Genomic DNA, 109,343 nt, shown 5'->3' with positions numbered 1-109,343 from the left:
GCACTGAATATTATGAATTTTATATTTAACAGAGCACAAATTAGACAAGACCCCACGGTCCCTCCGTCTCACTCCCCACCCCTGGGAGACCTCTTCACTGGGAGGAGACAAAGGGCCAGCTCCTAGCTCTCGAGCAGCAGTCTGCTCTCCTCCCGGCTGTGGCGGTGGGGAGCAGGGACCCAGTGCTGCCGCTGGCCACGAGCCCACATTTTCTGTAACCAGTGTAACACATGGATGTATAAAGGGCACTGAATGCAGCGTAGGAGGCAGGGCCCCATTCATTACTATGAAAGACTTCAGAGTATTAAATGACACGGCTCTTCCGGCGATCTTCCACATCCATGGGGCCCATGAAGCAAGGGTTTCCTTTAACCACGCCTTCAAGGCCTCGGTCCAGCCTCGTTCTCGGTCTCTTTCACTTCAATGGAGCAAGTCAAATAAATCTGGATTGGTCTATTTGTGCATTTTACAATTGTTAGAACCTAATGATTATGATAAAGTTTATTCAAGTGTTGGTTCAGGGAAGTTGATTAAACTTCCACGGACTCAGGGCCCCTCATCTTCTGCCTCGACTGCTCCGCGGACTCAGGGCCCCTCATCTTCTGCCTCGACTGCTCCGTGGACTCAGGGCCCCTCATCTTCTGCCTCTATTGCGCCACGGACTCAGGGCCCCTCATCTTCTGCCTCTATTGCGCCACGGACTCAGGGCCCCTCATCTTCTGCCTCTATTGCGCCACGGACTCAGGGCCCCTCATCTTCTGCCTCGACTGCTCCGCGGACTCAGGGCCCCTCATCATCTGCCTCGACTGCTCCGCGGACTCAGGGCCCCTCATCTTCTGCCTCTATTGCGCCACGGACTCAGGGCCCCTCATCTTCTGCCTCTATTGCGCCACGGACTCAGGGCCCCTCATCTTCTGCCTCTATTGCGCCACGGACTCAGGGCCCCTCATCTTCTGCCTCGACTGCTCCGTGGACTCAGGGCCCCTCATCTTCTGCCTCTATTGCGCCACGGACTCAGGGCCCCTCATCTTCTGCCTCGACTGCTCCGTGGACTCAGGGCCCCTCATCATCTGCCTCGACTACTCCACAGCCATAGAGACTGAAAAGGGAGGACTTTTGACAGGCATCCAGGAAGTTAAGGTACCGTTCATGATCTCATAGTGGATGTTAGGTTACCATGAAATGCTGTATCATGTGAACATTAAACTCTAAATCATCAGTTCTTAAGATGAACAACTGTGTTATAAAATATCTGGTTCTTTGCTAAAAAGTCAAAAGGTAAATGCCAGTGGACTGAAGAAGAGTAATTAACCGCAACATTAAGAAACATCCAATAACAAAATTTAAATTCTGCTGCATTCACAATGCAAGCAGAACAAGGTAATTTACCAATACGAAGCTGACAAGGTAAATGTGACGTCATCGCATTTCACACGAAAGAAGTGTGTTTTATATTAACGTTGTGAAATAAGAGATGTCAGTGTCCTTTTTTTTTTTTACTGGTTCAAACAGTCAGTATCATTTCCCTCACCAAAATAAATGTCACAACATTCTTAACAGTTATGTTAGGATTCACTTTTTGACCTCCCAGCACCAACAAGCAAACCAAGCAATACGGTTCAGCCAGCTGTAGTACATAAACAATGGATACAATTAAAGCTACATTCAGCAGAATTATTAGTGACCACATTTGTTTTGAAATAAAACATTTTGGAAAGACATTTTATACAATATAATTTTGTCTCCTAACAAAAGAACAATGGAAAACTAAAACCCACACGGATGTAGAATGCAAGGGACATCAGAAGAAAATCTCCTGACTAAACCAATCCCACTTGACTCAAGTCTGGAAAGATGAAGAAAACATCAATTCACAACCAGTCATGGTATTACTCTTCCAATAAAGGTGGAGGAGAGAGTTTAAGTTGGAAATGATCTGTTCCGGGTTGGGCTGGGAAAAGAAGGCCTGTCTTGTCACTGCTATGGCAGTGGGAGAGTTCTGACAGGATGGACAACTGGAGGAAAGAGAGAGAGAGAAAAAACTATTAGAAAATGTTATGCATCGCCTCTATTTGTCTCCCTCAGATGTGCACGCACGCACACACACTATAGATATATCTTCTATAGATAAAACTGATAAAAAAAAATGATAAAACCAAAAACTCGGGTGTTAATATTATCTGTCATCTATGTTGTTCATATTCCTGTGTAAATTTTGTTTTGTATGGTATGATAAAAAAACGTGCACACATGGTAAATAGACTTGTACTTGTACAGCGCTTTTCTAGTCTTCCGACCACTCAAGTGCTTTAACACTTTATGTCATCATTCACCCATTTATACCCAACGCTATACACATACACTGATGGCAGGGGCTACCATGCACAGTGCCACCTGCCCCATCAGGACTATCGAATCATTCATACCCATTGACACACCGCTGGCCCATGCACATGTCAATCCTCAGAGTCTCGCACACCTCTGTGACAGTGCTGTAATTTCCTAAAGGGTCAGAAATACCATTTCCCAGACGAATCAAAATGACCGGTTATACCGGGGGAAATTGAACGTTTGCTGAACCGGAGGACAATACAGCTTGAGAAGAAGATTCAACGCTGCATTAAATAGTCAGCAATTCATTGAAATGTCTGATTACACCAACCATGTTGAACTCGCGGAAGCTAATCATACAACTATCATTAAGGCTAACCGAAATCCGTCAAATAGCCTCAAAACTACTGCTCGGCTGAGGGCCAAAACATTGCGAACTCCATGCCTGATAAGCCAGATACTATTCTGATTGGGGACTTTATGGCCAAACATGTTCGAATGGCAAAGCACTGAAAATGTAATTTTGACTGACACATCTGTCAGGGAGCTGACAGGGCTGTTGTCAGCTGTCTTCTCCACCCATCCCAATGATATGAAGGTCATTATCCCCGCTGTTGATATTCTGCGAAGGAAAACTGTCCCTGAGATCCTGAAAGAAGACTTTGCCTGCTGCTGGAGAAACCGACTGACTGCAGATCTAATACGGTAACCTTATCCTTGTTTCCATGCTCATCTGCAACATTAGGTGTAATCTTTCATTCATAAAGTATATATTGATTACATTTCATATTTCACATACATTCATTCGTATTGTATTCATCACCACTCTTTGTGTGAATAATTACAAGTAGTAGTAGAAAGCGCTTTGAGTGGTCGGAAAGACTAGAAAAGCGCCATACAAGTACAGTCTATTTACCATTCCACATATTCCCTTCACACATGTGGGTCATGAGTCACTGGTATGGCAGTAAAAGTACAACTATCTCTTCAAATGTGACTGTGCTGTGTACCATCTACATCATATAAAAATTGTTAAAGATATCCGTTATGTGGATAATTATGCGTCAAGGTGGTCCCTACCCTGGATGGTCCTCGGTATAAACACCGTAGCTGATCCCAAGACTGCTCCTGCTGAAGGTCCAACGTTGCATCAACAAACACCTGGGTCACAGCAAAGAACCAGAATAATGTTGGCAAAGCATAAATATTAAGCTGTAATCTGTTACATGGCATAGAGAGTGCAAAACATTTTACCAATGCAGCATAAGTGTAGCAGAAATTCAAGTTCTATTACCAGATGGACATGCAAAAGGGTCTCCCTGTGCCTCAAGTTTGGTGGTTTTTAAGGGGTGGACAATATCAGTAATTCACTACAGTAGCACTGTGGTGAATATCAATTGATTGGGCTCATATTTGGTTCTAAGCAGTGGCGGGCCGTCAGGGCCTGCAAGGCCTTCTCTGCTAGCCTAAACAGAATCACAAAGCTATTTATATTCATAAAAAAATAAAAAAATAAATAAAAATAATTTATTTTATAATTTAATCATTTTTCTTCAATGCACTACATGTATTATAATTTATAAAAATATTTTTCCCATTATCTTAATTTCTCATTGCACAGCTACTGTCGTCCTCAGTTGCTCTCAGATATCACCTCTATGTGTGTCTATGCCAGATGCCTGCAGACTCGGCGCTGCCACCAGTGCAGATTAAAGTACACGGGGACGATATTGTTGATTGTCATAGTGTTCAACCAATCAGATCTTTAGTTTGACATGTTGGGCGTATTCTTTGACGTGTCAGCGTCGGCTAGCGGCCTATAATGACGTCAGCATTACGTACCGCTCATGTCCAGGTGCACACGCTGCAGTGTGCTGTGATTGGTCAGTGGGCGAGCACGTGACTAAAGTGAAACTTGTGTTTGCTAGCAGAACTGAGATTGTTAGCAGGCAGAGTTCAAGTGGAAAGGTATGGAAGAAATTATGGCATTTTTAGTTGTTGTTACTTAGCTTTGTTTTTTCAACATCAAATGGCAGAAGGACGAGAAGCTGATTTAGTGGCGGAGTTACTGGTAACGCCTTTCTCAAGAAGGCCATTAAGCTGCCTGAGCAAAGCCGCTACACGACACCAAAGTACGGCGGGACACTTGCAAGCTACGGTGCTCTTAAAAATGTTTGGAAGGACCCGAGTGGATCTCCAGATCAACGATCAAGTTCGCAGGGAAACGGAGCTCCACATTGAAAAAGGTAAGACGAATAGGGAAATACTGAAAAGGACCTCTTGTGTATGAAATTTGAGCAAAGAACTGTGTTTAGTAGATCTAATAAAAGTATTTAATAATTCATAATTAAGAATTCATAATTAGTCATAATCATAAGTGTATTGGGAATGCATAATTAAGATAAACATAAAGTGATGTAGGATTAGTAGCTAATAAGACATGAAGCTTCTGCCAAAGTTGCAGAAGTTTAACAGTTATACTGAAGGATTAGCATAGAAGGGATTAAGCAATAACTGACAGTCATTGAATGTGTTAGGAACTCAGGGAAAGAGAGTCATGGAGACAGGCGTTTACAGAAGTGCATAGAGAAGTTAGCCAATAGAAATTGAGATAGACGGAAGGGGAGGAGTTGCGAACGGATATGTGGGTGATATAGAAAGAGTTTTTCTCTTCTGTTAGATAGGATCCTGGGAAAGACGTGTCTCCTGGATCAGGGAAGAGTTTTTTCCAAAGTGGGTTAATAGTGTAATATTTCATGAGATTAATGTACACCATGCTGAAACTGTAATTGCATCAACAGGATTAAAATCCTTTTTGACGGTAAACCAGTTTCGGTAACGTTTTTAGCGCCGTGTGACTGTAAAGCTAACAGTCCACGTGTGCTGGCCTGCTCCACTCTCTTCGTGAGGAGATTTTCCCTCCACACTTGCTGGAACTGAAACACACGGATGTACTGCACAGCCGAGTTATTGAACTCTTTGTAAACAAAGAGGAGGATGGACTTTGTATTTAAATAGAACAGCATTTGGTAAGTGAAACTGCTTTTGTTTTCTTTATATCTGCAGTGTGTTAATTTTGCCTATCGTGTTGTTTATGGATATTAGATATGTATATTATATATTGTTCCCTGATGTAAATAATATTTGAATGGCCCTTGCTCTTTAGTGTGAGCGTTGCTGGATTGTTTTGTCATGCTTTGTTGTGAATATGTGTGACGGTTCTTGTGAGTTAGCTCTTGTCATTGTGTTAATTACATCGAGTTTGACCATATGCATTGTCCGTTAATGACGAAGCGTCCCGTCCTGTGTGGGGTTAGGGTCTGGATAATTGAATCAGTTTGGGCTGTTTTCTTTTACAAACAAGAATGATGGTCTGGAGAAATGGGGATTGTGTGGCGATTGCTTCGCCCTGTTTGAATCAGTAGGGAACAGCTAAACGCTGCGGGGAGAATGTAGCGTGAGTTTGTGCGTGTTGTTTTGCTTCCGGGGTCAGACGCTGACCCCGGAAGCAAAACAGACAGACAGACCGGTGTCCACCGAAAACGTTATATTTACCACAATTTAAGCTTCTGCATTTTCCAAATGCACCAGTATTATTGTTCGGTTTGTAAGCCTTGTACCGAACGGTTTAAAACGAATACGTGATGTTACACCCCTAGAAACAAATAACCGTAGCTGTGGCGCCATCATGAGGTTATTATAGGTATTATAGGTAAGACAGCAGTGAAGGCCCAGGTATAAAATGCATGGCCCGACACTGGTTCTAAGTAAATACTCTGCCTCTCCGTCCTTCCTTCCTTTCAGCCATAGACCCACCTCCCCCAGGCCCTTGCATTTTCAAGACTGCTCCAACCATCAACCAGATGCCCTTTGACCTACGCACCAGTCTCAGTCACCTGACTCCCACATCCACCTGCTCCTTATTTCTCAATTACCCCCACAGAATGTATACGAGCTCATTTCCACTTGCTTTTTGCCGCATTGTCATTGTTGCTTCGTCCCTTTGCTTTCCAGTCTTCTGAACCCTGCACCCTGGAGTCTGCTCCTGCCTGTACCTCTCACCTGCTCCATTGCTGGTCACCCAGGGAATTCTCAGTTACCATTACTCGCTATCCACGCCATGAAGCTTTTGTAGCTTCACTTTGTCAGCCCTGGATTGTTTGCATTTGGGTTCTTTCCCTTGACTTGTACTCACCCGCCTGACAATAACCAGATTAGAATGTTGCTATCAAACTCTATGTACTGTGGCTGGGCATGTTTTAAATGAATCTTAAAGGCAAATTCCACTTTATTACCACTTGGATCCTATTTTCATAGGACTTCATATTGCATTCTATGGTATAAATGTTGAACTGGTTTTTCCATTATTTCCACTTTCTGGAAATAAGGTTGTAATAAACAGTAGTTAACTTTTCAAGTTTTAAGACAGAAAGCCTGAATGAAAACAACAAAACATAACAATCTCCAGCAGGTCCAGGTTACTGTAGATGGTGTCATTTTTTGTTTGGTAGAAAGAAAAAATAGAGCTGCATTTGTTAACTGTGAAGGATCTGGAGTTGTTTTCACTGGGGTTAAGAATGTTGTGTATTGTGGAAGATGGCGAAGACGGACCAGCTGTCTTCACTGTGGTGTCATTTGTATACTTTGTGGGATAAAACCTTACCTTCTTCCTGTGAGCCTCTGCTCCTGCGTCATGAGACACTGTTGTTCCACGAGTCTAAGACCAAGAAAGGAGCACAGTGCTGTGTCAGGATTGTTAGCTAATGGAAGACTGTGCTTAGATTAAAAGCAAACACCAACAAACACCAACTGACATGAAACGAATCAGCTGACACACATGTTACAACAGGCATTTTACAGCTGATGTGGCCTGAGGTCCCTTCATGTAACGAACTTTCAAGCCACCTCATAGGAAAGCCTGCAAAATGGTTAACGATGTGACTAGGGGCTTATCTTCAATGGCACAATGATCACACGAGGTCCAAAGTCGTGTGAAAGAAAACTGCATGTGCATCTCCAGCTGCATGTAGCACTACATGCAATAGAGCTGGGAGAAGTGGATACAGATCAGAGGTGTGGTGATGCAGCCTTATCCTCTCGGCCCCCTACATCACTGCTCTCTTAGCTGTGAAACAACTGAAGGCTCATTTATAAACTACATTTTTAAATGTCTATGAACGATGAATTTATCTTCTTTCTACATCTGAGCCATTGTTTCAGAGTCTACCTTTTTTTTCCTGAATTGTGAGGCACATTGTAAAGTCTATTGCTATATACAGTAAGCTGTATAATCATTGATTCAGAATTATGACAGATATTGCACGACGGTTCATAGCTATGTAAGTGAACAAGAGTTGTGGGTGCTATAAATAGCCACAGCCATGGGTAATGGTTGTGTGTAATGACAGCTGTTCTGGTGCTGTTGGAGAACCTCGCCGTTGGAACACGATCTATGACAGACCGAGGGTAAAATAGAGGGATGCTGGAGTAACAACCTGAAAGAGCTGTGATTTGGACATTCCAAATATTAATATGCATTGCCCCAAATATGCTATCAATGGGCAGTTGATGTATATTATTGTAACGGCTACTGGAATATCAGTTGGTTAGAGTTGTGCAAATAATTAAGAAATTAATACATTCCTACGCTACATTTCTTCTCCTCCTCTGCAGATTTGAAAACACTCATTTATGTCTTTAAAGTCCAATAAACATAAACAAGTCTATACTGGCGACCTGTCCAGGGCGTACCCTACCTTCACCAATGTCAGCTGGGATCGGCTCCTACCTAAATCGACCCTAAATAGGATGAGCGGTTTGGATAATGGAATGGAAAGTCTATTTCCTAAATATCAGTCTAAATTTATAAATACAAATTATAATTATAAATAAACAGCCCTTGTATTTAAAAAAAAACTGATGTAAAATGGAGTTTTGAGATTTTGCTTGTTAGGCACAAGATCAGTTACCATTAAATCCAGTGTCTTAAGACTTCAATAATGAACTAGAAAATGCATTTCCTGCTGAAAATGCGTTGGAATGCTGAAAGCTGAAATGAATCTCAAAAACATTGCTGAAAATAGATATCCAATTTTTAAAAAATTGCAAAAAGCTGAATAATTCAAAAAGTTGAAAGATTACAAATATGAAGTTATGTCACCCCTCTCCTGAAAGAGCTGAACAATTTGATATTCGAACGGTTTCTGTAGCTTAAAAGAATTACAGCAGTAGTGATATTTGTTGTAGTAGTAGTAGAAGTATTATTCGCAGTATAAGTATGAGTAGCATTTGAATAAGTACTAGTTGTAGCAGTAGTGATATTTGTAGTAGCAGTAGAAGTTGTCGTCGAAGTATTTGTAATTAGAAGAAGTAGTAGTATCAGCAGTCGTACTAATAGCTGTAGTAGTATTAGTACTGGTTATTAGTACTGGTAGTAGCAGGAATAGCAGTATTAGCAGTTGTGGTATCAGTAATAATAGTAGTGGTAGTGGTAGTAATAGCAGTAGTGGTAGTAATAATATTTATGGTAGCAGTAATAGCAGTAGCAGTAATAGTAGCAACAGCAAAAGTTGTAGTCGTAGTGGTAATACTAGAAATATTAGCAGTAGTTGTCGCAGTATTAGTAAGAGCATTCATTATTTCAACAAAAAAGCCTCATTTTGAGCGAAACGTTTAAATACAGTTAATCCATGAGGCTTTTATTTTGAAAGGGTGGGACTGGGTGGGGGAGGGAGGGGGAGAGGAGACATAATCATCATGTTTGACACATAAACAGAGGTTATTAAATGACAGGCTTCATCACAAGCAGTTCAGTTAGAATTCACTCTCTGGGGCTTTTATTTTGAAATGGGGTGTGGGGTGTGGGGGAGAAGGGGAGAGGAGACAGAATCATAATGTTAGATAAACACAAACCGGTTATTAAATGACAGGCTCATCACAAGCATTTCAGTTAGGATTCATTCTGTGGGGCTTTTATTTTAAAATGGCGTGTGTGTGTATGTGTGTGTGTGGGGGGGGTGGAGGAGGGGGGAAAGACCTCTAAAGATCCCTAAGACCTGAATGACTGTATGAGAGAGACACAGAGAGAGAGAGGAGTGTATGTGCGCGTGTGTCTGTGAGTCTGTGTGTTTATCAACAGCACTAATTGGCTCAATCGCAAACACCTGTGTGCCTGAAGCCATTTCATGGAGATAAAACAGGAAAACACCTCTCAAACAAATCATCAAAACTCCCATAACCGTAGCTCCTATTGCTCCGATATTAATAATTGAGGGGAAGAATGAGTTGAAGAACAGATCCTGTAAAAATTGTGTCTGTAGCGTAAAAAAGCAGCTTAACTGGCGATCTAGAAATGGGGTACCGTGTTCTGTGGAAGATGTTTTTGAAGCAAAATTTAACATTGGTCTCTATGGAGCAGAAAGTTGGTTTTCCTCTCAATTAACGGCTTCTGTGTCAAATGTGGAAATCTGTGGGATTCCACAGTAATTTTTCTACGACAAGGACAATATTAGCTACTTCTACATCCAGAAATTATGCATGAAGAGTGAAGATTGTGGACACAGTGGCAAAATACAAATGTTTTTGTCACAAGAATCTCAAGCTGCTCTTCACTCTAGCGGTGACACCACGCACTCTAAGCTGCACAATACACACCCATTATAAAGTCAGAAAAGGGCTGAAAAATCATAAAAGTTAAATTGCTACAGTTCAAAAAGTTTAAAAGATATCAAAAAGTTGAATCATGTTGGCAATAGTTGAGGGTTTTCTCAACATTTGAAAGTTGAAATGGTGTCTGTCGCTGAAAGTATGAGGAAGTTGAAGGATTTGAAGGTTTTTGAAGTTTTTGAAGTTTTTGAAGGATTTGAAAATCTTCTCCATAGAAACCCATTCAAAAAAAAGTTGCAAAAAGCTTAATAATTCAAACAGTTTAAAGGTTAGAAATAGAAAAAGTCATAGCAGACATGAGCTGAAGGAGCTGAACATTTTGATAGTTGAACAGTTTCTGTAGCTTAAAAAAGGAAGAAGAAGAAGCGTTGCGACGAAACGGGGGACGGAAGAAATAGTGGAATAAAGAAACAGGATAACAATAGTTGGAATGCTTAACAGCATTCCAACAACTAGAAAATGCATTTCCTGCTGAAAATTCGTTGGAATGCTGAAAGCTGAAATTAAATGAAAAAAAATTAAATGAAAAAGAATTAAATGAAAAATGTTGAAGCCCGAAAGCATTTAAACTGCACTGCTGAAAAACCTTCTCGTTGAAATGTCTAACTATGGTGTCTATAGCTGAAAGTATGAGGAAGAAGAAGGCTTTGAAAGTTGAAGAAGTATAACAGGATTTGAAGATTTTCTCCATAGAGATCCCATTCAAAAGAAGATTGCAAAACGCTAAATTCAAAAAGTTTAAAGATTACAAATATGAAAAGTCAAAGCACCCCTCTCCTGAAAGAGTTGAACATTTTGATATTTGAACAATATCTGTAGCTTAAACAAATTTCAGAAGTAGTGATATTTGTAGTAATAGTCGTAGAAGTTGTAGTTGAAGTAGAAGTATTATTAGTCGTAGAAGTATTTGTAGCATTAGAATAAGTAGTAGTAGTAGCAGTAGTGATATTTGTAATAGTAGTAGTAGAAGTCGTAGTTGTAGTAGAAGTATCATTAGTAGTAGAAGTATTAGTATTTAGAAGAAGTATTAGTATTTAGAAGAAGTAGTAGCTTAGTATCAGTAGTGGTCGTAAAAGTAATGGCAGTATTTGAAGTAGCAGTAGTAGTAGTACTAGTAGCAGTCGTACTAATAGCTGTAGCTGTAGTAGTATTAGTACTGGTAGTTGCATGAATAGCAGTTGTAATATAAGTAATAGTAGTAGTGGTAGTAATAGCAGTAGTGGTAGTAATAATATTGATGGTAGCAGTAATAGCACCAGTAATAGTAGCAACAGCAAAAGTTGTAGTAGAAGTAGTAGCAGCAGTAGTAGTTGTCGCAGTATTTGTAAGAGCATTCATTATTTCAACAAAAAAGCCTAATTTTGAGCTTAATGTTTACATACAGTTAATCCTGCTTTTATTTTGAAAGGGTGGGGGTGGGTGGGGGAGAGGAGACATAATCATCATGTTTGACACACATAAACAGAGGTTATTAAATGCCTGGCTTCATCACAAGCATTTCAGTTAGAATTCACTCTCTGGGGCTTTTATTTTAAAATGGCGTGTGTGTGTATGTGTGTGTGTGTGGGGGGGGGGGTGGAGGAGGGGGGAAAGACCTCTAAAGATCCCTAAGACCTGAATGACTGTATGAGAGACACAGAGAGAGAGAGGGAGAGGAGTGTATGTGCGCGTGTGTCTGTGAGTCTGTGTGTTTATCAACATCACTAATTGGCTCAATCGCGAACACCTGTGTGCCTGAAGCCATTTGAAAATATTCTCCATAGAGATCCCATTGAAAATAAAAAGCTTAATCATTCAAAAAGTGTAAAGGTTAGAAATATGAAAAGTCATAGCACCCCTCTCCTGAAAGAGCTGAACATTTTAATAGTTGAACGGTTTCTGTAGCTTAAAATATGAAGGAGAAGAAGAGGTGCGACAGAAGAAATAGAAGTTGAATAAAGAAACAGGATAACAATAGACACCCATTAATTGTTGGAATGCTTAACAGCATTCCAACAATTAATGGGTGTCACCAAAGTGAGCAAGACTTTGGTGAGGTCCGAGTGAGGTCATCTGTCATCAAGTGAACATAATCCACTGAAAACATGGAGTGTTTTTGTCTTTGCAACCTGCATTATCAGTTGGTTTTTATTCATATGTATTATTTATTTCCCCTGGTTATTATGCACACCGACAATAGTCAGCTCCCTGTATGTTTCCCTTGACCGCACAGCAGCATCTCTGAGCCTATATTTAAGTACAGTTCAGGTCAGGTCTGCGATCAACAGCTGTGGTTGGGTCTAGAATTGATTGAGAGATAATTGCAGCGTACAGATGGATTTGTGTTGATATTGGCCTCATAAGTGTTTACTGAAAATTTTAATTAAAATGTAATTTTCCCGAGTGCTGGCTTTGTACCTGCAGGAAAACATGGCAAAAATGTTTGTGAATTGTTGGTTAAGCTTAACGTCTTCAGTAGGAACCAATGGGACAGACATGGTAGGGAAGTCAGAAAGTATTGTTGGTTTGGATCTTTTCACAGGATTTTATGACAGCAAATTAAACGTAAAATAACACAGACTTATCCTTTAATCTAATATGTATTCCCTCATGTCTATCCAAATCTTAAATTTCTTGCAAGCACAAACACACACCTGTGCCAGGGATGTACTGCGGCCTCTTTTTGGTTCGGTGGAAGGCCCGCCCCTCCCTCCTTGGCTTGAGGAACACTTGTAGCAGCTCCACCTCTGTTGCAGCTCTGAAGTAAAACCCCACCCAGAGTCCTTCTGCTGCAGGCACTGGTGGTGGTACAGGTGGCCACAGCTGAAAAGACAAACACCTTCACACCTTAGCAACTGTAAATATTCATTCCTTTCCACGATCCGTAACTGCTTATCTTGTTCAGGGGGCAGGAGCCAATCCCAGGGCTGACACAGAGACATACAGCCATTCACACCTACAGGTAATTTAGAGTCATCAATGAACCGAAGTTCTAAAATGCAACAAAGTTTATCCTCATTGTTTATCAGGTCAAGAGAACTGAACAGACTTTCATTCAAATCTTTGAGGACAGTCAGGTGGGCGATAAATAGCACCAACAATGGTCAGGTAGCTGATAAATAGCACCAACAATTCCACCAGAGAGCTCTAAAACAAACAAACAGATTCCACCTCATCCCTATCTGACTTCAAAGTAAGATCGCTAATTTTAAATTCATAGTCACCATGAATAAACAGAGATACTCCACCTCCAGATCTATTCTCTCTTACACAGTGAACTGTATTGTATTTTGGTATTTTAAAGATTTCTCTAGAGTCCTCAGTGAGCCATGTTTCTGATAAGGCAATAACTTAAAAATCATGATTGAGTAAAAATAAATAATGAATGAATTTGTCATAGTTGCTAGAAAGACTTCTTATATTCAGATGAAAAGTAGAGAATATATTAGGAGGCAAAGAAACACATAAGTCATTAAACTGTATTTCATCATAAAAACTACAGAGGTTAGAGACAACAAGCGATGAAAAAAATCTAAATGATAAGAGTCAATGGTAGAAGGATTAAAAAGCTTAAAGGTCTGGCCTTCAAAGTCACATTTGTTGTAGACATTAGTGCACGTAAAGAATAATGTATTGAGATGCACGGTTAAAAAAATAATAATCCAAAAGTACTTAACCCATTCCTGTAGGGGTGTAACGATACGCATATTCGTATTGAACCGTTCGATACGAGGCTCACGGTTCGGTACGCATGACGAACTGAATACGTTTGAATAAAAATAAATAAATAAAAAAATATTAAAAATTTAAAACCTTTATTTAAGCAGGTAGTCCCATTGAGATTAAAAATCTCTTTTGCAAGATGTAAGTAACAATACTACATAACATGAAGGAGCAGTTTTTGTTTTTGATGCTTATGTGTTGCTAAGAAGACACCCCAGAAGATGAGTCACTCAGGTATAGTTCCATCATTGTTCAAAGTCAAAGAATAACTTCATGATGTTAGTTGTAATGAATAAATATATTTTAAAATCAAGTACATTTCTCTGGCATTTATAGTTTTCTACTGTACCGAAACGTACCGAACCGTGGCTCCACTGTATCGTACCGAACCCAACCGTGAGTTTTGTGAACAGTTACACCCCTACATTCCTGATATTGAAGACTAAGGATCCAGACTCTTATCGTCAGCCTCTTTGTTGTTGGGGGTTTTGGGAAGGTGGGTGGACAATGTCACCTCTCTTTCCAGCTGCCTTACTTTTCCAGACTCTTTAATGCCATCTACAACAATATTATGGCGTGTGGACTGGCCCTCCGGATAGTCTGTCTTGTCTTTTGCATGACATATTATTTTGAGTCATTTCTAGACTCACCGTGAGATCATAGGCCTGCGTCGACAGATAATTAATCCTCCTGTATGAAGAATCAACTATGATCTGTTCACATTTGGAAGATTTTTTCCTGTTGTTCAAGCAAAGTTCTGTAGAAGTCTTTTTGCTGGTCCAACAATTCACGCACTTGAGCCATGGTGACATATTCCTCAGTGTTAGAAGCTTTGGTTGGCATGGTTTGGTCCTCAACCTTCGAGGCCTACTAGGCCCAAGGATCAGAAGGATGAAGCAAGAAACCTCCACAAGATACTAATAATCCAGCATTGGTTGAAGACTTCTTTGTTCAGTCAAATACTGGGATTTTTGTCTTGTTCCCAAGAACTTAAGGAGTTCTTTCAGGTCGAGGGTTATACAGTTGCATGCTTTTTGTCTTCCACCTCATGTGGAGAGAAACAGGGAGCTAAGTTACATGTGCTTTGCCCAGTTTGGCATGTTATGTTGACCATACAGCCCCCATCAGACACTGAACGGCGTGGTCGGTGCCTTGTCCCTTCTTACTGTTCTATTTCTCTTCTGGCGTGACACAGGACTGGTGAAAAGAGTGAGGTGTGTGTCGGTTGCGTTGCATCTGTACAATCTATGGCAATATAGTACATCTGTTCTGCCATAATTAGAAATAAGTCATATCATAACATAACGCAGTCCAGCGCAAACACTAACTGTAACCTCAATGCTGAAACCTAGAACTGAATGAACACCTCTGTGACATTGTGTAAACCGAACAAAAGTAGACTTTAAGACTGAACCATTGTATTGGATTGCATCGGTTGACAGGTGTACCTAATAAAGTGGCCACTAAGTGAACATGACATGAAATCAAAAAGACATCAGAATACAAACAGAAAGCCACATGTATGCAGACAGAGAGTCATGATCGGGGACAGAGCTTTCAGTGTGGCAGCCCCCACCCTCTGGAACTCTCTCCCTGCGGTGATCCGCAACATCTCCACTCTGGACGCCTTCAAAAGGGCCCTCAAGTCCCATCTGTTCGCCAAGGCTTTCGGCCCCTAGTTTACTTGTTCTGTTTTTCTGACTGTTTGTCTAAACTGTTTTGTCTAAACTGTTACTCTTGTAAAGCGGCCTTGGGTCCCCTGAAAGGCGCTATATAAATTAAAGTTATTATTATTATTATTATTATGATGATCAACTTGTGAGCTACGTTTTGTAAACTGTTGCCGAGGCATTACACCTCCAGGGTGTGTTACCTGAACACAATGATCTCCTCAGCTGAGTCCTGCCTCCTCTTGTACTGTTGGAGGCAGATGTTACAGTAGTCTTGTCGTGGGTGGAGTCCTCTTGTGACAGCAGCGCGCAGGTGAGCGAGGGACCAGTGGAGGTCATGGTTCAAAAGACTGGTGGTTGTTTCAAGTAAAGTCTTAAACAGAAAAGACAGCATTATTTAAGGCCAATCTGAATTACTTTCCATGTCAACCACAAATAGCGTCTGAAAATATTAATAGCTGAGATGGAGTTGTTGTTTAGGATTTGATTATTGAGAGAACATTTCAATCCGTGAGGGATTGGCACAGTTTACAGCCTCAATATTTTAATTGTGGTTCAGGTGCTGCTCTGTTGTTTATTTATTATTATTATTATTATTATTATTATTATTATATTTACGCAGCGCTTTACCTGTTCATAGTTAAAAGTGTCCAGCATGCCCAGAATGAGGCCTTGGATCTCTGCCAGCTTTCCTTTCCCATACACTGGGTCCTGTCAGGCACACAAATGCAAACAGCATCACATGCCATTAGTACACAATATACAGCATAAAAATACATATCATCCTTTAATTAAATCACAAATTACAACTCTTTGGTTTCTCTTCATAGTTAAGTAACACACACTCAACACTTATTCGGGTTCAAACCTAGAAACCTCTATCCTATCCTTCAAGTCTCAGGTGACAGGGTCAAATTGAATCTTTCAAATTTCAGGTTCATACGAGATTACATGTCAACAGACGCAGCTAAGATATACAGTACATGCTTTCTTTGGTTGTTTCGCAAATCACTTACTGTTCAACAACCTGGTCACAGGCTGGCACTACTACTCTAAAACCACTACAGTCATAACAAAAAAACAGTTCTTTCTCATCATTGCCCAATATTAAAAAAATATAACTTGTTTAGTTGGAAAAACTTGATTAAAAATGTGAATGTCTGATTCATGTACAAGATTATATGTGACTTAACCTCCGCTCAAACAGTTTGTTACCAAAAGAACAACTCACATTGGCTCACAAGAGGTGCAGCAAGAGAGGATTGCATTATCCCACTCAGGATAAGTGCTTTCAGTCAGTCTGCATTTTCTGTAATAGCTGCACTAGAATGGAGCTCCATCCCAGTGACCATTAGAGAACTGGACACATAGTTCATTTAAAGCTCATTTAAATAAATGGTTAATTAGTGCCCAGCTCTGTCAGCACTAGAACGTAACTGCACCTTACTGTCCTCAATCCCATTCTGAACTTCCCTCGGCCTGTCTGTCTGTCTTGAAATTGCCAGTTGATCCTAATCCACCTGCATGCATGTCTTTTATTGTTGATTTGCTGTGTCAGACTGACTTATATATTTGACATACTCTGCATGCTTTAGTTTTGTGCTTCTGACATGTATGTTTTAGTGTCTAACAATGCAACATAATCTTGTCTTTAGTCCATGTTTCTATTTAACATAATTATCCCTCATTTATTTGCTTTGTGTGTTGTTCTATGAGCCTCTGTGTTACCTGTCTTAATAGTACTTTGACAATGTAGTACAAGGGTGTCCTAAATTATGTTTCTACTTATATTATCTCTTCTTTTATTGTTTCTGCATGCTTTGTAAAGGGTAAATAATGCATAACTTTGTCATTTTAAATGTATGTTCTGTTTTTAGGGTGACTTCGTAACATCTGTCCAGGGACTACAGATGAAAAATAGCCTCTTGGCTAACTCTGGCACACTTACAGGAATGTTTTATTAATGTGCACTGTCCCTAACAAATAAACCAATAAAACTAATTTCAAAAAATAATCCCTTTTAAGTAGGGAAGACTAAGAAACGCCACACAAAACACACATACACACCTTCAGTATTCGTTGGATGATGGCAGGTAGAGAAATAAAGGTGCTCATGCAGTTGAGAACCTTCATTGTCAGCTCCTTCAGCACTGAGACATACACAAACCTGATTAGCATCATTATCAGCATCACTGTCAGACTGTTTTAGGTGCTCAATGGCTACACAAGCACAATGGTATCATATAAGATCATAAGGAAATAATTGTTTCCAGTAACTCATTTCTGTTTCACTTCTGTCAAACAAAGAAATCACCTGAATACAATACACATTGTAATATGTTTACTCTTTGTGTATGCATTTACTGTGTCGTACTTGATTATGATGAAAGGAAAACAATTTAGCTTTTTTGTATTTAATAACTGAATTAATTGTTTTCTCTGTTGTGATTTGATTTGAATGTGGCATTGAAAAACAAAGTGAGGTGTATTGCACGTCAGAGCTACTGTAAATGCAAAGCTCTGTCAGTAGTTTTAATGACACCAAAAACGGTGAAGGACTTAGGTCCAGATCAGAGCCAAAGAACTTGAGACATCCTTGTTCATGTGTGTGTGTTTACCCTCAAATGTGTGTTCATCATTGAGCCCCTTAACTAGTTTTTGAGAAGCCATCATGGTCTCCAGAAGTGGAAACCACAGAGCCTGTGAGAAAAAAAAGTAATAAATGAGACATTGTCAACACAAGCCCCCCCCCACACACACACACACACCTCAACCACCACATTCACTGACACTACTACCTCTCTTTGTTGCTGGTAAAGGCTGTCAGAGTTTCGATGACACAAGACAATGATGTCATTCAGCGAATCCTTCACTTCTGTCAGTTTTGATTCACTATCTCTCTCCTCTTCATATTGTCTTCCTTCTCCTCCATCAGCTCCTCTGTCACTCTCAGCAGTGAGGAGACTTAGTTTTTCCTTCAATGTCTGTCAATGACAGTGAAAGTGACAATAACATACATAAAACATCAGCGGAGTAAAGTAAGTACATGTACTTGCTGTGTTTACATATAGTTTGTGCTACTGGAACTGTACTCCAACTCCACAACAACATATGCACACTGATATATGTAGACATATAATAGTGACTACTACTTTAGAGTCCATGTATTCATGTGTCAAATTGGTAAATTAATAATTATTAGGTCATTAATTAATCAAGTAAATGATTACTCTGTGGGTGTTTTGTAGCTACCTCTAACAAGACAGTAAAAGCTCCATGAACGTCTCCTTTCTTCTCCAGCAGATAGGCTGTAGCCTCGTTGCGGTTGTACTTCTGTGTTATCTAGAGAGAAAGACACGGGCAGAAAGACAGAGAGAGACATATTCGTTCAGAATCACAGGTGTAGGTAAGCTGGTCCCATCTGGTAGTGTATAACCACAGTACACAGTACATAATAACATAATGACCTAATGCAGTATGATGCAGATGAGTGACAGCTGTGAGCTAGCCAGTGGGAAATGCTCATGTGCACTAACCTAAAATAATCGATATCCTCTATTTAGAATATTTTCACTGCTTTATCTTGCTGTCAGACAGCCCTTTCTGGTGGGGAACTTTTCTCTCTTTAAAGCCAAATTACTCCATTGACAAAAACAGAGAAGTTTCACTTTCAGTTCAGCTCCCATTTGGAAAATGTTCTAAATATAGTGTGTACTAGAACAGATTTTTTTTTTCAGATGAGCCGTTCTTTTAGGTGTCTAAAATACTATTTGCTGCTGCTTGTTGTTTGATGTCCACAGCACTGCATTGCTTTGCGCCTGTTACTCCAAACTGGGGGCGTGCTGAGAGTCATCGACACTGACTATGGAGAAGAACCTCTTTCAACCCCACTTCAATTAATCCACACTATCACGTTAAGGTTTCTTGGAATGAAAGAAACCTTAACGTGAAGTGAATGAAAGAATGTAAACAGATACCGTGGAGAATACAAGGTACAATACTTCCTGATCACTAATACATCCATCTAGTTTTGCGATGGTGAAAACCAATGCTGAACTTCAAATCAAAACAGCCAAGCCAGCAGCTCTGTGAGGCTGCTCACAGCTGTGTTTGAGCTAAATGCTAACATGCTTACAATGACGGTGCTAACGTGCTTATGTTTAGCAGGGGTAATGTTTGCCATGTTCACATCTTGGTTTAGTGTGATCACTGCATCATTCCTGTCACGTGGTAAACTACTCCTGCTGTTCCTACAACATGGGCTCATGGTTTTTAACTCTTGTACAAAAACACATGCAATGAACATAATCAAAGTATAGAAGATTCTACTTGTATGGCCTCCTCCAGTCTATAGTGCTGGGAGGTCTGGAGGAAGCTCAGGAGCTGATTGGGGCCAAAACGGCACAGTAAGTCCAGCAGAAGCTCATGGAGGTCCCGTTCCTGAGGTAGGATGGTCCCTGAATGATGGCCTTCCCTGAATAACGGAGTAGACAAGAAGTGAGAAGGAAGAAAAGGAGGAGAAAAGGAGGGAGGAGTGGAGGCAAATTTAGAAGAATTGAGGAGTGAAGTCGTAGAGTTATCACTGTACCGTGGCTCCAGGAGGCAGCTGAGGAACTGGAAAAGTAGCTGGTCATCCTAGAGAGCAAGAGAGACAGAGGCAGAGACAGAGAGACAGAGAGATCTGTGCTTATCTGTACTGTATATATATATATATATATTTGTATATGTCTTTATCACCTTGTTTGTAAGCAAAACTTTACTTATTTGTATTTATACATTAGAAGTTATACACATTTTGTCTTTATTTCACACTTGCTTTGGTAACATTAACATATGTTTTCCATACCAATAAAGCCCCTTTGAATTTAATTGAAATTAATTAAATTGATTCCAGAGAGAGAATTATTTCAGTGGGTAGCCCATATCACCAAGCTGTCGCAGTGTTTAGTTGGGACTATTACAGCCTACAAAGATGGGTGTGCAAATTCCCCTGCATTAATTGTAATGGTGTGCATATTTAGAACATTTTCTGAAGGGGAACTGAACTGAAAGGGAAACTCATCGACACTGCTTTACAGTACGAGTGGCTTTGAAGAGAGCAAAGATAAGTTTCACTTAAGTTCTCTGTCAGACAGCAAGATAAAGACGTGGAAATATTCTAAATATAGCGTACACATGAACCTATATTGATTCTTTTAGGTGTCTACAATACATTAGGCTGCTGCCCGGTCCGCAGTACATTGTTTAGCTCCAGTGCTGGTACTCCTGTCCGTTTCTCACAACTCCATCGAGTAATACACTGATGGAGAAGTCAATCTCTATCACTATCTCAAACATTTAAAGCTAGATGCTCTTTCCTCAGACAGCATCCAGCAAATTTCATTTCACACTTTTTGTACCGAAGAGCTTCCCTTTCCTATTTTGTCAAGGTTTATAGACCTTTGTGACAATCATGAAATTAAGTCCAGTTAAAGTAAAAAATCATTCAGCAATTTTAGAGCAGAAATGTGCCGTTTGTATTCCTGTACTAGTTTGTAGTTGGTAGCTACTTTTACCAGATATAATAATCATAAATTCATTTATTTGGACCTTACCTGAAGCTCAGAGATGATTTGTTGCACCTCTTTAATAAAGTGAAACACCACTAGGTCAGCTGACTTGCTGGGGTCAAGGGTCACCAGCTCCTGTGAACATATTTTGGAGGGTTCGTATGAGAATGCAAACACAATCACTTACAGACACATTGTCAGCCAGAGAATGTCCTACTTCATCTGTGTCCGCTTCAGATTTGTTTGCTTGCAAATCCATTTACCATTTGATGTTAAAGGGTTGGTTCACACAAATTATTTAAAAAAGTATTATCTTTTCTAGGTGCAGGCATCTGATCAGGGTGCCTCCTGGATCCTGGAACATGCTTGACTACATATCCCATCTATCCTCGGGGTTCCTCTGGATCCCTCAGGAAGAGCTGGAGGACACGACTGTGGAACAGGACCCTCTTCCTACTGTGCTTAGCCGGCTACCACAGTGACATGTCCAGAAATGAATGGATTCTGGTATTATCTATGCGAGTTTACTCTGACCTTTATGTGTTGAAGTACTTTGTCCCTGACCGTTTGTTTCTCCTCAGGGCTGTAGCCGGGCATGGACAGCAGGTTGTGGATGTAGCTGAAGATCTCCCCCTGAAACACACACACACACACACACGCATGCAAAGGCACAAACATTTTAAATGCTTTATTTGATTCCGCAATTGCATAAAATTAGTCAACAGGACTCAAATATTGACAAAGGTCTTCAATATTCCTCGACACTCAAAGGTAAAGAACAACAGTCAGCCCCACACAGCCAGGCAACCTATTACAGCTGAGATGGAATTAGTTTTCACCAGCAGTCCGCCTCTTTTTTTGGTAAGCCCGCCAATCATCACACACACACACACACACACACACACACACACACACACACACACACACACACACACACACACACACACACACACACACACACACACACACACACACACACACACACAGAAATCAACATACATGCGAATCTCTACAGTACAAACAGATATTGCATTCATATGCAGAATCTGTAGGCAATGGGACAAGATTTAAGTATCGGAAGCGTTCTGGTTTCTGTTTGAGTTTGAGTAGTATTGACCAATCACCTTTGAGCAGGCTTTGGTTGAATGCAGGCAAACAGTGCGTGTGGAGGGTAAAAGAGGCAGAAGGCATTGGCTGAAATGCAATCTGGGAATCCACCATCTATCATCTGACAGTGAGTTAGATTGTTATGGGTTTTCAATGAGCTTGTAAACTGGCTCCTTGTGAAACAACCTTGTCATACACATCGCCCCTGAACTCCAACTCCAGTCTCACATTTCAAGTTGTTAATCAGACTGTAAACAACCAGCGACGCAGAAAAGACTGATCGCCGATGGGTCCGTTGATTGTATACATGCAAAAAACGCACACATTGAAATTCAACAAATATCAACCAAATACATGTATAGTATAGATAAATCTGAAATATATTACTATTTTACCTTTCTGAGGGGGTCTCGCAGGTAGCAGTCAATGATCCTGTCATATAAATGTTTCTTCTCATAAAGAAATTCACAGATTTGGTAGCTGGAGGGCAAGACAGGGAGACACAAAGACATGTAGGCCACAAAATGTAATAATAATAACAATAATAATGATGATAATAGTGAATTATGACTAATAACTTACATATACATATAGTGATGTTCAAACTGCACTAATCATCAATATTTGATATGAACTATGGTTCAAAGAACGATGAGTAATGTAAAAGGTGTCTCTCATAGTGATAAACAGAGGACATTATGACCAACTCTGCACTTCACTTCATCTCCATGGAGCTTTTCAGCCCATTTTGGTTTTATGGCAAAACACATCCAAATGTGTGTTTCAGTCTCAGCACTCTCATCAACTCTGTCTCCAACATCAACAGACAGCTGTTTTCAACGAGAAAGTTCTGACAGACCTACTGTTCACTACCTGCATCAAACAGCAGGCAGACAGAGTTAGAGACTAGCTGGTAAAGAAATTGGAATGTAGAGACTAAAGACAGAGATATTTTTCTCAGGAGGTGTTTCCACTTTTGTGAAGCACCATCCAGGGAATGTGGGAGTTACAGTTTGCATAAGTTGGACCAAGTATGTAGATCACAACCCTCAAAATATTACACGATTAAAAAAATGCATGAAAACTATGCAAAGGTAGAAGATAGTCAGATACTCACAACTTGGCATTCTCTGCCAGAGCCAACAACCTTCCTTCATTAAACTGGACCACACCCCCGACCTGCAGTAGCTCCAGCAAAACCTACAAACAGGCCAGAAAAAAGACAAGTGACATGACATGATGACATCGTCTAAAATCACAAATAGACTGCGGACTTGAACGTAGAGGTGTGCTTGGCAGGCAGAGACAGACACAGAGTGCGAAAGAGAGAAGGGGAGAGAAAAAGAGAGAGAGACAGAGAGAAAAAGAAAGAGACACAGAGAGAGAGAAAGAGAGACTGAGACAGAGAGAGAAAGAGAGACAGAGAGAGAGACACGGCTAACCTGCTGCCTCTCAGTGTGTCTCGAGTCATCGTCTGGGCAACACAGGAACTCCAGAACCTGGGAAGACAAGAGCAAAGATGAAGATGAATGGTACCTGAGGTTGGCTGTTCTGATAAATACTTTCTGTTTTGAGTTGGTAACTTTGCGATAAGCATAAAGGTTTGTTTGAGAGACCCAAATATAAGATTTAATAGTCATGGTGAATACAATGAATTGCTATATTAAACAATATCAATGGAAATCCATTTTATATTGTATACTATGTAATAAAGGTTGTCTTAAAATAAGGATTATATAATTTAAACATTTGACAAAGAGAGAAAGGATACATTGATAAATTGACAAGTTTAAAGAGTTGTTGAAATCACCTCTGTATCTGTGCAGATGTGTTTGAACTAGTCTACATGTCATCGATTCACTTTTTGTTTGTTGTTACACAAGCTTCATATATAATGGGTTTATTTTGATGCATTACAATACAACACTGTGAAACAATAATCATTATTAATAATAATCATTGCAAAAAAATGCAACACTTCTGGTGCCCTGACTCCGTTTTGAACGAGCATTATTAGTAATGTCCACCTGAACCGGTGTGACCCAACTAGCCATGACAAGCCAATCATCATTCTCAGCAGAGAACGAAGAGAATCTTTAACCATGACAAATATGCCAGATTGTGTTTGATTTGCTTTATTAGTTAAGACACATTACTTAAAAAGATGTAAACCACTGAGACTGGAAAAAGAGCATTGAATTGCAAAGGGCCAATACTCAAAATCTGAATTAGAATATTTTTTTCAAAATGTAAAACATTTACATTTCTTGTAAATATGTTGCGTTCTTTCCCCCATCACATTGAAACGTAGGCAGACAGATTTCCACCCACATGTTTAGGCGTCTGTCTAAACTCTGAGGGTTGCAGTTATTAATCTCGAGGGGCCAGATCAGTTAGGAGGTGGTATTTAGCACAGAATGACAACTGACTGTCTCAGCATTTGGAGGCCATCTTGTTTAATTGATCTGATTTATTACAATACTGAGAAAAAATACAATTATACTGCATGGATTCAGCAGGTAGAGTTTGATCATAAAAAATGCCTACTGTGAATTATTATTACACTATGAACAATTGTTATTGCAGAGAACATAATGTGAGGCACGTTGTTGTAGTTATTTGATACTATTTGGAAAACTAATGAATAAATGATTGATTGATGCCAGCCAGTTGTGAAGGTGGGCGAACCGGGAGTGACCCTGCTAGTAGCTAACAATTTGACTGGCTACAGAGTTCTCCCAGCGCCTGTACCATCAAGCACCCCAGCTGCTGTGAAAAACGTTGTGATTGCAGAAAGGTCTCTGTGAGCCTCCACTAACTGTTCTCTCTGCTTGTTTGATTTGAACAGTAAGAAGACCCTTTGCCTCAACTATCTGAACATATCACGGCATTGTTTTTTGAATTAATTTTCATGTATTCATTTAATTATTTTCCTGTTACATGTGCACCCATACAGTCGATTTTCCTGCACTGTCTATACAAGCAGCCAGATCTGAGTGAAAGTATCACAATAATTTAATCTACAATGAAACACTGGAGGTATTCGGGGGATCTGATTGGTTACCTGATCAAAGAGCTTCCTGTTCACAAAAAGCGTGTTGTCTGGTTTGGCCAACTGGCGAGCCAAAAAGGTAAAGAGCCCGCCCACCTGGGATGGAGTAAAGTCTGGGTTGTCCACCATCACCTAGATAATCAGAAAGACATATCTATAATCAAAAACTATTACAGTAGTGAATGACATTAATAGCACGTATCTTAAACCATTCGTCATTTTTGTCTTCGATAACAGAGACAAGATCAGCTACTGGTTTGACATGGAGCCCTTCAATTGAGCTAAAAGCTGTCCTGTTGTTGGGTTTAAAAAAATACAGGAATTTTGTGTATTAAAAAGAAAAAAACAACTTTAATACTCAACCAAGGTTTGTGCTGTAAATGGTTTTGTTTCTGAAAAAGATTACCGAGCCACTCTTTATGCTCCATGCTGTCTTCACTATCAACAACCATGTGAAACAGTGGAATGATTTTACCTGAAGTAAGATGTCCACTATCCTCTGCTGGTACTCGAGGGCCTGCTTATCATTCTTAAAGTCTTCAAATGTCTAGAAGGAAGTAAGAACCAAATCTTAAATGACAGAAAGAAACCTACAAAAGCTAATCTCACCTTTCAAAGGCGACAGTTCAGTTTTCAAAGAAGAAAATACTGCAACCTGGACTGAGTGAAGTCCATTTTTAAATCGAACAATTCAAGATATGTGAATCCCAGAAATAAAGCCATGGGAGTCCCGCCTCTTTGGAGCTTAGGCCCACCAATCCCAGAGCGTCCAACACCGAAAGCTGATTGATTGACAACCTGGCAATTAATATTCAAGATTCTTTATCGTCAGTCCCAACCATGGAGCACACTAAGTATATACGGAAACCGAAAAAAAGTTTTCTACAACAACATGAGCAACAGATGAGACACACCATTAAAGGAAGTTCGTGAAGAAACAGCTAAAAGTTTTTTCACACTGATTGAACATGTAGCTTTTTGATTATATATGCCACCCACTTTGAAAACAAATCAAAACAACAATTCAGCTGCTGATTTGGAATCCTAGATCATGTCAAATCAATAAAAAAACTCCAGCTGAATGCAAAGCTTCTGGCATGCTGGGGAAAACTGAGAGTTTAAAGATTCACTATAAGATATTCATTAATATAGCAGCAAACAACTATTTGCAATGTAAATTAATAGTGTAGTAATGTCTACCGGAGCAGAGAATTAAGTTTCTCTATGCTTTGTATAAATAGCAGGGCCGGTTGCTTTAAATGCATGTTAGGACTGGGTATCGTTTAGAAACGATGCCAATACCAGTACGGCGTCCATATACAGCGGTTAGCACTGATAACGCTGTCCAAGAGTAGAGAAGAGTAACGCCCATTCTACGGTTCCCCCCAGGTTAAAACTGTTAGATATGTCAGCACCCTATTCAGCCTGTTAGCATGGTTAGCAGCTAGCCGCCGGCTCAGACATCTCAATGTTTAGAGCCATATGCAGGCAGGCTGTTTGGGTTGTAGCTTCTGTGGTAGTGGGCCAATCACATCAACATTAATTAGGAGTCATGCTTCTGAGATCTGAGATCAAATATTCACTCTCTTTTAGCTCTGTTTTTGGTCTCTACCAACTGCTAAATGAAGCGTTTTGTTCACCAGCTACTCACTAGCTGTGTCTACTGTTTGGTACTGAGCAGGTAGCGTACAGGTGCTTTAATTAAAAATTGTCGTTGGCCATGACCAGAAACAAAAGCAGCACAGACTACACCGCAGCCTATATACAAAGTTATTTCATTTAAAGTCATATTTTTTCTGCTTCAGTTGAATGGCATACTATAAGGTGTTCAAGATGCAGTCACCCAGTCTTCCAATATGCTACACAAACATTTATCAGAATGACAAGAGTTAAAATGATATGAAGAAATCTCACCATGGCGAGGACATTGAGGAACTCCCGGGTATCAAAGTGGAGGAGTGTACGAATAAATGGGAAAACCTCCTCCTCCTCCTCCTCCTCCTCCTCCAACAACAAGTCGGCTGAATGGAGACGGATAAGGAACTCAAACACCTGACACAAAAACCACACAGATGCACACACACACACACAGAGACACACTCACAGCATTAGCCCACTAGCATATAATAAACTCTGCCTTTTTTCGAATCAGAGCAGTGAGTGATGGGGGGGGGGGGCTGGCAGAGGCGAAAATACTCATTGACATACAGCACTGTTTTAACCATATTTAATCATTCATTAGGGCTAAGAAAGAATTAATAAAAAGCCTTAATCCTGTCGCACTTCCACACTGAACTCTGTAGAACAATTAACTTTTGTCTGTATATACCTGGTACTTGACTTGAACCACAAGATCTTCAGGGATATCTCCAAGTGGATATGCCCTTCCTGCAAGACAGCAGCTACACACAAACACACAAAATGATTTTAATGCAGGTGCACTTTTGAATATATAGAGCACCCATATACATGTATAAAGTATGAGAATGGGAAAAACTCAACTAAAAGTTTGAAATATAAGTTTACTTGATTTTTCGACAATCACCATTTTGGGCCAAGTTGGTGTATTTGTATCAAAATCAATGTTATTTTTCCCTTTTGTCCTCCCCCTTAACAAGTATCAAGTATGTTGTATGATAAACTATATGTATTGACAAGAAATTTATAACAATCTTGTCAGGTATATAAAGCCTGATCCAGTTCCAATCTTTTACGGTAAAATTGTACACGTTGACTACCTGTCACACCTCTCTTCTCCATAAAAACCATGAACAGCAGACACGACTTTCAACCACCTTCATTCGCAATATCAGGAAAGCTATAAGAGGAAAGCCATTTGTCCTGAGGTTTTGTGAAATTGTGCAGATGCACCAACTCTGCTGTTGGAAGTTGAGTAATTTGGCTACTCTGTGGCAGTGATCATGTAGTAGCAGCTCTAGGCAGAAATGAAACCGGGCACCTCTCATGGGCAGACCACTGCTTCCTATATACTAGGGATGGGTCCCTAGTATATGCAGAGAACAAATTTCTCCACTACAGGACTAATAAGGGATTGTTTAATCTTTAATGTACAGTATGCCACAGACTAATAAACTGAGGGATAGACTAATATCTGTGTGAACTTACCTTATGTACACCAGAAGTTTGTTTCCCATCACCACTTCCTCATCTGTCCCAGAAGAAAAAGAGCAGAGTTAAAGGATTTAATGTGCTTTTTTTAACTTAAAATACTATCGAGTTGCTTAAAATAGTTGGTGCTATGAACTCTAGGCTGTGTGGTTTCCTGCCTTACCTTTTAGGCTCCTCCCCGCTCTAAGTTGTGGGCCAATCACTGCAAAGAGTTTCTGAAATAAAAACATGGAGTGAACAATTATTATAAATATTGTTCTGGACCTGAAGTACAGTTCCTGTTAAACTGTTCCTGTTGACTAAAAACAGTGTGAATATTTTATATGAGCAATTGAAAAGCAGATAGGGAGCTGCTGACTGTACTCTTAATAAGACATTCACAGTGTGTTTGGCTACATTTACCAAAGTATTCTGTTTCAACACCATTTCAAGCTCAGTGACTCCTTGCACTAATAATACATCAGGCCTACAGATCAGTATATATTACAATTTGATGCGTAATAGCCGTTTAGGGTGGAGTTAAGTGCATCTGATGACCCCAACCACTGGACAACCTAAAGGATGCAAATGGTAAAGAGTCCAAAAGGGTCAAAGGTCAACCATGTTATTCATTGGATTTATCTGTTGTGAAGCTTTCTAGCGTGGAAAGTTGATTTGGGAACATTACGACTGAAATTTACAGTGATGTCATGAAACCTTTATTGAAGCAATGAAAGCATAATTTAAGAAAAAAATGTTTGTTAAGGCAAGACAAAAGTGGAAACAAGAATTAAACCCCATAGGCTTTCATCTCATTACATTTTTAAGTTTCTAGAAGCAACCTTTGCTTCTCAAATCTTTTTGTAGGAAATGAGGAAACCCAAACCTAAACTAAGAGCCCCAAACAGCTTGTCTCAGAGAGGGGAGGGTTACAAGTTCAGTGGTTTGTACTTTGGAAACATATTTCCATTTTAGTCCAACTGAAATTAAACTCATCAGTTGATTCAGACACTCAATTTAGCAAAAGATGTGCATCAACTCTAACATAAAGAAACAACCTTTCGGTGGAGCTCCTACCTCCATAGGTGTAATGTAGTCATTCATGCCGCTGTTGAAAACGTAGATCATTGCGTCATAGAGTTGGTTCTCCCAACACACTTGAACCACCTTCGAACAGACAGAAGACTTTTACTGATTATGAAACCAGTGGAAATGTGGAGAGCAATTACTCTGATATTTTAGCTCACTGATTTTGGCTGATAGCTGCTGATCGCCGTGGTTGGCATTATTTACACTCCATACAGTCCTTGCTGTACATCAACACACACACCTGCTGTATGTCCAGGCTGGTCACATCAAGATGGACAATGCATCTCTCCAGGCTGTCCATCATACCATTGCCATGGTAATGGGCCAGGAGGTCCCTCATGATGGGCGTGGTGAGGTGACCAAGACGGTCTGCAACAATGTACGACTCCAGTGACTCCAGGAAGACGCCCTTAGCAACCATGTTGTCCACCAGCTGAGCATACAGCTGGTTGAATATCAGGTCGCTGCACGCACGCACGCACACACGCATGCACGCACACGCGCACACGCACGCACACACACACAGGGAAAAAAGCCTTTTACTTCTGGTCTGTTATTTTCTTCACACTGACCATTCAAAAGGAAATGATTAGGATAATTAATAATCTAGTTTCACTCAGATTTCCTTGAGGAACTGCTTAAATGAGTACGCAGCTAAATAAGGGGAAAACCTTGCGCTCAAGTGCTGACACACACACACACACATAACAATGGTTACCAGATGATCTTGTACAAATATACAGATCACTTCCTTGACAGTTGATGATCAGCTAAAAAAGTGAACAGTGGTTTATTTTTTTGTTTGATGTTAAAATCACATAACTACTACTTTAGTGTTGTTATTCACACAACAATTGAACAGTATCAAAGCCCACTTGGAAGTGGACCAAGACTTGTTTAGGTTGATGTGAAACGGTCACAGCAAAATCTGGTGTGGTTAATTTGTGGTTGAGCCACACCGTCTGTCATTATTCATAAAATGAGGTTGAGTGGAAGTCTTTAATGCTTATAATCAGTTGCTTTTTGGTGAGCACTCTGTGACACCAAGAACGATACTTAAACACATCAGGTTCAGTATTCAAGTGCTGCATGACTTGATGTCAGGAAACATAATTTGATGGAACTCTGCGGGTCCATTTGGTGCTGACAATGCAGAATAACATCACACCTGTCCAATGAAGGAGTTACCCTACAGCCCTGTTTACCCCTCCTGGTCTGTTTGTAATAAGTGCGTACATGTAATTAACTAGTACTTCAAATTTAAAACAAATAAACCAAACTACAGCTTCAAAGAGAGCGTAAAGTTGTTGTAACAATTTTGCATCCATCCAAATTCATGTTTCCACCAACCTTTGTCAAACACACAGTAATTGTTTGAAATTTGAGCAAGATTCTTTCCAAAGTTTCAGGCTGAACATCTAGGATTTAATGTATAGAATAATGTATATATATGATACTGCCAGCCATTGTGGAACCGTTTTAATAGTCCAGGGGAATATTTAATATTTAATATTAATATTTAATATTTAAAAATAAAGACTTGAGGTTAATATATTAACCATAAACTATTCATACTAGGCTTCCACACATGTAGCAAATCAGCAGTATTCTTGGTTCTATTATATCTGCTATCAGCTACAATCAGCTTCTTCATGCCAGTCCATGACTCTTACCCTTATGGTCTGTCTTCACTTGTTGTGAATGTTTGCATTTATGTGCCTATGAATGCAAATATACTCACGCCCTCTTTAGCAGCAGGCAGTAATCCACCAGGACTGGAACCACATCCTGAACACAGAGAGAGAAAGAGAAAATTTGAGACGTTCAATGAATTAAGGAACATTTAATGTGACAAGTTCTACAAGTTCAACACTATATTGCTGACCAATATGTATCAACATGCCTCAACCTGAGAGACAGTGAAGGATATTAGGGAGGCCTGAAGGGACGGGCTCTCAGTGTTGTCGACTTGGTGACTTTCCCTTTAGTGCTGCTAGATACTTTCACTGAAAAACATTCTGCATCACTGGGCTGAGTATTGTTGTGGAATATTTCCATAACAAGTTCAGGAGTGAAGTTGGTTTTATCCAAAGTGTCTAACATAAAAAACAGAGTCTTGATGAATGATCAAAGTTTCAAAAAGTCAATTTAATGTTTGCAAACAGAGAACACAAAACACCACCACGTATTGCAGTGAGCTGTGAATATGCTCTAAATTACACAGAATCAAAACAAGATATTTATACCGGCCGGCAGAGAGGAACAGATAAAACACAGGAGACTAAGGCAGAAATGTTTAGTCTAACCAGAAGCAGCTGATATAGAGAAAGAACACATCGGCTGTTTGTCCCGACTAAGATAGAAAAGTGACCTTTGTCCTAGACCAAATAGGTCAATGTGTTCAGACATCCAGACGCCCATACAAATGAACTTTCTAAACAGCAATATGTCTCACAGAAAGTATCATGAGGAGGTTAAAACATTTTTTTACCATTACAGTATTTGTTTTTTTTTCTAGCCTCTTGCTGGTTTCTCCAGTCGCTGATCCATCTATCAATCATATACTTTTGTATTTTGATGCTTTGGCAACAGTGTGAGAGAGAGACTTCAAATGTTGTTCATTCATGTCAACAAAGAAAAGAAGACACACTCTGCCGTCAACATATACTGAGCAGTGCTTCCCAACCCTTTGTCTGATGTTCCCCCACAACCCTGTCAGATAAACTCAAGTACCCCTTCACCCAAGTACTCCAGTTGAAATTTGAGGTACGTAGTTATACTTTATCTGAGTATTTCCATTGTTATATATCTTACTCCAGGGATTCCCAGGGGTGCGCGAGCTGCCTCTAGGGGGTGCGCGAGAGGAAAAGTGTAATGGCGGTCTGATGGTGTAATAATATTAAATATAAAAAGAAAATGTAATTTTAATTTAAAAACTGTCAGGTGGGACATCTGAAGCTATCAGTCGTAAAAGAGGAGAGGGACAGAGAGAGAGAGAGGAATCGGAGGCGAGGGGAACGGAGAGGTGCGTTATTGGGGAGAGACCGGGAGAAGAAATCGAGCCAGAGTCAGAGGAAGATGAGACGGCGCAGACTGGGAAAAAAAGAGGAAATATGATGAAAAGTATGTGTGTCTGGGCTTCACTTGGATTGGCAACGCAGATTCCCCAAAGCCACAGTGCGTGGTGTGCAGTGAGGTTCTGGCTAACAGTCTGAAGCTCTTATTTACGTCGCCACCTGAACACCAAGCATGCCAGTGCAAGTCAAAAGCCCCTTACATTCTTTATATCCAAATTGGAGGAGTTACAAAACAGCCAAAAACAACTGGAGTCTCATTCATGTGTTGGGTCTATAAATGACGCACTACGGGCTTCATATCTGGTTACAGAATAGCGAGAAAGGGGCTACCGCACACAATCGCCGAAGACGTGAGCTTGCCAGCTGCCAGAGAGATGGTGGAATGTATGATTGGAGAGAAAGTAGGGCTGGGCGATATGGCCTAAAAATAAAATCTCCGATTTTTTTACAAAAAATCCGATTCACGATTTAAATCGATTTTTTCCCCCACAAATTTTTGCAGATGACAGAAGCTGTTGAAAACAATTTTTTATTTTATTTTGTGATGATTTTCCCTCGTAGGTTGATAAAAATAAAGTGCAAACAAAACCTGAACATTGTAGAAAGGTGCCTGTAGTATACAAAAAGTATTTGGTCACTCTTTTGTTTGCCTGAATCATTTAAATATAAAATTAAATTAAAGATAACATTAAATGGCATTAAATAGTAGCCTTCCATTGTAAACAACTGTGCAAATGTAACTTTTGACAGTAAGCTTTTCTAACTGAATACACTGATACAAACACAGCATGAAATAAAATGTATGTGACCCTTTAACATTCACATTTTCAAAAGTCCAACATCTGATCTAACATCAACATAACATATTGTGCACAGTAAATAAGTGCATGTAAACAAAATCAAGTGCATTCACAACATAACCAACAGTATTAAACAGTAGTGCATGTTTTTTCTAAATATTTTTTGCCAGGAAGACAGCGTCGCTTGTGCTCCCGCGGTCCTGCTCCCTCCTCAGGGCGCAACACTTCTCCCACTCGGCGGCATGCCTCTGTTTGAGGCTGTTTGTTCTGTGTCAGATGACACGAACCCGAACCATTTCCAGACCACGGAAGACACATTCTTCCCTCTCTTAAGAACGAGAGCTTCACTGCTGGCCGCCATTGTTTTCGTTTGTAAACAATGCGCGCGCACTCAACTACGGGAACCCAACGGGGGGAGGGGTGGGGGCGATTTTCTCGATTTTCAATAAAACACATCGCCTTAAAGCACACATTCGAATTAATCGATTAAATCGATTTATCGCCCAGCCCTAAGAGAAAGAAGCAAAAAAGTTGTGCATGATCCCGGTGTCCAACAACACTGTGTCGCCGCATCGATGCTTTGTCCGAAGACATCCTGGCTACATTAGTCGCTCATGAATTGTAAATTAAATGTGATAATCTGCCTCTGAGCCTGTGCGTGTGTGCTCGCATCCGTATTGCTCTTTAAAAGTGACGCCTTGTGTCACTGAAAGTTATTGAAACTTTGTTGCAGTGTTTCAGGGCGTTTTCACACCTTCAGTTCGTTTGCTTTGTTGCAGTTGCTCCTTTGTTCGGTTTGTGTTCACACTGCAACATTTAACAGCGGACTAAATCTTGTAAACAAATGCCACGCGCGAGCAAACTGTTCTCTCATTGGTCCGATTCTTATGCGGCTATGAAGGCTTAAAAGGCTCTGTTGCTTCTTTTTTTTTTTTTTTATTAAGGGGGGGGGGGGTGCGCGAACCCGGTCGGGATGTAGAAGGGGGTGCGCGGCCTAAAAAGTTTGGGAACCGCTGTCTTACTCCATTACATTTATGTAATCTAACGAATTAGTATTGTAAAATTACAATGTATTGTTATATATTAAACCACTGGTTTCCAAGCGGTTTGGTATGATCCCTTAGAATGCAGATTAAGGAACAATCTGCAATCGTTGTACTGTATTTGAATGGAAAGCGTACATGGGGCACAACAGAATTTGTATCAAATGTTCCTGATGTTAGCATGAAATCGTACAATATATCAAATACAGACTGGACCTTAAAGCACGATATATAAGTTGTTTATTACAACATGTCAAAATTACACATTTGTTATCAAAAAGTTGCCACCAAACTCTCGCAACCTACATTAAATGTAATAACATGCTTAATGAAAGGCTATTACATTATCTGCAGTTATTACATAATGAGTTTCTATAGGGGTGAACAAAACTTGTAGGAAGTATTTCAGCCACTGATCGCTACAATAAATCGATAGCACATGATTTCAGTTTGTATAAAGGTGACACTAATGAGATACAAAGTGTTAATTCATGAAAGAAAAAAAAAAGTATATTTCCCACAATGTTGATATATTCAACAACAAAGCTGGATTGTTTAAAGCATTGTCACCCATGATGTTTAAATGTAAGCTAATGCCGACACTGTATATTGGTTCAGCTGTTATTCTGTGACTGTGCTGACTCTGTGGCAGACTGGACAATGTAAGGTGTGTTCTTTAAGGCATGTTAGCTTACATGGAAATGCTGCTCCATCACTTGGATTTTGCCTTGATCTGGACACTTCTTCAAAGCATGCTCTGCAAACTGGAAAAGGATCTCTACCATCTGCACACACAGGAAGTGTTACACGTTCAATGTTGGAGTTCAATGTCCACCACAGCTTCAATACAGCAAGCAGCGGTTTTCTATTCTTACCTTGTCACCTACAACTCCCTTCCTTTTCAATGGATCTCCAAACAGGCCTGGAATAAACGCACGTCACACATTATTCTCATATCAGAACAACTGATTTTTACTTTCATCACTCTATATTCATAAATCATACATGTTGCATGCTGAAGTGCACTCATTGACATTCATGAGAAACATGTACTGACATTGTGTTGAATGTATTCAGTCCCAGTGACAGGGTTGATACACATTTTGACCAATGGATTTCCATGACTTTTCCATGACTTTAAACCAAATTTCCATGACCAAACATTTTGTGAAATCTCGGTGTATACATGAAAAAGTGAGAAAATGTAGTATTTGAACTAACAATGAGAATTCCAAAGCATACCGTATACCTTAAATGACACAAACGAATGAGAGACAATAGTTTGATTAAAAGAATAAACATTTATAAATATACTCTGGTTGACAGGCATTCATAACACTGACACATCAATAAGAGCTTTAGTAGGTAGTAGCATCCAGCTCGTGCACATGTTGCTTTCCCTTTTGTAGTGCAAGGTTTTCAATGAACCCTGTTACTGTACGGCTTCATATTAACTTCCACTGTTACTGCAAAGCTGTTGGAATTGTGGCCTATCTTCTATTTGCAATTAATATGCATTCAATCCAGTTAAATTATTGAAATGAAAATGATAATCTACTCTGGCTAAGGTAGTTTATCAAGAGTAAAATAATAGCTGTGATCTATACACACCTCTGCATTAGCAACCTTTAGCAGCAGAAAGTTATTCTGACCACGAAATCATCCTCATTCTACTTTGAGTTAAACCAAACAACCTGCAACCAGATGCGCCGGTGTTCCGGTTTAACGTTAACGAGTGACCGCGTGAACTGAACCGGAACACGGGGGGGGCTGCATGTTTCATTACGTTACGTTTTTTCCTTCTAAATCGCGATCATGACGAACGTCAACAGTTGACAAAGTTGGGCATGCAGTGGACGTTAACTTAACCCAGCAAGTCTGAACGGTAACGGACATAACGGAACTTAAACTTTAACGGAGGGAAAGATGCTGGAGACATCTGAATGCTGATTGGCCAAGACGCGACAAGTCAACGATGTTCTATTGCGAAGATCAGAACATCACATTTTCTCCTCGTCTCACTCCAATTTGAGAAGCGCTGGCTGGCAACTCAGCGCAAATGAACGACATGAAAATATGAATATAACAAATTTCCATGACTTTTCCAAAACTTTTGGGATTTTATTTTTTTCCATGACTTTTCCAGGCCTGGAAATAACCATTTTAAAATTCCATGACTTCTCCAGGTTTTCCATGACCATACGAACCCTGCAGTGACTTCTAGATAAGAAACTCAAAAAAATAATGAAGTAACCAATCAAACCGCCGATAACTGGACCCTATAAAATATCGACAAAATCTCTGTTACGTCACCCTGAGATTTCTGAGGAGCCGTTGTGCAGCTCAAAGTATGTGGCTCCAGCCGTCGCCATCTTGGCAGTGATGACAGAGCCTTACTTTTGGCTAATTAGAAAAATGGGCAAACGTCAAGGAGCTGAGGCGGCCCGGGTGACGCAGCAGAGAGGACATTTAGCAGCAAGCGACAATACGGCACCCACCTATCACTCAGAGCAACCAAGCTCTTAACCATGCATAACTTCAAGCCTTAATATTATTTAAACGGGTGAGTTGTATAAAAATCTGCATGGTGCATAATTCAGAACAAATCCTTTTACCACATTCCTTGACCAAAGGACCACAAACTCATCAGTAAATAGAAGAGGAAGCAGCAGTGATGAACAAACTGATATACAGGCTGCTGGATGTGTGACATGCGTTATACCCACCAACCACAGCTTTAGCAGTTCCCTCATGGAAGGACCAGGCCAGAGAGAGAGCCTCAACGAAATGCTCCTGCTTCAGCAGGCAGTCTATACGCTGGACACACGGACAGAGACAAAGACAGACATGGATCAAGTGCAAAGCAAGCAGTTGTTGGTCTACTGATGTAAACCAAATGTTATCCAGTTAATAAGTATGTGCCAGTTTCTGCCAATGTTACTGCAGTGGTGAGTTATTTGCAACATGAAATCGCTGCAGGTGACGGGGTGTATAGGAAATATGAATATTTGTCACCCCCAATTGTAATATGTAATTGAAAGTTACATTATTTAAAGACAGTTACAGACTCATACATACCTCTCTCCAATTTCTTAGAGCCATAATGTGAGCGGACTGCAAGACAAGAGAATATCGCATTTTACGGACGATTATGAAAACCCAACTGCAGACTCAAACAAGACACTTTTTATTTGAACACACAATCTTATCATGCGTGACAAAAACATGACATATTTCTAAGTAGACTTTATCAAATGCTATATAAATGCTTTTTGCATCTAGTGTAATAAGTGAGAGCATTATTGTTTTTTACATTATTAATTAAGTGGAAATGTTTTAATTTCAATTCTAAAAACTTGTCATAAGTTATAATTGGTATCAAATGACTACATTTTTCGATTACTACTACTAGGAGTGCCTTTGTAAAATTCTGATATATTCTCATTCTGAGACATAGTTCAATTCACAGGTGATTTAAAACCTTTGATGATATAACCATTATATCCTTTTGATAAACTTTATGCAGTATTGTGGTTTAACTTGTGTCTTCATAGTCGTCATCAGTGCTGGACTGTTATCATATAATGATTTACTACATGAGAAGGGTGAACCCCACGGATCTATTTCAGGGCCTTAACTTTCCTCTCTCTGTATTAATGAACACATCTGAAACACATCGTCATTCTTAAAATGTAGCTTCTAATGATATTTTTTGATTTGTTTTAAGGCTTCATCGCATTCATCATGGTTTCATGTATGATCCACTTAACTTGTTACCACTTTCACTCTTTTTTCACTGGTTGTTCTTTGTTTTCAAATGTATTTACTTAACTTGTCCTTTATACTTAAAACAGCTTTTAGTTCCATTTCGATCAACACACTCACACTCAACACCCCTTTTTCCATTGTGCCAAGAATCTTTAAAGACATTGGGAGACGGGCGTTTAAGTTCAAAGCACCATCAGATTGGAATAGTCTCCCTAACTCGATCGATTACTTGCTTGTTCACCTCAAATGTTCTTGTGATTATTTTTCTAACAGTAACATATTTCATGGATGAATGCTGGATACAAATGTATACTGTGAATGACATTGTATGGCCCAGATAGGCCCTTATTTACTACTGCCCCGTTTCATCATTTTGATTTAGTCGGTGGAATTCTGAAAGTGATGGTACTGCATATATTAGAGTCAAGTCAAGTTACAATTACTTCGATTAAACCAGATATTGACAGTCTGTGACAAATGCAAGCAAGAACCAGCCATAATACTACATATATTTGGCTTTGCTCGGTTTTCTATCTCTGAATCGATCATTCATTCTCTCACTACAGCATTTGGCTCAGTGATTAGCGCTTGTACATTTATTGCTACCTTTTAACAAACAACACAAAACTCATGTCCTTCTCCACTTAGCCAGATGTTTGATGTGTGATTTAATGAACAACTTTCATCAAAGAAAAGATTAATATTTGAGGGCTGACTAGGCAGACACATGCCTATTTGTTTAGGAACCATGCACTGTATGTCTCACCTCCCTTCTCTGAGACATCAGTCTGTTATTTTTGTTATTGTTATCATAATTACTTGTATTTTGTATACTTTATCATACTACCAGAGTTGTTTTTTGTTGTTATTTGGTCTATGTCGTGATTTTTGTGCATGTTTTGCTGTTGATTTGCTTTGAGACTTTGAGCTAAGGCAGGATCTTGTCAGACTCTGGCTAAGATGTTAGAATGGTGTCTTTTTACTATTTACAACAAGCCATAGCTGTTACACACATACAACACAGTACCTTGGTACCCAAATAGACAATCTGTCCTGCGTAGCTCGAGACTGACTGGTAGCAGGCCTTTTCTCCAACCAAAGCCTAAAAAACAGACACACTGTTAGACACACACAGAAATGCAGTCCAGAAGACCAGAACATCAAAATGTCAGTATCCTATGAAGAGAGAAATGGATGGATCCCGACTTTGTTGCTAATTTGAGAGTCGACTGAGAGGAGAATTTTGCACAAGTCTGTTTTCAGCTTTTGGAGGGTACTACTGCATATGTGAAAAAGGTTCTACAGAGCCTTGTGCCTTCAGGGTTAGGGTTACTCTTATTTCAATTTCTCTTAGACCATCAAACTTGAGAACAGATATGGATGGATTTCACCTTGAGGCTCAGGTTCTGCCCAGAATCATTTACAAATGAAGAACCCTTTTTTGAAGAAAGGGGGGGGGGGGGTTCAAGGGTTCTTTGTAAGACAACGGGATTTTATTACAAATCCTTTTCATTTTTTTAAAAGAAAAAGTACTGGTTGGAATCATTACACCACAGAAATGTTGTCTGTAGGTCCTCTCATAAGGGGTTTTGGGTGGAAGCTTTCACAGATGGTTCTAGGTATAAGTCTTTATGTTGGGTTCCTGTTAGAACCCTCTGAATGGGTTCCACCTGGAACCCATTTGAGACTTTGTAATAAACAAGCCAAAGAACCCGATATGGTTCTAGTTAGCACCTTTGTTTCTAAGAGTGTATAAAAACGGCAACGTAGTCAGAACTTTTATTCCGATACTGTGCTCATGTGCTCGTACTCATAAAACTACTCCGATACAACTGCAACCAGTACCACTACGGCAACATGACGCCAGCTGCAGTGTATGTGCAGGCACCACATTGGGCAGTAAGTCCCCAGTAACTCTCCATCACATCAATCAGTTCAGCTGTGAGGTTGTCTGCCTGTCACTCTGTCATGGTTTCCACCAGTGTATTGCAAGCCTGGCGCTACGTTAGCAAGTGCCTGGTCGAGAGAGAGAGGGTGTGTGAGACAATGAGTATGAAGTCAGCAGTAAAGTTACAATTGGGAGTGTAGCAGTGTGTAGATTTTTTTTTATTTGTCTAATGTTACAATGCCAACAACAGCTTCATGTTGTACATTATATTTGTTACAGTCAGAAAGTGAGGAATGTCTAAGAAAAATAAAACATGTTCTGTTTATTGTTAGAACTGTAATGGTACTATTAAGTACTGATATCACTACGTTGTAGTGGCAAGTACCCAAATGTTGGTACTTGATGTGAAAAAAGTGCTATCGGTACATACCTATTTTGAACTTTATTCATGATCAATTACTTCTTACCTTTCAAATCCAATTCATTAACACTATCGTTATAAAATGAAGACTGTTATAGAACCTTCATTGTAAATTGACCTCTGACCCTGACCCGATAAATGTGAAGTTGGACCTCTGATCCTGTTGCCCACCATCTAACCCCTCACCAAAGCCTGGGAGACATTCCCTCCAGTCGCCAGCGATTTGAAATGTCGGCTGTTATAGACCAGTTGCACCTGCTCCAAGTCCAGAGTCTCCAAAACTTCCTGACTGGGCCGGTCCACGACCTGCAGCTTTTCATGGCTGTCTACTAGGACCAGTGTACGACTGTTGATCCACTGCAGAGACATGGAGACAGGAGGAGAACAAGTCATTTACTTACAGTAAATAAACATATTTGCCTTTATTGATGTGCCTTAATGCCTTTATCCAGGCATCAAGGTGGAAAAAAAAGAAATCTGAAAACTCTACTCGATTGTTGGACTTGAAGTTAGGTACTTACACTTAGGCTAATGATGTCACAGCTTAGGTGGAGTTGTTTCTGTTTGATGACATGGATGGTCCCCGTCTCCTCCTTCTTCACCTGAACAAACAACCATAGCACAGTGGAGAACATTCAAACACGAAAAACCTATCACTAAAAACAGACTATTACTCTTAGAAAACACTGTTGAAGCAGTTTAGGGTGTAGACATCTGGGAAACATTACATTACATATTCTACTCAAATCTTACAAACAGACCTATCAGTCTCTTATTTGGGCCTTCAAGTCAGTTAGTACAAGTTAATGTTTAGTTAATCTGAGCACATCTCTCTCCCTGACAAGCTAACAGGCTTTTGTCCATGAAAACATGCAGATGCTGCATATTTGTATTGTACCACTAATATAATGCAACTGTCGTCTTATTCTAATAGACAAACTGTCTATGGTTTTAGGATCTTAAATATAAAAGCAGGTGTGTTGAGTAGTAGAAGTAAAAGATCGCCCCTAATTTACAGAAACATTTCTAATAAAAAGCTAAACTTCTTTTGTGTATATTGTGTATTTTGCTACTTTGAAGTTAACAGGAAGTTGAGCAGATACCAGGAGGAAGTGGACTGTATCTCCTTTACAAAAAGCCAGGATCGGGTTGACCATCTTCTGAACAGGAACAAACTGCCAGGCCAGCTGAGGAACACTGGCCGGATCAGACTGGTGAGAGACAACGCATCACATCACATCAGTGATTATTTCTAAATTAGTGTTATAAATTAATGTTCCAAATGCTCATTGTAAATAAGGCTGAATATTTTACACTGTGCGAGACACATAGATTTTTACCCATCATTCATTTTAGCATTTACACCTGTGCTTTTCCTACTGTGACATGATGTCTTTAGTGAAAAAGGTCTATTAAAGGTTTCATGGTGGAGGACAAAACTGCAGAAGAAGAGACCATTGTTGTGGTGAAACTCAGAGCCCTTGGTGGCTGAGAAGTTACATCAAATGGCACTTAACCGCAAGGTAGGTGATCGTGGCGCATGGGGGAGAGAGGGTCGTCCACTAACCGCAAGGTGGGCGGTTCGATCCTTGGCTACCACGTGTCCTGTGGCGAAATGTCCCTGAGCAAGACACTGAACCCCTAACTGCTCCCCGGGCTTTTCTCAGCAGCCCACTGCTCCCTGTATACTAGGGATGGGTGCAGAGAATACCCGACTGCGGGACTAATTATTATTAATTACAGCCAGCAACCCTTGTTGCATGTTGTACACCCCTCTCTCCTCCTCGTTTCCTGTCGACTTCTTATCTGCCAAACTGTCCAATCAGGAAAATATTCTTTAAAAAAATAGTTTGAGACACAAATCATGGTTAATTACTGCTACAACACTGAAAATATTCATAATGAGAACTAGCAGGTTTCACAGAAGCTCACAGAAAGTAATTGAAATAAGAAAGACGCTTGAATGTGTGAACACTTCTTAATTGTGCTGTGTTCCAGTGATATCAGACAGTAAGAAAATACCAAAACAACTTCAATTTCCATTCCTGCACAAAATATATAAATTCAAGCACTTTCAACTTCCAATGTCTATTTATGTCAATTGTTTTTGAAATGGTCTTGATTATTTCCTCAAATTCACAAACTTACAAATCTTAAGGAATTCAATGGTGAGATGAATCTTTTAATCCACGGCCCTTACTTACTGTGCATTCAATAATTTACGCTAACTGATAACCTCAGGACGGAAAAAGGTGTTAAGATAGAATTGAGCGTTTATTTTTTCGTGTGATTCATTGGTAGTTCAATTTACTATTTCTGTAAAATCCATCCCAACCTTTTATTGAAAAACTGCTACAACTGTTGCAAATTCACATTGCTGCTGGTATCTCAAAATACTCTTTATGCAAAATATTCACAGGCAGATATTTTGCAATTCTGTGTCATTTATTTGTCTCGCCCCTGGTGTGTAAAGGTATCTAAATATGACATTGTATCAATGAATCTGGGCCAACATGCACACATTAACAAGATCAACATGCAGACAAATATACAGACCTTGCTGTAGGGAAAAGTCATCCAGACTTTCAGCGAAGGCTTTAGTCCAATGACCAGAATCTGGTGATGGAAAATCAAAAGGCAGAAACATCGCAGACTTTACACACACTTGAGTGGATAGGCAGATGATGGTGGATGTGAGGATTATGTAGCGGCACACCCCTGCTTGTTTAGACACTTGCCTCCTAATAAAAGACATGGGGTAAGTGACTCACAGGCCCCGTTCACGTGTGATCCGATACAAAGTGGACAGTATGTCAGTTCACACCTGGCATTAGAATGCATCTCCACGTCTTGAATGATTTCATTCTAGCAGTTAGCTAGCTATAGACTGAGAAAAAACTAATAAATTCACTGTGCCACTCAAAGTCTAAAGGCATCTACCGGCAACTTTTACAGCATGCATGTTACTCAATATATGAGTTGATGTCATGACTCAATCGACACACCTTACATGTCAATATGTCAACTTTGTCTATTCTATTTGTTCTTACAAACATGATAAAAATGAACCTCTCTCATTTCATTCATTGGATTCTGATATTCAGTTATATGCCATTTATTATCTAATGTATTACATTATAAATGTAATTTACATTTATTGCCAAAGTTGTTGTCAGTGAATATTTCTTCAGAGCAGAAACTAAAGGTCAATGTATTATCAGAATGTTTAAGGTTCTTTCATTTTGTATTTAATAATCTCCTCAACTGAGGTGGTCCCCCAAATTTAACTAGTGCAAGATTTTATTTTTAAAAGTAGTAATTACTGCTTGTGTTTGCATACCTTAGTGAGAGAGGCCATAGCCAGCAGAGAGTAGTGTGTGATGGGATGGTCTCTGAAGTCTGGAGGAGCACGCAGCGGTTCAATACAGCAGACCTCCCCTTTAGAACCACTGAAGAGACATCGAGAGTCACAGGACCGCATCCCCATCACCCTCCTGAGAGTAAAGAGTCGGAAATGGACTGCAATCATGATCTGTGCACGGGACTGTGTACATGGTCCTCCCACAAGGGCCAAGCTCTTTTTGCAGTCTGCTCGGAAACATGTGACATTTTTGGACGTGTGTGTGTGTGTGTGTGTGTGTGTGTGTGTTTGAGAGACAGGGAACGTGTGTGATCTTCTCAGAAGCTGCTGTGTTGTGTCCTGTTATGCATTTATGTCATTCTGTTGATTGTTTGGATAATCAACATGTGATGCAAGACACATTTTAATGCGAAGAGAGAAAAAAAACTTCTTCTCTTAAAATCGTATGTTTCATCTTAGCTTAGATACCATTAAAGGTACAAGATATGAGATTGGGAGCATTGATTGCCTCTCAACGGTTCTCAACATGGCGACGCCTGAGCTGACAGCTCGTAGCTAACGCTGCTAACAGCGTTAACAGTACAAACTCCCCGGGCGCCTGTCATTGGCAGCCCACTGCTCCCTATATACAGGGATGGGTCAAATGCAGAGAAAAATTTCCCCCTTAACGGGATAAAGATAGTATAAATTCTATTCTATTCTATTCTAACCATGCCGAATGTGCTGACAGCGCTAAGAGGGGGAACCGGGACGTGGGTGCTACGCTTCCGTGGCGACGCTGTCGATCAGGACGGCGTTATCAGCTGTAACCGCCGTATGAGAGCAGTGCAGAGCAGCAATCGTGAGCTAACCAGTGGAGCACGCTAACATGCACGAACATGCACTAAAAACACACATGTCTGACAAGTGGGACAGACAATGTCAACAAAGCATGGAGGAACTTGGATTACAAAACACACAGATGGAGAGCGACTTCATTCTCTGCTCAGGTAGACATTATTACACGATATCATTACATAGCTAATAGTTGTTTGATGCTATGTTAATGCTCTGAACTGCTTGTAGTTCAATGCCATTTATCCCATGATACACAAATCATCTGAAGTAGTGCGACCAGATAGGAGCTATTGTCAAACAGTGGCCATCCATCACGATGCCGGCAAGTTAGTTTCACTTACACACTCATATTTATATTGCAAATTTATCCCATTTGAGGCCGGTGACTATTGCATTTAGATATCAATTGACTGTGTGTTTACGTTCTTCACTGGACAAGAGAAAAATGAAAAAACAAAGCTCAGCTTTGGGAAGGGAAGAGATATGGGACAAGATGAGGAGACTGAGAGCAAAAGTAGAGAAGGTGATGGAGATGAGGAGCAGTTACTGCCCACTGAACCCAGAACAGGAGTAGCATTATGCTGTTCAACAGAACATATATATTGTTTGGTTTATACAGCTGACTCTATGGGCTCAATTTAACAACACAATTAATAGCATAATTATAGTATTATTGTAAAACCATATCATTATCATTATGTTTGTGTGCTGTTTGAGACACATCTCTATAATTCAAATCCAAACTGGCTTGTGTGTGTGTCAAACTTTGCAAACTCAAACAAAAGATGATATCAAGAAAGGTGAGTATAATGTTTTGTGAATTGTTACTAATACACATTGGCAAAACAGAGACAAGTGAGGATTCACAGAGAAAGGGACAGGCAGTGAATACAGAGGGTGAGAGACAACAGTGGTGTGGATTTGCTTTTACCTGAACACATAGGTCAAACATAGCCTCTCCTATATTTTCAGATTGTAGTTTGGATCTTTCAGTGCAACATTTAACCGTTTAACATTCTCATGTATGACTGCTTGAGCCATTGACATGGTTTTAAAAATATTGTTATCCAATTTCTGCTCTCCTTACATCTTAAAGTGCACATATTTAGATCAGGGAAATCCACACTATCATGGGGGCAAGCTTTGGACCTCAGTAAAAGGCGTGAGAGTAAAAGGCCGCAGGCAAAGCTAATGACTGGGCCTGAGACTCTGATTGTTGGTGACTATGCTGTAAAAGATGTCAGAAAACTGTGCAGCAAGAACACCAAAATACTCTGCTTTCCGAAAGATATGGTCTCTGACATGAGAGACAAAATCCTGGACATCGTGGCTGACTATCCCACAGCGAAAAACATCATCGTGCATACAGGAAGCTGTGATATTGTGAAACAACAGTCTGAAGTTCTGAAGCGAGACTTTATTGATCTGTTAAACACAGTCAGCTCTGTCAAGGCTGAGGTGTTTATCAGTGGCCCTCTTCCACCAGTCAGAGGAGGAGATGAAGGATTCAGCAGGCTGTTTGCACTGAACAAATGGCTGTCAACTGCATGTACTGACCATTCAGTGCATTTTATCAACAATTTCTACCTTTTCTGGGAGCGTAGACATCTTTTTACAGCGCATGGAGTTTGCCTGAACAAGTCAGGGGTAAAACTGTTTACCTCTAACCTATTTTTCTCCCTGCGTCACCCGTCTGTCCCTACTGCCAAGGACAAGACACAAGAGGAGTCTAAACATGAGATAACCACACAGCATCGCCATGGAGACCTTACAGGAAGGATGCCCCGCCTAACGACAGCCAAAAGGAGGAGTCTCCAACCTCATCATCAGGGACCGCCTCCGATCTCCCACTTTCCCCACCCTTCCTAGCCCTTTCCTCTCTCACACTCTCCCCATCCTCCCCCCACCTGGAGTTCACTGACCGCATGAAAGAGCTGGTCATTGTTGGAACCAAACACACTCCTCGACGGTTCCACAACCATCCTCTGTCTCCCCTACCTGACAAAGGAAATAATTGATATCTTCTGGGTCCAGGCTACAAGGCTAATGACACCAATGACTCTCTCCAGGAAAAGTCGGGGCCCTGTATGCAGCTAGCCGTTTCAATTCCTGTCCTGCAAGTTTATAGAAAAAGAAAGGTGAGGCTGCGAAGAAACAATAGTAAACATGCTAACTTATCAAGCTTAGCATACATTCCTCGTCAGCCTGTCCAAATAAATTGGGCAAAGAAAGTTTTAACCACATTAAACTTAGCTTTGTTAAATGTCAGGTCTCTGTCAGGAAAAACATTTTTAATCAATGATTTTATTGTTAGGCACAAACTGGACATTTTGTTTTTAACTGAAACTTGGTTAAATCAAGATAACAGTGCAGCTGTTCTTATTGAATCAACACCTCCCAACTTCAGTTTCATGAGTAAAACAAGAGCGCTTAAGAAAGGAGGTGGAGTTGCTGTTTTATTTAATGATTCTCTTCAATGCAAGCAGATGTCCTTTGGTCATTTTAGTTCTTTTGAATATGTGGCTCTGAATTCCACTCAAGCTTTATTCCTAAACATTTACAGACCGCCTAAATGCTGTGCAACCTTTTTTGATGAGTTTACTGAACTGCTGTCTGTAATCTGTATTGATTTTGACTGTGTTGTTATTGTTGGTGACTTTAATATCCATGTTGATAATCCCCAGGACAGAGTCCATAGAACTATGTGGTGTCCTTGATAACTATGATCTGACTCAGCATGTGACAGGACCCACCCACAACAGGGGGTACACTCTGGACCTAATCATCACCAAAGGTGTAAACATTTCCAAGGTTGCTGTGACTGATGTTGCACTCTCTGATCATTTCTGTGTTTTCTTTGAGAGTGCAATCTCCTTGCACACAAATGTCCAAACCAAGGTTGTGACAAAGCGTTACATCTCTGAAAACACCAGTGAACTATTTATTCAGAAGTTCTCCTCCACACCAGCCCTCTCTTGCCTCTCAGTCAATGAGCTTGTAGATGGCTTCAATTTTAAAGTTTAAAATATTATTGATGCCATTGCACCCACTAAAGTGAAGGTTGTCTCGGGTAAGCAAAGACCTCCTTGGAGAAATGCTATGCTGGTCAAAATAGAGAAACGAGAGTGTCGGAAAGCTGAGCACAGGTGGCGAAAAACTAATCTCCAGGTTCACTGTGACATCTATAAAGAGAGACTTCGCAATTATAATTTGGAACTTAGAAATGCAAGGCAGTCATTCTTCAATGACATCATAACCAAAAACAAGAACAATACACGCGCCATATTTGCTACCGTCGACAGGCTAACAAACCCTCCAGTGTCGGTAGCTGCTGAGCTCCAATCCACCTGGGCATGCAATCAATTTGCCTCCTTTTTTACTGACAAAATTCAGAAAATTAGACAAGCAGTCAGTGCCTCCACACCAACCACAGGATATGTGTTGTCCCGATCTCTGAATAACATCCATTCAAATATCATGACACAATTTCATTCAATGGACCGAAGAAGCCTAGAAGACATTATACTACATCTGAAGTCATCCTCCTGCTGCTTGGATATTCTACCAACACACTTTTTCAAAAATATTTCAAACTGCATGACCACTGATCTCTTACAAATTGTAAACACATCCCTTCTCTCAGGTGTCTTCCCACAAGCCCTAAAAACTGCAGTTATTAAACCGCTCCTAAAGAAGGCTAGTTTAGACTCCGCAACGATGAAAAATTATAGGCCAATATCAAACCTCCCATTTTTAAGTAAAATAATTGAAAAAGCAGTTTTCCAACAGCTGACCAACTTCTTGGCCGTAAATAACTGCTTTGATGTTTTTCAGTCAGGCTTTCGACAGCACCGCAGCACTGAAACTGCTCTTGTTAAGGTTTTCAACGACATCCACTTAAACATAGACAATGGCAGAAGTTCAGTCTTAGTGTTACTGGATCTCAGTGCTGCATTCGACACGGTCGACCATGCCATACTCCTAGAAAGACTAAACATCTGGGTGGGACTCTCTGGCACAGCACTTAACTGGTTTGAATCCTACTTGAAGGACCGAGAATACTTTGTGTCTGTAGCTGATTACACATCAGAGCTGACTAAAATGACATGTGGTGTTCCCCAAGGTTCAATACTGGGGCCTCTTCTGTTCAACATCTACATGCTTCCACTAGCTCAGATTATGGAAAACAACAAAGTGTGTTATCATAATTATGCAGACGACACACAAATCTACATAACTATGTCACCAGGGGACTATAATCCCATACAAGGGCTGGGTAACTGCATTGAACAAATCAACAACTGGATGTGCCAGAATTTTCTTCAATTAAACAAAGATAAAACAGAAGTAATTGTTTTTGGTACCAATGACAAACAATTGAAAATCACCGCTCAGCTTCAATCACTGATGTTAAAACTCACAAACCAAGCCAGAAATCTAGGTGTAGTTATGGATTCAGACCTCAACCTGAACAGCCATATCAAGACAATTACAAAATCAGCCTACTATCACCTGAAAAATATATCAAGGATTAGAGGACTTATGTCTCAACAGGATTTGGAAAAACTTGTCCACGCATTTATCTTCAGCAGACTGGACTACTGTAATGGTGTGTTTACAGGTCTCTGTAAAAAGTCTGTCAGAAAGCTGCAGCTGATTCAGAACGCTGCAGCTCGAGTCCTCACTAAGACCAGGAGGGTGGATCACATCACCCCAGTTCTGATGTCTTTGCACTGGCTTCCTGTCCAACAAAGAATTGACTTTAAAATCCTGCTGTTGGTTTACAAAGCACTGAATGGTTTAGGGCCAAAATACATCTCTGATCTGCTGCTACCTTATGAACCATCCCGACCCCTTAGGTCGTCTGGGACCGGTCTACTTTCTGTTCCCAGAGTCAGAACTAAACATGGAGAAGCAGCGTTCAGTTTTTCTGCTCCACATATCTGGAACAAAGTCCCAGAAAGCTGCAGGTCTGCTGAGACCCTCAGCTCATTTAAATCAAGATTGAAGACTTTTCTGTTTGCTGCTGCCTTTAATTGAACCACATTCAATTAATATATTCATAAATTTCCTGCATTTCTGCATTTTACTACTGCATTTTATTTCTTACACTGTTCTTAATTGCTGTTAAATCTCCTTTCTTTTGCCTTATGTTTTGATGCTTTTAAAAGGACTGCACAATATATCGCCATTTCCTCCGGGACCGAGTTCGTGCAAGGCGTACACTATAAAACGCAGATTGGCAGAGATCTTTTCCAGACGTGGTTTGTGTGCGAGTAATTGCAGAATTGCGGCAGTGTATGGTTGATTGCGTGCAGCGTAATGTCTCAGGGAGACATCGATTATTGTTTCAATGTATGTTTTAAATCTCCTTTACTTTTGCCTTTATGCTTTTAATGGTTTCATGTGAAGCACTTTGAATTACCTTGTTGTTGAAATGTGCTATACAAATAAACTTGCCTTGCCTTGCCTCAGTAACAGTCAATGAGTCAGACTACAGCAAATAACTAACAGAAATCAGTTCACAGGCTGTTGCAGGCAACCAAGAAAGTTATGGAAGTCCTTAGTTATTAAGTTGTGTTACAATCCCAGTATCCCACATTGGCAACACAAAAGGATTAATACATGTAAATTGTTATACATAGTACCTTGAAAGTCATTTACCTGAAAGCCAGCTCGAAAACTGATCCTCCACTGTCATTGCACACTGCAAGAGTTGGGTCATCTGTGAACTAAAGACACAAAAACGAGGAATTAAGAGTATCAGGGATCCAACTCATGTAAGACCAATTTCTGAGTGTGTGTGACAAGCACATTTGGACATTTGGCTCATTGTTTTGTTTGTGTATGGGGAAAGACTGTAGGCACTGCACCATACAGCCATGCTTCCCTAAAGAGAGGTGGTTGAATGGATGATAGTGTGTGTGTGTGTGTGTGTGTGTGTGTGTGTGTGTGTGTGTGTATGTATATATATATATATATATATATATATATATATATATATGTATGTGTGTGTGTGTGGGTGTACCTTCACATGCAGTATAGCTGTCCCTGGAGGGTGGGCATCAGTGATTGTTCTCAGGAGCTTCCCACTGGCTAGATCCCACATTGTGATCTAATCATTCAGACAGATAGACGGACAGACAGATTGTTAAGGACTTAAAACAAAAGGGTTAGTTTTAAGACAATTCTCTATACTGTCAATTACAATGGCTGAAATAAATACTGCTGTTCATTTTGTAACTTTGATCCAATGCAGTGCTGAAATGGTGAGTCATTTAATTGACAAATTGTTTTATTGAATTGGCATTGATCATTTCTAATATACTATTCCTGTCATTTCATTTAGTTCATGATATTTGGCATAAGCTACATTAACAGAAATATGTCAACGCTCCAAATACAGTGTGAAAAGTATGAGTCTGTTTAATCGGGAAAAACTCTACCAATATTGTAACACATTTGCTAATGTGTAAACAACTTCAGCTGTAACACTCCCTCTACCAGCTCAGAGTACGAAGACGCTTTCAGAGCCCTAACTGGTAATAGTTAGAGGAAATCAAACCAAGTGACGGAGCCAGCTATAGAAAAATATTTGTGATTACAGCTAGATTATTTTCATAATCAAGCAACCTACCCATTGTTTTTGTAATGCATTTCTCTTCTTTTCATTCTTCCTGCTTTTGTCTCTTTTTTCCACATGGAAAACCTTGTATGATTTATTACAGTTTCATGGAATTGTGGAACTCCATGAATATTGTTGCATCCCTACCAGACAGGGCATCATATTTGCACATAATGCGCATGAAGGACGGCATCATTTTACTGATGTTCTCATTCGCTTTGACCCTATCTTGAAAAACAAACAGTTAGTACAGATCTCTTCACAATTACTTTGCTGTTCACAAAATATTTGAATTGCCCATTCCTTCAATCAAATTGTACGTGTTTGGCACAAAATATGAAGTACGATTTGCACATGCCATTATTTGAGGAATCACATGCATGATGATAAATTGGTAATTGTACTTTTATAACGCCTTTCTAGTCTTCTGACCACTAAAAGCTACCATGAAAGGTGCCACCTGCCCATCGGGACTAACTAACCATTCACTTCACACCCACTGCACAGCCTTCAGAAGCAATTTGGGGTTAAGGGTCTTGTCCAAAGACACATCGACATGGACTCAACAGCATTCAGCTCGACGAAACTGACATGCTTGTATAGTACAGTAAGCTGACAGTGTCAACAAAAAACTCGAGCGGTTGACTGCAATGGTGAAAAAACATTGGAACATTTTGACAAGTAGGGGTAACACAAAAACAAAACAACTATTTATTTTGTAAATGGGAATTAACTGTTGTTGGGAACTAAAGGAGCGTGTTTGGGTCATCAGCATTTAAGAAACTGAATTCTTGACATCAATAGAATTATTAATGTATGTAACAATTATTAATGATTATTAATAACAACGGGGCACCACCCTGTGAACAGGGACCAATAACCAAACGATAAAACTAAGTCTCATAATTAGTAGTCACTCATAATGTCAATAGTCTGCGTATGACTACACATTCAGTGACAGTGAAGGGTTAAGTTCGAGCACAGGCTACTACATACAGTCTTATCAAATACATATGCACAAGTAATCACAGACGACTGCTCCTTAAAGTATAACAGAGTTTATTAAATCAAAATAATAAATGATCAAATCAATTAATATTGCAACCAACAAATGTTATCATACAATTTTATATGCCTAAACTAAAGAATGAATAAAATGGATGAGGGTGTATGTCTGTGTGTGTGTGTGGGTGTGTGTGAAAAGGAAGGAGAGTCTTACAGCTATTGCTAAAGACTACAAAGATGGCGGCGCCGAGTGACGCGGGCCAAAAGGGGAGGGGCCTTAAGATACTACAGCTAAACTACCACCAGATGGCGGAGTCGAGTGACTCGGACAAAATGGCGGTGAGACTGCTGTATGTAATCACGTGTGCCGATGCACACGTGTTGTGAGGCGATCGTTTGAACGGGGTTTCCCCAGGGGCAGAGATAGGAGCTGTGTGTTACGTGAGAGGAGGAAGAAAGGGAAAAAGGAGCGAGAACTCGACGTGCATCACACTTCGGCGTGCGATGTTGTAGGGAGCCTGAGTTGCTGGTTCTATCATGCATAAGTATACCGCTGTCGTCTTTGAACTGCCGGTAACATATGCCGTGATAAGCCAAGCACCTCAGCTCACTCACAGAGTCGAGTTAATGAAAAGAGAACTCCCACACGGAGTGGAAGACAATGAATGAAAATAATCCCAAATAAACAGTCATAGCAGTTAATACACTAATACAGCGGAGCTTCTCTGCTCCGTAATGATTGCGCAATATCTCAATATCACGCGACAGTAACTTAAACACACAAAAACACGGGAATATCAACATATAAATGAATGGCCTGAATTAAACTTAAGTTCATTTAAGCTAAGCTATGCCCAGATACCAAGAATCTTACTTGCCGATGCCTCGTTGCAACGTTGAAGTGTTCGTGGCAAAGTGGTCCTTTTTCCTCAGCAGGAAGGGGGGGGGGCAGGCTGCTTGCAGCGCGGCCGTGCAGCGGGCACTGTGCCGTCGTGGCGTGAGCTCGCTCTAGAGCGAAACGCAGACGTGATCTATCCTCGCTGCAGGGAGGACAGTTTAACTTCGGCTGAGACGACGTGGTCCGTACGTCTCCCGGTAATCATCGGTCAGGAGAGGATTAGACGTCTTCCTGCCGGAGTGTGCACAAAAAGAAAAAGAAGCAAAAAGCGGAGAACGGATCGCGGATGCGGATTCGTCTCGGCTGGGTAAAGGAGCCTTACTCAAAGTGGAACACTGTCGTTTCGTCCAGCGAAATGGCGTTGTGACCTGACAGGGTTTGATGAGGGTTTGAGGGGCCGTTGCTTCCTCGTGGCCAGCGTCGTGCTGGAGGGGGGAGGAGAGGCCGATGTGTCTTCATGTGTCCAGGACGAAGGTCCGGGCGAAGAGAGCGTTGTGTGCTCCCTGTTCGACGGAGGTCGAAGGGAAAAAGCATGGAGGTGTGATCTGCAGGCAGTTTTGTAGAACAGTGGTTGAACCACAGGGGTCCTGGGGTCTCTTGGCCATCGGCCAATGAGATTGCAGCGGTGCATTCAGGTGACTTCAGGAACCATAGTTTTTTTGGGGGGGGGGGGGGGGAATTCACACCCGAGTGTGAAATTCCTTTGCTCTTATCAAACTACAAATTAGGATGAAACCTTTGCTTGAAACAGTGAAGGCCTGATTCTCTTTGTCCACAGCACATGTTGAAGCCATATGGTCAGACCCCAACACTGTTATTGTCACACATTGTACATATCAATGCACACAGTGAAACAGTGACAGCCTCTTCATTTAACTCATTCTAGTATTATGAGCAGTGGGCAGCTACTACACAGTGCCGAGTAAGCACTTTGGGGGTTTAGTGCCTTGCTCAAGGGCACCTAGGCAGTGCCCAGGAGAACTGGCATCTATCCAGGTACCAGTACACACTTAAGCAGACGGTTCCTCCCGTTCCCAAGTCAAGTTCATATGGACTGAGATACCACTGACACAATAACTAGGTACATGAAGCATGAACAAAATGTTTTTGGTCAGTTATTATCTTTTTGCAGATATGCAATAGAGTTGTGATGTCCTATGAAACAATTGTGACAATTGCACTTACAGCCTACAAGACTGTTTCAAAAAATGAGCCAAAGCAACTGAGAAAACTGTAAAAGAGAAAAGAAACTGGCCCGAAGAACTATTTGTTCCAACTATACCGGATCAGATGTAGCCTTTTAAACCATAAGTGAATAGGTAGGTTATGTTATAGTAATAACAAATGCATTCGGTGTTGTTTGCATGTGACATAATTTGCCATGGAAAACCATGTCCACACTAGCCAAAGAGCTGCACGCAGTATTTTGATGCACAATTCCAAGCCAAACATTTCCTTCTCCTGTAAGAGGAGCCCATTGTCGTAGTAAATAAAACAAGAGCCTGAGATTGTCAGTCACAACCATTAACTCTCTCAGAGCACAACTCACCCTCATCAGGACCAATTGCCTCAGAACAAACAGGTACTGTACTCAAACCATCAGTAAAAACCCTGTTGAACTTTAACAGTGTCATGTGTCCACCCTTTTTTGAACGCTAATGAACGCCCAGTCAACAAGATTGTATGTGATTGTATATAATGTGTGTCTGAGTATATACCTGTCCTTTGGCGAACCCGCAGAGAAGTCGGGAGCAATCATGGTTGACGCTGAGGGCAGAGACAGCGCCAAACTCTGCCCCGGTTGCCTTGGTACCCAGACAGAGCCGCAGAGCCTGATTAGTATCTGGAGAGGAAGATGAAGGGCATGTTTAACTGTTGAAGCATGGGACAGACTTAGAAAAGGTGTGGATGGTAAAAGTAATGTTAAAAAAAAGACAAATTCAAAGTTTTTACATGTCAACACAAAAACACAACACATTGGCACCAAATGAAAAACTGGAAATGCAAGAAAAACTGCCAATCGCAAATAACCAAATCAAACAACAAAGCATGCACTAAAGTAGCTCTGCCAAACCAAAATGGACATGAGCGGTGATCTCTCAGAGCCAGTCAGGTTTAATACAGAATGAACATTAAGTATGACAGGGCCAACTGACAGGGTGTCCATACCTTTTCCTGCCCAGGCATCATGTAAGCAATGTAAAGAGACATGGGTCAGCCCTGCTGAGACCGCAGCCCCGATCAAACCCCAGCAAAAACCCAAACATCACAGCATGAAATTAAGACACATTCATTTTGTATCTGTGAACAGCTCTTTGCATATTTTGACAATTTCCCATGAAAGTTAACAATCCTATAAAGATATAAAAACTGCCATACATATGCTCACTTCTAGCTAACTTCTGCTTTCAACTTAACCAGGTAAGGAGCAGTTTTTTTGTTGGTCATACCAGACTTCTTCACACTCCTGCTACTGCAGCTCAACAACACTCCTCATGATGAGAGAGAGAGAACCATTCATAACCATCGACAGTAGTGACGCACGGGTCGACCCACAGGTCGGATGGGTTCAGGTGAGCTTACTAGAAAGTGTCATGAGTTCGAGTGGGCAGGTCAAAAAATGACAAAGCAGTATTCCGAGTAAGTTATCAATAACTTACAGAAATATTGCTTGCAGTAGTTCATATTGTCTTCCCCTTTCTGTGTCTCTCTCTCAAACACTGTCTGTCTCTGTTCTTGTATCAGACCTCCGTCTTGACAAATGTTCAACTATAATGCATTAAGTTGGCAGGTTAGGGTCGGGTGGTTGATAGAAGTACTTTATTAATCCAAAATAATGTGCAAAAAGCTGTTTAATATTTATCGACAATAGCTGAAATAAATGAGAGGATTTTAATGTACATGCAGTATATACGTGTAATGTTGTGAAGTGGACAAAGCGCAAGTAGTGCAAAATCAAATGCAACATGTACTGTAAAATTAAAGTGTAGTTCTTGTTCAGCTAATTTGAATAAGATGTATGAGGCCCGCCCTCCGTCCTTACACAGAGAGGATTGGTTGTACGGGGAGATGGCAGCTGTACTTGTCCTTGTCAAAGCGAAGCTGGATCAGTCTCGTACTGAAAGTGCTCCGCTGTTTGACCAGCAGGTAGTTAAGAGGATGGGAGGTGTTTCCCATGATGCACAACAGTCTTCTCCACCACCTCCATCGGCTCCCAGAACAGAGCTAGCCTTTCTGATCACTTTGTTTTGGTCGCTGGCTGTGATGCCACTGGCCCATCGAATAAGATTGTACTTACAACTACAGGCTGGTAAAAAATCTGGCTCTGTGTGTTTGTTTGTTCTCGTCTGTATGAACAATGTGCTTGAGATGTGCTTATTGTGTAGTCTGTCCTCTTTCTATGTTACACGGTAGAGGTCATGTGGCTCAGTCTCCATCTGTTTGGTGACACCTGGAAGCTGCTTGACATTGTCTATGTTATTAATATTATTATTATGTTGTTTATTTTGTGCACACAACATCTACTGCATATCTGTCTGTCCTGGGAGAGGGATCCCTCCTCTTTTGCTGAGGTTTCTTCCATATTTCCCCATTAAAAGGGTTTTTGTAGGGGGAGATTTTCCTTCAAAAAGTAACTTTAACCTTAATTCAATCATCACATACCTACAGGTACCTACATGAAAGTTCACATTTCACATTTGGAGCCTGGGATCGAACTGCCAACCTTGTGATTAAAGGACAACCCGCTTAACACTGAGCCACAGCCGCCCTAATATATATATAATATAGATAAATTGGACCTGATTGGCCACCAAGTCCCTGTACTCCCACTGCTGTCCATTATTAATACACCCAATAACTGGAGAGTCATCCGATGAGTCAGAGTTCAGAAAACAAGTGAAATCAAGCACGGAGAAATACTTCTCTGCGGCCCAACGCTCTGACTGAAACTGAGCCAGGAGAAATACCTGGGCCATGTATAGAATATTTGTGTGTGAATTAATCATTCTGATCACTGACTTTTATCAGTGGAGCGAGGTCTAAAGATCCTATCCAAGCGTGTCTTTATTATGGAGAAGTTTCCGTTGTAACACAGCTTGTGGCTGTGTGGAGCGGCCGGGGTTTAAAGAAGTTGTTGGTGACCATAATTGGAAAACTAACGCATGGTGTTAGATGCACTTTTACCATCAATATTCACAGTCGTTCACTGAGTCCTGATTAAAGACCACAACACAACACTACAATCAGGGATCAGGGACAGTTACTTAACCATGATGGGTCAGCTGATATAACAGCAGATTCATGTCTTTGTTATACTGACTGCATCGTCTCTACATTGAAAGACATAGAAATGCTTTAAGTTAAGTTAAGTATGATTTGGCTGACTATGAAAGAGATTACTTTGACATTAAAATATGGCTTTGGATTATTTAGTTTAGACTATTAGTATTTCTGATTACAGATATTGGGCATCAGTACTTGTGCCCTGAAAAAAAAACATGCATACTGAAACTGCTACATGTAGACAGGCTGCTGGAGCTCTGACGCATTCTCCATTTCAATTCACTGATTACCGCTACTGCAAATACTACTCATATAACTGATATGACTCTTTTAACAAGACTAATTATTTTATTGATAGAACTGCTGCAAACTCCTTCCATCATCATGGCTGAAGTATTTTTAAAGAAATCAAATCACAAGTCCTTCTACTAAGGAACTATATTATGTCTTTTTGGTTTTCTTGGTTCTTGCTATCCAAAAGGGTGTTATCTTATGGCAACTACTGTTCACTAAGCAGTCTCATTTCATGGTCAGTCAATTCATTAGCGTATTGCTCCTCCTCATTTTGTAGTGTTACCCAGTGAGCATGGCAGGCCACTCAGTCCTTACCCTCCTGGGGACGCCCTGTACAAACAATGGATACCCTTTTTTAAAAGGTTCAAACAAAAGAAGGTCCAAATAAAAGCTAACGTTGATGTAATCACTACGATCCAATCATTTCATGGTGATAAGGTGTTGGCGAGGTCCGAGAACAGAGAGGGGGGAGCTGATACTGGACAGGAGATAAGGAGGGAGTCAACTGGTGCCTGAAGGTCCCGATTACCTGAGTCAATAAAACCTGGTGTGTGAGCAGCTCGTGTAATATGACTTGACCACCACATCCTGCCTTACACCTGGACCAACTCTGTCAGCTCCAACAACTGGTTTTAGCTTCTTCTTTTTTAACTTTGCAGATCATAAAAAGGTAAGTACTCCTGTGACTTTTAGATAGAAGAAGTTATTCTAGCTCAGCGTGTGGGCTCATGAGGTCTCGTTCCGCATGGACATCATTTGTTTCATTTCAAGTTGTGTCCACTTCTTACCAGTATGTTGTGTTGTGCTGATTTTAAAGCCCTCTGAGGCAAATTTGTGGGCTATGCAAAAAAAATGAAATGAGAAAATGTAAGCAGTCTATTGGTATGTCATTCATTAATTGAATTTGTTTATTTTAGTGGATCCCCATCAGCTTCTGCCAAAGCAGTAGCTGATCTTACTGAGGTGGCGAACATTATAAGTGTCCACATAAAGCGTGCTCTCAAAGACCTGAAAAAGATTTTGATATATTTTAACATGGGAATGTAATCTGGCTTCAACTGAGAGCCCCGACAGTTTTGTGCGCACATGTACACACAATCAACTAAAGAGCATATAGTCTGACTAACTGGATGTAGACTGTAGTATAAGTCAGCTATTTCAGCAGCCATTGTCCTGCTTATCTGCAAGTTTTTTTGGGGCACAGTCACTGCATCCTGTGCTTAGCGCCGCCCAAGACAATTGAGATTCTTATTCTGATTCTAAACCAGAATGATATCTGTAGCCAGACCTTTCTTTGGCACTAAAACATCGTGTGGCGTGACTATGCAAGAGGAAAGTGCATGTAAACTCTCAGTTGGCTCTGAGAGCGCAACACACTGCAAATTAAGAGAACACAGAAGTTTATTATGCAGCCTTATTTGTCATTTTAAGAGCACACGGTTTGTAAATTATGCCTTTGACTTTAGACTTTCAGCAAATCACACCAAAGCTCCCTACAACGACAAAATGTCGCTCTGAAATGATGTTGTCTTGTCTCTAGGTCACAGCCAGCCTCCTCCCGGCCGCCACTCCACACCACTTCATCACAATGCCTCATCGCATTTGCTCCGTTGAGATTAACAACAACTCTGGCTGCTACACTCTCTCCAACCCAAGGTTATGCATTGCTTTTGCTCATGTCTATTGCATAAGGTATTGAGAGTACATATACACCTGACATTAGCAGTTTCCTGCTGTATATTGTAAGAGCAGTACCAAACACTGGCCACACACAAATGCAAAAAATGCAGCAAGCAAATAAAACGTTTTTCAAAAAACACGTTAAACAGCTTGAAAAAAAACATACACAGCGCAAAAAGATGTGCAGCAAATCCTGCACTGCAAAGTCCTACAAAACCAGGGAAGTAGCAAGGGGACACTAAAAACTGATTAACACGCCTGGACGTCTGATTTACTAAAGTCATCCACTCATCAATAGTGTTGCCAACCTTCACTTGTCACTGATGTGTTCGTCAGTTTTTGGTTTTAGAGCTGAATTGCTATCTTAGAGTCAAGTTGTGTCAATTTAATCTATGCAGTCCAAAAGGTTAGCCTTAAAAAGGCTTTACAATCTATACAGCATACGACTCCCTCTATCCCTCCACCAGGACAGACAGACGTGTAATCAATGTTGTTTGAACAGTATAGACAGAGACAGGACAATACCAGATCGATAGATGGAGTTGATTCACTTGCAGGTGCCACCACCTCAAGCTACATTGTTCCCATTAGTAAAACTGACCTGACTTGAGTGACTTTATCAGGTACTTTTATTGGGTCGAGGTTCTAAGCAAGCTGAGGCGATACTAGAAGGTGGAGTTACAACACTGCAGATCAGACCACTGATTGGTCAGAGTGAATAGTCACATGGACACAATCACGCCACTTTCAAGAAGCCAAACTAGTATCAATTGTGGCCAATAGTTCCAATGCACGGACATTTTTTCTACATATTGTAGACAATAGCGTGCTTCCAGATTTGGATTTGAGCTTTTCTGTTTCAACATTACAATGATCTCCTGCCCAAAGCCAGGTCCATAAAAACATGGTTTTCCCACTTTAGTGTCGAAGAACTTGTCAGAGCTCTGACCCCAAACGCATCCAACACCTTTGGGATGGAACGCAGAGTGCAATGGCTGACCTCACTTTGGGTTATTGTAGCTGGATGGAATGACATGTGATCACACCACTAAATCTATGGAATGATTTGGAGAAGGTTTGTGAAAGACCCTGTCCCAAATGTTTTGTCACTCTGTGTTCAGGGTGTTCACTGAGAGCGGCTGCTGTGAGGTCCCTCTGCCACCCATGGTGGGTCCCTACTCAAATGGCAGTGCATTGTTCAACAAGACCACTGGCAGTGCGACCGGTGCCGTCGGCGTCTTCACCTACGACCTTTTCAACGCCGACCTGAACTACCACAGTCACTCCATGGCTGTCATGTTCTCCGTGCCCTACGATCGAAACTTCTACGCCAACTGGTTTGCTGTTGGGATCTTTGACAGAGGAAACAACTGCGACTACGATCTTTATGATGTCATGTACAATGGAAGTGAAAATAATTTTGTAAGAGCAAAGGCTGATGGCTCCTGCATTTCTTATGAGGGCAACTATGATGTTATTGTCAGTGCCTCCATGTCAGACTCAGGTGAAGCAGTCCTTAGGGTGGATATCAGTGATACTGGCATGTATTAAGGTAAAGGAAGCCAGATCCTATCCTAACCAGATGATCACAGTAATTGTAATAAAATATTTCAATATAAGTAAAGTTCAATCAACTGGTCACTAGCTGTAGAGGTGCTTTTTAACCCCTCAATATAGTTAACATATGAGTTATACATGATTGTAGTCTAAAAAATGTTGATTTTTAGTGTGATTAAAAAAAAGAAAGAAGTTGATGCCAAAATAAAAAATACTTTTTGTGTCCTTCAGATCACGTCTTCATGAAAATGGTCATAAATGTATTGTGTTCTCTCTGACACGATGTAAATGAAGCCAATATGATGAATTTATTTTGTACCCTTACATAGCCAATCCGCTCTTTGATCTGGCAACAGCCAGACGTTTCCCATGGTGATCGTTTACCACGTGTGCATGTTGTCAGAGCAAGTCGGGATCAAGTCGGACACAAACCTAACCAGCATGCATTGTGCACCGATCGCCGGTGATCACTTCTGATCAGGACTGGCTCATCTCCAACGAGCCTACAGTTAGTAAGTTCAAAACACATAAACAGCGGGACATTTGTGTGATTTTAACAGCTGTCTATGCAGATGATGTTTCACTTAAAGCAGCATGCGTCTCTCAGATTCAGTGTGGATTGATACATTTAATATGTTGGAAGCGTATTTGTTTTGTAAAATCCCCAACTGATGGACATCAAAAACCATTCTCAAAACATTTTCAGTGGAGTGTTTAAGCTGAATGAGGAAAAATTCAACCGTAATGATGGCAGAGATCAGAGAGAGAGACACCGTGTCTTAACAGCAATCATGCAAGCAAACTACACACCTATCAGGTGTGCGCTCCAGATCAGACTGGAAACATAACCACTTAAGAGATGGTGTGTGTCGTAACGTTACATGCTATATTCTGTACTTTTTAAAGAGAAAATATGATTAATATTGTAATATTTACTGTAAATGACTTACAATATATATATATTTCTTCTGAGTACAGAATTCAGATGAAATTATCCAGATCTTACGGGGATCCTTGGCATCAATGGGGCCCATAGAGCAAGCACACTAGCGTTTGCTTTAGCCCCACCTCCCAGCCCTCAGTCTAGCCTCGTTCTCATTCACAGGAACAGAGGAAGGAAAATAACTGTCAGTGCATTTTACAACTTTTAGGACTTAATGATTTAAATAAGGGTTATTCACGTATTTGTATTGAGAGGTTGAATCACCTCAAAAAAAATCCCCACTGATTTGCAGATGTCTTTTTCAAAATGAATGTTTTTTGAGCCCCATGGAGTCACGTGACGGACCATAAATGTAATTCCTCCGTTTGGCCACTATCTAAAATTTGCTTGGCACTCTTCCTGGGGTCTTATGTACAGGAGTTGTATTTCTCCACCTGGATATAAACGCTCTGCCATTTCTCCTCTACCCTTCCAGCTGTAACATACGTCACTCAGTGCTGACCATCAGATTCCCCCGCAAACACACAAAGATCTGCATTTATTTTGACAGACTGTTGAGTTACAAAGAATATCGCACATTCATTTTTGTTGAGCTTCAGATGACCTGACGACAGCAATTCCCATAACCATAGTAACAGACTCATGCCTAAGCACAACGAGACAGCAGATGGCGAGACGCTGTGCTGCTGTCAGAGTTGACTCTGAGCAGCGAGTCGTTAAAAAGTCCAACGCCGTTCATAAAATATTTGGGAATGTAGCCTCGGACGCTCTATGTATAACGGATTATGTCTGCTCTATGTATTCTGTCTGAAGGGCCTGTCTTTTTTTGGCCCATAATTTCTCCGCGCCTTTCTTGCTGTCTTATCCAATATGCCACTCTAGTTTTTTATACGCTCTGTTTAATGAAGGCACTGAGCTCAGATTGGGAGGGGTTTAAAGATGTGATTGGGCCAGCCCAGTGTCAATTAAGAATCTAATAGGCTGATCTAGCCTAATCATGTCATCCCAAAAGACAGGTCAGCCCACCAGGGAAGTGCCCGGTCATCAGATGGCCAGTCCCGCCCTGATTTCAATAGAATTATGCTGTGAAGAGGGTGCTCAGTGAAAGGCACACTGCTAAGTGTGAGGCTTTGAGACCACAAGCTTTTGAGGATCTACAACTAGTAAAACACTTTAACACCCCCTAGAGGTAGTATCTAAAATGACCCTGATGCAGACAGTAAGGCACACCACTGCTTTGGCTATGCATGATTGTGATAACAAGAAGTAACTGGGAACTGAACTTAATCAATGTTGTCTACACTTTTTCTGTGACGTTTGCATTGTAAAAATGTGAAAACATAATTTACACCACTGTGTGTATAAAAGGAGCATAATCAAGTTTGGACTCACCGAAGACCAGAGCCAGACCATGAGACGTTCCTACAGCAATCACACCCGACACGGTCTGAACAAAAAGAATAGACATAATCAGCAATACATAGAGCAGACATAATCAGCAATACATAGAACAGACATGATCAGCAATACATAGAGCAGACATGATCAGCAATACATAGAGCAGACATAATCAGCAATACATAGAACAGACATGATCAGCAATACATAGAGCAGACATGATCAGCAATACATAGAGCAGACATAATCAGCAATACATAGAGCAGACATAATCAGCAATACATAGAGCAGACATAATCAGCAATACATAGAGCAGACATAATCAGCAATACATAGAGCAGACATGATCAGCAATACATAGAGCAGACATGATCAGCAATACATAGAGCAGACATAATCAGCAATACAGAGAGCAGACATAATCAGCAATACATAGAGCAGACATAATCAGCAATACATAGAGCAGACATAATCAGCAATACATAGAGCAGACATGATCAGCAATACATAGAGCAGACATAATCAGCAATACAGAGAGCAGACATGATCAGCAATACATAGAGCAGACATAATCAGCAATACAGAGAGCAGACATGATCAGCAATACATAGAGCAGACATAATCCGCTATACATAGAGCAGACATGATCAGCAATACATAGAGCAGACATAATCAGCAATACATAGAACAGACATGATCAGCAATACATAGAGCAGACATGATCAGCAATACATAGAGCAGACATAATCAGCAATACATAGAGCAGACATAATCAGCAATACATAGAGCAGACATAATCAGCAATACATAGAGCAGACATAATCAGCAATACATAGAGCAGACATGATCAGCAATACATAGAGCAGACATGATCAGCAATACATAGAGCAGACATAATCAGCAATACAGAGAGCAGACATAATCAGCAATACATAGAGCAGACATAATCAGCAATACATAGAGCAGACATAATCAGCAATACATAGAGCAGACATGATCAGCAATACATAGAGCAGACATAATCAGCAATACAGAGAGCAGACATGATCAGCAATACATAGAGCAGACATAATCAGCAATACAGAGAGCAGACATGATCAGCAATACATAGAGCAGACATAATCCGCTATACATAGAGCAGACATGATCAGCAATACATAGAGCAGACATAATCAGCAATACATAGAGCAGACATAATCAGCAATACATAGAGCAGACATAATACGCAATACATAGAGCAGACATAATCAGCAATACATAGAGCAGACATAATACGCAATACATAGAGCAGACATAATCAGCAATACATAGAGCAGACATAATCAGCAATACAGAGAGCAGACATGATCAGCAATACATAGAGCAGACATAATCCGCTATACATAGAGCAGACATGATCAGCAATACATAGAGCAGACATAATCAGCAATACATAGAGCAGACATAATCAGCAATACATAGAGCAGACATAATCAGCAATACATAGAGCAGACATGATCAGCAATACATAGAGCAGACATGATCAGCAATACATAGAGCAGACATAATCAGCAATACATAGAGCAGACATAATCAGCAATACAGAGAGCAGACATAATCAGCAATACATAGAGCAGACATAATCAGCAATACATAGAGCAGACATAATCAGCAATACATAGAGCAGACATGATCAGCAATACATAGAGCAGACATAATCAGCAATACAGAGAGCAGACATGATCAGCAATACATAGAGCAGACATAATCAGCAATACAGAGAGCAGACATGATCAGCAATACATAGAGCAGACATAATCCGCTATACATAGAGCAGACATGATCAGCAATACATAGAGCAGACATAATCAGCAATACATAGAGCAGACATAATCAGCAATACATAGAGCAGACATAATACGCAATACATAGAGCAGACATAATCAGCAATACATAGAGCAGACATAATCCGCAATACATAGAGCAGACATAATCCGCTATACAGAGAGCAGACATAATCAGCAATACATAGAGCAGACATAATCAGCAATACATAGAGCAGACATAATCAGCAATACATAGAGCAGACATAATCAGCAATACATAGAGCAGACATGATCAGCAATACATAGAGCAGACATAATCCGCACTACAGAGAGCAGACATGATCAGCAATACATAGAGCAGACATGATCAGCAATACATAGAGCAAACATAATCAGCAATACATAGAGCAGACATAATCAGCAATACAGAGAGCAGACATAATCCGCTATACAGAGAGCAGACATGTTCAGCAATACATAGAGCAGACATAATCCGCTATACAGAGAGCAGACATGTTCAGCAATACATAGAGCAGACATAATCAGCAATACATAGAGCAAACATAATCAGCAATACATAGAGCAGACATAATCCGCTATACAGAGAGCAGACATGTTCAGCAATACATAGAGCAGACATAATCCGCTATACAGAGAGCAGACATAATCAGCAATACAGAGAGCAGACATAATCCGCTATACAGAGAGCAGACATGTTCAGCAATACATAGAGCAGACATAATCCGCTATACAGAGAGCAAACATAATCAGCAATACATAGAGCAGACATGATCAGCAATACATAGAGCAAACATAATCAGCAATACATAGAGCAGACATAATCAGCAATACAGAGAGCAGACATAATCCGCTATACAGAGAGCAGACATGTTCAGCAATACATAGAGCAGACATAATCCGCTATACAGAGAGCAGACATAATCAGCAATACAGAGAGCAGACATAATCCGCTATACAGAGAGCAGACATGTTCAGCAATACATAGAGCAGACATAATCAGCAATACATAGAGCAGACATAATCATCTTGACATAGAGCAGAAAATCATCTTGACATAGTACGTTACCAAATGTTTCTCTGCACTAATACCACCTCTCTTTGTTCAGTTAAGTTCATTGTTGGAAAACAAAATACTCACTATAGCAGTTGGCAGTCCAGCATCCACTTTGTCCTGAAGAAAATATGCAAGTGTTTTTATTATACTTGAATACATAAATGCATTAGTCTACTGCAACAAATGTACAGCTCGTAGTAAAATACAGAATTCAGTTTAAAAAAAATCAGCCAAATAGAATGACTTTCAGCAGCAAAACCTACAAAAAAACGAGAGCAGGAATACAGATGATAATCTTTACAAACAAAAACAGAACCCTGTCACTGACAGGTGTTTCGATCAAGTGACCGATACAGTGCAGATGCTCAAGCCCAGAGATTAGCGTTAACTTCAGTGAGCCAGCTAGGACTTTAAGAACATTGTTTTAATGTTGTGCAGCTGTTTGGCAAAACAAGGAAAAAGATCATCAAAGACAAACATGAATTGTGAATGCATTCATGATCTTGGGATGTTTTATCATTTAATTTTGTTAACATCTTCACATCTAAACAATGTACTGAAGCTGTACTCTAATCAACTAGAAATAATGCCTCAGTCATCTTATAGTTTACATCCATGTCTGTCCAAAATGTCATCACTTAATTTCATCCTATTTGACATATTTGTGAAATTGTCATAATTATGAATCCCTGATTTGAGGCCAAAAATGTTTTGTGAGATCACAGTGACCACCAACTTCTTCTCAGTTCATCCTAAATCAAAATGGACATTTGTGGCAAATTCCCTTCAAAGGTTCCTGAGATACATCATGACAACCGGGCGGACAGACAATACAAAAACATAACGCCTCTGGTGTCGGCATGGGGGCATTAAAACACTTAAATTAAGGCAGTCCTTTTTTGTCAAAGACTGAGTCCTTTCTCTCTCTATGTATATATATGTGTGTGTGATTGTGTATGTGTGTGTATGTATTTGCTGTTCCTTACAGCAGCAGAAACGATCTGCGCAGAGATGCCCTTCAGCAGGCTGTGTCGAAGAACAGATCCATGAACGGTCGCATTCAGATCCACTGTCCTCCTCTTCCTTCACACGTGTACATGTCCACACACAGACGCACGCAAACACATGTACACAGATCAAACACACACACGCGCACACACACACACACACACACCGAAGACAGTTTTCATGTTGTACTTGTACATACTACAAGAAGCAATGCACCAAAAGTAATGTAGGTGTGTGTGTGTGTGTGTGTGTGTGTGTGTGTGTGTGTGTGTGTGTGTGTGTGTGTGTGTGTGTGTGTGTGTGTGTGTGTGTGTGTGTGTGTGTGTGTGTGTGTGTGTGTGTGTGTGTGTGTGTGTGTGTGTGTGTGTGCGTGTGTGTGTGTGTGTGTGTTCATGCCTTTTGAGGTGTGCTGGGTCTCCACTGTCAGAGCTGGCCAGAGAGGAGGTGTCACATGAGTGAGCATCCATGTTGTCTGTGTTTAGCATGCAAGTATCCTCCAACACAAATGGTTCCTCTTCATCCTCCAGCTGCACACAGGACAATAGTAAAAAATAAACACTTGTCAGCTCGGCAAAGGACAACAAAACAAACACACCTCAGCGAGAAGGTTCTCCTACATCCACAGTGGAGGGGAAAAAGATGCTGTTTTTAATCAGAGTATGACATGTTGGAGTCATATAGTACTTACCTCATTAAGGATGCTCTCCAGTGTGGGAGGTGTGTCTACTTGGGGAATGTCGAACTCCTTATCATCGATCTGAGAACAAAAATATTACAAAAACATGCAAGGTTAGAAAGCATTATTTGTTTCTTTGTGGTTTCTTTATCAAAAACATTCCCGTAGATGATCCCATGCAGACCCCTTACAGAGAAGCCGAAACAGAGTCCAAATCTTGGCAGAGCCCTGTGAATAGCTGTGTTTCCATAGAATAGAATAGGTTTGACAGCTGGAAAAAAATATTGCATGCTGGTATGTGATGCAAAACATACAACATAATTGACAAGCCAATATTGATGAAGTCAATCGACTACAAACATAGCAGTAGGCTTATTCATAAAAAATGATGTCATCCAAAGCAACAGGGTCCACCTGACCAACCTCAGCCGCTCTGTGAACAGGTGAGAGAAAAGCCCTAGTTAGAAACCTTCAGGGACATTTAGCAGTAGTCCTGGTGGTAAGATGACATCATGTGTGAATACTCTCCCAGATCAGAGAACAGAGGTGAAAGCACCTGTGGTGGTGATCCATGATGCACAGAGGCTTATAGGAAATGCTGCCAACCTATTAGTTTAACTCAGACTGTCACAGTCTTACTGGTACAATTACAGATAGCATGTATACACCCGGAATTATCATATGTTGTGAATCACTTCTCATTAATATGAAACAATATGCTTGAAATCACTTGGAAACAACCGTTTTAGTAAGTTTATTTCTGTTTTTGGGCGTGTAAAAACACAACGGGAAGTGACGGCGCGTGAACGCACCACTGACGGGCCAGTTGCGCAATTAAAACTACCAAACTTGTGAAAATAAGTGGAAGAAAAGGCTTTATTCATTCACTGTCTGAAGCAAAGCTTGTGCCAACATTTCTGGTTTGAATAAATGTTTCGCTACGTCTTGACATGAGCTGCGCTGCAAACCATGTGCCAAAACAATAACGTTGCATGACCACGTGATACATTCAGACTTTAGGCCGTTGTAATAGACTAACGTCAGTCTGTTCATAAATGTGTTTATATCGTCACAAAAGTGTAAGTCAACCTTGGGATAGTAACAATAGTCACACATTTCAGCTGAAGCCGGTCTATACGCTATTTCGCTTTACGTTAGTACAGTTAAATAACACGACAGCATAGAAATTCCACCATACTATTCTACGGCATAATCCAACATGCGTAGCTGGGCTTCATTTGGAATGTCACGAGCTAGTGTTGGGTTTATTATTAGCAAAATCGTGTTTTCCCCCATTTGACAGAGGAAATAATCTTGCTAACCATCTTGATAGACGATGATTGACGATAGTCAAACTGACTGCTGCGGAGGATTTGAGTGAGTTCATTCTCGCTCAAGTCTTCGCCATGACACCAGGATATGTATAAAGCCTCTCACCGCGTCCATCTCCATCAGATTGAGCTGGGAGGAAGCAGAGAGTAAGCTGCGGGCGTCCGGAGACTCCGACATCGCTGTGTTTACATGCACAGGAGACCTCGCCTTGTCTTTCCCTGCGGCTGATCTTCCTTCTTCTTCTTCTTCTTCTTCTACTACTGCTACTACTACCATCACAACCACTTCTTCTTTGGTTTTATGGCGGATAGCAACCCGCGTTAATGTGCATTACCGCCACCCAGTATGTTGGAGGGTGGAACAGAGTTATCTATTCCCTTTTCCAAACAAACATGGAAAACAAACCGGAAAAAAACACTGGCCACTAAATTATCTTGAGCAGCTCAGTTTCAGACATTAAAATAGACTCCCTAACCTGATGTCAGATATTTCTTTCTCAGTTCATCCACTCCAAGCTTTCTGAAATCTTTCTGAAGAATGTTTCTCGTTCTCTACTCCCCTGATCCTTCTACTTGACAGTGTTCACATAATCCTGAGGGATGTTTACTCAATAAATGCAGTGTTTCATTAAGCTTCTACTTCTATAAAGCTCCTACTCTCAGCCTTGTTAAGATGTATTCCTCTTTAGCGCTCCTTTTAGCTGTCCTCACTTTGCCCACTTCTCGCTGCTCTGCATGAAGGTGCCGCCCTATGTGTCCTGTATCGCAGCTGCACTGCCACTCTTTAACGATGTTGCTTTTGATAATTCAATTTGCTTCAGATTTGCTGTGTTTCAGGGCCTATTTTGCTAAAGCCTCCACAATTTCATTGACCTTAACCCTTCTGTGAGCTGGTATCACAGAAATGTTGTCAAAATATTCATATTTTTAAATATGTTTCATATATCTCATTAACAATATCCTACCTACTGTGAAATGTAAATGATTGCAATGACATTAATGCAGAATACGAATCTGTACAAAGAATTACCTTTTGAATTTGTTTATCTATCTACTGTAATGCTGTTGAAATTGCCATCATCTCAACCGTGTATACAGATAAATAAATGTTCTTATTTTAACAGAAGTTGCAAGGCTGGTATACTGAACGCAAACCCTGTATTCCCTGTATTAGGATATTTTTGTGGAATAAGTTTTATATATTCTGTTTGTCTATATATCAACCAAGACTGCATCATTTTACCTGCAATTTATCCAGAATATATAATGGTTTGACACTGAGGGAAACTGTGGTTATTCTGGTAGGAACTACACTAATAAGACATTCTTGTTAAATTTTTCAGAATAAAATTTCTAAACTACAGAATTCACAAACTGTCTGAAAATATACTGCTATTTTTGCAAAATTATGAAATAATATCAGTGTAACATGTAGGCTGTGATGATACTCAGGATCATGGCAGTCCCTAAACAGCGGCAACACTGTAAAATGGTCAAATATAGAGGGCACATAAAAGTGATCCGAGTCATTTTGAAACATGCATTAATGAGCATTGTTGTTCATTACCACAACAACTATAATCTTTTTTTAGAAATCTTATGATGGAGCCTCTAATTAATTACGAGGAGGAGTTTGAAGGTATTTCCCATAGGCTTGACACACAATTTTTAGTTATATGTTACTTTATGTTTATAATCCTGTGTTCTCTTTTCCGACGGGGTTGCACATTTCAATTTGGCAAATTCTCAGGATACAGACTTAACCTTAATGAAAGTGAGTTGCTACCAGTTAATCACCTGAGTGAGGATTTCCTATACGCATCCCTTCTCTTCAGATGGGCAGATGATGGGTTTAAATACCTCTGAACTTTTAACACTTTATATTATTCACTCATTCCAGTTTCTCAATTATGAGATTTTCTGTTTTTATAGTTTATATAATTGTAAAATCTATATTTTGGGGTTTTGGACTGTGGTTGAGTAAAATATCCCATCTTTTTGTGATTTAGAAAATTGAGTCATTTTTTTTATTTTCGAACATCTTTAGATTAAACAATGAATCAACGAAATAATGTGTAGAATAATTGATACTGAAGATATTGATAGTTGATGCCATTGATTTATGTTTTGTTGGCTTTGTTCTTTGGCACAGCGGTCTGGAGAAAAGCAAGTCATCCCTGTTCTCCAGTCAAACCACACCAGTCCGGTTATGCTGCTCAGAAAAAACAAAAAATGGCAATTTAACATTACATAATTTCCAATTTTGGGTTAAAATATTGCAGGGGATCAAGCCCAACCGTTTCAGCGCTAAAACCAAGAGGTACTGTAATCTCTGAAACTAAAGAATGACTTCAAATCCTATACACATACCTCATATTGCCACATTGACTGACTGCCACTTTTGGAACTTTATGTAAGTACAATTGTGAGCTATCTGTACTTGTGTTTTCATTTTATGCTACTATATTCTTCTACTGTGCTACATTTCTGAAAGAGATGCTGATATTACTCCATACATTTATCTGACAAATGCAGCTGTAGTGGAATGCACAATGTGATGACTATTTTATTATTTTCCTTTTTATCCTTTAAGAATATTTAGCTGTTATTCCTGGATAGTAATCTTTTTAATAATAATTTTGAATGTCTTTCATAATAAATTTAAACTTAGGTTATCCACATGAACCAGTGACAGAGTTCACTTACTAAATGTGAATTTGTTTATTCATGTGTGTACCATAACGTTGTGTGTCTGTTATTTGAAAAATAAGAAAAGGAATTAAGAAAGGAAAGAAGAAGGGAAGGAGACAAGGACGCCCCCAGACAGTGTTGGGTCGCGGCCTGCTGTATTTCTTCGACTCCGTTCACCTCCATTCACACAGTAAATAAAAGCATGGAGGCTCTGACTCTCGGGATCTAATACCGAACAGCGGGGGGTAAAGACACCGCCGCATGCGCTCTCCCTTTCACCGAAACACACAAGGAAGCGGGTCAGCGGCGAACGCTTTGTCAGTTGGATTTAACTCGTTTTACGTGGAAGAGAGGATTGTAGTTGGAGACGGGAGCGGGGCAGCCCGCCGTGCTGAGCATGAAGCGGACGGCTGTAGTGGCCAGGCACAATGGCCTCGTCTCTCCGCTGGGAAACAACAACTCCGGGGCTTCGAGCATCGTCTCACCACCACAGCCGAGAGCCACTAGTATCTCCGCTTCTGCCGACGGTGGTGTTGGCGGTGGGATGGACGGCCTGCTGGATTTCTCCAAAGGCCCTATCGTCAAAACTGAGCTGGTCTGTAAATGGATTGACCGAACTTCTTCGAGACAGATGCTTGGGCGGACGGCTACATCCGTCTGCGACCAAACTTTCAGCTCCATGCACGAGCTGGTGGACCACGTCACCACCGAGCATGTAGCAGCGGGGCTCGAGACCCTCAGTCATGTCTGCATGTGGGACGAGTGTATGCGCGGCGGGAAGGCGTTCAAAGCCAAATACAAACTCATTAACCACATTCGCGTGCACACCGGGGAGAAGCCTTTTGCATGCGCATTTCCCAACTGCGGCAAGATGTTCGCACGCTCCGAGAACCTCAAGATCCACACGCGCACGCACACTGGTAGGGTTTCATGATTGTGTGACTACAAACAAAGCGCTGAGATACCGTCTTTATGGTGTTTAAATCCGTGTCATCCGCCAAGACAGCAGCCCCCTGACAGAGACGGGGAATAAAGAGGTTGATATATATTGTTCCCAGTCTGCTAGGAATCCCCTCCGTGTTTACGTAGGCTCAGTTCAGCACCCTATTATATCCGGCCTCCATTGCTTCCTTGTTTCCTAGAGGAATCATGGGTTGAATCTGCAGCTTAGGAGTCATGCAAGGTGACAGGAAGCAGGACAAAGCAGCTGGATTGTGAGAGAGAGAAAGGGACAAGTACCTGATCAAATTGATTCGATGTACACAACAGAATAGTGTGATGACTTACACGTGCCTAGTTATTCCAGTCTGCATAGAATCACAGTTCGCAGGAATTACATTGTTTTTCTCAACTACCCAGAATCAGACAATCACCTCAGCCTATTTCATGACTGTGTATGTGGTACTATTTTGACACCCTTTGTGAATGGATTATAAGCTGTAACTAACGCATTAGTTAATGGTTAATACATTATTTACTAATTCTTTATAGATCAAGTATAAGTCAACAATAAGAGCAACTCTTGGGTTGCCAGGTTGCTGAACAGTCCCTTATTTTTTAAGTGTTATTAGGACCACCAAACTACAGCCTCCATACAATTTTATCAACAATTATATTAAAATATAACACAAGAACGGAACATTAGAACATTTATGCATAAGTATTTATTGCATAATTAAACTGCAATAGCTCAGGGAGACATAAATAAACTGCCAATTAAATATATGTTTAGGTAAATACATTTTTAGCTCTATTGGATGTCTTCGGGGTCAGGAAATAATGCAGAGTTTAAAGTAGCTCCAAAAAGCAATGATTCTTTTCTGATACATTTTCTATTAACAAACCACCACAAAACAAACATCACAATAACTGATCCATCTTAGGTCCAGGTTGCAATATGGTGCCTACATACCCAGATAAAACTGTACACTCACATAAATGTGATGTGAGAGTATGATACATTATCTTTACATGGGAATATAGAAACACTTCCATTACAGTTGACGTGATGTAACAAATGACAACGATGAGAGATAGATGGAAAAAATGAATACATTAAGACAATGAAGTAAAATTCAAACAAGGTCGACCAAAAATATAGAAATCAGAGACTTAAACTGTCAGACTTAAACCCACACATTTGACCTGTAATTGATAAAATATTTGTTACGTCTCTGACCAATATATTTAGAACAATTATTTCATGTATTTCTTCTTTGCAAACCTTTAACAACAAAGATGCTATATTATTGTATAATCATCCGGATTTAAACCAACAGAATTTAAGTAGTTCTAATGACCCAACAATCAGCAACAATGAGCAGGTTTCAGGGTTTTATGTATTCTAAATACGTATTGCAATGACGTTTGTGTGTTTTGTAATTTATTTGTCAAATCTTAATGTCATTTGTAAGAAGACTTACTTTACTTACTTTTGAAAACAGTATTCTGTGTGTTCTTAAAATACTCAAAACATGTTCACCACGATGCATTCAAAAATGGTATTCATTCACAGCAAGTATGAAAAACTTCCTCAATAACGGAGGACCCTCGAAAATAATATTCCCCTCTGGAGATTTATTCAATCACTAAGTTCCTTTTTTCTCTCTAAAGAGAAGTCGGTGCACTAGGCTGAAATTTCTGGAATACAACTTGTATTCTTGGAATACTTGGAATACAACTCCTTTTTTTACATAAAAAGCCATACGCACATGGATGTATTTATGCTTTATTTGATGTGAACGAAGCCTAATGCGCTTGTTCAGGACATGGTGCAGGCTATCTCCACTGACTTTAATCAAGATGCTCATGAGAACTTTGCACATATTTTTTATTAATGGCTGCCATGTTTTTAAACCAGTCTTGCCCAACTGTAATGCATATGTGTATCTCCTTTATATATTTGGTGTTGATACATTTGAAATCCAGTGGAAGTAGAGAAGTAGATGTCATTTTTCTAAAGATTATGCAAATTAGCCAAAAATATATCAAGGCGGCCTGTATTGTCAAAGAGAGGGTTTTTTTCAAGCAAATTGAGTTGGATATGTGTGAAATTTTAAGTTAAGGACTCAGTGTGGGTGTTCCAGCTTTTCAAAGTCTTTGTTTCTTTTGTATTTGTACATCATTTCCAGTTACGGGACAAAGTATCATGTCTCTTGCCCGTTCCAGCTCACAACAAATTGAGCAACGACATAACAACAAATAACTAGAGGATGCGATTCCTGAAGAAAATGCGCGTGAATACTGATAGCTGAGATGGAATGGCACAGCACTGCTGAAAATGCAGAAATCTTAAAGCCCAGATGCACTGCTGACAAACCCGGAAGCTGAAATCTATCTAAACTGGCAGAAATGAAAGCTGAACTGAATTGCTTAAAAATTAAAACAAATGTAAGCTCTAAAATACATTGCTACTGCTAGCTTTGAACGCCAATTATTATTAATATAGTAATTATTATACAACGTCAAATCATTTGTTGGCTTGGAGTTCTAATAATAATGTAGTGAGGATTTCTTTATGTACTATACAGAGCTGCACTCATGTCACTGGTTGACACGATTTAATATTGTCAGTTTTCCAATATACAGTATAGGCCATCCCCTATTACACACAGAATATCAACAAAAAAGTGGCAAACTTCTTTCCCTTTTTATAAGCCTACCTCTCACCTCTTGGAAGGCAAATAATTTAATTTATTTGTACAGGACCGTTTTTCAATGCAAAAGCATATTCCAACATAATTTATTTCTTTAATTTCAGTATGGTATTTCCATTCAATCCCATACAGTACAGTACACCATATTGTTAACCCACACCAATGTTATCACGTTGTCTTTGTGTTATGGCAATAAGTAACTTTACTTGTAATATACAAACTATACATTATTTTGCTCTTTAATTATTGTCTGAACAGTCTTAGTGAAATAACTATTTTTTGGATACTATAGGAATGTTTACATACAGAATTTCTCAAGAATCCTCAAGATTTATCTTTAATTACCTCCTCCCAAAACTATTTTACCTGAACAAAGCCCCACATTCAATGAATAACAGTTCCTTTTGGAATATATTCAACGCACCATAGGTCAAATCACAGTCAGTGGTATATGTGTGGGTGTTAGAGAAAAGTTGGTGTCCCTTCAAGTGTACCATTAATTACTGGCCCATTCTAGAGTGTGATAACAGTGAGTGGGATGTTTGTGTTGCAGGTGAGAAGCCATTCCAGTGTGAGTTCTGCGAGCGACGCTTCGCCAACAGCAGCGACCGGAAGAAGCACTCACAGGTCCACACAGCCTCGAAGCCCTACGACTGCAAGGCCCTGGGCTGCACCAAGTCCTACACCCACCCCAGCTCCCTGCGCAAACACATGAAGGTTCACGTCAAGTCGTCACCTACCTCTGAACCCAGAGACGTGTACAACGCCATCCCTCATCAACTCCAACAACCTCATCAGGCTCTCCTAGAGCCCCTCAACCTTAAAATGAACCGCCTCTCTCCATCATTTGCCAATGGAAACACTCATTTTCCTCTTCTGTCCAATCACGCATTGGATATCAGCTCAGCCAGCGAAGTTGACCATAAGCTGCTTCTGCGGAGTTCATCTCCAATGGCGATGCCTCTGGATCTCTCTCTGTCAGGCCTGAAGAGTCAGCTGGCCCAGAGGCAGCAGAGTGGTAGGACCCGGCGAAGGAGCCAGCGCTCAGTCAACCCAGCCTTACCTCAGTTGTCTAACATTAAGGAGTGGTATGTCTGTACCAGGAGTACAGCACCGCATTTTCCTCTACTTCACCCAGACCACATCAAATCAGAACCTAGTGATGATGAGGAGTATGTTACGTAGGATGGAGGGACTGGGGAACATATATTGTCAGGCCAGGGATGCTCTGTGGAATCACAGTTGCTGTACATTTCCAGAACCAGCAGAGTTGTGGTTCAACATCAGTGGCCCCTCTGAGATGGAGAAGGCTGTGATCAGATGGAGACTTTTTTTTCTCTGTCATCACTATCTGTGGACTGGTGTCACTATCTGTGGACCAAAAATCAGTGGCTCAAATGTTGCCGGAAGGGACAAGAGGAATTCCATCATAATGGTTTGACAAAAAACTGCAAGTTATCCAATCAGTGTCAGCTAGATAACCTGGACTAACAAAGGGGAGAACGTTGTACAAATGGACCAGGGGGTGTTGGGTTCTGCTCTGCTTGCCGTTAAAGAATATGAAGAGGGTGTGTGTACATGATGACCTCTCTAGGGAGACATATTATTGACCAGTTTATCTAAGAGCTCCACCTAGATGAAGCAATTTCAAGGGCTACATTGACACTGATGGAAAGTGGTTAATGTTAACCTGAGCTACTGATGGCACTGTACACATGGTAACACAGCAGGTCCACAACAGCAGGCACATGGTGTGGATGTGAGTGTGGGCCTGTTATGGCCTCAGTATGTTTTTAACAAACTAGTTTTAACAACTTCAGATCGTTACAAAAAGCAGCTGATTCTACTGTCGAAAACCGGGGTTCCAGATGTTGTTAGGTGATCCGACAAGCACTTTGTTTGAAGCAAACTGAGGCCTTTACTTACAAACCGTTGGTAGTAACTTGTTTTCTGTAATCACAGTCTAATCTGACAAAGTAGCCAGCAGTAAAACTGCAGATTGAAGACAGTTGGGCTGATCCTTCTTTGTACTGATCATCAAGTGTCTCCTTATCCTCTTCAACCCTATGGACCTCTCTCAGTGGGTTAATCACCTGTATCTGTTTACACTCCATGTGCAATTTAGTGAAGACCACAAGGTTTCCAAAATGACTATATGTCATACACATATTTCTTTAACATGAAACTATATTAAATGATGCACAAGGCATCCAGTATTTTCCCTTTGATCAAATGGTGCCGCCATAAAAGGTGGATTTGAAAATTGACTCAATGTAAGCATCATTGAATATAGGAAACAAGCAGAATGTATTGTGTAAGATTGTGTTACAGCTTGGAAAAATGTTTTATGTCTGTTTGAAGTTACTGCATTGAGAACAATGAATTTAAATGGTGAATAAGTAACTTATACCGATGTACATTATCCATCCACAAGTAGCTCCTTTCAAGCTGGATTTGAACCTGGGATGTGAGAAAACCTACTTGTAGCAGATTGTTTAAAGTACAAAGTAAAGGTCTTACAACCTGGATAAAACTGAAAGTGAGCACACCTGAAATGTGTCCAATAATCCCTCGTTGCACAGGAAAACTGGGTGCACAACTACACTAAGTACAGTCGGGCAAAATGATGGATGGTCACAAGGGATAGTTTGGGAAATGATTTTAACGTTCATCTTTGTTTTCTCTTCCAAGTAAGTTTGTCTAACAAGGCGTTCGTTTAAAACCTGTTTACTCTTTCTTTTTCCCAAGCTATTAACATGTACATTATTAATATTGACAGATGATGGACAAAACTGCAGCTAACACCCAAGTTGAATGAAACAGAAATTTCACTTAAAACAGTATGAGTGATTTGAAAATTGTGAGTCTCAATTTCATTCAGGTTTACTGACGACAAAGCTATTGAATGAGTAATCAATCTGGAAGTTGAGAGTGGAGACAGTACATGTGCGATTATAAGTACAGAACAGAACATTAAAAACAGAATTGTGTCGTTGAAGTTTTGATTCTTAAGCAATAATCTCTATGAGTGAGCGACTACTCACACCCAGATTATGAAGTTTGTATTACTATTACACAGTCAGCACGGCACCATCTCACTGCTAGAAGGTCCCGGATTTCCCACAGTCCAAACACAGCCTTTAGGTCTGATTAATTGGAAACTGGTAAATATGAGTGTGAATGGCTGTCTGTCCATATGTGTCCTGTGCTAGACTGGTAACCAGAACTGGTGCACCATGCCTCTCTCACGATGTGAGTTGTGATAGGCTCCAGCTGTCTGTGATCCTGCGCAGGATAAGCTGGTATAGATACAGATGGATGTCCCTGGCATGCGACCACAAACTAAGAGCAGAATAAAATCCATTGGATTTGATCTGGAAGTGAGTTGTCATCAAGTTAGATGCTGCCTTTTAAATACCATCAGGCCACTTCCCAGTGCTCCACCGGCTTTTTTGTTAAAAACACATTAAAAGTACCTGTGGGAAACTAAGGTACTTACTAACTAAGGTTAAGGGCCCCCTCATGATATCAAGTGCTCAGAAGCTCTCAGCTAATAAATACTAGTCATTCTAAACTTGCCCAAATTAGGTTGTTGCTTTCAAATCTTCTGTGAGTACAAATCTGTCCCCAGATTGATTCAATTTGTCTTCTACACAATCATTTCAGCTCCCGAAAGAGCAGACATATCAGAGTTAATGATCATTGAATAGCACATCTCTGTGCTCCTTTTCTGCACTTTTATAAGAGAGAGGCTGTGTGATGCAGTATAACACCTGATCTCAAGTCATTGAAGGCTTCTAGTTCAGACACCCACTGAACCAAACGTTCCGTCTGTAAAAAATGTTTATGGATTCAACGCAGCAGATGAAATGCAAGATGAAGACAGCTAACACAAACTCCTGTGAGATTCACCTTTTCTTTCCCACCCCAACCCTCTGGTTTAGCAACACGAAGTGAGTAAGCAAGTGAATAAGAAATGAAACTAGAAAAAGCATTTCCTGCTGAAAATGCGTTGGAATGCTGAAAGCTGAAATTAATTGTGAAAAAATTGCTAGTATTAGTACTGGTAGTAGCATGAATAGCAGTAGTAGCAATTGTAGTATAAGTAATAGTCATAGTGGTAGTAATAGCAGTAGTGGTAGTGATAATATTGATGGTAGCAGTAATAGCACCAGTAATTGTAGCAACAGTAAAAGTTGTAGTAGAAGTAGTAGCAGCAGTAATACTAGAAATATTAGCAGCAGTAGTAGTTGTCGCAGTATTAGTAAGAGCATTCATTATTTCAACAAAAAAGCCGAATTTTGAGCTTAATGTTTACATACAGTTAATCCATGGGGCTTTTATTTTGAAAGGGTGGGGCTGGGTGGGGGAGGGAGTGGGAGAGGAGACATAATCATAATGTTTGACACATAAACAGAGGTTATTAAATGACAGGCTTCATCACAAGCAGTTCAGTTAGGATTCATTCTGTGGGGCTTTTATTTTAAAATGGCGTGTGTGTGTGGGGGGGGGGTGGAGGAGGGGGGAAAGACCTCTAAAGATCCCTAAGACCTGAATGACTGACTGAGAGAGACACAGAGAGGGAGAGGAGTGTATGTGCGCGTGTGTCTGTGAGTCTGTGTGTTTATAAACATCACTAATTGGCTCAATCGCGACCACCTGTGTGCCTGAAGCCATTTGAAAATATTCTCCATAGAGATCCTATTGAAAATATAAAAAGCTTAATAATTCAAAAAGTTTAAAGGTTAGAAATATGAAAAGTCATAGCACCCCTCTGGTGAAAGAGCTGAACATTTTAATAGTTGAACGGTTTCTGTAGCTTAAAAAATGAAGGAGGAGAAGCGGTGCGACGGAAGAAATAGAAGTTGAATAAAGAAACAGGATAACAATAGTTGGAATACTTAACAGCATTCCAACAATGAGCGAGTGAGTGAGAGAGAGAGAAGAAAGAATGAGTGAGAGAGATAGAGAGAGCGAAGAAAGAATGAGTGAGTGAGTGAGAGAAGAAAGAATGAGTGAGTGAGTGAGAGAGAGAGAGAGGGAGAGAGAAAAGAATGAGTGAGTGAGTGAGAGAGAGAGAGAGTGAGAGAGAGAAGAAATAATGAGTGAGTGAGAGAGAGAGAGAAGAAAGAATGAGTGAGAGAGAAGAAAGAATGAGTGAGAGAGAAGAAAGAATGAGTGAGTGAGAGAGAGAGAGAGAAGAAAGAATGAGTGAGTGAGAGAGAGAGAGAAGAAAGAATGAGTGAGTGAGAGAAGAAAGAATGAGTGAGTGAGTGAGAGAGAGAAGAAAGAATGAGAGAGAGAGAAGAAAGAAAGAGAGAGAGAAGAAAGAATGAGTGAGTGAGAGAGAGAGAGAAGAAAGAATGAGTGAGTGAGAGAGAGAGAAGAATGAGTGAGTGAGAGAAGAAAGAATGAGTGAGTGAGTGAGAGAGAGAGAGAGAGAGAGGGAGAGAGAAAAGAATGAGTGAGTGAGTGAGAGAGAGAGCGAGAGAGAGAAGAAAGAATGAGTGAGTGAGAGAGAGAGAGAGAGAGAGAAGAAAGAATGAGAGAGAGAAGAAAGAATGAGTGAGTGAGAGAGAGAGAGAGAGAGAGAGAGAAGAAAGAATGAGTGAGTGAGAGAGAGAGAGAGAGAGAAGAAAGAATGAGTGAGTGAGAGAGAGAGAGAGAAGAAAAAATGAGTGAGAGAGAGAAGAAAGAATGAGTGAGAGAGAGAGAGAAGAAAGAATGAGTGTGAGAGAGAGAGAAGAAAGAATAAGTGAGAGAGAGAGAAGAAATAATGAGTGAGAGAGAGAGAAGAAAGAATGAGTGAGAGAGAGAAGAAAGAATGAGTGAGAGAGAGAGAGAGAGAAGAGAGAATGAGTGAGAGAGAGAGAAGAAAGAATGAGTGAGAGAGAGAGAGAAGAAAGAATGAGTGAGAGAGAGAGAGAAGAAAGAATGAGTGAGAGAGAGAGAAGAAAGAATGAGTGAGAGAGAGAGAGAAGAAAGAATGAGTGAGAGAGAGAGAGAGAGAGAATAAAGAATGAGTGAGAGAGAGAGAAGAAAGAATGAGTGAGAGAAGAAAGAATGAGTGAGTGAGTGAGTGAGTGAGGGAGTGAGAGAGAGAGAGAAGAAAGAACTAGAAAATGCATTTCCTGCTGAAAATGCGTTGGAATGCTGAAAGCTGAAATGAATCTCAAAAACTTTGCTGAAAATAGATATCCAATTTTAAAAAAATTACAAAAAGCTGAATAATCCAAAAAGATTACAAATATGAAGTTATATCACCCCTCTCCTGAAACATTTTGATATTCGAACGGTTTCTGTAGCTTAAAAGAATTCCAGCAGTAGTGAAATTTGTTGTAGTAGTAGTAGAAGTATTATTCGCAGTATAAGTATGAGTAGCATTTGAATAAGTACTAGTTGTAGCAGTAGTGATATTTGTAATAGCAGTAGTAGTAGAAGTTGTCGTCGAAGTATTTGTAATTAGAAGAAGTAGTAGAAGTAGTCGTATCAGCAGTCGTACTAATAGCTGTAGTAGTATTAGTACTGGTTATTAGTACTGGTAGTAGCAGGAATAGCAGTATTAGCAGTTGTGGTATCAGTAATAATAGTAGTGGTAGTGGTAGTAATAGCAGTAGTGGTAGTAATAATATTTATGGTAGCAGTAATAGCAGTAGCAGTAGTAGTAATAGTAGCAACAGCAAAAGTTGTAGTAGTAGTGGTAATACTTGAAATATTAGCAGTAGTAGTAGTTGTCGCAGTATTAGTAAGAGCATTCATTATTTCAACAAAAAAAGCCTAATTTTGAGCGAAACGTTTAAATACAGTTAATCCATGAGGCTTTTATTTTGAAAGGGTGGGACTGGGTGGGGGAGGGAGGGGGAGAGGAGACATAATCATCATGTTTGACACATAAACAGAGGTTATTAAATGACAGGCTTCATCACAAGCAGTTCAGTTAGAATTCACTCTCTGGGGCTTTTATTTTGAAATGGGGTGTGGGGTGTGGGGGAGAAGGGGAGAGGAGACAGAATCATAATGTTAGATAAACACAAACCGGTTATTAAATGACAGGCTCATCACAAGCATTTCAGTTAGGATTCATTCTGTGGGGCTTTTATTTTAAAATGGCGTGTGTGGGGGGGGGGGGGGGGAGGAGGAGGGGGGAAAGACCTCTAAAGATCCCTAAGACCTGAATGACTGTATGAGAGACACAGAGAGATAGAGGGAGAGGAGTGAAAAGTCATTTCAACAAAAAAGCCAAATTTTGAGCTTGTTTAAATACAGTTAATCCATGGGGCTTTTATTTTGAAAGGGTGGTGCTGGGTGGGGGGGGAGAGGGGGAGATGAGACATAATCATCATGTTTGACACACAAACAGAGGTTATTAAATGCCTGGCTTCATCACAAGCATTTCAATTATAATTCACTCTTTGGGGCTTTTATTTTGAAATGGGGTGTGTGTGTGTGGGGGGGGGGGTCCTCTAAAAGTCCCTAAGACCTGAATGACTGTATGAGAGAGAGACATAGACATAAATAGGATTAACATGGCCGTCCACGAACATAATTGCTAATGAGAGAGAGAGAGAAGAAAGAATTAGTGAGAGAGAGAGAGAGAGAAGAAAGAATTTATGAGAGAGAGAGAGAGAGAAGAAAGAATTTGTGAGAGAGAGAGAGAGCGGTAGAGAGAGAGAGCGAGAGAGAGAGGCTCTGATATCTCTGGCAAACTTTCTCATTTGGAGATTGTCCGATGTTTTATCTTTTACAGCTTACATGACTGCTGTCCTGCTCTGCCATGTCTTTCCTCACCTCTCCCTCTTGTGTCGCGGTAAATGTCACTCGAATCAGGAAACTTATCAGAATACTCATGTCTGATTGGCCGAGATGCAACACATAACAGCTGCAACAAATCATGTGTGTGCGGCTTTTATTTTAAAATGGGGTGTGTGTGTGTGTGTGTGTGGTTGGGGGTGGAGGAGGGGGGAAAGACCTCTAAAGATCCCTAAGACCTGAATGACTGACTGAGAGAGACACACAGAGAAATAGAGGGAGAGGAGTGTATGTGCGCGTGTGTCTGTGAGTCTGTGTGTTTATCAACATCACTAATTGGCTCAATCGCAAACACCTGTGTGCCTGAAGCCATTTGAAAATATTCTCCATAGAGATCCCATTGAAAATAAAAAGCTTAATAATTCATAAAGTTTAAAGGTTAGAAATATGAAAGGTCATAGCAGACCTCTGGTGAAAGAGCTGAACATTTTAATAGTTGAATGGTTTCTGTAGCTTAAAAAATGAAGGAGAAGAAGAGGTGCAACGGAAGAAATGGAAGAAGTTGAATAAAGATTCGAAGAACAATAGTTGGAATGCTTAACAGCATTCCAACCATAAAAAACAGGATAACAATAGTTGGAATGCTGAACAGCATTCCAACAATTAGAACCAACAAACGTTCATGCTTTTGCAATCAAGTAATGTCAGTGTTTTTATCAATCATTTTTGTTGACTTTACTCATGGATTTTTGTAAATGACTCTCTGGAAAAAGGTGAAACACATTCCTACTGCCTCTGTCGCGATTATTAACAAGGCTCTCTCTAGGCTTAAAAACAACGAGGCTTAAATTATGAGCTATGTGTGAAGCTAAAAGATTTGATGCAAAATCTGACCACAGAACAGCTAAAATTCATATTCCTGGATGCCAGTCTCACTTGGCGCCAGCAGAGCAATGAAAGCTCATTCTTTACCTTGGAAATATTATCCAACCATTATCTGTAATGGCTCGCGTTCTGGGCAGTTTAGAGTCACTAATTAACCTAACCGGCATGGCTGTATAGACCGTGGGAGGTTAAAACCCATGCTGACACCACGAACATGCAGACTTGACACAGAGGTTCAAACCTCAACACTCTTGCTGTGAGGTGACAGTGCTAACCGCTGCACCGCTGTGCAGCCCTTTGAAATACTACCGTAGTTTGACAAAATAAACCCTCCAAGCCCACTTTCTAACCATAAGACTATCTGATGTTCTGGAAAAAGAACATCAAAGTACCGGTAAGTTGCCTACAATATTTCTGAACCATTACTGTACCATTAGCTGAACTGTAGGTGATAACTGTTGGGCTTGCTAGACAGATACTTGCTTGCAACCACATAATTCAGGCCAACTAAATTAATCGGTAGCCTGGTGCAAGGTTAAATGATGAATTGACGTCAGGCATGAATCGCATCAATAGGCTGGTTTAAAGTTTGCATCGAACATACACATTTTCTAATTAGGAGGCATCTTCAATCTGCATTTCCCAACAGTGTGTGAGATTGTTTTACACCAAACCTGATGTACCGTGTCCATCTGTGTCCATCTGTTTGAACAAGTAAAGACACGAGACACAAGTCAGGCAGTGTCTCAGTGATAAGAAGGTTAAAAGACAGTTCACATACAAACTGAATCAGTGGTTTATGAGTGAACAAGTCAATGTATTTAAAAAATAAATTATTATTGAAAATACTTTGTAGCCCACATTACTCGTTGGAGGCACTAGCAAGTTTCTGATAGGTTACGGCAGGGATTCCCAAAGTGGGGTGCGCGCACCCCTGGGGGTGCGCGAGCTGCCTCTAGGGGGTGCGCGAGAGGAAAAGTGTAATGGCGGTCTGATGGTGTAATAATATTAAATATTTAAAAAAAATGTAATTTTAATTTAAAAACTGTCAGGTGGGACATCTGAAGCTATCAGTCGTAAAAGAAGAGCGGGACAGAGAGAGAGAGAGGAATGGGAGGCGAGGGGAACGGAGAGGTGCGTTGGGGAGAGACCGGGAGAAGAAATCGAGCCAGAGTCAGAGGAAGATGAGACGGAGGAGACCGAAAAGGAGGAAGGGATAGCACAGACAAATCGGGAGCACATCGGCCCATCGCGGAGTCAAGGTGAAAAAAGAGGAAACGAGAGTGAGCATCAGACTGGGGAAAAAAAGAGGAAATATGATGAAAAGTATCTGTGTCTGGGCTTCACTTGGATTGGCAACGCAGATTGCCCAAAGCCACAGTGCGTGGTGTGCAGTGAGGTTCTGGCTAACAGTCTGAAGCTCTTATTTACGTCGCCACCTGAACACCAAGCATGCCAGTGCAAGTCAAAAGCCCCTTACATTGTTTATATCGAAATTGGAGGAGTTACAAAACAGCCAAAAACAACTGGAGTCTCATTCATGTGTTGGTCGCATGACGCACTACGGGCTTCATATCTGGTTACAGAATAGCGAGAAAGGGGCTACCGCACACAATCACTGAAGACGTGAGCTTGCCAGCTGCCAGAGAGATGGTGGAATGTATGATTGGGGAGAAAGAAGCAAAAAAGTTGGACATGATCCCGGTGTCCAACAACACTGTGTCGCGCCGCATCGATGCTTTGTCCGAAGACATCCTGGCTACATTAGTCGCTCATTAATTGTAAATTAAATGTGATAATCTGCCTCTGAGCCTGTGCGTGTGTGCTCGCATCCATATTGCTCTTTAAAAGTGACGCCTTGTGTCACTGAAAGTTATTGAAACTTTGTTGCAGTGTTTCAGGGCGTTTTCACACCTTCAGTTCGTTTGCTTTGTTGCAGTTGCTCCTTTGTTCGGTTTGTGTTCACACTGCAACATTTAACAGCGGACTAAATCTTGTAAACAAATGCCACGCGCGAGCAAACTGTTCTCTCATTGGTCCGATTCTTATGCGGCTATGAAGGCTTAAAAGGCTCTGTTGCTTCTTTTTTTTTTTTTTTATTAAGGGGGGGGGGGGGGGGGGGGTGCGCGAACCCAGTCGGGATGTAGAAGGGGGTGCGCGGCCTAAAAAGTTTGGGAACCGCTGGGTTACGGGGATTAACGGTCCACCGGTTTACAGCATGAGACACATGCAGTCCTCACAGAGCAATACAAATGACATCTATAGTGAATTTCTCATTGAATTGTTTTTCTCATGCACATGGAAATGTAATTTGTTAAATAAACCATTTAAATCTTAAGAACTTATTATTAGTCTTTTGTTCAGCACACATAGCTGACATCCACTGTACACATCAGTTTCTTAATCCCATTCCATGTCCAGCACAGTAACCTGGATTATACAAAGTAGATTTTGTGTCGATAATAATTATTTTTGTCTGGTTTGGTTAGAAAAATAACTAACCAGTAGTATTATGATTATACCATTTGTTCATTTCTTTTCTTTCTTTTTTTTTTTTTACAAATGTACATGTTACAAAAATGTGCATATAGAAGTAAATACAGCAGCCACTTTAAAATAAGTAGATGGTGAAGTATTCACTGCTAAATTTGTTTATTTTATTTATCAAGGCATCTGTAACCATTTTCTTTCAACAACAAAAAAAGACTATGAGGCTAAACAGGATCTGACAGGCCACATGTTTTGAAAACATTTTAAAATGAGTCAATGATGTTATCCTGGCAGCCTATTGCTAGCAACTGATGCCCACCTACATTAAAAGCTACACATGGCAACAGGTTGGAAACACCCTCACATTGCCTGAATAATGAAGATAGTAAAAGCTGCCTGTGTCCACCCCTCTGTCATCAAGTGACCAGGATTACTGACGTGGAGCTGACTCAGATTTTCTGGTGGGATTGTGCAAGCGTACACTTTTGTGTGACATGTGAATTTCTGACTTTCTGATGTCTGTGGAATGCAGCATTTAACTTCTTGAGAAAAGCTACTTTCGAAACTTGTTGGCGAAATTACTATCGCTACTCGTGGACAACAGAGGCGCCTGAATATCTTCGGCTGAAGGAGGAGGAGCACCTGTGGGGAGTGTGCTGTGAGAGATGGCCCATAGCTGTGCTGGTAAGACAACTTTTACATTTATTTTCGCATTTTCCTTTTGATTCATCCCCTTAAAAGCATTTAAAGCATTCTCAGTTTAGAAATCAGTGAAAGGTGAACAGTTGACACTATATTATCAGGCCTGTCGGAAACAGACACTCGTGTAAGTTGATTATTCGAATGACAGAATGTCTTAAATGTGGCTGGACGTCTGTCGAATGTGTTCACAATAGTGTAGATGTTTAATTAAACACAGTTATTTTGGTTTGAATCATCAAATCTACATTTCTGGCATCAAATCTGGCATCAAATCTACCTATTTTAACATTAAAAGGCTAAATAAATGCTGAAGTTGTGCACCATGGTAACCATATGGAACGATTAGAGGCGCGTGTCAGGACGTAGCCTACGTCATCAAACCAGGACACGATGCGACCCGGAGTGGGTTTGACTGTTGAAACCTGAGTTATTGAACAAACATCTGATCCTTTGACGTCATCATATTACATAAACTATTTCTCTAACATTTAGCATTGAGATGCGCTTTGCTCGTTGTTGTGGTATTTGGTTTTCGAGAGACAAGAGAGCGATCCGTAACTGTACGGGGCTGCATCTCCTCCACGCGCTGTGATATGAAACTCATAAACCGGGAGAATAATGAATTGTAAACTGAAGAGGTTAGTCATGTTGGATTAATGTAGACACGTTTCACTGTGCGTCGCTCGTTCAACAAATACGTTCACGCTGTGTATTGAAAGCCATTGACCGTTTCGTCCACACAAATACAAAATAAACGTCTTTGTCCAGAGCTCACGAGTACTCAACAGTCGGTTAATTGACCCGCTGACTGACTGACTGCAGCTGGAATCTGAATCCAGATCAGAAACGTGTGAAAAGCGCGTGGCCAGCTGCTCCTCTCACCCTACTCTGTTGTTTCGGACATATAATAATAACAGTAATAAGGATAATAACATTATTAATATAGTTGTGTTATGTGTTCAAACTAACAGAGGCAGAGCTGCACTGTGTTTGCTAGAAATGTTTAAAGGTGAACCCTCTTGTGTGTTGGGGACTTTGTGAGTTGTGTAGTACTGTACTGAGTTACTTTAGGTCATCTTTTCTGATTTGAACTTTGATTATTTCTTCATGTAATCCAGAAATATTTCATGTTATGAGAAATCCTGACAGTTTAAATGTTTCCCTCTCAGCTGGTGTCGACTACGTCGTTGAACGTCTTGCACAAGACAGCCTCCCTGAAGTCATCAGGATCCTCGACGACGATGACCAAGTAAGTGGTCTCCCGATCCTGATTTCTTGTGTTGTGGGTGGAGGTCAGGTGGAGCCAGGCGTGGTGGATGGAGGTCAGTTGGAGCGCATCGTGGTGGGTGGAGGTCAGGGGGAGCCAGGTCAGATTGAGTTCGTCGTTGTGGGTAGAGTTCAGGTGCTCCGCGATGTGCGTGAGATGCTTCAGGTGTTCTTCGCGGACGACGAGGAGGACGTGGACGACGAGGATTCCGGGTACGAAGACTTCTGCGATGACCTGCCGGAAGTGGATGATGAGGAGGAAGATGATCATGAACAGGACCGTGTTCGTTTCGCTCGACGTTTTGTTGTGGAACGTCCTCAAGATGCTCCGCCCCCAGTCCCCCAGAGGTCAGAAGAGTCCACCAAGAGGAGCAGGGAAGAGGACCACACGGAGCAGGCGAGTGTGAAGAGGCAGAGGACCGGTGAGGACGACCACGAGGACGCAACGCCCTCAACTTCAGGCCTCGGATCCTCCATGAAGAGGACCAGAGAAGAGGACGACAGGGAGTCGGCGCCATCCACTTCAGCCTTCGGTCCCTCCACAAAGAAGAGCCGGGCAGATGACTACATATATCTTCCACCCTCCACTTCAGGCCTCAGCTTCCCCCCACACAGGAGATACTGGCAGCCGGCTGAAGACAGCGACTCGGATTGAGACAGACAGCATGTTTGCTGCAGAATTGTAAAACCTTTGCGTCTGGCAGGACTGATAAAGCACCAGACAGCCTTCCCTTGCGTCTGGCGGGGTTGGAGATAGGCAGCAGCCTGCAGCAGAGCTTTTAAATATCTCTTCTTTATTGATTTTCCATTTGAAAAATGGTTGATGCTCGACGCAGAAACCAAAGGTAAGTTAGCAGTGAATATTCTGTCACGGGAGTTCAAGATCAGGACCCAATAGCAAGACTACAGATTTTATTTTACCAACAAAAGTCTTCCACTCCTGTCTGTCCTGGGCGAGTCGCTGGATGGTGCCCCATGAGTGGTTTAGGCTCTGCATCTCCTTCTCCACAGTTCTTCTCCGTGTGTTGCTTGGTCGGCCTCTTTTTCTTTTCCCTTCTGGTGTCCAATGTAAGGCTGTTCTTGTAATATCAGCAGGATTTTTTTCTCAACACATGTCCCATCCATCCCCATCTTCTGCTCATTCGGATGGTCTCCATGCTTTTGTGTTGGCATTTGTCATACAGTTCTTTATTTGAGATGGTGCTTGGCCAAAAAATGTGCAGTATTCGTCTTAAACTCTTGGTGTGGAAGGTTGATAGTCTGTTGAGGTCTTCTTGTGTCATTCTCCAGCATTCAGAACCGTACAATAGGGTGGATAAAACAGCTCTGATACATTTTAAGTTTGGTCTTGATGGCGTACTGCTGTGACCTCCATATGTTGGCTTGTATCAGACAGAGGTATGGTAAAAATGACTGACATTAAGAAAAGTTTTCCAAGTCTCTTTTACTCAGGTATCGATGGCTGTGAAACAGGAAGCAACATCCTGGATCTCCTACACAACAGAGACCACAGGACCAGATGAGAAGGACGGAGGACCACAGGACAAGATGAGAAGGACGGAGGACCACAGGACCAGATGAGAAGGATGGAGGACTACAGGACCAGATGGAGAGCGGCGGTCGCCTTTCTTTCAGTGGGCTGAGTAAGTAATCCCTCACTAAGACGACAGAAGTATCAGGAATAAGATTCCATCATTGAACAATATAAAGGTTGTACAGTTGAGTTAAAAGTATTCATCTCTTGTGTTTGTATCTCGCAGGACTCCTCTGTGCTTTTTTCTCACTCCTGGGGCAACTGAGAGTGGACGTCAACCAAATCCATCATCCCAGGAAGACCCAGACCCACCACAGACCACTGAACCACTCTCAGCACCCCAGTGAGTCTGAGACCCAGTGAGTACGGTGGCGTCCTCCCTGTCCCTCCCCCCCTCCGACACCACCCACTCCACCCACCAGCCGAGAGGAGGAGGGGCGTCCCGTCCCCACCGGCACAGAGGACGTAGTTTGTCTCCATCTGCTTCTTCTGTGCTGGTGGGTTTGGGAAGCTCCTCACACACACACAGGAAGCCGTCAGCAGCTCTTTGCATCTGCTCACAAGTCAAGAAGGAGACAGATGCATTTGTCACATAGAACACAGCATGTTCATGTAAACTGTATGTACTGTATGTATACTGTTTACAGAGGAGCACAATACAAATAAATGTGTGACAAACTTTCTAAATATGTCTGTCTTGGAAACAATATCATATTTCTGATATAATTCAAAAATCCGACAATGTACGACAACCTTATAGTATTTTCAGAACTCATAATATAACACCACATCAGTTAAACTGAGAGTTTTGTAAATACATTTGGTTCAGGGGGGAGACGCCGTTTCAAATCAGTGTTCAATTTGCATGATATCTACTGGATAGAAATCTCAGTCCAGCTCTCAGTTGGATTGTTATGATCACACACAGACGTTTGACAGTAAAGCGAGAGGAAGACTCTCCCACCCTTCCTGCTCCCAGACTTATCCCACCGACTGATAATGAGCAACAGATTAAATGTGTAAAATGAGGTCACGGCTGAGAACAATACTGTCTTACTTTCAACACAGTCTGCAGTCTGAGTTAATGTTACAGTTTCACCCCGCACAGTGTTGTCTTGCTTAATTGGGGAGATGGGATGATTGTGTTTGGAAGAAGAAAAGAGGGCTTCTTACTAGTAGTACTGCAAGTGAGACTGTGGTGCCATCTGTTGTCAAAAATATATCAGTGAATAAAAAGTGAATCAAGTTACAATACTGCCATGATGTGGAGGTTGTCCAGATGACATACATGCATCATTAGAGTCCCTTGTTTTTAGAAATGTGTCGCAAAATGCACCACAAAGTGATCTTCTCACTATGTGCATATAAAGTTGAATATTAATAACAATTCAAAAATAAAACAGATTTTATTACTTCACAAAGCAATACAATAACAGACGAGGGCTGCTCTGTATCATCCAGTGACAAATAAAAAGCCCCACATGGTACTCAATTAAATGAGATCAATTTGAGTTTCATGAATTGTGCAATCTTTGCATGATGTCGTTGGAAGCATGCAGTGATTCAAGTTTAGTTTAGTTCATGTCTACTGCCTTTCTATTCAGTATGTTATATCTAAATCAACAACAACACAAATGAAACTGCTGACATGTTTCATTCTTGGTTGAACCTTGTATGTATGCTCTGGGTCAAGATGATGTGAAGTTTATCATCACAGATCACACACATCACGGATTTATGGAAACACCTATTGTAAACACACACACAGTCCAAACTATTTACATTTACACAATTTACTATAAAATCAAATCTCTCTCACACACGCATGCCTGCGTTAGTGGAGGGGGCGTGGTCGCATAATAGTGACGTCATAGAAAAACGGCGTTTCCAGAATTTGCGAAAATTGCAGTCTGATTGGGGTGAGATGTCCTGAGCACACACATCACTCCTCGGTCGCCCAAAGCCAGCCATTCCACCCACCTCCACCGTCTGAAAAATCACCACAATAGACTATTCACTTTTTATTGATTTAAATGGTAAAGACATCCTGTATACAAGTGCAACAACACACAAACATCCACACCACCATGGGAAAGAACGGAAGCAACAGAAAAGAAACATAATAAAAGAACGATACCACAGTCAATCTCCATCAATATAAGTCACCTGTGAGCGATTGCTAACAATCCTCCTAGAAGTAATACAACTAGAGTAAGTCAAACGTTGTACATGTTCATTGTCATTTCTTTCAGTTGATTTGAAGCAGAATTGAAAACATCCATCTATCTACTTTAAGAAGCACCTGATTGGAAGCTTTGTGAAGGCCTCTTCTCTCCTGTGACAAAGCCATCACTTTGTGGCACCTGGAACCATGAACATGAGATCACAGGTCATTTAAGCTAAATGTACAAGCAATAAATCTGTACGCCGTGTTGTCTTACCCCATCTGTTCTTGTTCTTGGATCTTACTCAGATTCAGGAGCTCCTCCTGATACGGTGAATGCGTCTCCAAACCCAGCTGACTACAGCGCCTCACAATCCTAATTGGGGGAGAAGAAAGAGCCACAAGAGACATACAAAGTCACTTCATTATTTCTGAAAGTAACTAAAAGTACGGTAACTAATTCGGCTATAAGTTGATGCTCATCAGTTCTGTGATTGGACGGTTGACTGTAAATGAAGCAAGTTTGACTTTAGTCAAATCATTATCTTGCAGTGGCACACAATTCAATTAAAGTAAATATATATATAATACATTTAAAAACTTTAGCATTGCACTTCGACAACATTTTCAAACATGCAATGTTCAGTTAAGAAAAAGGATCGAAATCGATGCAGCATAACCAGAGATACCAGGTTTTTAATCCAATGCATTCCTCTTCCCTGTCAAAACCTGGCATCTAGATTACCCACAATGCAACTGGACTGCGGACAGTACGGTTGGAGATCGGGTGTGTATTTCCTCTCACATGCAGTACTACTCCCAAAGGACTTTAACGTGTAAGAGCTGTGGAGTTTCCCCGTTTAACTCCCCAGTGTTCTTACCTCAGTCGGTAGAGGTCTGAGAGGCTCCTCCTCTCCAACAGGTCTTGAGCGATGGTCTCAGCAAGATGCATGATGGGCAGCGTCAGGTGGTCGAGTGAGAGGGAGTGGAGCTCCTTTTCCAGCAGGTCGAGATAAAACAGGCTTCGAGTCTGCAGCCAAACAAAATCAAAAATACAGAAATAAAAAACATATTCTTACGTGCATAGCCGAAAAATGTTCCATATTAATACTATCCGGTGCTTTATCAGAACAGGAAGTGGCCCACGGTGCCATCAAACCCAATCTCAACACATATTGATTTCAGAATGCTGAAGTTTCAACCTCTTAGAACATCAGAATGTGACCCACAGAGATCAATAAATGAACTTCCTCTTCACCAACAAAGGACAGCTTCTTAGAGCGACATCGACACCAAGTGTCACCCCTAGTTCTATACAACCAGCAGCCACAATCCCTGCTATGCTGAAAACCAGACTGAAATGAGGGACAACACCATACCCGGTATAGTGATGACTCTGAGACCTGCCTGCTTTGTAATGCTGTGTGCGTTGATGCAGTGGGGGTGAGCGCTGGTTCTGAAGATGAGCCGGGCCTGTTCAGGACAGACGTAGCGAGCCCAGTCCTGTGGCGTGGAAGGAAGCTCCTGATCCAAGACAACAGCTTCAGGTCTCTCTTCTGCAGGGGTAGGCTGGTCGAAACAGATTATTTTGATATATTAAACGGTAGATGACTGTTATTGACGAACTAATCAAAGCAACCGCTTTATCATTGGAAGGTAAATACCTAGGGCTTTACACTAAGCCGTGTAAATCAACGCCATTCAAAATGAAGTTTGAACAATAAGACTTACAGCTTTCCCTTTTCTGCCTTGGCCCTTGGCTTTGTCCCTTTTGGATGCAGCAGAGGTCGGAGGCTGGCTCTTTGCCATCTCATTGGAAATCTCCCAAACTACCCCCATGGACACCTGGAGTGACAGACGGTGCACACACGCTCCACACTCAACTTAAACATTCGACTACGCATTTGAACAACAGCCTCATCGTCCACATTGTCAGAGTTAGAGACGCACTACCTGCCATATCCGCAGCAAAGACGCAGGCTCTGAGCAGGTGAAGCTGGTGCTCGGGTGAAGTCCTGTCCGCCATGACAGCGAGCAGAGCGTGCGCTCGTATCAAGCTGTCGAGGCGCCGCACCTCCTTGAAATCCGACAAACCTTCCGTCAATAACACGCCCCGTACTCCCACCAGGGACTCGCCTTCCGCTGAGCTCAGATCCTGTTTTTTGGAGTCGTCCTCTAGAGGAAAAACAACATGAAAGATTGACTGTGACAAGCGTTTAACAGATGTGTAGAATAATCCGGAAGTAGAATTGCACAGCATCATTGCACTACTTACGTTGCATCACCAGCATTTTTCTAAATTTGATGCGGGATCAAAACAACTCAGAAATGACTTGATGTGTCGTGTGATGCGCATCGATTTTACGCATGATGAAAAACATCCGAACTGCAGGTTCTTGCCCTTGCGCATGTCAGTACTGTACTTAGATGAACTCACTAGTTTTCATTCAAGGAATTGTAGCGCTGTCAGGGGAGATCATTCGTAACAGAAATGTTGTATACTGTAAGCTTTTAATTGTGTTATCGTTAAGCATTTCATTGTTTCTCATGCTGGAAGATCATAAAACAAGTGAAACGTAACAGTGGCATCAGTATCTGAGAAAACGTTCGAAAATTGTCTCAATGCAACAGGAATATTCATAGTTCTCTAACAACTGAGGACTATTGTGATGTAGTCCTGGTGGGGATGTGGACTCATTCAGTATTCAAACAGGCCTGAGACTTCAAGGCAAGCTGCTTTTTCACTGAGGAACCTCTCTGTACCACATAAAAAAGAGAACAAATCACATTATGGAATACCACTGTGTTCCATTATTCAAATGAGCTTCCACTGCCCTAGGACACTTCAGTCGACATGAGTGAAGATTCATTATTATCCTGTCCTACTGGGAGAATAGCTGGATTTAGCTAACTAAAGTTACTGTATGAAAACAGTGACATAATAGCATTTGTGATATGACTATTCTAGCGCCGTTACTGCAGAGGTTTTTATTCAAATGATTTTCTGTATCAGTAGCTTTAGATGCTGCCATTAACAAAGCATGTGTGTTAATCAACGAAGAACCCCGAAAATGATTTCTGCTTTATTTACTCGAACCAAATAAAACATGTGATATGTAACCTAGTAGCTTAATTCCTTCAGTAGAATTAGCCAAAAATAAATAAATAAAGGTGTCATTGGCATTACAATAGCACTTTTGGCATGACTAGTTAGATCCTAAACTTGATTAAACGAGATTTAAGTCAATAATTATATCTTGTAGGCTTTATTAGTCGGCCATTTTTAACAGTGCAGACACAACGAGGCCTGTGACTATCTCATCCTAACTCGAGGATAATATAAAACTTACATTTCTGTGGGACATTGTTTCCAAAGAACTCACATGGTCTCAGAAAATACACACAGACTTTTTATTATTATTATTTATTTATTTGACCCTGCTGAATCTACGACGACATGGTTTGGCCACATTAACAGGTAACGATTTACTGCCCCCGGTCTCACCTGTAGAGCTGCTTCCGCACAAACGACGTACAACTCCGGGGCAATACGTAGAGTTCGTCCGCTGGTTCCAACCACCTCCTCAAGTAAACGGTAAGCTGACTGCAGAGCTCCAGAGTCTACGTGAAGTGACGTTACATGACGTTAAACACAACGAAGGCACATTTTAATAACTCGTTAAAGCTGAAAGTGCTTCTGCATGAACGTCAGTATAATACAAACCTTGTCGCTCCTTTGCCTCGGTGAGATACTGACGAATATCCCGCTCCATCTCGCAGTAGGAGCTGGCTCAAATCGTGGCAGCGGCAGCTAGTACAGGCACTTCCTGTTGCAAGCTCAGCTGCCACGACTTTCCGTGGCAGCTGGGCCTGCAACAGGAAGTGATTGCCACTGTATGCTGGCAGCTGCCACAAGATGCTAGTGGCAGCTGCCAGCATTTCGTAGCGGATTCCGCGGTAGTTTAGCCTTTATTTGTCGTTATTTGACATTATATGACAATACATTAAGGTCATTGAAGGCATGACTGTTGGTAGTTGTAATTAGTTTATTAAAAAAAGGCCGAATTATCATGGTATGGCCACTCGTTTTTGTCAACAAGCTAATTGCGGGCTAACTTCAGTTGATACCTGTTACCCATGGCAACGATAAACACTTTCACGCTGCAGACTAAAGGAATGCAAATTATAAATATGGATGGATATGCATTGTACTGTTTAGAGTGATAGCAATCCAGATAACCTATTGACTTGGCTATATATACGCAGTACATAGATATAGCTATATACAGTATGCAACAAGTTGTTGCGACAGTTACCACCGTTGTGTGGTACCTGCCACTACTTTTCGCGACCGTTTTCACTGTTTGCGACTGCTGCCACTAGCATCTTGTGGCAGCTGCCACTCTTTCGGAGCGGATTCCACCGTAGTTTAGCCTTTATTTGTCGTTATTTGACATTATATGACAATACATTAAGGTCATTGAAGGCATGACTGTTGGTAGTTGTAATTAGTTTATTAAAAAAAGGCCGAATTATAATGGCATGGCCACTCGTTTTTGTCAACAAGCTAATTGCGGGCTAACTTCAATTGGTACTTGTTGGCCATGGCAACGATAAACACTTTCATACTGCAGACTAAAGGAATGCAGGTTGTAAATATGGATGATATGCATTGTACTGTTTAGAATGATGGCAACCCATATAACGTGTGGGTTGTCACAAGTTTTGGGAAAGGTGACACGGCTGTTTGGTCAATGGTTTATTTAAAAAACAATGTATTGAACAACTAACAATAACAATTTGACATATTGTCAATAATAACACAGCAAAATACAGACATTTAAACGAACATACATCGACAGTGAAAGGTTAGTGAGTTACAATACTTGTAAAGCACATGTAGAATAATTATTTCTCCTCAAACCTCGAAAACACTTTAAAATTGTTTTTATCAATAAGCTCTGTGCAGAATTTGTCACAGTCCTTCTGTTTATCAAAAACAAAAGTGAAAAGCTCTGCTGGAGACTCTTCACTTGGGTCATCTTCGCAGTTGTGCAGCTCCTGGAGGGCTTCCTGTTGTTCCTTTTCATCCATGGAAAGGACAGCGGGAACTTTAAACCCTCCATCGAATTGTGTCTTGCGACACCAGTCAGCTGCAGCCAGGCTGTCTCTCAGAAGAACATTTACCTGCAGTAAAGAATAAAGTGTACTCAAAGTATTTATTGTATATTGGTGGTGTAACCAACGAATACTTCAAACTTGTACAGCATTTACAGTACCTAATTAACAAATAGATGTTTTGTAACAACAAATGTTGTCTTTGTCAACATATGTGTCATTCAACTTCTAAAAGTCAAATCTCTATTTAGAGAAATAAGCAACAAAGAACAAACAGTAATGCTGGATGGGTTCCATCGAGAGCCTTTCAAATTGAATGGCAGTATATAATAAGATTTACCTGTATTTATTTATGTAAATTAATGCTGACAATAAATAGTTGCAAACCAATTCTAGCCAGAGCTTAATCCATGCACATAATTAAGTACCAATCTTATTAGATATCCTGTGAGTTCACAAAAGCTGCTTAATTTAAGTAGTGAAGTGATCCTATATCGGGCGACTGTGGTTAAGTGGATAGCAGGGACGTCTTTCAATCAGAGGGTCGGCGGTTCAATCCCTGGCTCTGGTTCTGCTAGTCGCATGTCAATGTGTCCTTGAGCAAGACACTTAACCCCAAAATTGCTGTAATGACTGTAATGTAATATATTGTCTTATGATCATGCAACAGACAATACCTTCATGATGGATCTTATGTGAAAGGCAAAATGACATTCATTTATATTTACAGTTTTAGTATTTCATGCTAATCCATTTTTTTATTGTTTATCAGGCAGCCCAAAATCTATTATTTCTTATTTTTGGATTAAAGAATCTACTTCATTCATCTAATCGGTTTATATTCAGTTTAATTGTTATTCCTGTACATGCATGCAATACATAATATGAAGTTCTGATGTTTGTGAATGTGCTGCATGGTTTCCGCCATCAGGTGTCGCCCTTGAGCACATGAATCCGTTAAAAGTTATTTCAGCAAAAAATAGAATTTGTCTTGTGGATTACGGTAAATCAAATATACTCTGCTTTGTTGTTTAATGCAGAAATAAAGTCACTGTAAATCAAACTACGCACCAGCATCTGTGTCTCTGACTGCAAAGATTTTAACATTTCTTACCTCTTCTGTGCTTTCTCTGTCACTTGTTGACAACTCTGGAGCACTGAAAAAATATATATTATCTGTAAATGAACCACTGCCACATTCAGTCATTACAGTTATGTCAACTTCACATGCAAAACCACTCTTAGCTAGGATTTGCATAATGGATTTCGTGATGTTACACATATGCATGCTCACCCACAATTCAAACACAAGTCATGTGGTCTACCGTTTCTCTTTATATGTGTTCTCCAGCAGCACAGATTCTGCCTGGTATCTGCACATGTTGCTGGTCCTTTGCAATCACTGAATCACAACCTACAAAAATGTATCGATAATAATAATTATAAAGTATGTTAAATCAATTTGATAGTTTTTACCAAATGTTAATTGTCAGTCATTACATACATACATTTATATTTCATTTAAATTGATACTTACCTGTACCAGGTTACCCAATTAAGTTAGCACATTGATACTAAGTTATTCTTCCAGTTGTAGTTTTAGTTTATATTCTCCAAATGGTGTTCTCAAATGTCTATTGACACTTGTATCTCTCAGAGGCCTATGCCATTAATAACACACTAATTTTCTGCTGTAAACGTAATTCTTAAACTACCGGTAATTGTTAATTTGGTACACATCCTCAATAGCTCACCTCTGGCAAAATGACCTCTGTGATGAATAGCTGCTTCTCAGCTACAGTTCCAGGCACTGACAGTAGTCTTTCCAGACGTTGGATAATCTGTTCTGTCTGGGAAAACAAGTAAATAAGAAACAAATAAAACACTTTTTGTATACCATCCTGAAAGAGGAGAACAAGAAAATGTCACGGTAACATTTCTCTATCAATCTATTCCTACCTTTTCCCCTCCTCTGCCTAAAATGCTGTGTGTACAAATAAGACAAAAAGAGCACACTCTACCTTCATGTCACTGAATAAAGTGAAATGTTCACTGTAATATTTTTGAAGGGCTGCATCCAATCCTCTGTGTTTCCACAGATACATTCTGTTGGAGAGAAAATGTCCACTCTGCAGATTTCTTTCCAAGTCCTGAAATATAAGATGTATATGTAGTTGTAGATTCAGTGTTATGTATAATTAGTGAATACCATTTTTATGTGAAAAACCTTTGTACAGCTCACTGGAGAAAATGTACGATGTATGTTATTACCTTTATTTCTTCATCCTTAAGAATTTCTTCTGCTTTAACAGACTCCAAGATGTTGTCTCTGTTTAAGACAGAAGCATTGCCTGAATTTGACGAAAATCTTTACATGTTGTAGTTTTACAACATACACCTTTAATTACCATGTATCAATTTTTACATTGGTTATACTGTATATATAACTAGCTTGTTGCCAGTATATACTATAAATCGCTAAAGGCTATGAATGTTGTTTGGGTAATCGTATATTTCTTTGTCATTAACAGTCTTTTTTACGTTGTCTATTTATTTATTTGTTAATTTTACAATGTTATTATGTGTTAACTCCAGTGATCCATGAATTATGTTAAATATATGACACTTTAATATAGAACATAAAACTGAAAATTATTGGAGACACTAAGGGAAATTCTTCCCTAATTTATATCAAACGCAACTAAAACAATTGTCACTTTTATATCAATCAACGAATGAATGAGATGATTCTTACACATCTGGGACAATGTTGCATCCACAAAAGAAATCCTTTGATGTCCAGTCACCTTCCACACCAGCACACTCAAAATGCAGCCAATTTTTGCAAGTTGAGCATTGAACCCATTGGTAGTTCTTTATGTGGTCATGGAAAACCCTGTGAAAAACAGAGGTGGGACAACTTCCAATATTCCACAATCATTTCATCAGGTTCGTCAATTGCAAATATTCCAAAATGTATTTTCCCTCGAATCATAAGTTACTTACATAAAACTGAACTTTTCACTGTGTTGTGTGTGAAGTGCTATATAAATAAAATAGAGTTGAGTTGCCACTCATGTTGCACATACCTGGTTGTCCCAGTTGCTCGCTGGAACAAACATGACTTTTTTTTGGGCAACAAGTACCAATTGAAGTTAGCCCGCAATTAGCTTGTTGACAAAAACGAGTGGCCATACCATGATAATTCGGCCTTTTTTTAATAAACTAATTACATCTACCAACAGTCATGCCTTCAATGACCTTAATGTATTGTCATATAATGTCAAATAACGACAAATAAAGGCTAAACTACGGCGGAATCCGCTCCGAAAGAGTGGCAGCTGCCACAAGATGCTAGTGGCAGCAGTCGCAAACAGTGAAAACGATCGCGAAAAGTAGTGGCAGGTACCACACAACGGCGGTAACTGTCGCAACAACTTGTTGCATACTGTATATATATCTATATACTGCGTATATATAGCCAAGTAAATAGGTTATCTGGATTGCTATCACTCTAAACAGTACAATGCATATCCATCCATATTTATAATTTGCATTCCTTTAGTCTGCAGTGTGAAAGTGTTTATCGTTGCCATGGGTAACAGGTATCAACTGAAGTTAGCCCGCAATTAGCTTGTTGACAAAAACGAGTGGCCATACCATGATAATTCTGCCTTTTTTTAATAAACTAATTACAACTACCAACAGTCATGCCTTCAATGACCTTAATGTATTGTCATATAATGTCAAATAACGACAAATAAAGGCTAAACTACCGCGGAATCCGCTACGAAATGCTGGCAGCTGCCACTAGCATCTTGTGGCAGCTGCCAGCATACAGTGGCAATCACTTCCTGTTGCAGGCCCAGCTGCCACGGAAAGTCGTGGCAGCTGAGCTTGCAACAGGAAGTGCCTGTACTAGCTGCCGCTGCCACGATTTGAGCTTGCCCTTTCTCCCATCTCGGGAGAACGATAACTGTCGTCAGCTAATGTGTTATGGTAAAAATTAGCTAATGTTAGCTTGCTACAACTAATTTGGTTAGGACGGCCAGTTACGCTATTGTTCGCGCTAAATTACCCCATTTAAAACTGCAGCGTTACAGGTGTGTGAAAGGTGTTACGTCGGTCAACAAGAATTTCAAAACTGCTTGAATATTAGAAAAGCAATACGCTTCTTAACTTCAAAGTGCATCACTAGAAATCAGGCCACTCAGTGTGCAAAAATAATTTACTTGGTCAAACCAAATACTGTTACTGATGTGATGGGAGAAAATCGTGAGGCAAGGCAAACTACAGTGGCACTCCCTGCCATGGACTCGGAGTTCCTAGTTAGAGGGTTAATTGACGTTGACGAATTGAAGATGTATTACCTGCCAGAATTTCAAAGCAGCATAGATGGCTCCTCAGTGGCCCTCAAGCAAAGTTGTTGAGCAATTCTTTGTGGAACCTGTCTAAATATACACAGGACTAAAGATCACCAGATCATCTGCATACATGATGTGATTAACCAGAGTATTTCCAATCATGCACCCAGTATTACAGGCTGTCAGTTGCTTGGACAGATCATCAATAGACAGATTAAACAGAACTTGTCTGACACCATTGCTAACCCCAAATGGGGCTGACACACTTTTACCCCATTTTACTTGCATACTCTGGTGCGCATACCAGTAAGCCAGAATTCTCACAATGTATGTGGGGACACCTCTTTGGCTCAGTTTAAAAAATAATTTACTATGATTAACACGATCAAAAGCTTTAGAGGCATCAATAAAACTCATAACAACTGATGAGTTTTGACCTCTGTATTTGTTTACAATTTCCATTAAGGCATATATATACACAAGTCAGTGCCATGTTTGGCTTTGAAGCCAAACTGGTGATCTGTGGAGGTGATAAAGTCCTGTATTCTGTCCAGCAGAATTCTTTCCAGGACATTTGACAGTACGCTGGCCAAAGCAATGGGCCTGTAATTCTCTCGGCTACATACTTTACCAGCTTTGTTTTTAATGACTGGCACTAAGAGAACAGACAGCATTGAGTCTGGTAACAAGCCGTGAATCATGAAGCCAGTAAAACAAATAGCGAGGAGAGGAGCTAACCTCGGACTAGCATATTTAAGGTGTTCAGCAGTAATATGGTCTAAACCACTTGCTTTGCCTTCAGACAGTTTATTTATAGCTTGGTGCACCTCATATGATGTAATTGCCATTGACTCATTACTCTCAGAACTGTCCACGCTATACAAATCGCTTTATAAATATAATATATTATTATTTACTGGAAGAGTCACTTGACCTACTTAATGGTTTTAGTTAGTGCTTTTATTTATGTTGAAAATGTCACAGCCATCAAAGCAGCGCTTTTGCTGATAGACAGCAGTTTAATGTTAGCTACGCGTAGCTAACCTTAGCTAACAAAGTCATGCCTGAGGCAAAGTGCACAGCGTTACATACGTTAACATACGTTACTCCATTACCGGGAGCTATAACATCACGTTTGTTAAAATGATCGGTTAAGTTACGTGACAATAGCTGACAAGCTAGCTAACAAGCTAATGTTAGCGGGAGCTCGTCTGCTTGCATCCGACGGTAGCTTGGAAAGGAACTTTTAATGCCTTCACGTTCAAACCTCAGAGGTTGACCAATATCTTACTGAGATTGTGACGATTATGTCCATTAACGGACCAACAGGAGCTCAAGTAGACAGGTTGTGAACCTGAAATATCACTTTAAGTCCGGTAACGTTACAAACGTTGATATTAATTACACGGATAAACTACATTTGAGTATTTTGCTCCTTTTGTTTTGTGGTGTGAAATAAAACTAACTCTACATTTTGTTTTGTTACAGGGAGCCAGGAGCTGAGGGGGGAGAACGACGGCCTCTTCACCGGGGACAAACATTCAGCAACCGTAGCTTGGAATTAAGACATTAGTCCATTTGTAATATCTCCATTTGACCATCTTGTACTTAAAGCTACAGTGAAATTAGCTATCATCCTACATAAAGCCTTTACTAATAGGACAACCAGTAGAGAGGACAATACTTCTGATGTGTTATTGTTGCTGTCACACAGATGACCGTTGTGAATGTCACCTTTTTCTTTTATTTATTTAAACCCACAATAAGACATCCATGTAAATGATTTCTATATGAATTTGTGTGTATTCTGCTGTGTAAAATGTGTCAATCTTCTAAGTTTGCATCCTTGTGTGAATATTATTGATAAATGTTTCTCTTTTCATCATTTACTCAATGTGATTTGGACAATTTTGGAGAAAATAATCCTGCAGGGGAGGGTGACTGCCTTGTAAGCAGAAAAAGGGACAATTTATAGAAAGAATATAAAGTATGTGCATATGTGTTACTGCAAGTTAATAAACACGTTTGCTGATATTTGTTTTGCTGCTGCTGTTTTTGTTAACTGTCCTCTGCCTTAGGATTGCAAGTATCCAGGCTCTTTTCTCTACTAGAAAGATTCATTGAGAAATAAATAAATGTATATATATATTTACTTAATCTCTCTTTCTCAATTTCCAATACAGATTTGTTGTATTAGAATAAGCAGAGACAACTAGCTGTACTGAATGGCAATAGAGCACTGCACTGGAAGATAAAATAAAAATAACTAGTATAAATCAAATACAAAATATATTATATATAAGATAAAATAATTCATATTTCTCTCTGTCTTGGCTAATCGCACGCACGCACTCACACACGCACGCGTCACTGAATGCCATGGAAACGGACCCACCCAAGGTTACTTGAGGCCTCAGAATGTTCTGATCGCTCACTCTGCACTTGGACCTGAGCGTAAACACCTCTTGGACATACCGTGGAGAGCCGACTCTTTGAGTTTTTAAGAGATTAAGAGTATTAAATTCAGTGTGGATTCGTAAAGTTCCTAACCTGAGGGGCAGGACCCTCACAATGGGTCACAAGATAAATCTGCATGATCATGAGATGACTAACAGCAGAGGAAAACAAACAGTAACAATGTTTCTGCAATGCAAAGTTATGTTTACAGACTTTCTTTCAGTCTTAGCTTTGTTCTTTTTTTCATTACTGGATATTTTTTTTACTTTTTCGGGACTCTTAAAACCAATCAAATAAAACAAGAGAAACAAATACAGTTTTAACTGTGTAGAGACACTATTGGAGCAATAAAATGTCTCTTTGACTCCAGAGAGCAAAGTGTCCCCACATGTATCTATTAGGAATATTTGTTTTGCTACCATGGTCAATTTAGTCTGGAGGAGAAGTCAAATGGAAATTTACAATGTTAAAAGTGAATTATTGTGCTCATTTTCAGGTTCATATATTTTAATTGACAACGAATCAGTTTAATCAAATATGCAGGAAACAATTGATTACTCTGAACATCTGACACTGAGTTTAACTTGAGATGTACCAACAACTTGTTTCTGGTGAAAAAAGTAACATAACCTTGTGTTTCTTGTAATGCAAAGAGAAACTATGACTGCAACAGGAGAGACCGAGGGGCTGTTGATAGTATTACAATATATATGTTACAATATAACAGGGCCACAACAGTCACTAGGGGCGGGCCAGAGGAAGAGCGAATCGTCTTCCATGGGTGAATTAGCTGAGTGCCACATTGCATGGTAGCCTCTGTCGTCACTGTATGAATGAGTGTGAATGGGTGAATGATGACAAGTCATGTAAAGCCCTTTGAGTGGTCGGAAGACAAGAAAGGTGCTTTACAAACTATTGTGCATTCCAACACACATTTATTTTTTAAAATCTTGACAGGCTTACATTTGAAATTGTATTCAGGGCTACAAACCCAATATGAATGAGATTTAAAATGTATCTTTTTTTTGGCATTGAAAAAAAAAGAAGCTAATATTGGCATTTTTCTCAGGAGAAAGGGTTTGGAAAAATGTAGTCAGAATGGAACAATGATTCTGAACAGGCATTGCCCACTTAACCTTCCTTAAACTGCCCCAGGGAGGAGAGGGAGGAGAGTTTAGGTGGAAGATTAGCTAACCCAGCTGGGACCTGAGGCTACTCCACTACCCAGCATGCTCCTGGCTGTCTGATGTCCAGACGCAGAAAAATAAAATGGATGAAAGCAGCGGGAGGTCGGTGACTGTTGAGCCCACATCGTCACAGAGACCTGGATCCATCGTTCATCCCGGATCAAGCTCCACTTTACGGGCGGACAGCAGGACACAGTTAAAGATGATGATGGACAAAGTTGTTTTGTTTTTTCCTCATGTTTAATTTTTAATGTGAAGATGTCGGCCATATTATCTGCCCAGAAAATTGTTTTTGTTGCTGCTGTTTACATTCCTTATGATGCAAATTTAAAAAATGCACTACAGGAACGCACCACTGTTTTTTTGTTTGTCATGTGTTTGTTGTTTTACTGAATTTTATTGTTGCATAATTGCAATAAATTATCCTTGAATCCTTAAATAAGATTCAAAAATATGAATACCCTTTATAATACTTTTTTTCTATTAAACAGGACTTTAGTCCCTAAAATGCCACTATTATAATACAAAGCAGTAGACTTCACATTTTGAGTTAACTTATTCTTCCAAAAATTATCGCCCACATTAAATTCAAGGAATCTTGTTTCTTCACAGAAAATCCATATCCAAAACTTCGGGAGTATGACTGTCGTGTTTCAATTTTTTTATTATTTTTGCAGGTATGTCAAATGAAGCTTTTCAATAAAGTTGAGAGGGAAAAAAATGTGAACGGCATTGACGCCTCTCTCTCTCAACCACTCAGGTCTCTGTAAAGTACGTCATCACGTCGGTGTGTGTCGTTGTCCGTCACAGTTTGGCAACATGGCGGCGCACAGGCTCCCTCCATCACTGAACAGACTGCTGTTAGCTGTAAAGGTGAGCTGCTCAGAGGGACGGCGCAGAGCGCGAGCTCATTGAACAGTTGTGTGTTTACTATCAGCACGCGACGTACATAACAAATGTTGGCATAGTCCATGACTTGCTAAAGTCCACTACCGAGAGGACAGTCCTTGATGGAACATGCATAATGATAACACAGACCTAGAACTTCTTTATATGAGGTAAAAAGAAATACAGCCACGCTGCTGACGTTGTTGAACAGTTGTTTATTTAAAGCTTAACTTGAAGTCAATAAAAGTGTGGCATTTCTTTAGTCAGAAAGAGAATGACGTTAAATCAGGTGTGACTTTGACGTTATCTCGCGCAGACGCGCTGTGCTCCAAACGGGTGTATAAAGCTATGTCATGGTATGATGGAACATTTATTTTATCCTGTTGAATCCATTGTTATTGCATTTTAGTTGCCTTCGCAAGACCCCGCTGGACTGCGTTAATGGGTCCAGACTGCGGCTGCAAAGTTGTTGTTTTTTTGTGTCCTCGAAGGTCACAGCCCGCTAGGGGCCCCCCAAGCCAAAATGATCTTTGGGCCCCTGGTAGCCACTTGTTTTTGGTAAAATTTTGCAGCAAAAGTAAATCTAAATGGTTTACACTCAGAATCCTTGCATGGATTTTTCGTTCTAACACTGAGCCTGCATGCTGACCAAGGCACTTGGTCAGCAGTCATTGTCTGAGCTTTTTTTCACGCTATTTTCTACATTGTAAATGAATAAAGGATCTTTAAATGGTTTAAAAACTACATCTGTACTGTTCTGTACAAACCACTTTGCTTCTGTCTTGATATGAGTTGGTCATTTCCTCAAGGTTGGTAGATTTTTCATGTTGGACAGAAATCAGTGGAAAACAATGGATTCCTGTGTCCTGACATCACCAGGCTAAATTTGTCTGAAACTTTCCAAGGGGTGTTATCAACGGGCATAGACCAAGATGCTTCTGGGCACATTAGAGTACAGCGATGACGTATGTTTGTTTGTGATCCCTGCACTTTTTTTTACAATCAAAATGTTTATGATACTTGCATGTTTTGTTCAGCAAGATAATCTCCACAAATTTACACCACTTTCATGGCGATTGCCAGAAGTAAAAAGGTTATGTTTAGTTATAAACAAGCTACACCACGGTCACATGACTTTACATTGTTACTAAATTAATGGCGGACTGGTGTTCTAGTGACTAGATTTAGTCTCATTGTCTCATAATCTCATCACTTGTTAAGCAACTGCCTTTTTTATGACACGTAAAAAACTCACGAGTGGGCTATTTGTGTTGCATCTCATGTCATAGAAAAAAACTTTCAAATCTGGTAAACTTGTGTTAACCCCAGACCTTATTTTCAGGCATGTAACCAAAAACCTATTCAGAAAACCTCTTGGCTTGATGAGGGAACCGGAATTTAAAAAGAAGGCCATTCATTTTGGGGTTTTAGGACTCATTCCTGTAGCGCACTATTGAATAGACCTACAACCAATTAAATGAAAGAAACGTCGACTAGTGCAGAGTGATGGGAAAATGCAAACCGACTACAGCATGCAGAGATGATGAGCTGTGATGTTGCAGCGTCAATATGTCTGTGAGTGAGTGTTGCCGTTTTTCGCAGCAGAATTTGAAGATAAAATATGTTTTTACTTTGCCAGGGAACCAGACAAATCACTGAGCTTATGTTTTATTTGCTCTGCAACAGTTTCACATCAACTGCAACCATCTTGGTTGTTTTCGAAAATAGATGAACAGTGTTCCTCTGTACAGTCATTGTCTCAAACACACCCCATATTAGTTAAATCGGTCAGATTTGCTGGAAATCTGTCCAAAGTGGACGGGGACCAGACGCATCTGACCGAGCAAATAAGCCATGAGCTCACAGATCCGTCTGGTTCACAGGCGAGGATATCCGGAATGGTAGACAGAATACACTTGAATTCTAACTCACAGTAGCATGGTTTTAAAATGATCAGTTCTATTGTTAGGTCGTTGTGTGTTTGTAGTAACTGCGTCAAAAAGTGCAAACCCACTGTTAAAATAGTTTTAAGGCCACTGTGTGCTGAGTTAAGTACATAAATAACTTTTACCAATAACGCTTGTAGAAGCAGCAGGGGTCTGTAGCCATTCAATTGACAAGTAAGCTGCATGTCTTTGCGCACACTTGAAGCAGCATGCGCCTTGATTAGTGATTGTGGTTAAGTCTTCCAACACAGAATGAGATCAAACAAAGGCTCGAGACTGACCATTGTATAATTATTCATTGTATCAATTTGCTTTATATTTAACCAGAAAATAAAGCTTGATGTACCATTGCCCAGCCTGATCCTGCTGAAAATACAGGTTGATTTTCTTGCAACACATTTTACTCTGACATAGAAATGAATAAAGGAATTGATACACCAAATTCCTCAGAAATGGAGTTTATTTAATCGTATAACCTAACACATACCACTTACAACTACCCTAAGTGATCTTAACAGTGAATTAAATGAAATGATACAGTAGCCTAATATTGTGTATCTCTGTGTTTTGCAGTATGCGTCATTCCGGACCAGATGCTGTGCAGTGCAGCCTAACGCTCAATACTCCACTGTCTACAGTCCCAATGAAACGGTAAGGCCTTCTCCCTGTTTGACTGTAACCATTGATGTATTCAACAAGCAGATGTTGACACTGAGGAAAAATGTACAAATAGTTGTATGGCAAGATGTGGGTAGATATTGATAAGTACGGGTGTCATTTTTGAAACGAAATGATATGTTCACGAGTTAGACGGTAAAGAAAGTGTTATTAATGACAAATAGGAGGAGTGACCTCCTTGTTGTGTAAATGATCAACAATCCGTCTGCTGTTTCCCTCCACAGACTTTTGATAAGATCCTTATTGCCAACAGAGGAGAGATTGCCTGCAGGGTAAGATTGACTGACACAAATATATGTCCTGTAAATGAAATCCAACTCAAGCTGTTATTGGTTTACAGTTGAAGACATACACTCACTGGAGCTTGACCACCGCAGATGAAGCTTGTAAAGAAAACTCAGTAGTGCAGAGTTTTGAACACTTTTTATCACAAGCTGTGCTTTTGCTGCTTTTTTTCTGCTTTTGTTCTTAGCAACCAGTAGCCATCAATATAAATCACTGCACTGTATTTGGCATTGATC

At 40.5% G+C, this 109,343-nt stretch overlaps 5 protein-coding genes across 8 annotated transcripts in view; 3 read left to right on the top strand and 2 right to left on the bottom strand.

Annotated features, from left to right (window-relative positions):
• Positions 1 to 1,505: 1,505 nt before the first annotated feature.
• vps8 (VPS8 subunit of CORVET complex) lies at positions 1,506 to 69,285 on the bottom strand. Of its 2 annotated transcripts, none has more exons than XM_079280872.1 (45): positions 69,154 to 69,285; positions 67,729 to 67,797; positions 67,437 to 67,567; positions 67,019 to 67,115; positions 66,117 to 66,149; positions 63,147 to 63,201; positions 54,715 to 54,839; positions 50,497 to 50,583; positions 50,133 to 50,200; positions 43,611 to 43,764; positions 42,827 to 42,886; positions 41,374 to 41,481; positions 40,792 to 40,872; positions 40,457 to 40,627; positions 38,989 to 39,063; positions 37,272 to 37,307; positions 36,920 to 37,010; positions 35,069 to 35,115; positions 34,889 to 34,978; positions 31,015 to 31,061; positions 29,515 to 29,737; positions 29,262 to 29,351; positions 28,369 to 28,420; positions 28,203 to 28,245; positions 27,406 to 27,478; positions 26,991 to 27,128; positions 25,552 to 25,623; positions 25,089 to 25,208; positions 23,467 to 23,523; positions 23,142 to 23,224; positions 22,420 to 22,504; positions 21,452 to 21,550; positions 20,963 to 21,052; positions 19,957 to 20,003; positions 19,698 to 19,842; positions 18,621 to 18,710; positions 18,167 to 18,352; positions 17,987 to 18,068; positions 17,436 to 17,518; positions 15,999 to 16,079; positions 15,572 to 15,741; positions 12,630 to 12,798; positions 6,995 to 7,048; positions 3,412 to 3,492; positions 1,506 to 2,015 (listed from the first exon to the last, which is right to left on the bottom strand). In XM_079280872.1, exons 1-45 carry the CDS (start codon positions 69,223 to 69,225, stop codon positions 1,890 to 1,892), a joined length of 4,236 nt encoding a protein of 1,411 aa, XP_079136998.1. In that variant the 5' UTR covers positions 69,226 to 69,285; the 3' UTR covers positions 1,506 to 1,889. The 2 variants fall into 2 exon arrangements, with proteins under 2 accessions (XP_079136998.1, XP_079136999.1); XM_079280873.1 differs by having other exon boundaries at positions 69,039 to 69,166.
• Positions 59,163 to 60,805, top strand: LOC306786184 (DELTA-stichotoxin-Hmg2b-like; the record flags this gene model as incomplete). The annotated part of the gene is made up of 2 exons (XM_079280874.1): positions 59,163 to 59,230; positions 60,376 to 60,805. 2 exons carry the CDS (start codon positions 59,163 to 59,165, stop codon positions 60,803 to 60,805), a joined length of 498 nt encoding a protein of 165 aa, XP_079137000.1.
• Positions 69,286 to 71,952: 2,667 nt separating the features above from the next.
• Positions 71,953 to 78,360, top strand: zic2b (zic family member 2 (odd-paired homolog, Drosophila) b). Its single transcript, XM_079279645.1, has 2 exons — positions 71,953 to 72,658; positions 75,948 to 78,360. The coding sequence occupies exons 1-2, from the start codon at positions 72,136 to 72,138 to the stop codon at positions 76,577 to 76,579; spliced, it is 1,155 nt and encodes a 384-aa protein (XP_079135771.1). The 5' UTR covers positions 71,953 to 72,135; the 3' UTR covers positions 76,580 to 78,360.
• Positions 78,361 to 91,802: 13,442 nt separating this feature from the next.
• Positions 91,803 to 95,990, bottom strand: LOC306785362 (cilia- and flagella-associated protein 46-like). Its single transcript, XM_079279713.1, has 9 exons — positions 95,909 to 95,990; positions 95,690 to 95,805; positions 94,138 to 94,359; positions 93,916 to 94,029; positions 93,592 to 93,753; positions 93,066 to 93,214; positions 92,462 to 92,560; positions 92,323 to 92,383; positions 91,803 to 92,009 (listed from the first exon to the last, which is right to left on the bottom strand). Exons 4-9 carry the CDS (start codon positions 94,021 to 94,023, stop codon positions 91,836 to 91,838), a joined length of 753 nt encoding a protein of 250 aa, XP_079135839.1. The 5' UTR covers positions 94,024 to 94,029; positions 94,138 to 94,359; positions 95,690 to 95,805; positions 95,909 to 95,990; the 3' UTR covers positions 91,803 to 91,835.
• A 10,127-nt stretch (positions 95,991 to 106,117) lies between these two features.
• The window catches only part of pcca (propionyl-CoA carboxylase subunit alpha), a 19,397-nt gene continuing 16,171 nt past the window's right edge, over positions 106,118 to 109,343 (top strand). For 2 of the 3 annotated variants that reach the window (XM_079280477.1, XM_079280475.1), the window contains exons 1-4: positions 106,126 to 106,183; positions 108,472 to 108,522; positions 108,718 to 108,795; positions 109,047 to 109,094. In XM_079280477.1, coding sequence (XP_079136603.1) covers positions 106,130 to 106,183; positions 108,472 to 108,522; positions 108,718 to 108,795; positions 109,047 to 109,094 — 231 coding nt within the window. In that variant the 5' untranslated portion in view covers positions 106,126 to 106,129. Of the gene's footprint in view, positions 106,184 to 108,471; positions 108,523 to 108,717; positions 108,796 to 109,046; positions 109,095 to 109,343 lie in introns of all 3 variants that reach the window. The other variant, XM_079280476.1, reaches the window with a different exon arrangement.

Source organism: Melanostigma gelatinosum (assembly GCF_949748355.1).
Source record: "Melanostigma gelatinosum genome assembly, chromosome: 12".
In the NCBI taxonomy this organism is placed as follows: Eukaryota; Metazoa; Chordata; class Actinopteri; order Perciformes; family Zoarcidae; genus Melanostigma; species Melanostigma gelatinosum.
The sequence above is the reverse complement of the archived record's forward strand: the minus strand, read 5'-3'. Positions and strand labels throughout refer to the sequence as shown.

Bases quoted from the DNA above. Each gene is read 5' to 3' on its own strand.
- zic2b (XM_079279645.1), top strand. From the start codon at position 72,136: ATGAAGCGGACGGCTGTAGTGGCCAGGCACAATGGCCTCGTCTCTCCG. The intron at 72,659-75,947 runs GTAGGGTTTCAT...TTTGTGTTGCAG, and splicing joins CCACACGCGCACGCACACTG to GTGAGAAGCCATTCCAGTGT.
- LOC306785362 (XM_079279713.1), bottom strand. From the start codon at position 94,023: ATGGGGGTAGTTTGGGAGATTTCCAATGAGATGGCAAAGAGCCAGCCT. The intron at 93,215-93,591 runs GCAGGTCTCAGA...GTTTGGCTGCAG, and splicing joins CACACAGCATTACAAAGCAG to ACTCGAAGCCTGTTTTATCT. The intron at 92,010-92,322 runs GTGCTTCTTAAA...GTGATTTTTCAG, and splicing joins TTCACAAAGCTTCCAATCAG to ACGGTGGAGGTGGGTGGAAT.
- vps8 (XM_079280872.1), bottom strand. From the start codon at position 69,225: ATGTCGGAGTCTCCGGACGCCCGCAGCTTACTCTCTGCTTCCTCCCAG. The intron at 37,308-38,988 runs GTACTGTGTTGT...CTTGTCTTGCAG, and splicing joins TTGTCTATTTGGGTACCAAG to TCCGCTCACATTATGGCTCT. The intron at 19,843-19,956 runs GTACAGTGATAA...TCCGTTATTCAG, and splicing joins AGCTGCCTCCTGGAGCCACG to GGAAGGCCATCATTCAGGGA.